This window comes from Gossypium raimondii, chromosome 12, assembly GCF_025698545.1.
Source record: "Gossypium raimondii isolate GPD5lz chromosome 12, ASM2569854v1, whole genome shotgun sequence".
NCBI classification, from domain to species: Eukaryota; Viridiplantae; Streptophyta; class Magnoliopsida; order Malvales; family Malvaceae; genus Gossypium; species Gossypium raimondii.
In genome coordinates, this window is record NC_068576.1 from 27,200,591 (window position 1) to 27,344,769 (window position 144,179).

General features: G+C 33.7%; 2 protein-coding genes, 3 long non-coding RNA genes and 1 other non-coding gene across 9 annotated transcripts; 2 read left to right on the top strand and 4 right to left on the bottom strand.

Annotated features, from left to right (window-relative positions):
• Positions 1 to 37,285: 37,285 nt before the first annotated feature.
• On the bottom strand, positions 37,286 to 39,034 carry LOC128035595 (uncharacterized). The gene is made up of 3 exons (XR_008192093.1): positions 38,935 to 39,034; positions 37,722 to 37,778; positions 37,286 to 37,498 (listed from the first exon to the last, which is right to left on the bottom strand). It is a non-coding gene; the product is annotated as an uncharacterized LOC128035595 (long non-coding RNA).
• Positions 39,035 to 52,206: 13,172 nt separating this feature from the next.
• On the top strand, positions 52,207 to 68,198 carry LOC105763609 (phosphatidylinositol-3-phosphatase myotubularin-1). 3 transcript variants are annotated; one of them, XM_052624677.1, is made up of 20 exons: positions 52,207 to 52,481; positions 52,569 to 52,637; positions 52,888 to 52,962; positions 53,727 to 53,798; positions 54,463 to 54,532; positions 58,900 to 58,949; positions 59,679 to 59,968; positions 60,139 to 60,212; positions 60,300 to 60,363; positions 60,550 to 60,615; positions 60,771 to 60,839; positions 61,000 to 61,099; positions 61,200 to 61,313; positions 61,818 to 61,987; positions 62,797 to 62,881; positions 63,242 to 63,454; positions 63,678 to 63,737; positions 63,880 to 63,944; positions 64,779 to 65,058; positions 67,250 to 68,198. In XM_052624677.1, the coding sequence occupies exons 1-20, from the start codon at positions 52,371 to 52,373 to the stop codon at positions 67,763 to 67,765; spliced, it is 2,613 nt and encodes an 870-aa protein (XP_052480637.1). In that variant the 5' UTR covers positions 52,207 to 52,370; the 3' UTR covers positions 67,766 to 68,198. The 3 variants fall into 3 exon arrangements, with proteins under 3 accessions (XP_052480637.1, XP_052480638.1, XP_012437332.1); XM_052624678.1 differs by lacking the exon at positions 52,569 to 52,637; XM_012581878.2 differs by lacking the exon at positions 60,771 to 60,839 and having other exon boundaries at positions 52,209 to 52,481.
• Positions 68,199 to 76,053: 7,855 nt separating this feature from the next.
• On the bottom strand, positions 76,054 to 87,666 carry LOC105763611 (uncharacterized). 2 transcript variants are annotated; one of them, XR_008191683.1, is made up of 3 exons: positions 87,320 to 87,666; positions 77,536 to 77,997; positions 76,054 to 76,330 (listed from the first exon to the last, which is right to left on the bottom strand). It is a non-coding gene; the product is annotated as an uncharacterized LOC105763611 (long non-coding RNA). The 2 variants fall into 2 exon arrangements; XR_008191682.1 differs by lacking the exon at positions 76,054 to 76,330 and having other exon boundaries at positions 77,357 to 77,997.
• Positions 87,667 to 91,708: 4,042 nt separating this feature from the next.
• Positions 91,709 to 99,660, bottom strand: LOC105763614 (uncharacterized). The gene is made up of 2 exons (XR_001124336.2): positions 99,200 to 99,660; positions 91,709 to 99,114 (listed from the first exon to the last, which is right to left on the bottom strand). It is a non-coding gene; the product is annotated as an uncharacterized LOC105763614 (long non-coding RNA).
• Positions 99,661 to 105,571: 5,911 nt separating this feature from the next.
• On the top strand, positions 105,572 to 115,843 carry LOC105763612 (protease Do-like 10, mitochondrial). The gene is made up of 8 exons (XM_012581882.2): positions 105,572 to 106,009; positions 106,121 to 106,366; positions 110,027 to 110,222; positions 111,053 to 111,312; positions 111,725 to 111,852; positions 113,357 to 113,560; positions 114,383 to 114,433; positions 115,417 to 115,843. The coding sequence occupies exons 1-8, from the start codon at positions 105,676 to 105,678 to the stop codon at positions 115,651 to 115,653; spliced, it is 1,656 nt and encodes a 551-aa protein (XP_012437336.1). The 5' UTR covers positions 105,572 to 105,675; the 3' UTR covers positions 115,654 to 115,843.
• Positions 115,844 to 117,699: 1,856 nt separating this feature from the next.
• TRNAS-GGA (transfer RNA serine (anticodon GGA)) lies at positions 117,700 to 117,786 on the bottom strand. Its single transcript has one exon. It is a non-coding gene; the product is annotated as a tRNA-Ser (tRNA).
• Positions 117,787 to 144,179: the final 26,393 nt, after the last annotated feature.

The following is a 144,179-nucleotide window of genomic DNA, read 5'->3' on the forward strand; positions in this document are numbered from 1 at the left end:
ATTTCTCTATGTTTAGCAATGATTTTGAGGATTGTCTAAAAAAATTGGAATTGGTTTTATGCTGTTGTGAAGAAAATAATCTTGTTTTCAATTGGGAAAAATGTCACTTCATGGTTCGTGAAGGAATTGTTCTGGGGCATAGGATATCGCAGCAAGGGATTGAAGTGGACAGAGAAAAAATTGAAGTAATAGAAAAATTGTCACTTCCTACCAATGTCAAGGGTATTAGAATTTTTTTAGGTCATGCGGGATTTTATAGAAGATTCATTAATGATTTCTTGAAGATATCTAAACCCTTGTGAACCTTGCTAGAGCAAAATAGACCTTTTAATTTTCATGAACATTACTTGGTAGCTTTCGAGGAATTGAAGAAACGGTTGGTAGCAGCACCAATTCTAATTGCTCCGGTATGGACACTGCCTTTTGAACGCATATGTGATGCCAATGATTATGCTGTGAGAGCAGTGTTAGAACAAAGGAAAGACAAAGTACTTTGTGCAAGCTATTATGTAAGCATGACCTTAACAGATACACAACTTATCTATACCACCACGGAAAAGGAGTTATTGGTTGTGGTGTTCGCATCAATCAATTCCGCTCTTATCTAGTTGGTACCAAGGTCACAATCTACACAAATCACTCTAATATTAAGTATTGGGTGAGCAAAATATATGCCAAGCCAAGATTGATTAGGTGGATACTCTTGTTGCAGGAGTTTGACTTGGAAATTAGAGATCGAAAGGGGATTGAAAATCAAATGACTGATCACTTGTCAAGGTTAGAATCTAGAAATGAAGATGGCAATGACAAACTTAGTAAAGAAGACTTTCTAGATGAGCAGCTGTTACTTGCCATGGCATTACCTTGGTATGCCGATATAGTGAACTTTTTAGTAAGTGGTGTGATGCCACCTGATTTCAACAGTAAAAGAAGACGGAAATTCCTTCATGATGCCAAGAATTATTATCAGGATGAACCCTTCCTATTTAAGCATTGTGTTGATTAGATAATTAGGAAGTGTACCCCTGATGGCGAAATACATAGCATTTTTCAGCATTGTCAATCAGCTCCTTACGGAGGACACTTTGGAGGAATGAGAACTGCTGGCAAAGTACTTGAGTCAGGATTTTATTAGTCGAGTCTGTTCAAGAATGCTCATAAATTTTATCAGTCCTGTGACAGTTGTCAGAGGACAGGAAATCTATCTAGGAGACACAAAATGCCACTGCAAAATATTCTGGAGATTGAGTTGTTTACTGTATAACGTATAGACTTTATGGGTCCATTTCCACCGTTAGTGGGCAACCTATACATACTCTTGGTTGTGGGCTATGTCTCTAAGTGGGTCGAAGCTGTTGCGCTTCCTACTAATGATAACAATTCAGTAATGAAGTTCTTGCGCAAGACCATTTTCTCAAGATTCGGTACACCTAGAGCCATTATTAGGGATGAAGGATCTCATTTTGATTGCAAGCTAATGGCTAATTCCTTGTATTAGTATGGGGTGAAACATAAGATTGTCACGGCATATCGTCCCCAAACAAATGTACAAGTTGATATTTCTAATAGAGAAATTAAAAAGATCCTAAAAAAATTGGTGAACCCAACTCGTAAGGGTTAGTCCTCCAGACTGGATTAAGCTTTGTGGGCCTGTCGTACTATATTTAAAACACCGTTGGGGATGTCAGTTTTTAAGCTTGTTTATGGAAAGTCATGTCACCTACCTTTTGAACTCGAGCACAAAGCATTTTGGGCTATTAAAAATCTGAACATGGATTGGATCGCTACTGGCCAAAAAAGGTTGTTAGAACTTACTGAAATGGAAGAATTCAGGGCACAGGCATAAGAAAATGCTAAACTGTACAAGGAGAAGACCAAGCGTTGGCATGATAACAGAATTATGCCAAGGCAATTTGAACTAGGGCAACAGGTGTTGTTCAACTCCAGGCTGAAATTGTTCCCTAGTAAATTAAAATCTCTCTAGTCAGACTCCAAACGCTTGAAGCACTACTGGGGTGCTCGTATGGATCCTAACAAGCAATCTATTAACCTCCGAGATGTTTGAGTTAGCAATTTTGTTTTTCTTTTTCTTTTTTTTAATTGATTTACTTTCATTTCATTTTTATTATCTGTTATCATTAATTATTTAATGTTGCATCATTTATGTTTTTATCTTTGATTAATAAGCAGTTTTTCTAGATTTCTAAAGACAGAATAAAAGTGTGGGATTATCAATTGTGATACTAAGAGGACTTTGCCATGGCATCTCAGAAGGAAATTATGTCACAATAAAATGGGTGAATAAATGTCAATGTACGAGGTAACATGGGTTGACCAGATAGAAAAGTCCAAGGGAGAGATTTTTGGATGGCTGGGCCCATTCTGTTACTTGGGTAGCTAAATGAGGAAAAGTCGAAACTTTTATTTTAGGGCTAGGTCACATCACGTTTTCCCCTAAAAATCCTCTTATTTTTCCTTCCTCCATGCCACAAAGATTACTTTGTACGTTTTATTTTTTTGAACTATCAACATTATCTCCTCTACTCACCTTTTTTCAACTACTCACATCTCTTACGTTTCCCACAAAGTTTCCATCATTACTATTTCTTTTTCTTTAACTTCTCCTACATTTCCTCTGACCACATTTTTCAAGATTTCTTTCTATCCTCCTTCAATGGCACGAGTAAAGACTGTTTCAAAGGCTACTAAATCATCATGGGCCAGCACTACCTAACCTAAAACCTTTTTCAACAGTGCCGTAGCCAACAAATACAACAATAACATCTCAAAGTGCATTTTTTGTTTTGTAAAAGGGTTCTTGTTCAAGGACGAACTAAACATGGGCTACGACGAGTCTGTATCCTCCATCGTAGAGAAGCACGGGTGGAGTATTTTCTGTTTGCACCCTGAGGACATTTTCGAAAAGGTTGTTTGTAAATTTTTATGCACATGTTAATTCACTTTATTCTCCTTTTATCAATGTTCTTGGTATTTTAGTTTCGTTTGATGAATATCATATTAACACCCAATTTGGGATCACTGATGTGCAAGATGAACACACAGTCTTTCCTGGAATGCCGGTATCCCCATGGCGTAGCAAAATTAATAAATAATAATAATTTCGGCGATCCAACCCATGGATCCATGTGCGAGGAACGAATCGGGGTGAAATAATGGTTTCGAAATTACTGAAACTTCAATCTGAGTAGACAGCAACACCTCAGCAACGAGAATTCTGATCTACTATCGAACCAAGCCGTAACCTTTTATGATTCCGACCTCTACGTAATCCGCCCAGTATGACAATGAATGGAAGAAATCTCCAAAACTGTTTTTGGAGATTTTTTTGCTTGACGGCTGCTAGACCTCACCAGCAAAGTTTTTGGGTTTTTTTATTATTATTTTTAGGGTTTTTTAATAACTCTCTATCTCTCACCCTTTTATAATCGTTATATATATAATGAATCATAATTCATAAATTTTTTATCTGAACATAATAATCATAATTAAAAAATAAATAAATATAATAATGTTTTTAACCAAAAATTACAATTACATTAATTATAACAAGGATTTCAATAAACTATATTTATTTAAATTTATATACGAACCAAATTCATATATTAATATAACTATGTTCTCATTATGTGTACAGCATCCTTGTACAATACCAACTATGTTTTATTCCGTTCATTTCAACCATAGGGTGTGACCCTGTAGGTTCTTGTAACGTTAGTAGTAATACTAGAACGATTCTAATGTTACAAACAATGAGTGGCATCTAGCAATGCATCATTGCTGCCTAAGTTACAAGAAGTCATGATCCTTTATCTCTAGAATGGACACAAGTCATGGAATAGTCACACTTGCATAGTCCATCCCATGTTCCTTGTTATCTTGAGTAGACTATGATATATAAATAAGTATGACATCTCATATCATCTTATTTGAGCATGGCCATGCATTTCTAGTCTCACTCAATTAAGTGGCTTAAGATATTAGTCCCATTATGTAGGAAGGACTTATCCTATATTGATCAACCATATCCCTCTACAAAGATTGTGGTATATACAACATCAGCCTTTATAGAACAACCAGTTACGGTGTACGTTTGACTGTTTCAAAATATACAACTAACTATGTTGGGATAATGATGATCTCAAGTCTAAGGATCATATACATATTAATCACTATGAGTAATGTTGCGACAATTACATAATAATCTAAGAAACATACTCATAGCGGGTCAGTCCAATATGTTGTTCTGTAACACACATATTCATGCATTGATTTTGACACTCCATGTCAATGACAACTCTTTATCATCAATCAACTACATGTTAGTCTTAATGCATTATTGTTGTCCTAGTCAACAATAATACTTGACTAAGGATCTTTCAAGAATAATCATATTATTCTGAGGACATTATTATAAAACAGTTTATTTATACACACAGAAAAGAAACTAAAATAATAATGACAACGCCTTATATTAATAAACATGGTAAATCAAGTATGTTATTACAACCATCTCATGATTGATCTTTGGGCATACTCTTACAGTCTTCATTGACAATGTCACTGCTGATGAACTAACTCAAGACTTGAATGCTTTATGTGTCAAAAGTACGTGTTGGACTGTTTCCAGTCAAGATTGTTATATTATTGAGAGGGCTTCTTTAAAGCCTATTGGGAAAGTGTGGTACCATTTTCTGAAGAGCCACCTCACGCCATCAACTCACAATACGACTATTTCAAATGAGAGGATGCTCTTATTACACTCCATCATCATGGGGAGAAGAATCAATATTTGCCAGATCATTTTTTAGGGAGGTGCACCGGTGTGCCGAGAAAAATCAACTCATTATTGCTTTGTGCTGCCCTGCTAAAGTTCTTCTCAATGCTGATGAGGATGTCACTCCCAACAAGGCTGGACTGTCCCAAGCCATTTTTACCGAAGTCTAAGGCATTGATGTTGTAAAATTAACTCAGCATAGTTAGGCTACCACTTCTACTGCAGCACATTTTCCCACAGCAATACCCTTAGCATCTCGCAGCTCCTTTGACAACAAGCGGTGCACTCCTTAAAGCAACTAGAGCAAAGGATTTTCCTCTTTGAGATTCAGCAATTTCAACTAGTTGAAAATATGGTTAAGTCCCAGCAGTAGCAGTTTCAATATTGGACCTCTGTGAGGAGCAGAGATTTGGATCTTAAAAGATTCCTATAGAAGAACTTTACAAAGCCGATGCTAGAATTCCCTGCCTTCCTAACCTCTTTTCTCCCAATTCCTAAAGTTGCAGAGGAGCCAGCTCAAACTTCTGCTGCTAGAGCTGAATCTGTGAATTCGGGAACCATTGCTGATGAAATTGCCACTACCACTACTACCACCACGAAAGGGTAGGACCCTGTTCCACCCACCCCACCAGCTTCAACGACTGCACAAGATCGTGACATCGATCATCTTATTGATGAGCTAACAGAAACTGATAAGTAGGGGGACAAAATGAACCTCATGAAGAGGAAGCTGCAGTATAAAGTCAGTGCCTGTAAATCCACTCGCAAGATCGAATGAAGGAACTCCACTCCAGTTTAAGTCGAGAAAGTTTTTTTCCCTACCTCATGCATTTTATTTCTTTTGCCATGACATTTTCTGTACATATCTATATTTTTTCTGTTACATATTTGTACATGCATTGAGGACAATGCATCCCTTAAGTTTGGAGTTGTATTGTGTATTTAGGTTGTATTATATATCTAATACGTATGCTCATTCTAGTCTCGTTAAATTTGTTTTGTCACTGCCACATAACTACTAAGTATTGTTTTGCCTATCGTACAATCGTTACTTATGATGTTTGATAATGAGCTTAAGTTTTTCAATACACTTAGAACATGTGACAGGGAATTAGGTGAATTTAGCTTAGCTTAGGTTGCTTGAAGATTACTTCCTAAAAATGATATGTCCTAACCTCAGTTATTTTTGGACTATAGCAAGTATCTTTAAATGAACTTAGAGACTTTTGAAGCCAAAATCAGTCACATTGCCATAACATTACTTAAATAAAGGACAGTAGATAGTCAAATGCTTAGAATTGCCAAGTAAGTCAGCACCATTGTTTGCTCCATCGTGCTATTGACTAGAAAGGTGAGTCCAAGTAAGAGTGTGTAATGAAGAAAAGAAAATTAGGGGTACTCCACTTTAGTAACAGGTTGAGTAGCTAAGGAGGTAGTTTTTTGCTCCATCCATCTTCTAAGTCAAGAGTGATTTTTATTCAAATTGTAACATGATTGAGTACTAGGTAATTCAGTGCATGCTCCATTGTAATTATCAAGTCAAAGAATTTTGTGACATGCTAAATTCCCTAATATACTTTAAAAAAAGGAAAAAAACACAAATAAATATTTTGAGTAGGCTTAGAGTAAGGGTTACAAAGTAACTTGAGTTTAGGTAACAAATGAACTGAGTAAATTAGGAGATGTTTACTATGGCCAAAAATCACACATGAGTACTTAGGAAATTTTGATTTTAGGGAGCAATTTTCTGTACTAGCTTTGTTGAGCAAACCTTTAAAACTTGAACTAGTTTTTAGAGATAGAAGATTTCTAAGAACTAAAGCATATATTTTTCTTTGAATGAACTGGCAGTACGAGGTGATTATGTGTGTAGGAAAAAAATTGTTGCATTCATGTATATTTTACTTGAGGACAAGAAATAATTCATGTTTGGGGGTGTGATAACTCTTGAAAAGAGTTATAGTTCATGCCTTTAGATCTAGCTAATTTTCTGCACTTAGGTAAATTTAGTTGCATTTTAGGACATTCTATTAGTATTTTCCTTGTTTTAGCATTACATTAGGAGATTGGACTGTACTTAAATGTTAGTTATTTTAAATTACTTGTGGAAGGGTTTTGTGTGGTGGTGGATTAGCAGGTGCAGGATGAGGAAAAAGAAGTAAAGGAGTGAAGGTTTCTCTGGGCAAAAGGTTGGACAATTTTTCAACACGAATGCCTTGGCAATGTTGGGAAAATGTCCAGTCAGCACTCAAAGCGTACCAGTCTTAGGCCCAGTTGAACTTGTATCAAATATATCTACCTGAAAAAGAGGGAAAAATCATGGGTTGTTAGATTTACCCTAGGGAAAACGAATATAAAAGCCAAATGAGGAAACCCTAAAGGACGCAGAAAAACAAAAAGACAAAAAAAAGGGAGATCTTTAGGCAAAAAAATATAGGGTAGCGGTGGGAAGAAGAAGACGAAGGCAGTCCCTCTCAGCCACCACAGGACACTACACGCTGGAGTGTGGGCTAGATAAGCGGAAGCTATCTTCCCAAAGTTCTTTCATTATTTCTTGATTGTTCTTCATGAATTGATTTGATGAAAATGATGTTGAATGATACTTTGGATTTGAATTTTAATTGCCAACCCATGAGCTAAATCTCATAGGGTTAGGATTACTTGATGAAAATCTTATTTTCTTTAATGACTGAAGCGTAGATCTACTTTAATACACTATTTCATTCAATGGTTTTTTTTTACAAATTTGCATGTTTGCAAACTCTAGACATAGATGAATGTACACCATGTTCATTAAATTAATCTAATTCTGACAAGGTTAGGTTAATAAGATTGAAAGTGAATGATATGAGCAAGTGCTCGATCGACTACTTGTATCAGCCTTTAGATATAGAGCAGCATTCATACAGAAAGAAAATAAAATAGTGCAGGGTATGGAAACACGAAAATTTACACATTTTTACATATCCTTTTTAACTTAAAATCATACAGTTTCGATAAAATTCTTGTCGAAAAAATAATTAATTTTTACAAAATAATTAAAATGCACTTAAAATATGAACATGTTGAATTTTAGTTAATTTTATAATTAATTTTGATGAATTTTGGTTATTTTCGACAAATTTGCACAAAGGGCGAAAAATGGCTCGGCAGACGCTGCTAGAAGCACAAAACCGAGAAGCAAATTGAACTATCGAGGTGAACTAAATTTCAGCCTAAGACAATCCAAAATTATATGTATTAATTCATAATTTGGGTTAATAAATTATTATTAATTAATTATGAAAAAGTGGTCTAGTTGAACTGAATCGAGTAAATCGAATCGACCAAGAAATGGACAGCCCAAAAATCGTCCCAAGAGCTGACCCAAATTAGCTTATTAGCTGATTATTTAAGCTTGCAAAAAGGCCCTATAAGACTTGTTCAATTTACATTCAAACCCCTCTACAATTGGTGGCTTTATAGATTTCCCCCAAGCCTAAATTAGCAAAGTTAAAACTATCGACCTTAATACATGTGTGGCCAGCCAAGGGAGGGCTCTTTGGCTGATAATTTTAGCTATTTTTAGCAGCCCTCCTCAGCTATAAAAACCCCCTTAGGCTGGTCATTTGAAAAACACACTTCAAACATTCACATCTTTCCTCTCTTCTCTCCACTTTCTCTCTTCTTTCCATTCCAAAATTCCCTTGCTCTTTTGCTGATTTCTCCTTTTGGGAAAGGGGCATTCATCAGCTATTTGGAGCAGCAATTAAGTGTTCATAGCAGCCTTGGTCAACGAGGACAACGGAGAAGGAAGAATGGAGCAACTAGTCAAGCCACGAAAAAACACCGGATTTGATTCTTGTTCCTTATCTTTTTGATTTTTGTTGTTGTTATGCTGAACATATCTATGACTATTTATGTTGTTGGAATGGTTAATTTAATCAATTTAGCTTGAATTTAAATCGTGTTAGGTTGATTGCATTTCGTTTGTTAAAATTATTGAAATTGTGTTTATGTTGTTATAGGCCTCGGTAAGATGCTTAATTAAGTAAAATCATGACTAAGTTATTCTTGCATTAAAATTGTTAGGTAACTAATGAAATAATTATTTAAACTGATTGAAATTGTAATTAATGGACACATTACTTAATCAGTGCATGTTTAATCATCTAAGGTAGCTGAGGGTTAGATTAGCAACGGTATCTGACGATACATTTGCCTTGCATAACTTGCAAGATTATTGTGATTTAACTGTTTCAGGGTAAGGATACTTTGTTACCTCACATAGTCTTTTATGTACTTATTAAATCGAGTTAATTGTTTGAATTGACATAGGGATATGTACAAGAGATTATTTTGATTTAATAAGTATGTATGTGCAACAACATATTTGCCTATTAAGATTTGTTTAATCGGTTGAATTGACATAGGGATATAGTCAAGAGATAAATAGACTTTGGTAGGTGAGTATGTTCATAAGTTAGCAAATTACCGAGTTGCCGTGAACTTATTCGTAACAATATAAACATGAGTTTAATAATTTTAAGTTAAGAAATGTAATTAATCTAACACAATTATGTCATCTTGATTAAAATCGTATTTTGAAATCATGCATTTGAGATTTATTTATTTAGTTCACTTAGTTTAAAATCTTAGTTTTTAATCACCCTCTTCAAACAAAATATTTTTCTTCACCAAAGTGTTTTAAATAACATTCATAAATAATTCTTTTCACAGTCCCTGTGGGTACGATAACTCGACAATTACTTGTCACTTTATTACTTGTTGCGATTGTGTACACTTGCACATTTTCGTCGTTCCAAGGTACCGTGCTAAGGGCCTATAGACATATATCACTTAAGGCAAGGTAACTTGAGGTCTTGTTCTCGAAAGAAGCAGACCATTTTAGAACTCTTTTGTGCGATAGATTGAGTATGGTTTTGCCAAGGCATTACTTTCAGTAATGGCAGATTCTTAGTAATCCCGACCTTCCAAATCAACATCGTAGACCTTCTATCATTTGATGTAGTATCATCGTCATAAAATTTTTAGTTATTTACTTGTTCATTTGCAGATTATTCACATAATTCACAAATTTGCCATTGCATCCTTACTCTTGTCTTGTCATAGACATTATTATTCCTTCAAATTACCACTGCGTTCTTATCATTATTTTTTTCATAACATTAATCATACCTCAATTTAATAACTTGACCAAATTATACCGTTCTAGTCCCTGTGGAGACGATCTCACTCATCACTTTATTACTTATTTGAAATGTATACTTGCTCAATTCGCACATCATATTTACAAGCGACAATGACTAATTTAGAAATTAAGTTAAGCTTGTTAGAAGATTTTCTGACATTAGGGACTAGATTGAATAAATTGAAAACTGACATGTAATTATGTAATAGATGAAAACTACACCGTGTTGGTTATGGTGCCCTGAATGTAGTAAATTCGTTTGAAAGCTTGTAATTTTTTCGAACAGATTGGTTAATAAAACAACTTCATTGATTCCATTAATATTATTTGTATAATTGTCCTCACATGGTTTTTACACGCAAAGCAAAATGGGAGAAAATGTTGTTCATTGGTTGTTTAAATGTTTAACTAATACTAAGCGATATTTCATGGTCAGATCATAGTACGAAAAGATAACTTGTATTAGTAAACGAACCTAAAAATATCTTTAGTCTAACTGGAAATGAGCAAACCGAGTAAAAGACTAATATGTCGTCTATTAAGTCCAATTGGGGAGATGCCTTGTCTTAGGCATCGGAGTGGATGACTCCCAGAAGATAGAGACATAGATGTGACTGACTAGACTGATAGTACATTAGACAGGACCCAAGAATAGTAGATCCTAGATCCGTTTATGGATTTATTCACTTGTGATGTGCATAGTGTGACATGTCTAAATCCTGAGTGGATGGTGGACTGTGTATGTGTGACTCATACACTTTGATGTAAGTAAAAGCCTAAGTTCAAATAGATAAGAAATTGAAAGCTAGTGCGTTGGATTTACGACTTCTGTAGTATGTAGCATCATACACAATAGTGGAATTTATGGTCCAAAACATAGGTAAATGATATCCTCTTTTTGGCATTACATGGTTGATGAAAAGTAAACGTGGTCATAGGTCGTCCATCTTTGTGAAGGATGACTTGATCACTATTTGATAGTGATTGACTTTTCATAAAAGAAGATGTAATGGTTACCATGAGATAAAATAGGATCATATTGGGAGAACGGATATTATCCCAAAGAGATCAAGGATGTCCTATGAGGATAAAACACTTATGAAAAGGTCATTGGATGAGCATTGAGTAGTTGCTTTCATAATGGTATGTCGTTGGGGAGACCTCAATCACGATATTATAGTGGAAAACTTCGTAACTAAATGAGTTTATAATTAATAGATGAAAAGCTGAAACTTAATTATACATCATTTAGGCCTCAACTACATATGTCCAATCGGTCCCTCCGCTAGCTCTTTGAAACCAAAAATGAATTGCATGTTTGAATAAAAATGAACATAGTGAATTAGAAAAGAGAAGTAGGAAACATTCAGGAATGATTATGATTTTTTCCGAAATGGAGAAATGGAATCATGTGGAAATGAACGTAGGTTTCCAAAAATGGAAATGATCTACTTGTAATCATATATAGATTACTTAAAAATGATCAGAAGAATGAGCTTATGTTTTTGGACTGTTTCGAAGCCCGAAATAAAAATAAACCATTAGTTCATAGTGAAAATGTTGAGTTGTAAAATATTGAACAGATTTTCTCAAAATTTTTACTAGGGGCAAAATGATCTAAATTTTACCAAGGAATCATCAAAAGGCCTAGGAAGTACTGGTAATTGGACCTGATGTGAGAAAGACCCAAAAACCCCTCATAAACATGAAAGGAGTGACAACCCTAGTAGAAATACTAGGGTGTTCCATCCACCCTAGTCGTATTCTAAGTAGGATGTTATTTTTCTATTTAAAATAAACCATTACGACTCAAAAAGGGTTCTATCTTCTCTTTCTATAACAAATGGCATCGATAGAGCTTTTAGCACACTTAGAGAGATTGTTATTCTGCTAAAAAATAGAGATAATTTATTCTCAACTATTACATCTATTTTTTCGGAATAACAATTCTACTTATTCTGTGTTTCAATTCAATTGGTTTGAGCCCACACTCGAAGTAGTTCGTGGTATGAGAATAGTAGAAAAGATCGTATGGTTGAAAGTTAGGAACAACGAATGTCTATTAAGCCAAAAACACAGGTACGAATTCGGTTAAGTTTTATTACTTTAAATATCACAAACCGAGTCGATTTTCAAAATTTTAATTTTCCACAGTGCAAGAAAATCGTTTTCAACCATGATGTTTTCAACAATTGGTATCAAAGCCAGGTTATGTTATATTTATAGTGTAAACTGAGACCGAATCTCTTTCTTCATCTTGTTTGGTCAATATTTTATAATATGTTTCATTCATGTAATTATTCACATGTTTAAGAGAATGTATGTGAATGAATGTAATATTATATATACTTGTTATATAATTATTATTTTTTGCCAATGTTATGGTTCTTAAAAAAAGATCGTAGACTATCATCTCCATGTAGGATTACTTTTATTTATAGGATTATTGTGAGTCGAAAACAGACATAGGACATAAATGTAATTTTTCCAAAAAGGAGTCGATGACAAGGAGAAAATGGAGCGATGGCGATTAAAGACACAAGGAATGCTTTGTGGTAGAATGTACTTTTTTTCATTTATTTTCTAGAAATTAAACCATGAAAACCTTGGCTGACAGTTTTATTTTATTACTTATCTTTTTATATATTTGTTTAATAAGTATTTATGATATAATTGTGATATATATGTATGAGATGATCCATAATTGATCTATTAAAGATAAGAAGTGTGGTAATGAGAAAATACATTGTGTTGTGTTGTTTCATTCACTTCTTTAGATTATTTGGTTACTATGAGAAGTGTGGTAATGAGAAGGTGCATGTCTAAGATTGGATCTGGCAAGGAAAGGCTTGGTTTTTAAGTGGTCAAATACGACACACCTCCCTTTCCTGGGAACCTACCTCGTGTACAGTTCACATTCACTTCTTCGATTTTTACCTTGAAAGAAAAATTATGGAGAATCAAAATTGTTTGATTAAATCTTGTGAATAATTGAATGTGAATATTATAAAATTGTCATAACATGTCTTGCATATATGAGATAAGCATGTCATATAGTTTATGAAAGAATGTCACATGTACTTGTCATGTACATATTGATAATACATGATTAAAACATGAAATTATTAAAAACATTGCATGTTTTTTAAAATATTGAATTGGAGAAAGTCCCTAAACAAGACCTACAGCCTCCATCAATGGTCTCTTGTGAGGGTATGAAATGGACCTACCCCAAGGTAGATGTTGTTATGTGGATTTCACTAAGGAGACTTCGTGAAAGTAAACAAAATTTTTTTATGATCACATAATAGTTGGACTGACCCTTGTGGTAGGTATTATCATGCGATATATTAAGAAATTTTGTCTTCAAAGAGGACAACTAGCCACAGCATACTACTCGATGAGATTGTCCCACGATGACTCATTTGTGATGCATGATGCAATAGGTGTTGAGTTGATGGTTATACACTCAAGATCTTCTAGTTAAGTTACTATCCATAGATCTCTACTTAAGTTAGAATGATAGGCAAATGTTACACGATTTTTAGTACGTGTGAATGCCTAAAAGAATTAGGTTCATGTACTAATTGGATGGAAATTCATGTTCTTACTAGTTGATAATGGCCACCCCACGGTGGATTGATCCAATAGGCGTGAGAATTATCATTGCAATGACTTACAAATGTTTTCAATGTTTAATATAAGACGCATGCATCATATTAATGCATATCGTAATGTTGCAAAATATTTTTCAAAAATTTCCTTAATACAAATATATTAATATATGAATGTTTTATTTTTAGTTCGAAAATTGCACCAACTCCCTTGTTAAACATACTCACTGAAACCAAATTGAATGAAAATGACTATAAAAATGGAAAAAGAACCTGATAATTTTCCTGAGCTGTGAGAAACTTAAAACAGTTCTTGATAATAAATACCTACCGGCCACTCAAGCTGAGGCTAAAAACACTGGGAAGAGTCTGAAGAGATAGCTAATTGCTATATGCTGGCAAGCATGACCAATACTTTGTATAAGCAACTGGAGAGTTCTAAGACTGCTTAAGTGATTCTAGATAAGCTAAAAGACAAGTTCGGAGGCCAAGATGCCTTGGCCCGACAATCTGCCATCACTAGCTTGATTAATGCCAAGCAAAAGCCCGCCACTCCAGTCAAAGACCATACAATCAATCTTATGGGCTACTTTGTTGAGGTCACAGAAAATAAGGCCAATGTGGACCAAAACACTTAAATTGAGATGATGTTCAAAAGCTTGTCAAAGGATTTTACTAATATTCGGGCCACATATAACCTTGGCAATAAAAACTCATGCTTAGACAACTTATGAAGGACTTACAATCCTATGAGTTGATGTTGAATGGCAATCAGCTGATCTAAAGAGTAGAAGCAAATATAGTTGTCACTTCTTCCTCAAAAGGGTAGGGAAAGTGCGCTAAGAAAGGAAAGGTTAAGGTCTCTGGGCCATAACAAGTGGAAAGAAAGAGAACTAGAAAGCCTAAAGACTTACCCAAGTCTAAATACTTCTTCTGCAACAAGAAAGGGCAATTCAATGCAAACTATAAAGAGTGAAAAGAATACCTAGCTACCAAAAGCAAAGGTATGGAAATGTTGATGAATGAAGCTTGTTTAGTGGAAGATTCAATAGACCACTAGGTCATTAATCCGGGAGCCACTAATCATGTTTGTGTTTCTCTACAGGGGTTCGAGGAGATGAAAGATATTAGAGATAAGAGCTTATCGTTGCGGACCACGAACTGGACAAGCGTGGCAACTGAAGAAGTAGGAAATGTACATCTTTATTTTGATAATTTTAGGAAGATTATTTTAAAGACGTCTTCTATGTACCAAGTTTCAAAAGAAACTTAATTTCCATTACATGCTTATATAAAGATAACTTGACCGTGATTTGCAATCTTATCTGTAATAGGTGGATGTCAAATAATTTTTATTTTATCAAACCAAATATGTACACACTGCTTAAGACTGAAATATCAAATAAAAGACTTAAAACTTCTCACTCTAATGAGGCGTACCTTTGGCATTTGAGACTTGGTCATATTAACCGAGAAAGAATCATTAGACTTGTGAAAAATGACATCCTAAGTTCACTTAAAGAAGTTGATATTTCACAATGTGAATCTTGCTTGGAAGGTAAAATGACTTCATGATCTTTTAATGCAAAAGGAACGAGGGCCAGAAAACCACTAGAACTTGTGCACACTAACATATGTGCTCCCATGAGCATTACTGCAAGAGGTGGTTATGAGTATTATGCAACCTGTATTGATGACTATTCCATATATGAGAATGTATACCTAATGCACCACAAGAGTGAAACCTTTCATAAATTCAAAGAGTTTCGTGCAGAAGTGGAGAAACAACTAGTTTTACCCATAAAGACACTTCGGTCTGATCGAGGTGGGGGATATTTAACTAATGAGTTTTTTGGGAACCTTATAAAGAATGGGATTCTATCCCAGTTAACAGCGTCGAGTATGCCACAAAAAAATGGCATGGCAGAGAGAAAAAATCGAACATTGTTAGACACGGTACATTCGATGATTTGAAACTACCAATCTCTTTTTGAAGATACACTATACAAACAGCTTGCTATATTCTAAATGATGTGCCAACTAAGGTGTAACAACCCATTTTTTAGTGGTGTTAGAAATAGTGGTTTTGGGACCACAAATTCGACGAGCGAGATTGAAAATATTATTAATTAATATTTATGATTCAAGTATAATATTATTGAAATTTGTTTTAATGATTTTTGTTAATTGAATGAACAATTAGGTTCAAGTGGTATGTCCCTAAAGTCAAGTGATTTTAGAAAATGAGGTATCGAGACCTGGATTTTATAAATCGAGCCCCATAAATATTTTTATTAAATATTTACGAGTGGTTATATAGGTGTATTAGAATTTGGTTAAGAAATTTTAACTCTTAAATAGTTAATTAAGTAAAAAATGATTAAATTGTAAAAGTTGCACAAGTTGATTTCTATTAGTTAAATGGTTTAAGTATATATGAAAAGGTGAATTAATGGATTTAGATGGTAATTACACCTTGCATATTGGTAGTGGACATTTATGGACAAAGTTTTGTTAGTTGTAGTTAATATACTAAGGGTAATTAGTAATTAAATAAATTAATCTAAAAAAATTAAACAAAAGGAAGCTATCATCTTTCTAAAGCACTACCACCAAAATTGGAGAGAAAATAAAATACCATTGTTGCACTTTTGGTTCAGCCAAGCTCAAACTCAATGCATGATTAAGAAACACTACAACAAGATTTAAAGCAGGGAAAAGCTAAATTTTTGGACTAGTTGTTGACTTTATTTTTGCAACCGTTTTATTAGAGGAAAAGACCATGATTGAAAGATATCATGGCATTATAATCGAAAAGGAAAATACCGTAGTTGAAAGATACTATGGCATTACTTCGGGATTGTGTAAGACCTTGGTTGAAAGATACCATGGCATCCCCGAAATAATGAAATGTTTGAAAAGGTTACTAATGAAAAGGTTGAAAAGGTCATCAATGAAAAGGTCGAAAAGGATACCAATGAAAAGGTTGAAAAGGATACCATTATATCAATGTTCTCGGGTAAGTTATGCAAATACGAACTTATGAATACATAATTGAAGTTTGAGTTCATGGTTAAATCTTGTGAATTGAATCTTATTGTTGTAAGGAGTTGATTTAGAATAGTATGATTATTGAACTTGTGATAGATGATATATGTATTTAAATGCTTGTTACCACATGTTCAAGATTTGTTGTTACTATTATATCTTATTGATTCATCTACTAACCATTGGTTTGTGTTATAGGAAGTAATATATAGGTACATATTCTATTGAATGAATTTATACAAGATGATTATATGTTAAATGTGTGAATGAAGAGGTAAAATGGAATGTTTAGAGGAATTGGTTATACAACATGGCTATTCTAAATGTTTATATGAAAATAGATATAGTAAATGATTATATGGAATGTTTATCTGAAATATACATGGAATTATTGTTATGTGAAAAGGGATATTTGAAATGAATATCTGAATTAAAAAAGTTACTTTTTTTTACAAATAAAAATGTTAGTTGTTAAATGAATGTGTGAGGGTTGGTTTATGTGCCAAATGTGTTTTTGGGTCTATGTTTAAAAATAGGAGAAAGTTGCATGTTTTATATATAAACTCACTAACTGTGTGAGACTTGTGAGGTGTTGTGGATAGGGAAGCAAAGTATCTTTGTGATCTAATGAACAATGTTTGAATGATTTAATCATTTTACGTTCGGTAAGTTTAAGTTTCCTTTATACAAGTTTACTAAGCACTAGTTGCTTATATAGTTGTTTTTCTTTGTTTTGTAGATCATTAGAAGCTCGATCAGTTGGAACCGCATTGGAGCACGATCACACTATCCAATCATCATTTTGGTAGATTTTGGTTCTTTTGGTATGAGGTTATAAATGGCATGAGATAAGGCTAAAATGATATTTTGGTAGTTTGGTTGGTTTTGAAATTATGCCAAGTTCATTTGTGTTTCAATGTCCCTTGGTTGATGGTTTGTAAATGAACTATAAACTTGTGGTGTTAAATGATTGTATATGCCTTTGAAAGTAGGTATTTTATGGTTGCTTGGTATATTTTTTACATGGTTATTTGTTATGTTTGGGATATCTTTAATGTTTGAACTTGAGATGTTGAATTAAATTAACGTTTGGTGTGTGAAATGTGGAGTCTTTGGATGAGATATTAGTTAGGTCTATAGAATGGTTAATTTGGTATGTTTTAAAGTGTGTTTTAATATGTTTTGGTCATATGAATGCATGTGGAAATGGATTGGCTTGGTATGTAAGCAATTGGATTTCTAATGGCTTGTTTTAGGGGCAATTTATGATGTACATGGCTTAGGACATGAGCTGTCACACAGGTATGTGCCACACATGGCCTCCCCACACAGCTGTGTGTCATTTTAATTTTTAAGTACAAGATGAACCACATCGTCTATGAGAGTTACACTGCCTGGCAACACTGCCGTGTGTCTAAACTTCGAAAGCACACACAGCCTACAAAACGGCTGTGTGGCCCTATTCCAAATACCCACACGGGTCGGGACACGGTCGTGTGTTTCACATTTTGAATACTCACATGGCCTGGCCACACAGCCTTGTGACCCCTATTTCCTAATTTTTCCAATTTTTCTAAAAAAATTATTTGTTTCAAATTAGTCCCTAGATGTTCGCAACCTACATTTATGACCTCGTAAGCTCGAATTAAGGTCTGTAGCCATGTTTATGTCATGAAATCATATTACTTTGAATGTTATTATTTAAATTTATTAATTGTTTCTAAAGTTCATTATTTGTTATGATTTGATCAGTAATACTCCATAACCCTAACTCGGCAACAAAGATGGGTTAGAGGTGTTACATAAGGCAGCATCGAAAACCCCATACGAACTGCGGCATGGAAGAAATTTGAATCTTAATCATTTTAGGATTTAGGGATGATTGGCCCACGCATTGGATAAAAATGCGAGAAAGTTGGACTCACAGATAGAATTGTGCATGTTTGTAGGATATCCAAATGGAACAAAGGGTGGTTTGTTTTATAACCCGAAAAAGCAAAGTATTATAGTCTCAAATCATGCTACTTTTCTTGAAGAAAGTTACATCAATGACTTCAAACCTCAGAATAAAGAGGTACTCGAGGAGCTTTCAGGAAATATACAAAACCCAAAGGAAGTAGTTGCAGAACCAACTCCTAATAGTAGACCTACAAACGACTAGAATCGTAGGGAGTTTCATCGTAATGAGAGGGTCTCTCATAGGCTTGAGTTCTTCCAATCTGGCAGAAGTTCTTTTAACACTAAGTCTGCCAAACAGGAAGTTAATGACCCACTCATAGGCTTAAATGGACTCTATGTATTCCAACTTATTGTAGGAACTTGTAGACCTACCAAAAGGGATAAAACCCAAAGGTTGCAAGTGGATCTACAAAAGGAAAAGAAATACAGATGGAAAAGTAGAAACTTATAAGGACAGACTTGTAGCAAAAGGTTATACTTAGAAAGAAGGCATCGATTACGAAGAAACCTTCTCTCTGGTTGCCCTGCTCAAGTCAATCCGTATATTACTATCCATTGTGGTGGCTCTCGATTATGAAATCTGGCAAATGGATGTTGAGATAGTGCAGTGTTCCCTCCACAAGGCCTAGAGCTTCGCCCAAGGTGATAACTAATATGCTCATTCCTTATTCCCCATCCTATCTTCATATATCCCATAGAGGTTTTCCCCCAATTATCATGCCATGCATGCATCAAATAATCATCTATATTAAAGCAACAGTAATCAACTCAACATGACTCAAAAACATGATTCATGCACAGACTGCTCATGCATTTCCTAGTTCATGCAAGTAGTATATCATCATATATCACCCAGAAACAGGGTGCAAAAACTCACCTTGTTCCTTATCCTTGTCTCTATAGCTTGCCCGAACGCTAAAGTCTCCCCAGACCTGGCAGCTTTCCCTCGATTATTTTCTCCTTCCTAGACATCCATGCCTACGACTACTGCAATATGTAGAGTCTCCCATGGTTTGTAGCCTCTTCTTCTTCAAAACGACTGAAGAAGATCATGTTTTTGAAGAGAAAAAAATGTATAAAGACGACTAAGGAATTCCCCCTTATCTTGTCCTCCTACCTACATATATATATCCTCATGTCGCAATCTTCACGAAACGTCACCACCACACAGTCCTAATTATTATGATTTCCACTATGTAACTAGCCGGTCCCAGTCTAACCAAACCAGATTAAGAGTCTAACTTTCTCCTAATCAACTACTTAATGCTCTAAATTTCTTGCTAGTGCCCCCCACTTTCCATTACTATTCAATCAGCTCCCTAGTTCCTCCTGAGTTTAGGTATTTTGGAAATTCGAGTGTGACAAGTAAAGTGTTCATAATGTTTAATATGTAAGGTTGAACTTAAAGATTTTTATGGCATGCTTATAGGATAAATGGTGAATGTATGTGTAGTAAATGTATGTGTGATCTTGAATCATGAAATAGTATGATAATGGTAATGCTTGGATGGAATGTTGTGACGTATGTGCTAAATGGTAGTAGTAATGTTTGGACTTATTAGGTCAAGTTGGTTTTGTGATATGGCAAGTTTTGGGATGTTTATAAGTATTTTAATTATAGGTCATTAGGTATGTTTGAAACTTAGGGATATGATATTTTGGTATCAAATGAATTGGGATGTTTATAAATTTTGTATATCATGTTTATGATGGAGCTAAAATGGAATATTGGTTAGGCACTTTTAGGTTGTATTTTAACATGTTTTAGCTTTATATTGAAGTGTGTTGAACAAGGTTTTAAGATGTTCATATTAGCATTTGAAAGTACCTTAATGAGTTGGTTTAATGCATTGCATAAATGGTAAGTTTTAGGTCACATGGTCGTGTGTCACACACGGGTCGGTGACATGGTTGTGTGCCACTGGAGGATAGGTTGAAATTAGGTCACATGGTCTCCAATTGTCACTCAAGCTGGCCAAACGTCCATGTGAGTACTATAGACTTGGTATGCCAGATGTTACATGATTATAGTTAGTTAAACTGCCCAGTCAGACAGTCGTGTGACTTTTGGTGAATTTTTACACTTTAGTCTACATGGTCTCAGTGAGTTACATGGTCGTGTAACTCAATGCTACATGGTTCTAGCTTTTCACATGGCCTGGATACATGGTCGTGTTACCCCTATTTTGTACTTTCGTCTCTCTTTTGTATAAAATTTCAAATTAGTCCCTGTTTGGTTCCAAATTGATTTTAGAGATTTCGTAAGCTCGATTTAAGCTCGAACTTGTGTGAAAAAACATGATTTGTTTAAATAATTGAGATTTAATGAATGATTTAATGGACCTTATTTTAAATTCGCATGTTCTTGTTTTATTTATTTCTGTAACATCCCGTAACCTGATTCCGGCATTGGAGATAAGTGAGGGGTGTTACAACCCAAACCCGATCAAATCAACATTTTGGCATACCCAAATTTTCTAAGGATTTATCAATATTTATAATGATTTACAAAATTTCTAAGGTTATACCAAAATATCCATGGATTTACCAACATATCTAAGGATTTACTAAAGTTCTTAAGGCTACTTGGAAATTTTTGTAAATCCTTAGATATTTTGGTATAATCTTAGAAATTTTGGTAAATTCTTAAGGGTTTTTGGTAGGTCAAAATGTTGAGTTGATCGAGTTTGGGACACTAAGGAAATCTTTAGAAATTTAGTTAAAAACCCTTAGAAATATTGGTAACTCCTTGGAAATTTTGGTATAACCTTAGGAATTTTGGTAAATCCTTAAATATTTTGGTATAACCTACTAAATTTTGGTAAAGCCTTAGAAATTTTGGTATGCCAAAATTTTGAGTTAATCGAGTTTGGGCCACTAAGGAAATCTCTAGAAATATTGGTACATCCTTAGATATTTTGATATAACCCTAGATATTATGGTAATCCTTACTTATTTTGATAAACCCTATGTTGGTAATGTAACACCTCAATGTAACACCCCTAACCTGTATCCATCGCCGGATTAGGGCTACAGAGCATTACTGAAGCATAACGTCAAACAATGAACAATTTAATTAACAATTAAATTATAAGGTAAAACATAACAACATCAATCAAAAACATATATACGGTCCCTTATAAGAGCCCTTGAGGTCAAAAACAAACATTTGGAACAATTAGGGACTAAAACAAAAACATATGAAATTTTTCAGAATAAGTTAAAATTTTTCAAACTGCAAGGGTCACACGGCCAAGAGACACGCCCGTGTCTTAGGCCGTGTGGGCATTCGAAATAGGGACACAATGTCGTATCCCAGCCTATGTCTACACTCATGTAACTCTCTAACTTGGGCCACAAGGCCAAGCCACACGCCCGTGCTAGGCCACGTGCTAGGCCATGTAACAGCCTGACTTGCAACCCTTTGAAAGCTACAGGGGACACATGGCCATGTGACATGGCCGTGTGTCACACACGACTAAGACACATGCTCGTGTCTCTACCCGTGGACAAAAAATAGGTCATTTTTGTAACAATCTAACTCATATCCGTCGTCGGATTAGGATTAGGAAGTATTACTAGGCATGCCAAGACTAAAACAGACATTTACTATTTATAATTCAATCTTATCAATATAGATACAATTTAAGTTTGAAACAACATAACGCAATTTAAAAATCATAACACACACAAATAATTATAATACAAATAATTCAGTTAATCATCTAAAGCTCAAATAGAATTCACCACTTCATAATTTATACTTTTAAATTTTAAAGATGTCAATGTCTATTATTTGCTCACATATTCAAAATAACTAATGTGCAACGAAAACTATGTTACAAACACTCAATACATATATAATTCAAATATGATAATATAATTCCATCAATATTGTCATCGCTTCTTAAATACATGTACAAACATATATATTTTTAAATCATCGAATATCATTCCATTTTATACCCCAAATGAAAGTTCAATAATACAAATAATCTTACGAGTTAATAGAATAATAAATATAATCACTAAGAACACTTTATGCTTAATAATAATACACCTACTTTTGGTATATTTAATAAAACCTAATATAAGGCTTAATAACTAACAACATAAGTAACATATCTCAATTTTTACTTTAAAATTTTCAAGAACCAAATCCTACATATTTTCCCTTCACATGCATGCTAAATATGAATACAATTAAGCTATTTCCAAATTTCATATTTCATTTCCATACAAAACTAGACAGTACATATTCAATTTCTTTGTATATAAATAAATTAATCCATTAAATATATATTTATACTAAGCCATAAATCATAATCAATACACATTTGAATATGTATACATTCATTTACTCTATCAACAAGCCGAAAGTAATTAGTCACCTACATTTACAAGCATACTTAAATTTAAAATTATCTCCTATATTCACTTAACTACTAAATCCAATCAAAACATACATAACATTTACATATATAATACATAACCTAGACACTTAACTTAACATTACTTATCTTAATGAATATAACAAACTTACTTACTTCAACCACATAAATGCCGAAACACTTGAATGAAATCACCATGCACATATATATATATTACCATAAAAATACTAATCATAATATACTAATCCATGATCAAAGTATGCTTCAACCATAATTCAACCCAGAACCGAACACAAACAAGAAAATTAATCCATTTTCGCATGTCTCAATTTTACATAATCAAAAATCAAGCATTTCAGCTACGTTATACATGCCATAAGTTCGAATTCAAACTTAACAAAATATCGAGATGAGTCGACAGTGTGATAATCTTCTCTGACGATCCCCGAGCTCGTAACCAACTTCCAAAAATCTATAAAACGAAGAGCAACAGACACACAGTAAGCTATTTAAGCTTAGTAAGTCATAAGCAAAAATATAACTATCAACAATTACATATTAACATTTTATTTCAAAGGCCGAATATGCATAATATCAAATTCAATTTATCATTTACTACCAATTCACACTTGAACCTCATATACATATACCTTATGGCCGAACATAATCAATCATATACATATATATATATATATATTCAAGTAGGTTAGCACATAGTTCATAGTCAAAATAAGAACTTTTATCGATTCAAAAAACCATCTTACCTTATTTCCATGTAACCAAATAACTAACACATACTTGAACCTGTAATTTAATTTCACATTCCGTCTTTACTTCACATTTGCCCGTTGAACAATTCGGAATTAAAAAGGATACGCGGATAGTCTAAAACTAGTACAATGCCAACGTCCTAGACGTGGTCTTACATGTAATCACATATCGATGCCACTATCCCAGACAAGGTCTTACACGCAAACACAAGTCGATGCCAACGTCCCAGACGTGGTCTTACACGATAACGCATATCAAAAATCCTATGTCATGACATATGTATCCTATCTATTCCTAAGGTTCGTACGGGACTTTCAGACAACATATCTCGATCAAATCGAACTCGAAATATCGTACCTTTGCTCAATATACATTCTACCATACACCATTATATTCGCAAAAATTACATTCATCATGTAACATATATATATTATCAAATTTAACGACATTTATGTGCTTATAGACTTACCTCGGATATCGTCGATCGTTAAATCGGCTACTCGACCACTTTTTCTTTCCCCAATCCAAATTTGATTTCTTTAATTCTTGATCTAAACATATTCAAAGTAAGCTTATTTAAACACCATTCTATTCAATTTAGCCTAAAACACATGAATGGGCAAATTACAATTTTACCCTAACATTTTACACTTTTTACAATTTAGTCCAATTTATACAAAAACATAAAATATTCCAAATTAATTACACTATAGTTTAGCGAATATTCCTTAGTCTCATATAGGTCCTTGCATGTCTTTTATTTCACTCAATTTAATATTTTCTTACTAATTAACCCAAAATAATCAAATTCATCAAAAATTCAAAAACAAACATTATAATCTATCACATATCTTTCATATTTCATCAACAACTATCACCAAGCTCAAGTATTCATCAATGGCATATCTCAAAATCACCAACAAATTCTAAAATTAAAGCATGGACTAGATAGAACACGAGGCAACGATCACAAAAACGTAAAATTTATCAAAAACCAAAGTAAAACATACCTTGAATTAAGCTAAATGGTCACCGAATGTGTCAAAGCTCCTAACGCTTTCTATTTTCTAATTTTCAGCATTCAAAGATGAAGAAAATGGCTTTTAATTTATTTTATTATAACATATATTACATTATTATTAGTTTACTATTTTAACCTTAAATAATTAAATTATAAAACATATAATTTAAGGGCAATGTTGATCATTGCCACCCATTATCATTTAAATGGCCTAATTGCATATAAAGCCCCCATTTTTAAAAGACAACAATAATTAAGTGCTTTTATAATTAACCACTAAATTTTTATTTTACGCAATTAAGTCATTTTTTTCAATTTAAGCACTCAAACAGTAAAATTAATTCATGAGACTTTCACACATGTAAATTCACACATAATAAACACAGAAAATAATATTAAAATATTTTTTAGACTCGAATTTGTGGTCCTGAAACCACTGTTCAATTTAGGGTCAAAATCAGGTTGTTACAACTCTCTCCCCTTAGGGATTTTCGTCCCCGAAAATCTTACCGGTGAATAGGTTTGGATAACGTTCTTTCATTATATCTTCCGACTCCCAAGTTGCTTCTTCAACTCCGTGTTTATGCCAAAGTACTTTGACTAATAGAATTTTCTTATTTCGTAATTCTTTAATCTCACGAGCCAGAATGATAATCGGTTTTTCTTCATATGACATATCAGAATTAATTTCAATCTCAGTCAGACTAATCACATGCGAAGGATCGGATCTGTATCTACGAAGCATCGAAACATGGAATACATTGTGAATCTTTTCTAACTCAGATGGCAACAACAATTTATAAGCAACCGGCCTGATACGCTCTATAATCTCATACAGTCCAATGACTCTCGGACTTAATTTGCCTTTGCGACCAAATCTGAATATTTTCTTCCACAGTGAGACTTTCAAAAACACTTTGTCCCCAATCTGACATTCTATATCCTTTCTTTTAAAGTCCGCATAAGATTTCTGACGATCCGATGCTGATTTCAAACTATCCCAAATCACTTTCACTTTCTATTCGGTCTCTTTAATCAAATCGAACCCATGTATCTTATTTTCACTAAGCTCGGTCCAATACAATGGTGTACGACATTTACGACCGTACAAAGCCTCGTAAGGTGCCATTTTGATACTAGATTGAAAGTTATTATTATATGCAAATTCAATCAAAGGTAAGTATCGTTCCCACGTACCTTCAAACTCGAGAATGCAACATCTCAACATATCCTCAAGTATCTGAATGATTCGCTCAGATTGACCATCTGTTTACGGATGGAACCTGTGCTAAAATTTAGTTTCGTACCTAAAGCATCTTGTAGTTTCTTCCAAAACCATGATATGAACCTCAGGTCTCTTTCTGAAACAATAGAAATAGGCACACCATGAAACCTCACAATTTGAGAAACATACAATTCAGCAAGTTTATCAAGAGAGAAATATGTGCGTACCGGAATAAAGTGTGCCGATTTTGTCAACCTATCAATAATAACCCAGATTGTATCTTTCTTTTTCGGTTTCAATGGTAAACTGGATACAAAATCCATCGTGACTCGGTCCCATTTCCACTCTGGAATCATAATAGGCTGAAGTAATCCAAACGGTACTTGATTCTCAGCTTTAACTCGCTGACAAATTAAACATTTCGAAACAAAGTGGGAAATGTGTCGTTTTATACTGTGCCACCAATAGTGATGTTTCAGATTGTTATACATTTTCGTGCTACCCGGATGAATAGAAAATCGACTATTATGATCTCCATTCAAAATCATCTGAATTAACTTTGAATTTCTTAGAACACATAATCGGTTTTTGAATCTCAAACAATCCTCAGAATCAACTAGAAACTCTGAGTCAACATTTAAGTCACACTGAGCTCATTTTGCAATTAAATCATCATTGACTTTCTGAGCTTTACAAATCTGTTGAACAAATAACGGTTTTGCTTTTAACTCAGCTATTATCTCACCATCGTCAGACATAGCTAAATGTGCTTTCATTGCACGCAAAGAAAACAGTGATTTTTGACTTAAGGCATCAACAACAACATTAGCCTTTCCCGGATGATAGTCAATCACAAGCTCGTAATCTTTTAGCAATTCTAACCATCGGCGCTGTCTCAAATTCAAATCTTTCTAAGTCACCAAATACTTTAGGCTTTTGTGATCAGAATAAACATGACATTTTTCACCAAATAGATAGTGGCGCCATATTTTCAACGCAAACATAATAGCAGCCAATTCCAGATCGTGTGTCGGATAGTTCTTTTCGTGTGGCTTTAACTGTCTCGAGGCATAGGCCACAACTTTGCCTGCCTGCATCAAAACACAGCCCAAACCATTTAAAGATGCATCACTATAGATAACAAACTCTTTACCCGATTCTGGCTGAACTAATACTGGAGCTTCGGTCAAAAGAACTTTCAACTGATCGAAACTTTTCTGGCACTTTTCTGACCACTCAAACTTAACATCTTTCTGTAGTAACTTTTTCATCGGGATCGCAATCATAGAGAACCCTTTCACGAACCATCTATAATAACCAGCAAGTCCTAGAAAACTTCTAACTTCTGAAACATTTCTCGGAGGTTTCCAATCAAGTATAGCCAAAATCTTACCCAGATCAACCCGAATACCTGATGCTGATATAACATGGCCCAAGAAACTGACTTCGCGTAACCAAAACTCACGTTTACTAAATTTTGCATACAATTGTTTATCTCACAAAGTCTTTAACACGAGTATCAAATGTTCGACATACTCTGCCTCATCACGGGAGTAGATCAGAATGTCATCTATGAACACTACCACAAACCGATCCAGATACTGTCTAAAGATCCGATTCATTAAATCCATGAAAACAGCAGGTGCATTAGTAAGTCCAAAAGGCATAACCAGAAACTCATAATGTCCATACCTCGTTCAGAAAACAGTCTTTTGGCACATCAGAGTCTTTAACCCGCAACTGATAGCAGCTTGATCTCAGATCTATCTTCGAAAACACAGTAGCCCCTTTCAATTGATCGAATAAATCATCAATCCATGGTAACAGATACTTATTCTTTATTGTCACCTTATTTAGCTGCCGGTAATCAATGCACATTCTCATTGTTCCGTCTTTCTTTCTCAGAAATAGAACTGGTGCACCCCAAGGAGAGAAACTCGATCATGCGAAACCTTTATCAGTCAACTTTTGCAACTGTGATTTCAATTCTTTTAATTTGTTCTATGCCATACGGTACGGAGCTATCGAAATTGGAGTCGTCCCCGGTACCAACTCAATACCAAACTCTACTTCTTGAATAGGTGGTAAACCCGGTAATTCTTTGGGAAACACATCTGAATACTCACACACAACTGACACGGATTGAATCTTCTTTTCGGTCACCTTACTATCAAGAACATATGCAAGATAAGCTTCACAACCTTTTCTCACATACTTCTGAGCCAACATCGAGGATATCACTGCTAGGGATGATGTACAGTGAAAGTCAGATCAGAATTTTAGTTGTGAGATTAAAGAGATTTGAAATTCGAAGCTATGTGTGAATTTGAAATATATGATGTGAAAGTGATTCACAATAGTCTAAAAATAATATTGAATCGTTAGAAATTGTATGCAGACTTGAAAAGAAAAGATATAGAGTTTCAGATTGGAGATAAAGTCTTTTTGAAGGTATCACCATGAAAGAAAATACTTAGATTTGATCGTAAAAGCAAATTGAGTCCGAGATTTATTGGGTCGTATGAGATTGTAGAGCGTATCGGGCTAGTTGCTTATAGATTGCAGTTGCCACCTAAGCTAGAAAAGATTCACAATGTATTACATGTTTTGATGCTCCGTAGATGTCAATCCGATCATTCACATGTGATTAGCCCGACAGAGATTGAGATTATGCCCGATATGACATATGAAGAAGAACCGATTCGAATTCTGACTCGCGAGATTAAAGAATTGCGAAATAAGAAAATTTCGTTAGTTAAAGTATTATTGCAAAAACATGGAGTTGAGGAAGCAAATTGGGAACCAGAGGATTCAATGAAAGAGCGATACCCAAATCTATTCACCGGTAAGATTTTCGAGGACGAAAATCCCTAAGGGGGAGAGTTGTAACAGCCTGATTTTGACCCTAATCGAAACAGTAGTTTCGGGACCAAAAATTCGAGTCTAAAAAATATTTTAATATTATTTTTTGTGTTAAATATGTGTGAAATTATATGTGTGAAAGTTTCGTGAAATAATTTTATTGTTTGTGTGCTTAATTTGAGAAAATGGCTTAATCGAGTAAAGTAAAAATTTGAGGGTTAAATTTGAAAGTGCTTAATTGTTGTTGTCTTTATAAAATGGAGGTTTTATGTGGCAATTAGGCCATTTTAATGTTAGTGGGTGGCAATGGTCAAAATTAGCCTTATATTATATGCTATAAATATTTATTACTAAAAGGTTAATTTTGTAACTTAGTTAATAAATTAAGTTATAATAAAATAAAACAAAAAAGATGGTTATTTTCATCTTTGTTGGCCGAATGGAGAAAAGAAATAAACCATCCATGTTTTCTTTAGGTTTTGGCATTATCTAGCTTGATTCAAGGTATGCTTTACTTTAGTTTTTAATAATTTTTATGTTTTTGAGATCGTTGCTTCGTGTTCTTCAAAACCCATGCCTTAATTTTGTGAATCGATGGTGATTTTGAAATGTCCCATTGATGAATGTTTGAGATTTTTCTTGTTTGATGATGAAATATTAAATATATGTGTTAAATTATCATGTTTTGTCTTTGGATTTTTGATGAATTTGAGTAAATTGGACTAAATTGTGAAAATAATTTTTTGAGGGACTAAAATTTGAAATAAATGAAATGTATGGACTTAGATGAGCTAGAGTGGTATTCAGCCAAGCATGGGTATTATGAAATTTTGTGTATTTTGTGTTTTATGCAATAGGGACTAAATTGTAAAAAGTGTAAAATGTCAGGGGAAAATGGTAAATTCCTCATTTATGTGTTTTTGGATTAAATTGAATGGAATTATGTTTAAATAAGTTTAATTTGAATATGTTTAGATCATGAACCAAAGAAAACAGATTTGGATCGGGGAAAAACAAAAATAATCGAATAGTCGTCTATTCCATCCGTCGATATCCGAGGTAAGTTTATAAGCAAATAGACGTTGTTAATTTTAATTATATGTGAATTATATGTGCTGAAGTGCATATGTGAATAAATATATGTATTAGCCGAATGTGTACAAGCATGGCAGCTATGTTTATGAATTCATTTCAACTAAGTTACGACGTCCGAAAGCCCCGTATGAGCCTTAGGAATAGTTAGGATACATATGTCATGACATAGTATTTCGATATGTGTTTTCATGTAAGACCACGTCTGGGACGTTGGCATCGACTTGTGTTTACGTGTAAGACCATGTCTGAGACATTTGCATCGTATTTGATTTGTGTAAGACCCTGTCTGGGACAGTGGCATCGATATGTGATTACATGTAAGACCACGTCTGGGACGTTGGCATTGTACAAGTCTTTCGACTATCCGAGTATCCCTTTTAATTTCGAATGGTTCAACGGGCAAAGATAAGTTGTGTACGAATGTATAAATCAGGCTAAGTGACCAGGTATGTGATAGTTGATTACCTATTTGAAAATAAGATAAGTTGTATACTTGAATTGATGATACGAAGTTATGTGAAATATGAATTATGTGATTGCATATTTGAATATATATGTATTATACCTTTGATGTATATGTGCATTGAGGAAAGTGATGATTGGTTATATTAATGTTCAATTGATCATTTGGTAAAAAGGGAAGTTATTACAAATTATATAAGTTTTGATATATAAGTTGATAAATTGAATTATATGTGAAATTATAATGGTTTATTACTAATTTTCTAGCTTAATTTCCGTAAATGATTAAATGTTTATTTGCTTATGACTTACTAAGCTTCAATAGCTTACTGTGTGTAATTGTTTTCAATTTTATAGATTTGGAAGTTGATTAAGAGCACGGGGATCGTCAGAGAAGTCTATCACACTATCGACTGTTTTCGGTATTTTACTAAGTTTGAATTTAAACTTATGGCATGTATAGTCTAGTTAATATGTTTGATTTTTGGGTTGTAAATATGAGCCATGCGAAAATGGCTTATTTATTTTGTTAAGCATGGTTTTTATGCTTTTGATCAAGTGATAGATATGTTGATTTTGGTATTTCGACTATGGCATATTTATTTATGTGAATTATGTTTGATATGTTTTGTTAAGAAGGTGGTAAATAATTCGGCATAGGTGAGCTTAGTTAAAGCATATAAGTGAAGTGAGTTTGGTATATATATGTTATGGTGTTTTAGTCATGTGCTTCGGTAATGAGGTAAATGATATTCAAGCTTAATTAATCTTGGTTATGTGTTATATATATATATATGATATGTGTGATATGTTTGGTTTTGGTCTTGGTGTTTTGGCTATGGTTTATTTATAAGTAAATATATGTGAATCTTGTTTGATATGCTTTGTTAAGGTATTGTTATATAATTTAGTAATTAAGTGAACTTCGGTTATGGCATATAGGTGAAATGCTAAGTAAATCATAGATGAAATGACAGTTAAATTTGGTTTGTAAGAGTATATTTGCATTAATAAATTGATTTGAAAGAAACTAGTAATGTGCATATGTATGTACGATTATAAGGTATGGAAGAATATGTGTATATTTGGTCATGATCTAGACCTGTTTTGAAGTGTGTTTTATGTTATAAATTGGTGTATGGATATAGGTTTGGAAAATGTGAATTGATATGTATGGTTTTATTATTTGAATCGATATGGTTTGATTAGGAAATGGCATATTTTGACTTATGATTTAATTGCTAAATCTTGTACAATTTATGAGGTTATTTATGGATGCCAATTTGTTATGAAATAAATTAGGAATGTGGAGTATTTAATAAAGGTACGATTTGCTTATGCAAGTGGACTTAATATTCGATTTTATATTTGTAAAATTATATGAATTGTATAGATTTTTGGATATGGCTAAAATGGTGTATTCATATGCTAAACTTGTAATAGATAAATATGCATGTTTTGGTATTTTAAATGATATATATATATAAATAATTTTAAAGTAGGCTTAAAATTTATGAATAAGATACATACAAATTCAGATAATGATAGTTAAGTGAGTAATACAAATTTGAATTTAGCTTTTATAAATTTGTTGGATTAGTTGATTAAAGGATAAGTTGATTTGTATTAAGCGTGTATAGTTTATGATTGAATGATTTCATTGAAATGGTCATATGTGTATAATATAATAAGATCAAAGGTATGTACGGCCAAAATATAATGTTACTAATGTTGTATATGTGATTGGACATTAAGTTGTATACATATTGATTTCATTATGTACAAATCTGAAGTTATGAAATGCAATGTTTGATAATTAGATAGTGAAATTATGTACGGACATATTTTACGTATATGAAAAGAGAAGATATATGCTTGAATATGATTTAATTATGAAAATGTCATTAATACAATGGATTTAGGAAATCAAATATTGAAAGTATTATATAATTTAATATGACTCGATGTATACAAGTTTGGTTCAATTTGTTAATTATAGAATATGTTCGATTGCGCTTTGATGTATGTTTAAATTGAATCAGTTTGAATTTTGAAATGTGTTTATTTGTGATACATTCTTAGTAAGGTATGATTGATTTGAATTGTAATAATCATTTATATATTTGAATTTAAAATAAGCGAATTGAGGATATTCAAGTTTGATAATTTTATAAATGTATCGTTACTCTTTGGTGTATGAAAGGTGATAAATGACTGTGCTGAACTGTGTCTTGTTCGGTAATGCCTCGTAACCCTAATCTGGTGACGGATACAAGTTAGGGGTGTTAAATATACATTCATTTACTCTATCAACAAGCCGAAAGTAATTAGTCACCTACATTTACAAGCATACTTAAATTTATAAATTGTCTCCTATATTCACTTAACTACTAAATCTAATCAAAACATATATAACATTTACATATATAATACATAACCTAGACACTTAACATTACTTATCTTAATGAATATAACAAACTTACTTACTTCAACCACATAAATGCCGAAACACTTGAACGAAATCACCATGCACATATATATATACATTACCATAAAAATACTAATCATAATATACTAATCCATGATCAAAGTATGCTTCAACCATAATTCAGCCCAAAACCGAACACAAACAAGAAAATTAAGCCATTTTCGCATGGCTCAATTTTACATAATCAAAAATCAAGCATTTCAGCTACGCTATACATGCCATAAGTTCGAATTCAAACTTAACAAAATAACGAGATGAGTCAACAGTGTGATAATCTTCTCTGACGATCCCCGAGCTCGTAACCAACTTCCAAAAATCTATGAAACGAAGAGCAACAGACACACAGCAAGCTATTTAAGCTTAGTAAGCCATAAGCAAAAATATAACTAATCCATGATCAAAGTATGCTTCAACCATAATTCAACCCAAAACCGAACACAAACAAGAAAATTAATCCATTTTCGCATGTCTCAATTTTACATAATCAAAAATCAAGCATTTCAGCTACGTTATACATGCCATAAGTTCGAATTCAAACTTAACAAAATATCGAGATGAGTCGACAGTGTGATAATCTTCTCTGACGATCCCCGAGCTCGTAACCAACTTCCAAAAATCTATAAAACGAAGAGCAACAGACACACAGTAAGCTATTTAAGCTTAGTAAGTCATAAGCAAAAATATAACTATCAACAATTACATATTAACATTTTATTTCAAAGGCCGAATATGCATAATATGAAATTCAATTTATCATTTACTACCAATTCACACTTGAACCTCATATACATATACCTTATGGCCGAACATAATCAATCATATACATATATATATATATATATATTCAAGTAGGTTAGCACATAGTTCATAGTCAAAATAAGAACTTTTATCGATTCAAAAAACCATCTTACCTTATTTCCATGTAACCAAATAACTAACACATACTTGAACCTGTAATTTAATTTCACATTCCGTCTTTACTTCACATTTGCCCGTTGAACAATTCGGAATTAAAAAGGATACGCGGATAGTCTAAAACTAGTACAATGCCAACGTCCTAGACGTGGTCTTACATGTAATCACATATCGATGCCACTATCCCAGACAAGGTCTTACACGCAAACACAAGTCGATGCCAACGTCCCAGACGTGGTCTTACACGATAACGCATATCAAAAATCCTATGTCATGACATATGTATCCTATCTATTCCTAAGGTTCGTACGGGACTTTCAGACAACATATCTCGATCAAATCGAACTCGAAATATCGTACCTTTGCTCAATATACATTCGGCCATACACCATTATATTCGCAAAAATTACATTCATCATGTAACATATATATATTATCAAATTTAACGACATTTATGTGCTTATAGACTTACCTCGGATATCGTCGACTGTTAAATCGGCTACTCGACCACTTTTTTCTTTCCCCAATCCAAATTTGATTTCTTTAATTCTTGATCTAAACATATTCAAAGTAAGCTTATTTAAACACCATTCTATTCAATTTAGCCTAAAAACACATGAATGGGCAAATTACAATTTTACCCCTAACATTTTACACTTTTTACAATTTAGTCCAATTTATACAAAAACATAAAATATTCCAAATTAATTACACTATAGTTTAGCCGAATATTCCTTAGTCTCATATAGGTCCTTGCATGTCTTTTATTTCACTCAATTTAATATTTTCTTACTAATTAACCCAAAATAATCAAATTCATCAAAAATTCAAAAACAAACATTATAATCTATCACATATCTTTCATATTTCATCAACAACTATCACCAAGCTCAAGTATTCATCAATGGCATATCTCAAAATCACCAACAAATTCTAAAATTAAAGCATGGACTAGATAGGACACGAAGCAACGATCACAAAAACGTAAAATTTATCAAAAACCAAAGTAAAACATACCTTGAATTAAGCTAAATGGTCATCGAATGTGTCAAAGCTCCTAACCCTTTCTATTTTCTAAGTTTCGGCATTCAAAGATGAAGAAAATGGCTTTAAATTTATTTTATTATAACATATATTACATTATTATTAGTTTACTATTTTAACCTTAAATAATTAAATTATAAAACATATAATTTCAGGGCAATGTTGATCATTGCCGCCCACTATCATTTAAATGGCCTATTTTCCATATAAAGCCCCCATTTTTAAAAGGCAACAATAATTAAGTGCTTTTATAATTAACCACTAAATTTGTATTTTACGCAAATAAGTCATTTTTTTCAATTTAAGCACTCAAATAGTAAAATTAATTCATGAAACTTTCACACATGTAAATTCACACATAATAAACACAGAAAATAATATTAAAATATTTTTTATACTCGAATTTGTGGTCCTGAAACCACTTTTCCGTTTAGGGTCAAAATTAGGCTGCTATAATTTTCGTTTAGTCCTTTTTTTCAAATTAAGCATGCAAATGGCAAAATTTCTTCACAAAATTTTTATACAACACTACTAACATGCTGCAGACCATAAAATGATAATAAAATAAATTTTGCGATGTCAAAATTGTGATCCTGAAACCACTATTCTGATTTCACTTAAAATGGGTTGTTACACCCAACCCCGCCGGTTGACTGAAGCGTTACACAGAAAGCAGACTTATACTTAGTTTCAAAGTAAAATAATTGGACTGGGGTGTTAACTCGGAAAAGTTTCAAAAACAAAAGTAATTAAGCTGGTATATGTCATAACGTATACGCAAATGAGTTGAAAATCTTTCCCTTAAAATACAATATTTCTTGCAGTGGCCCATAACATATAAAACAATTTGTCTTAGACAAGCAGAAAATACTTCACAAAAGATAATTCAAAAAATTCATCTAAACCTTCAAGGGGTAACATTCTTATAAAATTGTAGTTAAATAAAAGGTACTTATTACAAATTCATATTCAAAACAAAAATACACGCCACCCCCAAAGATCATATACATGTTACAAAACTAACACAGGCAAAGCTCACTGCAAAGGTCACTCTTTCTGGCTGAGTCTTTTCTACAATACTACGACCAAGTTCCACTTGGAAGAGGGAAAAAATAAGGGTTAGTTCATACGAACTTAGTGATTTCCACAAAAAGAAAAAGTCTACCCTTTAGACGAGTTACAAAAGCAAGGATAATATGAAAACTACATATACATACAATTAACTAATAAATCAATACCCTACACGCAAAGACACTTGGGCACATACTCTTAACTAATGGCAGACACTAAATCATGGCGGATAAACTGGGTTTTATGTCAAATGTGGTTTTAGCAATAAAAGTTGAGAAGTTGATGGGTAAAGGTTGTGAGGCTTATTTGGCCTATGTGATGAATTCTGTCAATAAGGAGGTAAGAGTTCAGGATATTCACACTGTTAGGAATTTTCCTAACATGTTCCCAGAAGAGTTACCGATTTTGCCACCGGATAAGGAAGTGGAGTTTGGAATTGAGCTTTATCCTAGTACTACACCGGTATCCATTGCGCCCTATCACATGGCACCAAAAAAGCTCAATGAGTTAAAGGTTCAGTTACAAGAGTTGTTGGATCAAGGGTTTATTCAACTGAGTGCATCTCCGTAGGGTGCACCAGTTTTGTTTGTAAAGAAGAAGGATGGTTCACTACACCAAAACAGATTTTTAGCAGCTTTTTTTATGCCTTTAAGCGCCGCTAAAAGTATTTACGGCGTTTTTAAAAGCGCCACAAAAAATGCCGCTGTAGTCAACGCCGCAAACTTTTATGGCGTTTTTAGAAATAAACGCCGCTATAGATCATGACCTTTAGCGGCGCTTTTTCCACAAACACTGCTATAGATCAGGACCTTTAGCAGTGCTTTTTCCACAAACGCCGCTATAGATCAGGACCTTTAGCGGCGCTTTTACACAAACGCCGCTGTAACTCAAGATCTTTAGCGGCGCTTATTCCACAAACACCGCTATAGATCATGACTTTTAGCGGCGCTTTTCCCACAAAGGACGCTATAGGTCATGACTTTTAGCGGTGCTTTTCCCACAAACGCCGCTATAGAACAGACCTTTAGCGGCAATTTTCACACAAACGCCGCTAAAAACATATCTTTAAAAAATAAATTTTTTTCATATAATATTTATTTCTATGATAAATATTAAATTATGTTTTAAGGATTTAAATTTTCTCTGAAAATTTTAACTTTAAAACTAAATATAAAAATTAATGAATTTAAATTTAGAATTTAAAATAATAAATTAATAACACAATTAAAATCCAAAAGTTAGAACTCTTAAGTAAAAATAAATATCATGCTTATAATGAGGATGCTTATAAAATTTAATGAATTTAAACTTAGAATTTAAATTAAATAATAAATTAATAAATGTACAAATGTTTAGAAAATATTAAAGAATCTTTCATATCATACTTATAACAGGATGCTTTTACAAATATCATGCTCCATAATTAGTGTAAGAAGAGCAAATCCTGATATAGATGGCAAATCCACTTCTGTCAAAATGAGATCTACATTATGTGGTCTTCCTTTCAGCATCTCCCATGCCTTCAAGCCATCAGGAACAGCAGCAACTACTCAAAAAGAAAAACCCATTTTCACTCACAAATGTACAAGTTAATATTGCAAACAGTTTCTTATTTTAAGCAAGAATCAACAAGCAATTTCCAGCCCCCCAGAAAATGTAAAAATAATAAATTGAACCACAATCCATAATCAAATATTTGTTACTTACATTTAAGGGTCAAGCGAGCACTTATAGTACAAAAATAAAATATTAAGCTGAAGCCAACATACCCGATAGTGCACTTTGATTCTATCACCTTTGTGAGCTTGAAACTCGCATGATTTGGGCTTATGTTGTAAAAAAGTGAAGAAAAAAAAAGACATAATAAGACAACAAGAAACAAAGAATGGCAATAAAAAAGAAACAATTTCTAATATATCAACAGAGTTCGAGTGCTGCAATTTAAGTTTTAGCGACTAGTGTTCAACTTGTAAGTATTTAGCGGAATGAAAATTTCATTGAGGAGATGTGAAAATGATGATAGCTACTAAGTTACAAATAAAGCTTTAATCCTCTATTCCTATTCCTAGATTAAAACTTTAACAATAACTTATAATCCTAACCATCCATCCATATCTCCAACAATCAATAAATAAGACTGAAACAATATAATATCATAGTAGAAGCTCCTGCATTACACAAGCATATATATAATACAAGCTGGGAGAAGCATGTAGTGGGGATCCAAATTAAGGTCAAAAGCAAAGCAAGCATCTTGATATACACTTGCCATCTCCTTTTAAACTAGGGGGAGAAGCCTTTTTAGAGTAAAACCGGACAGGAATGGAAACCTCCTGTCGCAGAACAGCTTGACTACCATAAATCTGTACAAATTACCCAAAGATTAATTTCTAAAAGATGCAATATCCCAGCCAAAAAAATTACCATAAAACATATTATACCGCAGATTAGTAAAAAAAATTCAACTAATTAACAACAAATAATCCTCCTACTGACCTCTGCAAAAAAAATTCAACCACATTTAATAGTTCTTAAAAAATCTTGAACCAAAAAAACCTAAAAAAAAAGTTTAAAAACTCAAGCAAAAAAAATCTAACTTTTACTAACTTTGTCATAAACAAAACAAATTCGAAACATTGAAAGGTCAAACAAATAGCTTATCAACATGGTATTTTTCAGTCACAAGCAATCAAGTAGTTTTCTCGAGAAACAAACAGATAATAACAACAAAAAAATAGTACCGGAGAATCGAAGGAGAGGCAGCATTCTTACTTGTAGATATGATTGGTGGGTAATGAACTCCTCTATCTATGATTATATCATGTTAAAAGAAAAACAGAGAATCTCTCCTCCAAATATTTTAAACCCTAAAGTTATCACTATTGAAAGATGTTTCCCCTAGCTTTGGCTTCAACATATTAATCTCATACCATAAAATAAATTTAAAAAAAAATAGGTTTATACACTATCTTTTTAACTTACTTTTTAGGGGTTGGGGTAGGGGGATTTGTTGCCGTCTTATCTTTTCCCCCTGACCACCTTGTAGTTGAACCCGAGGACCTGTGACGATTCACAGAATTTATTAAAGAATAAAAATAAGTAAAAGAGAAACGAGCTAAAAGGAAACTAATATTTATTTATACCGATTTAAACAAATAAACTACACTATTTTGATTTGCACACAGATAAGCATCCATAGTGCAGTTCAGATTCAACTAAATTGAACAAAGTTTTAAGAAATTTCAGACCCTAAAAAAGTGAAAGTAAGAAGGGGAAAAAAACATAGATGAGTACTTGAAACTTCTTTGTTTTTTTAGCCGATATCGGAGTCATCAAAATCGTCTTCGAAATTGTTAAAGAAATTGGCATCGGCGAGCTCGTTGTCAGAACCGACGACGCCTTCGCCGAAGATCTCCGGCGTGTCAACATCGTCGACTTCCATGGATGAACTTTGGTCGTCTGGGTCCTTCACGAATTCCATCGGCATCGGCCTCATCTTTCCCTCCTTTTCTTTAGGCTTCTAGGGATTTCTTTCGTTAGTTTAATATTATTTTTTTTGTTGAAATATCACGCTATATAGTGTCAAACAAGCCTGGATTATGGATTTTGCGGCGTTTCTAGCAAAAACGTCACTAAAAAAATTAAATTCTTGTAGTAAAACGATATCGTTTTGAAAAATTTTAACATATAGTTGCTGCATTTTTCATAAAAACGCCGCAAAAAATATTTCATTTTGAACAAAAATTATTTATTTTTGTATTTTAATTTTATTTCTTATAATTTGGTCCTCTCCAAAATAAATAATTATACCTAAATATCCATATAAATCTATTACTTTTTAACTTATTTATTAATTCTATTTAAACTAATATTTAAATATATCAAATGGTTTAGATTAATTTTTTAAATATAAAAGCATTAATTAATTGTATAAAATTTTATCATTTAACAAATCTCAAGTAAACATTAACCTTAAACCCTAAATTAACCATTCAATACATAAAAAGCCTATCTATTATATATCTCTTAAATAATTTCAACTATACTCATAATTTCAATATATTTAATTTATTCTTATCTCTTTTACAATTATACAAGAACATATTTAAAATATAAATTAAAAAATAATTAATCTAAACCCAAAACCTTAACCCGACCCCTAAATCCCTAACTCTTAACCCCTAATATCTAACCCCTAAACCCCTAACCCCTAAACCTTAAATCCCAACCCTTAAACCATAATCCCTAATCCATAATCCCTAAATTCATACTCCTTAAACCTTAAAATATGAACTCCTAAACCGGCCTTAAATCTAAAATTAATCATATGCCCTAAACTAAAAACCCTAAACAAATTTATTATTATCTCTTTTACAATTATATAAGAACATATTTAAAATATAAATTAAAAAATAATTCATCTAAACCCAAAACCTTAACCTGACCCCTAAATCCCTAAACCTTAAATCCTTAACTCTTAACCTTTAATGTCTAACCCCTAAACCCCTAAACCTTAAATCTTGAATCCCTAATCTATAATCCCTAAACCCATACTCCCTAAACCTTAAAATAGTAACTCCTAAATCGACCTTAAATCTTAAATAAATCATATACCCTAAACCAAAAACCCTAAACTATGTGATAATTAATTCAATATTTTAAAATTAATACTATCTCTTTTACGATTATATAAGATTTTTAATATATAAATTAAAAAACAATCGGTAATCACGTACCCAAAAAACTTTAAAATTATTTTAAATAATAGTTTAATTTTTCCATGTGTTTTATTTCAAATTATTTCTACGTGTCATTATTTTTTTTGAAGATTTTAAATATTCAATTAGAAATAAATTGAATTTTATTTAATTAATATAAATAAACCAATTAAGATAAAGCCCCCAACATTAGCGGCGCTTTTTCAAAAACGCCGCTAAAACCCCGAGCATTAGCGGCACTTTTTAGAAAACGCCGCTAAAGCCCCCAGCATTAGTAGCGCTTTTTAAGAAACGCCGCTAAAGCCCCGAGCATTAGCGGCGCTTTTTCAAAAACACGGCTAAAACCCAGAGCATTACCGGCACTTTTTAGAAAACGCAGCTAAAGCCCTAAAAGGTAAAAAAACGACGTCATTGGGCTTTGGTTTTTTACGGCATTTTTCAGAAAAACGCTGCTAATGCTCGATCTTTAGTGGCGATTTCCATAAAGCGCCGCTAATGCTCGATTTTTACCGGTGTTTTTTATCCAAGCGCCGCTAAAAGTTCCGCTAAAAGCCTGTTTTGGTGTAGTGGTTCTATGAGAATGTATACTGATTATAGACAGTTGAGCAAGTTAGCTATTAAGAATAAGTATCCCTTACCTCGAATCGATGATTTGTTTGATCAGTTTAGAGGTGCAACGGTATTTTCAAAGATTGATCTTAGATCTGGGTATTATCAGTTAAAGGTGAAGGAGTTTGATGTGTTGAAAATTACTTTTAGGACTCGATATGGGCATTATGAGTTTTAGTGATGCCGTTTGGGTTGACTAATGCTCCTACCATGTTCATGGATTTGATGATTCATGTGTTTCATTCATACTTGGATCTATTCGTGGTTGTTTTCATATATGACATCTTGGTATATTTTGGTTCTGAGGAAGATTACGACGAGCACTTAAGGTTTGTTTTGCAGATTATTCGAGATAAGCAGTTGTATGCAAAGCTAAGTAAGTGTGAATTTTAGCTTAGGGAAGTGGCATTCTTAGGTCATGTCGTATCGGCAGAAGGGCTTCGAGTGGATCCTAAGAAGATAGAGGCGATTTTGGAATGAAAGTCGCTTAAAAGTGTTACTAAAGTTAGGAGTTTCTTGGGTTTAGCTAGTTACTACCATAGGTTCATTAAAGGGTTTTCTCCCATTGTCGCACCTTTAACGAAGCTACTTCAAAAGAGTGTGGTGTTTGAATGGACTAATGAAAGGCAAAAGATTTTTTATCTGCTTAAGACAGTTCTGACTAAGACACCAGTATTGGTTCAACCGGAACCTAGAAAAGATTTTATAGTTTACAGTGAAGATTCGTATTCGAGACTTGATTGTGTTTTGATGCAATTGGGTAAACTTGTGGCTTATGCCTCAAGGCAATTGAAGAGGCACGAATAGAACTATTCTACTCATGATTTAGGGTTAGCTGTTGTGGTGTTTGCACTTAAGATTTGGCGACATTTATCTTTATAGAGAGAAATGTGTGATCTACACTGATCATAAGAGCTTTAAGTACCTCCTCACCTGAAAGGAGTTGAATTTGAGGCAAAGACGTTGGATTGAGCTGTTAAAGGATTATAATTGTGTAATAAAATATCACCCTGGCAAGGCGAATATAGTTATTGATGCTTCAAGTAGGAAGTCGATGACGGAATTGAGAGTAATGTTTGCGTGCTTAAGTTTAGCTAGTGATGCTAGTTTATATGCTGAACTGCAAGTAAGGCCGACCTTGTCACAACAAATTAAGGAGAAGCAACCGTTAGATGGAGAATTGTTGAAAAGGATTCGACAAGTTGAGCAAGGTATTAAGGGAGATTTTGATGTTGATAATGATGGTATCTTGAATTTCTGAGATAGGTTGTGCGTACCGTAGGATATGCATTTAAGGCAAGCGATCCTTACCAAGGCATATAGTAGCCCTTACGCTATGCATCCCGGAAGTGGAAAGATGTATCATGGTCTTAAGGAAGTTTATTGGTGGCCTAGTTTAAAGCGTGATGTTACGGATTTTATGACTCGATGTTTGGTTTGTCAAAAGGTGAAGGCTAGACATCAATTTCCCTCGGGTTTACTACAACTTATTATGATTGCTGAATAGAAGTGGCAAAGGATTACTATGGATTTTATTTCGGGTTTGCCATTGACCCCTTCAAGGAAAGATTCGGTATGGGTTATAATTGATCAGTTCTCGAAAAGTACACATTTCTTAGCCATGCGAACCAACTATTCCTTGCAGAAGTTAGCGGAGTTGTATATTGCTGAGATTGTTGTCTTCATGGGTTCCAGTTTCGATTATTTCAAATAGGGATCTGAGGTTTACTTTAAGGTTTTAGAAAAGTTTACAAGAAGTTTTGGGATCGAAGCTTACTTTCAGTATGGCTTATCACCCCCAAACTGATGACCAATCTGAAAGGGTAATTCAAGTTCTATAAGATATGTTGCGAAGTTGCATGATTAAGTTTAGTGGTAGTTGGGAGAGATATCTACCTTTAGCAGAGTTTGCTTACAACAACAGTTTCCAAGCAAGTATTCGTATGGCACATTTTGAGGTGTTGTACGGCAGAAACTGTAGAACTCCTTTGTGTTAGACAGAATTAGATGAAAGGCGAGTTGTTGGGCCAGATTTAATTCGTGAGACTGAGGAAAAGGTTAAGCTAATTTCTGATCATTTGAAAGCAATGTCTAATAGGCAGAAATCTTATACGGATCTGAAATGTCGAGATATTGACTTTCAAGTTGGTGATAAGGTATTTTTGAAGGTTTCACCGTGGAACAAAGTCTTGAGATTTGGTAGGAAGGGTAAGTTAAGTCCTAGATACATTGGACTTTATGAAGTTGTTGAGAGGATAGGTCTGGTAGCTTATCATCTCAAGTTGCCACCGGAACTTGATCGAATTCATAATGTCTTCCATGTGTCTATGCTAAGGAAGTATCATTCTGATCCGTCACATATTGTACCAATTGAGGAGATTGAAATCCATGATTACCTTTCCTATGAGGAAGAACCAGTTGAAATTTTAGACCATGAAGTGAAAGTGTTACAAAACAAAAGGGTTCCGTTGGTTAAAGTTTTGTGGTTCAATCATCAAGTGGAAGAGGCTACTTGGGACCGAGGAATCAATGAGACGCCGATATCCTTATTTGTTTAGCTCAAGTAATTTCGAGGAAGAAATTATTTTTAAAAGGGGAGAATTGTAACACCCCAAAATATGGACTAAGAGTTTTAAGGGTATTTTAGGAATTTTGGCCTAGACGAGCTCGAAATTTCGTAAGATTGGTACTCGATAGTATTTTTGATTATGGCATCTTAAATGTCAAATCAATTTTTGAAAAAGTGTTCAAGAAGCCCTTAATTTTAAAAAAAGGACCGATTTATAACAAAGTCAAAATAGTGGACATTTATGTGGCAATTGGACCACTTTTTAAAATTGAACCTAAAAGCCACCCCCACCTATAGTTTTCACGTTTTCTTCATTCCCTTTAAGCTTATGTTGCTCCTTTCTTTTCCCTAGCTATTTTTATTGATTTTTTATTACCAAATCCCATTACCTTGAATTTCTATCATTCCTAAGTCATTTACCATCATAAACCTTCAAGAAAAACACCCAAAAACTCCATAGATTTCATCATCTTCTTCAAACGTGGGGTTTTCAGATTTTTGTCAAAACTCATTCATTCTTCTGTCAAAAGTAATCATTCATGTCACCATTGATTTTTAATGTTATTTAGACTCTAGAACTAAATTATTAGCCCTCGAATTGCATATTTTAAATAAAAGTCGAAAATCTAGCCATTAATGGTGGATTTCAGGATTTTGCATAAAAACTTAGTTTCAAAGTGTTTTTCAACCCATTTTAGCATGATTAGAAGGTTTAAACTCATCTCGAGGTTTCGTTAATGATTTCTCATGTTTTTATGAATTTTGTGAAATTTGCCTAAAAGATGTCGAAAATGTCGATACCATGAATCGAGTAGATTTGTCTAGTTTAAAGGTTGCAAATTAGGCGTAGATGATCAAGTATATGAGCAGAACTGATTTTAAGCAAAAATGTTGAGTATAGATCGAGATATTGGTATATAAAGTTTGTGATGTTAATGGTTTAAGTCACATGAGAATTTAGCTTAAAGCTTAGGTTTTAGTTGGTTTGAGTGGATTCTTGGCTGATGTTTGACAGTGGTTATTGTGTGACTTATATGTGTAAAGCTTTGTTAGAGCTTACTACGAGCTAGGAAAGAGTTAGTTGAGCTTTCAGTTTTTGACAAAAGTATGAAGTGGTGAGTGTATAGATTTGCAACTCGTAAACACGAGTCATGTGTTATTGGGAATTTAGAGGTAGCCTAAACCCCTACTCTAAATTTCGAGTATAAGTTTTCTTGAACTATACTTGTCTTGTGGTTATATAGTATGCATGATATGTGATATGTGGATTTGGTGTTTATTGTGTAAAGTGTAGTTATATACATGTAATAAAAGTACATTATATATGTTATATGAATATGCTAGTGTTTTCAAAAGATGTTAATATGCAGTGATAGTGCACGGTTAACCGATAAGTATTATGCGATGCTATTCAGATATTTTGGCCTTGTGATCTTAGAACCATTGGATATAGTTGGCATGCCATAAGATTGTGAGTACTAACTTATATGTATAGAGATTTTGGGTGTTGAGGCCCTGGGAAATGTTTGGAGGGATAAAGGAATGTGAGCCAAGCTCCATTCAACGAAACATGTGAGGGGAAATGAGGAGAGTGTTAGCTATACGCTTCACTTTTGGGACATGTTTGACTCTACGAGTCCATATGGTGGAAGGAGATCCATGTATCCGATGTGTGATGATAAAGCTCACTACATATTTCACAATACAAGTTGTAACACCTCTTACCCTTGTTCATCGCCGAAATCAGGTAAAAAGTGTTATCAAACATAAAATACATATTTTTATACAATCAAAGTTTTTTTTTTTTACAAAATTTTGACATAATCCCTTTTTGCAAATATCTAATCCCTCATGCAAATTTTCAAAAATGCAATCCCCAATAAATTCAATATTTCAACTAATACAACTATATACTTAAACATAATTAAATCATTCACGACATTCAAAGTAACCTCACTAGTAATTTAAAAAAAAACAACCTATCAATTATTATACATTAACATTTTAAAATAAGTAGTAATTAGTATATATATACACATATATATAAATCCCATTAACATTAAGTCTTCTATACATGTCATAATTCAGAAATATTGTTTTCAAAATACCAAAAGATGTAGATAGTGTGGATGAGTCCCGACTCTGTCTGATTTTCGAGTTGATTGATAACACTATAAAATAAGAGAAAAGAAAGAGGAGTAAGCATATAGCTTAGTAAGTACGTATGCAATTGATAAATAAATTTCGAGCATGTTTCCATAGATAACATAATTTTAATCAAACATAAATTTGTCATTTATTCAAATTCCAGCAAACTATTTTTCTGAGTCGCGGTCACTAAATTATTTTTATCCGGAGCTATGAAACACCAAATTAAGATCCATAAATTTTCCCTGAAACTAGACTCACATATCATCTTACCATAAAATTTTCAGAATTTTTGACTTGGTCAATTAGTACAGTTTATTCTTTAAAGTCACCCCTGCTTCACTGCTCAACATCTCTGACCTCTCTTCACTAAAAATGATTTATCTCACTGTACAGAATTTGGATGATATTTTTGTTTGTTTACTTTGAAAATAGACTCATTAAGTATTCTAAGCATGTAAACTATATCTCATAATTATTTTTGTACAAATTTTTTAATGATTTTTGCAAGTCAGAACAAGGGATTTTGAAATCAATCTGACTCTACCTCACTAAAATTCAAATATCTCAAAATATACAACTCTTTTGCTTGCTCTGCTTCTTTTATATGAAAGTAGTCTCATTAAGATTTAATTCCATATCTTATTCAACCAATAACTCAATTTCTACAATTTTTGGTGATTTTTCAAACTAACATCACTTCCACTGTTCAAATCTGTTCTGTTTCATTTTCACTCATTCACATAACATTACAATAATTTATTTTGTAAGCACAGTACAAAACTTCATCACTCCAGTTAATCTTTTGCGACTTATCACATTTCAATCACATACTCATAATTGTTTATCAATACTCATATCCCGTTGAACATGTCGGTATAGTAGCGGATATTCGGTGGTTTGCACATAGTGCCACCCGTGTAATTATTATCATTCAATACACGTAGTAGCCTTCACATAGTACTACACACGTGATTAAACTTTCTGGTTCACGTAGTAGCCTGCACATAGTACTACACATGTGACCGTTATCTATCGATACACGTAGTAGCCTGCACTTAGTACTACACACGTGTTTACAGGCACTTTATTCAAGCCTTTCTTATTCCGAAAGTTTCACAGAGATTCTTACTTTTCAAGAATTTATAATTTATCCGTACACAAATCACAATTTCAATAATTCAATCAAATCCCAGAACAAATTTAATAATTCAATTCAACTACTTCACTTATTACTTGCCAATGATATATCCACAATTCAAGTGGATTTTAATCGATTCAACTGTCAATTTTAAATTTCCTAATTGTTATATAACTATGTCATAATCAAAAATTGCTCATACATTACAACAAAATATCAGAAATAGTTATAAACAATGTATTAATTACATACTACTTACCTCGGTGAAAAATATACGAATTTTGCAATTCACTCCACAATCTTTTCCTTTCCCTTATCGAGGTTGATTCCACGTCTTTCTTGATCTATAATAGAAAATTTAGCTTGTTTAATATTCACATTTATCAAAATAATCCTCGACTCAACTTTTGACAAAATTATGATTTTGTCCCTAAATTTTTGCATATTTACATTTTTGCCCCAAAGTATGGAAATTAAATTTTATTCCTTATTCTTATTTTTTATAACATGCTGATCACTTTTTCCTTCTATGGCAACATCAAATTCTCACTCTAACTCTTACTTACGAACATTAAATATTTTTACCGATTATGTTATTTTACTCGGTTTCACTTAAAATCGACTAGCAAAAATAGTATAACATAAATTCTAGCTTCATATTCCTCCATAAAACATCAAAATACATACATTTTACACATGGCTAATTTTTCAAATTTCAACCCTAGCTCAAAATAACAGTAGAAATAGATAAACCGAGCTACAGGAATCTCAAAAATGCGAAGAACATTAAAAACGGGGCTAGAATGCACTTACTATGAGCTTGAAGAAGTAAAGAAACCCTAGCTATGGCTTCTTTCAATTTTCGGCAGCAAGCAAAGATGATGAACCCATTTTTTTATCTTTTTCCCATTTTAATTCTATTTATTTACTAAATGACTAAAATGCCCTTACTAAAAAAATCCTATTTCACTTATTTCATGTCCATTTTTGTCCATCACTAACTAATGGTCTAATTACCACATAAGGACCCCTAATTTGTAATTCCATAACAATTAAACACCTTTGACATATGGAACTCAACTTTTGCACTTTTGACAATTTAGTCCTTTTGACTAAATTGTGTGCTCAAACGTCAAAATTTTCGAACGAAATTTTCACAAAATCTTTTTGTGAAGTTGTAGACCATAAAAATATAATAATAATAAAATTTTCCTCATCAGATTTGCGGTCCCAAAACCACTATTCCGATTAGACCCTAAATCGGGCTATTACACAAGTGCCATCATATCTCATCTTGCCTTGTGTTATATAATTGTGTGGAACATGTTCTATGCTTGAACGATTATGAATATGTGCTGTGTGAATGACCTTTAGACTATGCATGATTTAGTACTATATGATGTTAAACTTAAGATTGTGGTACCTACGAGTAAATGACTGGTTGTGTTGCATGATGACATGTTTATATGGTGGTTATCCTATTCATTCACTGAGCTTGCAAAAGCTCATTCCCTCATTTCAACATTTGTAGATTAGTGACGTAAAGGTGTGGGTGGTGTGGTTACCAAATGAGTGATCCAAGGAAGTCTGGTTATTCTTCTTAGGTGCTTCGTTATTTTATTATTCTTTTTGGGGAATTAGGCAATGTGGTAGAACAATTTTGAGATATTGAGCTTCACCATTTTGATTCACCTATGGGAATTTTGTGTTATTTTTATGCTAGAATACTTAAACATTGACAATGGCATGATGATATTGGTTCAGATTCACTTTTAGTATTTTGTATTGTTGATTAAGTCATATGAACAATTATTTAATTTAGTACTTGATGTATGTTGATTAGGAACTATTTGTGATAAGTTAATTGCATTCCTATGCTGTATTTTTAGCTCCAATAGCAGATGTATCGATATTGGGCTTTAAAAATCGATACCTCTGTGAAATAAAACGTATAGGAAATAGAATAGAGATTTGGTATTGATACCGTTGCTCGAGTATCGATACTCGAGGGATAAATATCGATACTTTATCCTGTTGTACCGATATTTTTCGATAGATAGGTTTTTAAATCGAGAAACAAAATGCTCAATTAATATCGTTTTTCCAAGTGGTATCGATAACACTTCAGGAAATTATCGATACATGGATATCAGTATCGATACCTACGAAAATTTTTATGAAATTTGCAAATTGATCCTTATGCATAACTCTGGTTGTTTGTATGATCGATTAACAGAAGATTTGCATGTAACAATGATGATTAACCATCTGGACGTATTAAAAACTGATCAACTTAACAAAAGATGCTTGATTTACTTGAATCTAACTTCCTGCTTAACGTAAACAAGATGAGATGGTGGTGTGACATCCCGTACTCGGGCTTAGCGACCAGGCCGAGTATAGGGTGTTACAAATTATACATAACATATAACACATACAGAGTCATATTAACTTACTCTTTTCAAATCCTTCCTTGGGTTAAACCTCAAATCCCCAATCACATTTCAAAACAGATATCACATTTCTTATCATTTCAACCACATGCGTATTCCTGTGAGTTCAGGGATTTTTTCCATGGTTAACAACATGTCCTACTGTAGGCAGCACCCATATCGCTAGGTTGGTTAGCAACTAACATGCCTTACCAAACCTAGCACTCACGCCAACCGATTAGTAACTAACATACCCCACCAGTGGCCCGCCAACCTAGTTAACAACTTACATGTCTACCAGTGGCCCATATACACGCCAATCTGGTTAGCAACTAACATGCCCTACTAGTGGCCCATCATATACTTCCACCTAGTTAGTAACTAGCATGCCCTACCAGTGGTTTAGCACATCTGCCATTCTGGTTTGCAACTAACATGCCCTACTAGTGGCTCATCATAATTGGGCACAGAGTTTAACCCAAGGAAGTCGTATCCATTTCATACTACAAACATGCACACACAGATGACCACATGGAATAGGTTCACAAAGTTCTATGCCAATGGTCTCACCTGAACTCTATGCTATGATAACCAAAATTTAGTGAGATACTCAAAACAGAGGGAAAACACAGAGAAGAGTAATACAGACTGGATACTTACGGATAATCCTAACGAGGTTTAATACACTAACTCTATTGTTGCACGTACAACCCTTTCTTACTAATCTATCACTTCTTGATTCCTTTTTAACGAAAAACTCTTCCTTAAGCATGATACCAGAGTATAACAAAGCAAGGGAAAAGGGAAGAAAAACCCCACTACAACAGTTTCACTGATATATATATATATATATATATATAGTTCACACAAATCTCACAAAACTTACATGTGGCTAACATACAAAGCTAATTACCATATTAAAGTGGCCAACATAATCACTTCTAGGCAAAACTCACCTTAAGCATTCATTGTACCAAAGTTAATTTCTAACTAGATCTTAACAAGAAACCAACTAAAACTATACAATAAACACACATGTTTGAACAGAAAACAATTGGGTCCACAATCACACAATCCACTACTAGCAGATACAAATAGAAGGATCTATCATTCAAAACTTTTCAAGAGAAAAACATTGATTGGCAAGTTCCCACAGTGGCCACGCCAACACATAAAAACTAGAGACCTATATTTCGCCAAAAAGTGAACCCTTCAACCAAAACATTACAGACTTATCAGAATAACCAAACAGTCTGCCAATCATGGTGCGACAAACAATACAAATTCAGAATTGGCGGATAGAGCACAAATCAGCCATACCTCGGTTAAAACTTAACCAACTATCCGCCTACACAAACCATCAACTAAGACTACACCGAGAAAAGTGTTAAAAGTAAATCTTTAAAAATGTTGGTAAATCATTAGAAATTTGGTATGACGGAATGTTAAGTTGATTAGGTCTAGGATACTCGTAAAATTTTAGAAATTTTGAGAAATCCTTAAAAATTTTGGTAATTCCTTAGATATTTTAGTATAACCATAGAAATTTTAATAAATTCTTAGATATTTTGGTAAATCCTTAAAAATATTGGTTTCATTTTTTTTCTTTTTATTATGGTTGTGTTTGTTTCATCGAAAACAACTTTGAAAAATGATTTCGGAAAATTGATCAATTTTTGAAAAATTAATATTTTCTAATGTTTAGATGATTCTCCGTAAGATATTTTCCATTCTTTGACATTTTAAATCATTTTCTACAAGGTATTCTTAGTGAAACAAACACAACATAAATATATTTGTTACAAAATATTATAATAGCATTTCCTTTTGAGAATTGAAATTTATTTTATAATAATTAATATCATATGTAAACTTAGTAATAATTAATGTGTAATTAAAACTTAATTTAAATTACATATATGAGAGTCAATAATGACACATCAAAGTCAAGAGATAAATGAAGCTAAGCATGATTTAAACAAATACTCATATCTACATAATTAAAATATTCCTATTTTATACTATAAAACATTTATTATTAAATATTTATAAATTGTAATATATATTTATTATTAAAATTAATATAAATACTTTCAATAATATATTAATAATATTATTTAAACTTAATTATTATTGTTAAAATTTATTATTAAAATAAAATTTTAATATTAAATAATTCATTAAAATAATAAATTGTATTACTAATTCATTATATTATTATATATAAAGAATTAAATATGTGTATTTAATAATATTCAACATCGTAATATTTGATATTAAGATTTTAATATTTTATATATTTTCAAAACTTAAAATTAAAAATTTTATTATAATATTAAATTTGATTTAAATTAATTTTATATAAATTACGAATATTTTCTTTTCATAAAATGACTTACTTTTTTTAGAAAAGTAAAATAATTTTTGAAAATGATTTTTTTCCTTGTTCAATTTACTTTTTATGAAACAAATAAAAAAATATTTTTATCAATAATTTTTTTATGAAATAAACTCACTTTAAACATAAACCGTAGGATAAGCTGTTTGTAAGTAAAGGCGTCCCCTAAAAATCATTTAATTGTCAATCTGGTCCGGATTGGTAAATATCCTAATACATTTTGTACATGTAGCAAACAGCTGGAAAATCCAACCCGCCACACTTGCGGTCAACATTACTAATCCTTTCATTTCATTTGTTTGTCTCTCCGAACTTAACTTTTCAAAACCTTCGAAAATTAATAAAATTTCAAAAAAAAAAAGAAAAAAAACACAGGAGGAATTGGAGTCAATACTCGACTGACATGGCTACACTTCGGCCGCCTAGATCGGTCTCCTCCCGAGACAGTTCTGATGGTAGCGAGAGGTTGGACGGTGCTGGTAGCTGGGACGCCCTTGAATGGACCAAAATTGAGGTTTTTCTTTTTGTGGATTCTAGGGTTGTTTTTTTTTTTAAATACTTTATCATTTTTAATAAGTAATTAACAAATTTTTAACTGTAGCCGGTTACAAGATCTGTTTCTCATGTTAATTCGGAGTTTCTGCTTGAAGCTGAGCGAGTTATAGAGGAGGTTCTTCTGAATTTTTTTCTTTTATTTTTATTTCCTTGCGATTTTTCTTGAAATTATGGATTTTGAATTCTATTCATAGATAACTTAGATCACCGATTATCATTTTGATTGAAATGAGAAATTCCAAGATTGTTAATTTCAAGAATCTTGATAAGTAGGTGAATTCTGTAAAATGAAGTTTCTGCTTCTTTCTTTAAATATTACAATAGCATATCTTAAAGTAATGGCACTTTGGAATATCTATTTTTAGGGCCATGGTGTTGTTCTTGTTAATAGAGATGAGGCCGGAACTTTGTTCATTACCAACTTTCGACTTCTCTTTCTTGTAAGTAATTTGCCTTATGGCATTTAGTATTTGGTTAACTATTGCTGTCTTGCATTATTTGGCCAACATACATCAGCATCACTTTAAGCTCTTTTTGGTGAATGAAGAAATTTTTGAGTAATAGCACATACAAATATTCCTAGATTTCAAACTTGAAATAGATGGCATTTTTCCATAGGGATTATAAAAATTAGTTCTAAGCTCCTGAAAATGCACTTAGTTACTTGGTATTCTAACAATGGAGTTCATTCTCCAGTTTTTCAAGCAAATGGGAAAATTTTATGTTTGTTTAAGAACTTCTTTAGATTGATATCAACCTTAATATTGCAAATTAAATGGTGACACTGTACTCTCTGTTTTGACATTAGTATCAGCGTGAAAACTGTCAGTCTCACACTAGAATATGCTCTATGTGATACTCAGCTTTAATATGAACTCATTCTACATAATGCTTTTAATGTTGAGAAGAAAATGAAGATGACAGAACAGATGGAAGAGATGAAATGCTTTTTCAAAAGAACTCATTGGTATTAGAAGTGATGAGAATTACAATAGTGCTCGTATGAGTTGATGATACTAAAAAATGGGCGGGATGCTGCATATCTTTGGGACTTATTGTTTCTATTTCCTTTTATAAAACTTCATTAACATCGCATTTCACAAATTTCTTTTATACGCATGCATTAATAGTAATGTAGTAGGTTTTTTTATGCTTTTTTGTTACAACTTCAATGTAATTGATCTAATTTTCCTCTTTTCAAAAGAGTGATGGCACCAGAAATATTGTTCCACTAGGCACCATTCCTCTGGAAACAATTGAGAAATTCAACAAAATGGTAAGTTAATTTGTTGTTGAGCTTGGAGATATGAACTTTGAATTCAATGTATAGACCCAATGGAATAATGCATCGCAACAACTTGAATGCTTAATAGATGTGGATATGACAAACTACATAAATAAAGTATGTTGGAATGAATTTGAGTGAGATTTGTGCAAAGCGTTGGGATTAAAAAGCCATTTCATTAAAATCTTTATTCATTTTTGACAAGATAATTGAACAGTAAAATTGTCACGAATTAGGTCAAATAAATGTCAGAAGCCACCTTGGTTATTCAATGGAGGCCTACGCAATCTTTAGAATATATGTGATCTAAGAGCGACTATGTTGTTATTTGTATTCTATTATTTGAATAACCAATTTCACTCATAGTACTTGAGAAGGTCTAAGCTGATAGGTCCCTTGCCTAGTTCCATAAGATGCCTAGACATCTGAAAAGAAAAAAGAAATAATAAAAGAATACATGCAATAGCATAGATAGGTTTTTAGTTCCTAACACTTGCATTTATATTATTCTTTAGAGTTTAGACCAAGTATAGACGTGTGTGCCTGTATATAATACCATTTTTTTTTGTTTTAACTGTTGAATGCCCATATTAAATCTAATAATCGTCTAGGTGGATTGATTTAATATATTTTGCATTGATGGGGATTTGTGTAGGTAGTGAAGAATCAATCAGCTGCTCGCCAAATTGATAGATCTCCATCTCGTCGTCTCCTTCAAATCATAGGTATGCTATGTTTTAACGTCTTAATTGTTTAAAAAACATGTTTTCAGTATTTTAAATTTTGGACGAACATACTTATTCGTTTATTTTATATAAGTGGTCAAGTGTCTATAATTAGCAGCTACGTGAATTCTTTCATTTTATTTCTAGTGGATAGGCTTGTAGATAATAGAAAAAGCACCTACAAGATGAGCATTATGCATAAGGTAGTTGAAAAGAGAATATCCAAATACATATTGGGAACATTCTTTTCCCGTAATAAAATATGTTTGAAATTTTGAAGTTTGATGGGACATGAGGCTACAAGAAGTGGTAGGGGCTAGAAGGGGGAGAGAGAGAATGATTAGGGTTTACCTTTATTTGTAGAATGGGAGTATGGGTAGAATTATGACCATTATACTTCACTTTGGAATTAATGATTTAATAGATTTTGTAGATTGATAAATAAAAAATTACCTATAAAGTGTTTCTTTAGGAATTGTAGGAAATTGGGTCATACTTAAATTCTCTTCCTTGTAACGAAGGTAGAAATCAAGTGAATATAAAGAAAAAAATTATGGGTAAAGAAAAACTTATTATTCACTACTAGTGTCATGGTGCTAGAATTTTGGTCTGATAAACCGCGCGACCTTAGGCGATAATTTTGCTTTAAATCCGCTTAAGTCAAAATGCGAGAATTCTCAATGAAATTTTCTAAGGCACCGAAACTTAGTGAAAGCAAACACAAATGAAGAAGCAATGAACAAACAACAAAGGACACTAGAAAGGATTGCATACAAAATGTTTGAGTAAATGCTCCCAAAGTATTCAATTACTCTTGAATAGGATGATTACAAATTAGGGGGAAGACTTATATTTATAGTTGAACTCCCCACGATACAACGATACAGTTTAAATTATATCGACAACTAAGATTAATGTCTATCTACTAGTTGAGAGTCCTAAAGAATTTGAACTGTTTACAATCTTATCCTTAAGATTACAATATTTACTTTGATAACTCTAAATTACTAGAGGGTTTCATTAGGCCATTAGGCTTTAAGTAGATGGGATTTTTCTATGTTTCACAAATCAGGCCACTCCAAGTGGTTTGAATGAGCCCAATTTAATCAGATGACTTTGTTGGGCGATGTTCTGTGCATTGGTCACGGGCTTCTATCTATGGCCCGTGACATTCTCCCTTATACATTTTAGTGACACTCTCGTCGCGTCCCTAGAATGATGTTGGTCTAACTCGTTTTGAAACCGCCACAATGCCTTAGCTGATTCCCAACTAGTTGTTTTGTTAAGTAGTTCTTTCCCTCGAAACATTTGCTTTAGCTTATGTCTCTGTTGCTATCTAATTCGAACTATTTCTCCCCTTTGTACATCTCTATCGTAAGAGACCATCGCTCTTGGGATCCCCTTAATCCTTACAAATAGGTTTTGACATAATTATTGTCGCTAACTCCGATTTGTAAGCCTCTCGGCTAACCCACTTTAGAATTTTGAAAGGGCCAATGTGTCTTTATCAGGTCAATGGTAAGTTATAACATAAAACATTAGAAAAGTGTTTGAAATGTACCTTACTAGTCATATTTACTCTTTTTTACTGTCCAATTTGCATCACTTCTTTACCAACAAAGTTCAATGCACAACTCAGTTTTCTTATAGGTGGTAGCCCAACTAATAACTCAACATGCTTCATATCGGTTTGCTGCACCTTTAGTATTTTCGAGGAGATCTCTTTATCCCTCTGTATTACCAAGTTGATGTTCTCACCACAAGGAACATTCTTGGCTAGCTGCATTGTCAATAGTCTTAGCTCCACCCTTTGCGTCACGACTCACTTGCACAATGCATTCTTGTTGAGGATCCAAAATATATATATGTATTCGGCAAAAAGAATCAAAAAGGCACCAATCTAATCAAGAAAATTTAAGTCAAACATAAATTCGTAATCATCTAAATAAATTGTCTCAAAGTCTTTTTTGTCTTTCTAATCATCAATCTATAGCTCAACTCTTTGTGTTACTTTACAGTCTTGATCCTTCTAGTTATTTTATTAACTGTGAGACCAAGTTGATTCGTAGCTCTCTCACATGAACAAGTTTGATGCCCCTGTATCAATAAGAGCACTCCTTTGGTTTGCGATTTTGATGTCCGCAAACATCAACCTTTTCTGCTTGCGACCTTTCTTTGCCTTCACAGAATTGAGTATCATCGTATCAAGCTTTAAAGTCTCATTATCTGGCTCCCCCTCTTCTTTACTAACCATAGTCAGCTTGGATTGCTGTAGGCAATCCCGCATTCTATGTGAACTACAACATAAGAATCTCTATATCGACTCCTTTTCACTCTTCTTCTCCTTTGGTTTGTTGTTGGGCTTTCACTTCCTCCTTTGTGGTTTCCCATTGCCACCATTGTCATTTTTAACTTGTCCCTCGTGATTTCCCCCACCGTTGCATTTCCTTTTAGGCTTAGAGGACTCGAACTTGTTTTTCTTCAAACCAAGCTCAATTAAGGACTCTGCTATGGTTATGGTTTTGCTAAATTCCTACTTGGCCAATGACTTCAATTCATCCATAAAAAAGAAGAATGCCACTTTTTCACCTAAATCAGAAATCTAGAATATCAGGTCACTGAACTCCCATACATACTCCCTAACTGGGTTTTGTTGCATAAGTTGGCGCAACTTAGTCCGAACCTCATCCTTGGCATACTTTTGGTAAATTTGCCCAACTCTTTTTGGAACTCAAATCAAGTCCAAATTATGGTTTCACCTCATTTCTCATCTATGGACCTATGACGCCATAATAAAAGAGTGACTTTAGTAAAATACATAGGATCACGGAGCTACTGTTTCATTCCCTAGAGAACATTGTCCACATTCCTTGTGGACCTAGTACCCTTAAACTCTTTAGGCTTGGGTACATCCATGTTAGGCTTGGGTGTCGCAGCCAACACCCTATTACCCACGGTTGCTTTGCAAAAAAGGAGCCCCTCAATCTCCTTCAAAGCTGCCACCATAGCTTCGAGAGCATCACCCCTCTCTGTTAACTGAGCCACAATGGAATTGAGAGCTCATTGCACCTCCTCCACATCGGCATTAAGAGTGTCCAACACTTGTCCTTTGAGCTCATCTCTCCTCGTGTCCAGCTCTACAGTGCCTCTAAAACTACCTTGAGGCTTTCTTTCATATCACCCACGAAACCCTCGAGTTTGACAATCTTGCCTTCCAAAGTCGACAGCATATCTCTTGATCCGTAAGTTTTCTTGGACCTCCACAAGTCTCCATTGGGAGATTTTGATCCTCTACTTCTTTCGTCATCTCAACTCAGCACTTTACAAACCTTGACTCAGATACCAAACCGTCACGGGACTAGAACTTTAGTCTAGCAAATCGTGTGACTTTAGAAGATAACTTTGTTTCAAATTCGTCTAAGTCAACCTAACTCTAAAAAGGCGATAATTCTTAAAGAAATTTTCTAAGGCATTGAGACTTAGTACAAGCGAACACATTAGAGAAGAAACAATGAGCAAACAGGAAAAGGCACCAGAAAAGATTGCACACAAAGTGTTTGAGTAAATGCTCTCAAAGTATACAATTACTTTTGAATAGGATGATTACAAATGAGGGGAAAGCCTCTATTTATACTTGAACTCCTTTTGATCCCACGGTACAGTTCAAATTACATCGACGATTAAGATTAATGTTTATCAACAAGATAAGAGTCCTAAATAATTTGAACTCGTTACATCTTATCCTTAGGATTACAATATTTACCTCGATAACTCTAAATTACTGGAGTGTTTCATTGGGCCACCGGGCTTCAAGTAGATGGGCTTCCATCTATGATCCATGAATCGAACCAGTCCAAGTGGGGTTGACTGAGCGTAATTTAGTCAGTTGACCTTGTTGGGCGATTTTGTACGCATTGATCATGAGCGGCTCATGACACTGGGTATCCTATTTATACAAGCCATATGAGTTAAAGAAAAAAGTAAAAGTAAATAATAACTCTAAAAAGACCTATACAAAATAATATCTAAAAAACTTCTTTAATATCTTATTTAAAACACTCCTATTATAATAAATTTTCACACATGTAGTGGAAACCTATAACATACTTGTAAGAGATCCTTTTAGTTTAAGAAAACTGATAATTGTCACCAAAATGGCTAGATGGTTTTATAAGATTGTGTGGTCCACCTTTCCAATTCCTAGACTCCTACTAGGATTTCGAATTAGGTTCAAATGTCTACCAGAATTAATCTTGTTATAGTTTAACGCAAACAACTGTCCTTTAGGTCATAGACAATGCTATTCTAGTTTTCTAATTTAATTGGTATGGAAATAATGGACCTAAAGGCTTCTCTTACTTTTGCAGGAAAAGATATGAGAATTATTGTGTTTGGTTTTCGCCCTCGAACCAAGCAGGTCTGTTTTAGCCATCTATTCTTTGGTTTCGTTTATATTCTCAGTATAATGTGTATGTATATACTATATTTTATTTTTTTGCTTTTTTGCACCTGAGCATTAGGCCCAGTTTTAGGTGAATGTATTCCCTACTCAAAGAGCTGACTCTACTCCCTAAATCTTTTTTTGTTTTTTCTTGTTGATAATATATGTGCATTTGTTATATCAATTAAGGCTTGAAGAAGTTTTCTGTTTAGTATTGTTTAAAGAATTTGAAAACAAGGAAGGTGCAATTTCTGCTAAGCTTAGCGCATAGGATTATTTTAGATTTAAGGTGGGAGATGAATCATATCATGTTCCCTACAACCACAAACTGCTGATGGTGCAATTTCTGCTAAGCTTAGTGCATAGGATTATTTTAGGGTTAAGGTGGAAGATGAATCTTATATTCCATGGGAATAAATATGCCAGAATTGCATGGTAATGAACTAAGTCCATGAAAGTTTTTTCTAGGCATAACATGATGCTTTATCTTATTCTAGAAAAGGAAAATTTGTTTTAACTTTTTGGAAAAATAAACACTTGTAATACTTGTACTAGTTTCAAGGAAGTTCAAACATCCTTTCCTTTTCAGTTCAGTTAATATAGAAAAGAAAATTAGTAAACTATCATATTGGTTGACCTTACATCTCAGAGATTTAAGTAATTTATATGAAGAAATTAATGCGGTTGTAAATTTTTTCTATGTAGAGACGTGTTATATTTGATGCATTACTGAGATGTGCAAAGCCAGCAAGAATTTGGGATCTTTATGCTTTTACTTGTGGACCGTCCAAATTCAGTAAGCCAAACTCAAAGGTGCGGTTACTGAATGAATACTTCCGCCTTCTTGGAAAAGGCTCCCATTGTGCATCTGTGAGTATGGTTGAAGAGGGGTCATTTACATTGTCTAATGATTTATGGAGAATAAGCAACACAAATTCCAACTATACAGTGTGTTCGAGTTATCCATTTGCATTGATTGTTCCAAAAAGTATTAGGTAAGGTATTGGGATCCCCTTTGAGATGGCAAGAGGAAGACATAAAAGGAAACCAGAACCAGTCTTTCCTTATTTTAACTTTTGAATCAGATCGTTGTGGATAAGGCTAGTTTCACAATTATTGCTATATCTAAGGAACTAATCTTCATTCTGGAACTAATTTTTGCTAGTGATGAAGAAGTGATCCAAGCTTCAACTTTTCGTGCAAGGTGTAGGATACCTGTAGTTTCTTGGTGTCACCCTGGTATGTGATAATTTTTGTGTATGTCCCCCCCCCCTTCTCAATGATATATGTTCGTCCTTGATTTGTGATACCTGCATTGGAAAACAGGAACTGGAGCAGTTCTTGGCCGTTCAGCACAACCCTTGGTTGGTCTTATGATGAATATGAGGAGGTATTACTTAGTTTTTGATGAACCCCAAAGCCCTTCAGTGAGAAATGTATTGATATATATTGCATATCTAAAGTTTCTAATAAAATGATGCCTGGCTAAAATGATATCTATGGCAAACTTATTTTTTGGTTTTTCTTTCAAGGAGTATGGTTCATCTAATTTTTCGTTTTTATGATTCTTCTATAGCAATGCCGATGAAAAGTTGGTCGCTTCGCTTTGCACTCAACTTGTTGATGGAAAGGGTTCAAGGAGGTACTCTGTTTTGTTGATTCCTGTATGATGTCATAGGTCGTTTTTCCTTATCATAAGTATCAGCATCTACTTCCCTACTTTAAACTGCTCCTGGAATAAGTGGTGTATATCAATTATCAAATTAAAAAGTGTTTATTTATTTTATATTCCATTAGATTTTACAATGACATCATTTTCATAACACATGGGAGCTTGCTCACAAAGAAAGATCCTCATGTTTTTAGGTAACCAGATTTTTAGAATATGCCTTGATAGTGTACATGTTTTTTGAACTTTTAATGGTTTGTTTCTGTTTTGCTTTTGTTCCAGAAGGATGAAAGTAATGTCCATATAGGAATTGCTAGTGTTACCTCTATTTTAACATTGTTTCTTCTGCCAATTTAGAAAGCTATATATTGCTGATGCAAGACCAAGAAAAAATGCATTGGCAAATGGAGCAATGGGAGGGGGCTCGGAGTCTTCTTCAAACTATTTTCATTCTGAGGTCTGTCTTAAGTTTGAGCTTGGAAGATATGCATCTCTACCTAACAAAATTTGGCTCTGTAGTTTTTAGTGCCCTAAGTTTTTTTTGTTCTCCTTGTCAGATAGTTTTCTTTGGGATAGACAACATACATGCAATGAGAGAAAGTTTTGCTCGGCTTAGAGACTATTTAGACACTCACGGTGCCGCATCATCAGATGGAATGTCTTCATTTTTGGTTAGCCCTGCAGTTCCAGCCCCATTAAGATCTTGATCAGTTACTGGAAGTGCATTTAGAAAGAACCATGAGGATATTTGGTGCATTAACTTGAATAAAGTTTGTGAGGAATTTATGTGCATAAACCTTCTTCCTAAAGAAATATAATCTACGTTTGTTTCTTTTATTTCTCTTTTCTTTTGTGGATCAAAATCTAGCTGATAATACCAAGTGTGTACTATTATGATCCTTCTCCCCCCCCCCCCCCCAAAAAAGAAAAATAATAATAAAGGAATTAATTGTGTTGAGCTGTATTTATAGTATTTTGAATATGAATATGTTAGTATGCTAGATCATTCCTGATGTTTACTGGTCAGTCATCTTCTTAGAGCATCTGAGATTGGTATACATCAAGAACATAAGCTGACAAGAATTTCACACAAAGTTCTATGTGGCCCTGTCAACTATATTGATGCGTGATATTATTGTTGTGAACATCTAATCTATGGAAGTTGTAACTTACAGAGACATGGCGGTTCAACTTGGGGTGGAGGAAATCTCAGCAGTATGTCTGCTTCAGTATCAACCCTTGGTGACAGTGGTTGGTTAATACATGTTCAAAGTGTCTTGGCTGGTTCAGCTTGGATCGCTGCACGCATTGCTTTGGAATCAGCGTCTGTGCTTGTGCATTGCAGGTTAGTATTATTTTAGTTCATGCCTACATTTATTGGTTTAATCTTTGTTGCATTTAAGTACTTTTATCTATTTGTTTTAAAGTTGATTTGAGGAAAGGCAAGTTCTTTCCATTGTCTTCGGACTTGTTTCTGTTAGTGATCAGCACTTGAGCAAGTGATATGGGTCTTTTTGGTTCAGTGCACTGGCATTATTCTTTTTTACTGCTCTCATTAGTTCAAATTATTCTTGCTTATATATCATTGTTTAACTGGTGGAACCTGTATCACTTTGTGAAATGGACTTGATGACTTCTATTTGGTGCAATCAGTTACTTTTAACTTTTTAATTTGGTTTGATGGAGCTATTCACTTGAATCTGTTTTACTGGTAGTGAGTTGGTCAGTTGGCTTAAAACTAAAATTGTTGAAAATGAAAAAGGAAAAGAAAAGATAACATGTGAAAATCTATGTAGTAATTCAATCCTAAGCCCTGTAGAAGCCTCAAGGCAAAATTCATTGTGATATAAAACTTAAGTCAGATGTCAGACCCAGTTTATCTTATAAAATAAATAAAAGGAAGAAGATTAAAAAAAATTCTAGGTTTCTCTCCTCATCAATATGCCCTATGGTATGAGGCCACTTCCATGCTCATCTCACCCCCCAAACCAAAAAAAAGAAAGAAAGAAAGAAAAAAAATCCTTCTAATCTCCTCAGCCATGCCAACAAATTCATCTACCAGTAATTTATGTGAATACCATTACATCTGTTGTTTGCCTTCTTTTTCTTTTCACATATCAGTTTAATTATCCTTTCTGGACTGTTTTAATGTAGTGATGGATGGGATAGAACAAGTCAGCTGGTTTCACTAGCAAATCTGATGCTTGATCCATATTACCGGACATTCGCAGGTTTTCAGGTATTTTTCTGAACAATGGCCTTTTCAACAAACAACCCCTCCATCTCTCTTTGCATTCTCCTTTTTTAGAACCTATTTCTCATTTGCAGCACTACGGCCCAAGACACATATTATGTACTAGGTTTTGCTTGTACCTTTTCCTCTTCACTTCACTCAGCAAGACAGCATCACATATTTAGCATTACTTTTGAGAAAAATAGCTGTCATGTTCCCCCACCTAAAAGTGGTTTTGCAGTTTAAATTCCCTTTAGGCACATCCACGTGAGATGCCGATGGTTTTTCAGTGCCCTGGGAACTTGGGAATTGGGATAACAACTTGGAAAAATGTCTCTTATTCTGGATTATTACATCTTAATACAGGCACTTGTTGAAAAAGATTGGCTAGCTTTTGGTCACCCATTCTCAGATCGCATTGGAATGCCAAGTGTGTCTGGAACTTCATTTGATTTAACCAGACAATCTTCCACTGGGAATCTGTCATCATCTCCAGTACGCCAATCTTCTGGATCATTCACACCTCAAACTTCTAATACATCTCATGCGCAGAACAATTATTCCCCCATATTCTTGCAGGTATCTGTGCTGAAATATTTTTGGTTATTCTTTCACTGAAGTTCTGTTTCATTTTAGTTTGATAATTTTCACATGTAATGAAATTGTGAAATCTTTGGGGGTTTCTATTTCACACAAATTATAATTAATAGATATCTTATTTTGATGCTGTTGTTAATTCATCAGTATAATTTCAATTCACTGATTAATTTGAGATCTGATTTGTGCATTTGTTGTTTTGCAGTGGGTTGATTGTGTTTCTCAGTTGTTAAGGGTGTATCCATTTGCTTTTGAGTTCTCCTCAGTATGCATCTTTCTTTTATGCATGGCATTCACTTCTTGTTTTATCAAATATAATTCTTTTCACGTGGCAATTTTTTTGACTTTATCCTTTATTTTCTCCATACTTACTGATTTAGTGACATTCTTACTTTATGTTGATTTAGACTTTCCTGGTGGATTTCTTGGACTGTGTGCTCTCATGTCGTTTTGGAAATTTCTTATGTAACAGGTAATTTCTCTATTAGTAGCTTTAGCCTGCTGTGCCAACTTAAGTTTGCTTGCTGAAGAATTTGAGAAATGTGAAAATTGGTGGGAGAGGGGGGTGTCTGGGAAAAAATGGTGCAACAAACATTTAGGGCCTTTTACAGGCAATGCACAGGTGATCGTTGTCCATTCTATCTATGAAACTTAAATTAATTCCCTCTGAAATAACTTTCATCTTTGTTTCCTATCGTCTATGATCTATGCCTTACAAAATATCTAAAATTTATAAGATACTCTTAAAGTCAGAGGCTCAGAGCAAACATATTCTCAACCATGGCTTTACTTAAAATACGTGCACTTTGCTTCTGAGATTACAATGGGGTTCATTCAATTCGATTGTTGAGAAAACTAGCCATCTGTACCCCTATCATTCATCAAAATTCTACTGCTTTTTAAATTTTCATAATTTGGCACTTGATGGAAAATAGTGGATATTCCTGCATAAAACCTATGGGCATCTTTATTCTGGAATCATTGTGTTTATTGTTGCAATCTTCTGCATTTATGAAAGATCAGATGATTTATAAGCTTGTAGAAATGTGGAAGAAAAGCACATTGTTCTTTCTACCTTCAAGTCTGAGTTCTACAATTTGTTTCATAAACTTTTGAGGAGCCTAAATTATTTCCTTCACTGGTTAGTCCAAAATTGTGGGTAGCTGCATTAGTACATAAAGGAAGTTTTATATATTTCAAGATGACCTCGTTGTATTGAAAGTAACAATTTTGTTTTTCTTGCCATTCAAATTTCCTCCAAACCCCCTTTTGAAGTGTCAAGTATTTTGTTTATTTATATTTTCAGTGAGAAGGAGAGAGAAAAATGTGGTATCTATGAAGCATGTGGATGCTTGTGGGCCTATTTTGCTGATCTGCGTTCTTCGGAGGGGAGTTCTCATGCCCATTATAACCTCTTCTATGATCCATTGAAACATAATGGGCCAATTTTTCCTCCAGCAGCTGCTTTGGCCCCAACACTTTGGCCCCAATTCCATCTTCGTTGGGCTTGTCCTTCTGAATCCCAAGCTGGTGAACTTGAGGCTGAATCCAGGAGCATGGCTATAAAGTTTTCTGAACTGCAAAAGGTATTTGAAAACAGAGACTAGAAAAAATCTCTGTAAAAGAAACAGAAAGATCATTGAGGAATTCTAAGCTACTTAATAAAAGAAACTATCCTATTCTAATGCTTAGAATCTGTAAACTTTTGAAATTAGTAGCAAGAACTCAGGAAATGGTATTGAGTCATCAAGAAAATATAAAAATAAAAGGTTATAATATGCTGTTAGTCCCTGTACTTTGAAAAAATTTGAGATTTAGTCCTTGTATTTAAGAAGTTAAAAATTAAGTCCTACTTGTTTGATTTAAAATCTTTAGTCGAGTCATTAAAATTGTAAGTATTTTTTGTCTAAATTTGTCAACTTGGAATTTTGGTTAGGCTGCTCTCGTATGACGTGACATATGATTAACAGAAAATAAACATGTTAAATTGACAAATTTTTATAGAAACTAGCAACAACAATAATGATTACACTAGCATTTTTAAATTGAAAAAATAGGAGGATTGAATTTTTAACTTTAAAAGCACTGGGACCAAATCTAAAATTCTATACGAGTACAGGGACTAACTGCGCATTTTAACCAAAATAAAATAATACCCTAAACTAACTCCTAGAAGTCTGGAAATAAATAAATCCTTGACCTGTCAACACCGAACACCCCCTCTAGCTGGTGAATAGATGTTCGTTCCCAGCTTGTCCACTGGCACTTCAAAACTTGGTTTAGGCAGTGCATTTATAGGGACATCTGCTATCTGTTGTTTGCTAGGCACATAGGTCAAGCAAATTAACTATTTTTTATCTGATAAAATGCATATTTATCCCAACATATTTTGTTCAGTCATGATGAACCGGATTTTTTGCAATACTTATGGTTGCCTTGTTATCTCAAATACTTTCATAGGTTCAGTACTAGGCACTTTCAGTTCTTCCATAACCTCTTTAATGAAATCAGCTCACAAGTTCCATGTGCAAGGGCTCTAAGGCTCTGCTTGGTATGGAGGATAAATTTTTCAATCTATTGGTTAAGCTACAAAGAAAGAAAATGGTTATGAATCTTAACCATTTGATTAACAAATTTTCCATCCTCTATACCAAGCCGAACCTAAGGGCTCTAAATTTAGCCTCTATGCTGCTGCGAGCTAACTGGTTGCTTCTTGCTTCTCCAAGAACCAAATTCCCCCAAAGCATTGTAATCTGATGTGGACCTCTTATCTTCAACTGAACCTGCCCAATCTGCATCAATAAATGCCTCCTCACTTCTCTGCTCATTTTTCTTTAACAACAAGCCTTTACCTAGAGTAGACATATTCAGCCACTGAAAGATCACCTTGTTTGCTGTTTCTTAGAGGAGATCGAATCTCAAAATGTTGTGCTGTGTTTTCCAGATCCGACTACATTTCAATGGCCATGCCCCATATCTCCTTTGCTCTCTGGTAGAATAAATAAGTCTGGCCAACCTTGGGTTTCAAGGAATTAATTAACCATGCCATGATCATAATATTTTTCTGACTCCCAAGTTGAGTAACCTGCTTCTCCTTTGTTGGGTTTTACCTTTGCACATATCATGTAACCAAATTTTCCTTTGCCTCGAATTACCAACATAACCACTTGAGACCATTCAAGAAAATTGTTCCCACTAAAGTTTGTGTTGGGTTATTTGGAGAGAATGGATTTCCCCACCAGTAGAAATCGTAGATGAGGATATACTACCAGAAGGTTCAGATAACACCTCTGAATATTCCTCTAGAGTCGCATCTGAAATGACTGTTTAGCCAAAATAAAAATCAGAGGAAAAATAAATCTGATACCATGAAAACAGAGGGTAGGAAGAATTTTTGCAGAAGAGAACAGAAAGAAATTCATTGTTATGTGCCATTGAGGAATTCTAGGCTACTTAATACTAGAAACTATCTTATTCTAATTCTTAAGAGTGTGTAAATTAGTAGAAACTAGGTAGCAAGAAATCAGGAATAATGTGGAGTAATGGAGAAAAATTAAAAACAAAATAATATTCCTAAACTACCTCATAGAAATATGGAAATTAATAAATTGGTGAGCTGTCATCAGTATTAAAATTTTCAGTTTTTGTCCACTAATTGTCCCCTTTGGTTATTTAGAAATACATGGTGTACTGGATAAATTGGGAACATGTAACAGTACTCGCTAAGCACAATATATATTTTTTTAAAATATTTATTGGGTGCTGCAATGCTAACAGGCTAAAGAAGCAGCTGAAATGAAAGCTAAAGAGTACTCTGTGGCCATGGAAACATTGAAGGCAGAATTACGGAATGAGAAACGGCTCAGTAGCTCTGCAGTGAACTTGGCCCAAAGAGCCAGCAAGGAAAGTGTTGCCATTAAGCGAGCCATACTGTCGCTGGGGTGCAGGGTTAACTACACAAGTAATGGTGACTGTACTGTTGATGTTGAAAGTAATCCAACAGGATCTCAAGAAAAAAGTATACAGTCTCCTCCTAGAAAAGAATCTGATGGTACAATGGAGCGTGATGACAACTCAGATTTGTCTGTTTCAGTTACAGTTGTGTCGGATGATGTTTCCAGCAGTCCACTCGGTCAAGTATGTGAAACTTTATGTCCTTTGCGTACACGGGATGGCAGCTGCCAGTGGCCAAGTGCTGGTTGTGCTCAGCTTGGTAGTCAGTTTGTTGGACTGAAGGCAAATTTTGATGCATTTGACCACCTGTCTATTTACGATAGTTATTTTGAGTCTTAACTGAAAATTTGGATATGTAGTTTCGGTATATAATCAGATTTCACAGATTCAATACAAGAAGCCACAACTATGGCTCTTTTGTCAGAAGCTGGCCTGGAGGTGAGGCAAAAATGTACTGCCCCAGCTTTTCAGATTGGTCTGGGGATATGTTGTTTAGAGAATGCAGTCATTTGTTATCTATCTAGTTTAGATATGATGAACAGAAGCAAGAACTTGTTCGTTTTAGAGGCTATGTGATTGATGCTGGTTTGGTTTTTGGTACCATTCTTCAGTATCAGCTGCTATTACATGGTCATTCCTTTCTGGAATAAGATTAGTGAGTGTAAAGATTACGAGACCTACTTATTTTCTGCCATTGCCCCATAATCAATGTATACCGATTGACTGACTTCATACAGGTTCACTAGTAAAATTCCTTTTCTTGATTTTCTTATGTTCTTTCTCACTATTGTAAACAATGTGTCTTCTTGGGAGACGGGAAGATAGCTTAGTGCCGCTTGAATGAAAGATGAAGCTGAAATGACTGGCGTGGAGCTCGATCCAATTGCCTCAGGAATGTCTTCTTTTGGTCCATTTGGTCTTCCCTCTGTTCTAGGAGTCAAATCCATGTATGCCAAGAAATTCTGAGTTTCAGATGAAATTAACCCCATGAAGATTGTAGATTATGTCTGAAATGATGCATGAATATTGGTGCTGAAAGACAGGATTTTCGAGGCTTTCGGTGTTGTTCAGAAGCTGTCCACATTTCCATGCTCCAAGCAACTGCAATCGGAAAACTGGCTCTGCGCTTGAAAGCTACGAAGGTAACTACTAAACAGAGGTAACAAAGTCAATTTTTTGCTAAAGTTTGTTGGTGAAAAAAAAGTAGTTTTCACTAGGAAAAATAAACTTTACATATTCACTGCATAACATCGTAAACTTATGCCATATTATAGGCCCGTCAGTATGTATTTTTGTGTCATAATTGTGTTTAAAATATGTTTATATAATTTTGACATGTTTATGTATTAACGTTGTATTTGTGCATTCTGTGTTGTAATGTGTTTAATGTTATTCTTTGTATAACTTCTTGCATGTTCATGGTTTGGTGGTGTGTTTTTGTCTGTGTTCGTGTTTTAGATTTTGTATATTGTGAAGGGCATAAGGTCAAAAGATTATAAAATTGTTGGTTAAAATATGCCATTGCACTTTTATTTCTTGAAATAAATTCTTTTCTTAAATTTACTGTGACATTTTAAAATAATAAAAAAACTCGATAGTCATATAACTAAAAAACGGCATTGTAATAAACATGAATTTAACAAAATAATTTTAGTATTGTTAATAGTTACACTTGAATTTTGAAATTTGAAAAGTAAAGAGATTAAACTCCTAAAAATAAAAGTACAATTTGTGGCACCTTTAGTTTGTAGGAATGGAATCGAATAAAATAAGATAAATTATGTATAAAAATATAAAAGGAATAAGTATTAAATGGTATTAATATCCTCTAACTAATTAAATGATAGTTTATTTATATTATTATCATTTAAATATGATAATAATAAAATATAAAAACAAATTAATGCAAAATTTTATAATAAATTTTTTGTACAATTTGTTATCTATAAATATATTTAATAAATTGAACTTAAGAAATTACTTACAAATATAATTGAGCAATCCTCTTTTAATTTTAAAAGAAAGTAATATAATAATTAAATGTTAATTTGTTTTAGGGTATTAATACTCTTTTATTTATGCTATTATTTAAAATTTTAAATGAGTTAGTATCACTCTCAATCGATTACCAATTTGGTTAGGAAAATTATAGAAATATTCTTTCATAATTAAAATAAGTTAAATAATTAGAGATATTTTAATATTTACTTTTAAAAGAATAATAAAAATATACACATAGTACGATTTGAACCCACATTAATCAACTATATTAACAAAACCTTTAATTTACCATTTATCCGTGTTTTTTTGTTTTTTATATATTTTAATTTTATTATGCAAACTTTATTATTTCTATTAATTACATATATATATATATATTAATAATGTATTTGATCAAGTTGATGTTACAACTTAACTCGACATCACTTAAGATTGATGACAACACAAGGTTAAATAATCTATTTTTTTATTTATTTTAATATCGTACATATTTCATGGATTGTTATTAATTAGTTTCAAATTATACGTTTCATTATTTATTGTATGTTATTTTTAACATATATTTGTGCTCTAAATTTATGGTTTCACACGCATACGCGTGTGATAGGATTTCTAGTTATTCTTAGATGCATATTTATATTTTGAATAGGTGATTTATATATATCTATCTATATATCTATTCTATATTATTATTTAAGTCCCTATTTGAGTTTGTGTCACGAGTCAATCGGGCACCAAATCGGTTAGAAAAATTACAAAAAATATTCTTCTGTAATTAAAATAATTTATATCATAAGGATATTTTAGTCTTATTATTATAACAAAAACCAATAAGTGCATATGATAGAATCTAAATTCGCACCAATTGTAAAAACCTTTAATTTATCGGGCAAATGACCAAAAAAAACCATTTTTTTTCAAAAATTACCGAAATGGCCCAATTAGCTAATTATTTACCGGAATGGTCCATTTTTCGCGAAATCGCGTCCACGTCAGCGCGATGTCAGGGTACGCGCCAGGAAATCGGGTCCACGTCAGCGCGATTTGCTGACGTGGACATAAATAGCGCCCTCTAGGACGCGATTTGCTGATGTGGCATGAACAGTTTATGTTTTTTAGCTTGGAAAACTTTGAAAGGCCATAACTTTTCGCTCGGTTGTCCGATTGAGACGATTTTTTTATTTCGAATAACTTTTCGAGATCTGCGCGCTGACAAACAGCCAAAGGCGGTTTGCCGCACTTTTCGTCGAAAAAGATCTTTTTTTGCCCCTAAATTTCAATTTTTTTGGTTCAAAATTAAATTTTGTACTTGTTGCTATTGATGTAATATTGAAGAGTTAATTGATTCAAAAGATTCAAAATTGTTACCAACAAGATTTGAACCAATGTATTAAGGGAAAAGAGCAAGCATCTTAACCAACTAAGCTAAACTAATTAATTGATATATTATAAAAATACCGTTATTATCTTAATTATATTACTTACGTTCTAACGATTTATCGGACCTATTCCATACATGTGTCAAATCAGAAGAAAAAATACAATAATTATGTAAAAAAAATTCGGTGTTTACTCCAAATAAATAAGGAAAATAATGATTTGAATGTTTCAAAATTCAATTTTGAACCGAAAAAATTGAAATTTAGGGGCAAAAAAAGATCTTTTTCGACGAAAAGTGCAGCAAACCCCCTTCGACGGTTTGTCAGTGCGTAGATCTCAAAAAGTTATTCGAAATAAAAAAAATCGTCTCAATCAGACAACCGAGCGAAAAGTTATGGCCTTTCAAAGTTTTCCAAGCTAAAAAACATAAACTGTTCATGCCACGTCAGCAAATCGCATCCTAGAGGGCGCTATTTGTGTCCACGTCAGCAAATCGCGTCCTAGAGGGCACTATTTGTGTCCACGTCAGCAAATCGCGCTGACGTGGACGCGATTTCCTGGCGCGTACCCTGACATCGCGCTGACGTGGACGCGATTTCGCGGAAAATGGACCATTCCGGTAAATAATTAGCTAATTGGCCCATTTCGGTAATTTTTGAAAAAAATGGCTTTTTTTGGTCATTTGCCCTAATTTATCATTCAAAGTTTTATTTTGATATTTTTATACATTGCAATTTTATTATGCATATTTTATTACCTTCATCAATTGTATATATTAATAATGTATTTGATTGAGTTGGTGTCACAAGTTAACTCGACACCGACTCAACGTTGATGGCAACACCATGACCTAATTTAATCTATTTTTTTATTTAAAGATTGTATATTTTTAAACCATACATTTTATTATTTATTATATGTTATTACTAATTTTTAAATATAGATTTGTGTTCTAAATTTGTAGTTCCCACACGCATACTCATGTAATAGGATTCCTAATTTTCTTTAAGGGTATAATAAGGAATTGCATCACCATGCGACATGGATTGTCAAATAGCGACGATATTGCACTGTATTTGAGCAACTAATGAAGGGTGATTTTAACATTTGCCGTGTCGGAGCTGAAGTTATAAATAGGTAAAAGTTTTATGGAGTTTCGTTTTTCAAAATAATAAATCAAACCGATTGAATTAGAAACTAGTAGTTTGATCGATTCAATTATTGCTCTTGTTATTGGAACTTTGTAGTTGTTCTAAAATTGTATTACATTAGCACTTGAAAATTCTTTAAAGCAATATGTGGCACAATTTCATAATGTTATATCATCAAACTATTATTATTTCTAAAACAAATAATTAATTTTTTATATTTTTGAAGTTTAGAGATAAAAATGAATTTAATTATTAACTTCATATATTAAAGTGGATAAAAAATTATAAGTATCAATGTGGATCTAATTGTGATAAAGAATTATATTATCCTTAAAAATCATTATTAATTCCTTAAGCTATGCAATTAATTTATATGATTGTAAGTATTTATAAAACATGTGAGACATAATTTATATAATTTACTAAAAATAAAATAATTAGTAAAAATTTTCAACATGCTATTATTTAAGCTTGGAATTATGCAAACTATTTAATAAGTTAAATTCACATTAACTTAGAAAATAAATATTTAAAATTACATTTTAACTAATTAATAATTATTATAAGGCATTTTTTGTTTTCATGCCTTTATGTAAAAATAAAAGAACTTAAAATATGCAAACGAAAAGATTAGAACCTAATACATTAAGTATTTAAGATTTTAAGCTTAATCATTTCAATTAAATCCTCACATCATATTTAATGTATTAATATTTACTATTATTTAAATGTTAATTTAATTTGTGTCAAAAATTAATTCGACACCAACTTAATCAAAAAGTACAAACAAAACACATTTCAAACAACAAGTAATAATTATTATAGGGTATTTTGTATTTTCATACATTTATATAAAAATAAAAAATAATTTAAAATATGTAAATGATAGAATTTGAACTTTAGTCATCAAACATATTACATCTTAAACTTTACAATTTCAACCAAAGCTTCATTATTATCTTATTTGATTTTTTACATAAAATTTGTTTCCCACCGCATCGTATTGAACGTATATAGATAATGTCGTTTATTGAGTTAGTGTTACAAGTCAAAATGATTTTTAATTTTTATATTTACCTATTTAAATTTTTTACTTGTAATTTAAAATATTTTTTCATTTTATTTGGTATATATTGTTTGTGTTATTTTATTAATTTTAAACCTTACATTTTATTATTTATTGGATGTTACTTTTAAACTTACATTTGTATTTTAAATATTTGGTTTCATTACCAATTAATTTTTAGTTTAATTGGTATAAACATTGTTGCTAATATAGGAGAATGTGACTTTAAGCGCGTTAAAATACATTTATTCTTCTTTTTACGGAGGGGTTATAGGTATTGTATCATAAAAATAGGTAAACTACACTAGAAGTCACTTTAAAATAGTGTCGTTTCTTTACTTTACTGTTAGAATAATTTCTCAAAATGATCACTTAACCGTTATCTCATTAACAAAAGCTGTTTGAACGTGCCTAGTCAGTATTTTTAAAATTTTAATTTAACACCCTCCTATCAGCATTCTTTTTATCTTAATTTTAAGCAGTTGAAACCAAATTGTCGTGCAAGAAAATCAAATCATATTTCATGAAATCGAAATCCCATAAAAGAATAGAAATTTGTATGAAAATAAAGGTCTGTTTGTTTGCCAGTAAAATATTTTCCGGAAATTTCTGAAAATGATTTACATTTCTGGAAAATGACTTACTGAAAATATTTTATGGTGTTTGGATGAATCTGTGTAAAATATTTTCTATTGTTTTGCAGATTTCCTGAAAATATTTTTCGAAAAAGTTGTTATTACATATATTAATAAATTTATATACATATTAATAAATTTTTATATTTTTAAATTGCTTTTACATATATTACAATGATTTATTTATAAATAAATCAATCAAATTAAATATATAATAATACTCAATTATTAAGCTACAATATTAACCGTCATAAAATGAAAACAACTAAAGTCAAATAAATTATTTGTAATTGTATTAAAAAATAAAAAACAAGGATTGAATAATTATAAAAAATAATTTTTTGAAGCCAAATTTTTTTATGCTTCTTACTTTTAACTAAAAATGCTTTGGCCTCGGATTCATGACTCACTAGATAATTAAACACAGAACACAAGTCATCATCAAATCATTCTTCCTCCATCGAGATCACTTCTTTGTAAAGCTGTGGTGTCTTATCCGCAGCAAATTATTCCAAAGCATTAGCAATTTTGCCAAGTTGTTCACTCACAAATTTAATTTGTTCATCAACGACACTTTCTTGAACATTTTTTCTTTTATATTTGGATGTGCCAGATGAAGATACATTTGTTCTTACCTCTTCAGCTTCTTCATTGTCCCAGTCTATAGGCATTGAATCTTGATTACTATCATCCAAATCTATGTCAACAAATGTTCTGGCAAAACTCCCTATTGCCATATCTTTGCCAACAACCAAAATCATTTCATCATAATGATCAATGCTTTTGTTCAAAAATGGTTCATACTTCTTGTGTGTCTGTTGGATATCATACACAATTAGAATAACAAGTAATAAACAATTGAAATATCCTTAACATATCATATGTCGCTCTATCACATGTGATCATTTTCATGTTATCATCCCATCTAAAACCACTTTCATCTCAAATTTTGCATATAATTTGCCACTGGTTTTTTACAGTCCTCAAATGATTTTCCAAATGTTTCGCATCGCATTGGACTTGGAATCATTCAGAAATAACTTCGACAACTCGATTAATAGAAACTGCTTTAAAAGCATTAGAAGGCTTATTTCCTTTCAGGGCCTCCTCTGCTAGAATTTCAAGAAAAACATGTTCTATCGGTTTTGTCCACCTGAATTGCTTGGAGGTCCCTTCTTTGTTGCCCTTAACCATTCTACATTAATAATTGCCATTGTCAACCATTTCAATAACCAACAAGCTTAAAACATAATAAATTCAATATCTAACAAGCTTAAAACATAATCAATATCTAACAAATTCAAGACATAATAATTTCAAAATCCAACAAACTAAAATTTCAATATCATTATCCAACCAACATTAACAAAAAAAAATTAATACTAAAACATACATAACATAGAAACAATAACCCTAAGCCCTAAACCTACCTAATATTTTTAGCCATATAACCAGTCCACATAGTTTGTGCAATTTCATCTCTTTTAGCAAACCATTCTCTTGCTTCTTCTCTTTCTTCTCGCTTCGTAAGTGTTGGTATTATCAAATTAGACTCAGACTCCTCGTATAATCCTTAATTAAGTAAATCACTAGGATCAACTCCTATTATATGATTATGAATGATACAACAAGCCAAAACTATATTTACTTGAGTTTGAAAATTCCAAAATGATTCAGCATCTAATACACGAAATCGTTTCTTCAAAATCCCCAAAACACTTTCAACAGTAATTCGTAATACTGAATGACGAAGATTAAAGAGTTCCTTTGCATTTTTAGGCCCTTGAGCAATAAACTATTTTAAATGATATCGGACACCACGATATGGGGTAATATATCCATTTCGAATGCCATATCCAACATCAGCAAGATAATATTTACCTATAATTTTACAAAACATAATTAATACTAGCAAATTATGAGCTTACTAGAACTATTTGGTATTTAATGATAATTACTACCTTCAAGAATTCTTAATCCTCCTGGGCGTGAAAGTGCGTCACTTAAAATACGAGAATCATGTGCACTACTTTCCCAACCAGCTAGAACATATGAAAATTTCAAATCAAATGTAATGGCAGCTAATACATTTTGTGTTGTCCCCCCTTTACGGCCACGAAATCCTCCTTGAATGCTAAGCACGAATATGAGTTACATCTAATGGCCTAATACAATCTTTAAAATAAGGATAAAACCTTAGATTGTTTTTTATTTCACTAGGAGTTGACTCATCAGGTAATCTAATAACTAGTTTATACAATTTCAAAATAGCTCTCAATACAACCCTAAAGTAATGATAAACTGTCTCAGTTGATCTATAATATCTAGATCCAATCACTCGAAACCTTACATTATGACCAATTATTATGTAAAAATATAATTAATTGCTCCCTAATATTCACAGATTTAGATGATTGTAACAAATTATTCCTACTAAGAATATCACACAAATTAAAAAAGGCGATCGGTCTCATCCTTATCACATCAATACAATGCTGGTCACCACTATATAAAATACTATTAATATAATTCTCTTTCACAATCTCGATTCACACGAGGGTGAAAAGCAATTTCCTTCCTAATTTTTAATTTTTTTAATCCAAAGAGCCCTAAAAGCTAAAACTGAAGCCACGACTCCGACAATTGCATTTTGATGTTGATTACGATCCATCTACACAAAATAATGCCACACAAATATTTGATCATTACAAAAAAAAATGCAAGATTTTCATAAGATCACATATTAAAAGTTACCATGACTAAAGTGCATACATACATATCAAACTAATTATAATTGCATTAATAATTTTTTATTAATGAATGCAAACATCTTGGCAAAAACTATTAGTAAATTTTTAATCATCCGAGATAAAAATAAAAAAATATATCTAAGGTTATTGGAAGAAAAACAATAATCGATATTAATGTTCTAAAATTTTTTAAGGAATCACATTATAAGTTATAATTTTCAATATAAAATCGATTTTGTTTATGTTTGGCCATGAATAAAAAAATACTATTTAGTATTTGCTTATAAAATAATCGAGTGGTGACATAGTTATCGAAAAAACAAAATAATGGATTTTCAAATTTAAACAAAATAATGGTTTTATATATTTTCAAATGATGCAATAAAATCCTTATTAAAAATTCAAAGTCTAATAATTCCATGGGAACCTTTAGCAAGTAAAATCCTATATTAAAAATTAAACATATACAGATTTCAGAAAGTCACTCTTCTAAAGAAAGTCAAGTGTTTTATTATAATAAAAGTAAAGCATAAAAGCAACTTTTGAAACCATTTCTAGGCCTCAGCTTCTTAGAAACACATCTTCAGCAAATAAATCATATACAAGCTGAGCATAGCAAAGAAAATGCATAAATTGAAACATAGGAAGCAGCTACAATTCAATTGTCTTTTCATTAACAAGCATTGAATAGCCAAATTAAGTAAACTAGGGGACTTTAATTCCTATAGGAATCAAATTGCCATATCATTTTTACTCGACAAAAATATGCAAGTTACTATTACCGCGACAGAGGTGACATTCAGCATAACCAAGGGCCAAAATCTTTCAGTTACTATTCCCAACCACCAAATATATGAGCAAGAAACTAAGAACATAAAGGAACTAACCCAGAAACTGATTCACAAAACTATGGACAAGAAATTTTAAAAAAATAAAAAGATCAAAAATTTGCAGAAACCAACACATCTACTACAAAAACTTGCAGAAAAAAATATATTTTATCAATGAACTAAAATATACAGAAACCCCTAACACGTCCACCTTCAAAAACTTACAGAAACCAACAGATTCCCTACAAACCAAACTCGAGCAGAAGAAATCCCTAACCTAAAGCTTGCAATTTTACCTTCGATGAACCAGCAGAGGTGAACCAGTACGCTAACGAGGCAAGCAAAGAGAAGAGGTGAACTAGCAGAGAACACGAGGCAGAGATGATGAGGCTGTAATCGTTAGGGTGAAGAGAGTGAAGAGAGGAGCTGTGGAAAATGTCTTACCCCTTAGAAATCGGTAAGACATTGTAGAAGCCCAATTTCGCCCGGCCCAAACAACAAACAGCAAACACAAATAATGGGCCCAAATACCAAACCCACTACAACACCATCCCAAAACCCATCAAAACCAATACAAACTAAACTATTAACAAACCCAAAACAAATAGCCCAACAAGCCCAAACCCAATCTACCTAACCCTAGCCCATTTGCAGAAAAGAAAAAGAAACAGCAGCAACCCTAGGTGTGCCGCACCTAGGGCCTTCGTCCACCTGCTCTGCCACTTGCGCCGCGCACGTCCCGTCACCCAACTGCTCACCTGCAAAACAGAGCAAACACGCAAAGAAACAGGCAACACAAAAGAGGAGCAAATATTTTTCTATTTTGATTTTCGGATATAAACCCGAAAGAGGTTGTAAAAAAAAGGGGGAGAAAACCGATCTGGAGGTTTTGTAAAAAAGGGAGTCTCTTCCTCGTTTTTTTTTTACAAGCATTATTTAGAAATAAAAAGAACAAAAAGAAACAGATTTAAAACAAAAACATTCAAGGTGACCTTTCTTTTTCTTTTTTTTATACGCACTTATTTTTTCATTTTATTTTATTTTCTCTCCTAAAACAATATATATTAGTACAAGAGTATTTAAATAAAAAATAAAATTTTACCTTTTTGAAATTTAGGCCATCAGACACGGTGGGTGTGGCGACAACTCGACTTCTGCTGGCGACGTGGCGCCTGCTCGCATGATTTTGGGCTCTGGCCGGAGGAGGGGAGAGAGTTTCTGGTGTTTTTCTTTGGGAAGAAAGAAAAAAATGAAAATTATGAAAAAAATTTGGCTTTTATAGCCTTTGCAAAACGGCGCCGTTTTGGGAGGGTCAGGTAAGCCCCAAAACGACGTCGTTTGGGCTCCTGACCCGACGTCCGACCCGCTCCAGGCCAAGATCCGCGTGTTTTTGAGCGGAAGGGCTAATTGCGCTTTAAGCCCTTCCGCTTTAAAATGATTTTGCAATCAAGTTCTCTTTTGTTTTAATTTCGCCCTGTAATCTATATTTCTTTATAATATGGTCCACCATGAAGCTCTGCGTTTAGGAGGGGCGGGATTATTTCCCATTTGGTCCCTCCTTGTCATTCGCCCCTTCATTGTGGTCTTTCCCCTTTATTTTATTTATGATTTAACCCCGAATTTCGTTTTAAATTTTAGTTTAGTCCTTTTGTTAGTTTGTTTATTTTCTTAATAAATTTCATATTATTATTGTTATTATTATTATTATTATTATTATTATTTTTATTATTATTGCTTTTATATATATATGTATATATATATATATTTTATATACTTATATACATACCTACATTTTTATGTATATTGTATAATTTTGTACATATCTATATATGTATTTTATTTTCATATATATATATATATATTTACATATTCTTCATTTTTAAAATATGTATTTTATATAAGTATTTTATTTTATGATTCATATATATATATATATACGTACCTATATGTATATACTTTTCATATTTTAATTTACATACGTATATGTATATACTTACTTATATATATCTATATTTTTAAAATATGTAGATATGTTTTTATATTTTATATATATATATGTATACACGTGAATACATTTACATAATATGTTTATACATACATAGTTCTTCTTTTTTACATAAATATATAAAGTATACATATATATACTTACATATGTTTTCATATTTTTATAGCTTTATTTATTTTATTCCTTATTATCCTTGTTTACTTAGTGTTCATTTATTTATTTATTTATTTATTTATATGTCCATAATTTTCTTTTAATGTTTTATTTTTTCTTATTTTTTACTTGTTATTGTATATACATGAATGATTTGTTTTTGCTCACATTATTTTTTTTTATTCACATCATCATGTTTATTATTCCATCATGCATATAAATATCATATTTTCAAAAAAGGGAAAATATTTCTAATTGAGGCAATATTTAGCGTTTGGAAATTCGAGAAAACATGCCCTAAGGTGCTGGGTGTCGATTTTTCTCGTTCAACCAACTAGCTAAATATCCTTTCAAAATTATAAAATAAGGCAATGTTTTGCGTTTGGAAATTCGAGAAACATGCCCTAAGGTGCTGGGTGTCGATTTTTCTCGTTCAACCAAATAGCTAAATATCCTTTCAAAAATTACAAAATAAGGCAATGTTTTGCGTTTGGAAATTCGAGGAACGTGCTCTAAGGTGCTGGGTTTCGATTTCTCGTTTAACCAAATTGCCAAATATCCTCTTGAATTTTAATCCATGCCATTCGAGTTTTTTTTAAGGATCGTATTTTAAATTTCTTTAAAGTTTTCAGTTTTTCGACATTAAGACATTAAGTAATCAACTAGGTACCAATTTTGGGCGTGTCGAGGTGCTAATCCTTCCTCGTGCGTAATGAAACTCTCGAACTGCTTTTTTTCGAATTTCGTGGACCAAACTAGTTGTTTTAATAAAATCAAACCTTTTATTAAAACAACCACTTTTCGAGTGATCCAATCACACCTTATAAAAAAGGATTGGTGGCGACTCCCGTTTTCGTTTCATTTTTTAAAACCCAAGTCGACCCCGTTTTCCATCCAAAAAATGGTGTCAATGACTTGGCGACTCATTTGGGAACCCAAAATAAGAGAGTCAAGTCACGAGTTGATTACTTTTTGTCTTTTGTCGAAAGTCAAAATTTGATTTAAATATCGATCCTCTCATTGCATTTCATTTGTTTGGAGTTATAGTCTTCATCATGTTTTGTATTTTAAACTTTTATATCTTTCGCATTGCATTGCATGACCATTGGTCACACCTTTTAAGTGGGAGTGAGAAGCTACTCCTTCGTGAGGTTTTCACCTCCGTGCGGGATAGTGGATCGCTTTGGGATACATCCGTACCTATGTCTTCGTGAGATTTTCATCTCAGTGCGACCATAGGAAATGTATTCCCTGAACCGAACTTCGATGCTGTATGAACCTATAATGGGTGAAGATCGAGGAATCGCTAGTTCGGTACCTTATCTTTAGAGCCAAACCTCATATAGTGGACTTAGGAACTTAGCCTAGATAGAGCCACTCCAAACCCCTAGTAGTCACCCGATTAGGTACTTTCATTTTCCTTGTTTATTTTGTACTAACCCTCTTTTGTGCTTTGATTATGATTGCATCGCATTGGCATCTTAGGAAAGAGATATTGATTCAAGTCCGATTACTAAATTAGAAAGCTTGTCATGGAATACAGATTCCTTGATAAAGTGGAAAATAATCGACTTCGAATATATTTCGAGAAACACAAGAATGGCGATGGAAGAGTTCGTGACCTCGCTTCAGAGCTTCGAGGATTCAAGGCAATTATCTAAGAGCCTTCAACATTCCACCCCCTTAAAGAGGCGGACGAGCTTTATGAAGATGGGCAGATGATGGATCGTGACCAAGATCAAGAAAATGAGCTAGCAATGGCATCTATTGGAGAGATTACCTTAAACATGCGAATGAAGAAAAAACCGATGTTGTTTCTTAGAATATGAGGGTGAGGTCGTACATGTATCCGTTTTATGTAAGGGAATTTGCTTTCTAGAAAAGTTTCCTAAATGTAATTGAATCAGAATCAACGTCTCTTTAGGCATTCATTTCATGCATTTGCATTACATTGTATCATATGCATTAGATTTTCACGAAGTGACCTTAATTAGGTAAAATTATTTCAGAAAGTCTGGAAAACCAACATTTTTGCGGTACCCGAATAGAAACTAAGGAATGGACCGAAGGTTGGAAAAATTAGAGCGAATCTGATTGAGATCTGAAGCAATTGGTAATTTCAACAGGAGATGAAAGATCAGATGCTAGAATTACAAACCAGTTCAACCGATTGCTAGCTGGAAAGTCAAAAGAAGTGAAAGACCCGGTGGTTTGCTTTGGGGTTGATAATGAGGATCTTGTCTATTCCTTAGATTGTACTTCGACAAGTGTCCAAGTCCAGCCAGATGGGCGTCCAAAAGGAGCACTTTTTACTATCGGATCCCAATATTATCAGACTGGCACATCGACACCAGTGAATTGCCTAACAGGCTTAGGATCCAATTTGAGGAATGCTTTAGTTAAGCCTGTTGCTAATCTAGCCGAAATAAAGAAGATGAGGGTAGAATACCCAGATACTATAAAGGCCCCAAGGAAGAAGGGAAATAAAAGGGATAATGTAAGTGGATATAACAAGGGCCACTCAAAACCAATCACTGTGGGCGGGCCAAAGACGGAGACCACCAGCTATCAGAGCTCTTTAAAGCAAGAATCTGGAGTGAAAGCAGGTACTGAGAAACTCCAGTTCACGCCAATTCCAATGTCGTATAAGGAGTTGTATCAGGGGTTATTCGATGCACATGTTGTTGCCCCTCATTATCTAAGACCCCTACAACCGCCGTACCCTAAGTGGTATGACACTAACGCACAATGCGACTACCATGCGGGAATTACGGGGCATTCGATAGAAAATTGCATTGCCTTCAAAAGATAGTTGAAAAACTCATTAAAATAGGCATTGTCAAATTCAATGAGGCCTCCAGTGCAGAAAATCTGTTATCCAATCATATGGCTAACGCGGCGAATGTGATGTGCGAAGAAGTGCTGGGAAGCGTTCACATCAATGCCATAATTAAAGACAAATGAGAAGGAACCTTGTTAGGTGTTCGTCCTTATAAATTTGGGAGTGTTCAAAGCGATTGGATTGCAAAAGAAATCCCTGTAGTTTTTAGAGCTTATTTAGAGTAATGTTCGAATATTTTGTTGTTTTGGCCTAAAATGATAGAAATTCCTTTATGAAATAGGCTAATGTCTGAACGTCATTATTCTAATAAAATACATTTTTGCATTCGCTTTTAAGCCAATATTCTTTCATTCTTTTTGAATAATAATGTCTGATTATTTCAATTTTTTTTTGGATTTTCTCCCACATCATTCATTCATTCATAATCATATTGTATAAATAATTATAAATTTATACTTTCTTTTGTATATTCTTTGGTACTTATTATGAGCCCCCAGATATCAATTACGTGAATGACTCTACTATAGACCCAGATTTTCCTTTTGAGCGAGGCATGTGTTCAGAGGGATCTTAGGGCTTTGAAAATGACAAAGATTGTAGTTTGTCTCCTGACTTGTTAAGGATGGTTGAACAAGAGGATAGACAGATCCTACCTCACAAGGAATCATCAGAAATTGTGAGCTTGGCGAAGATTAGAATTGACCTGACCGTAAAAATGAAGTGAGACCTCATCAAGTTACCTCTAGAGTTCGAAGATATCTTTGTAGGATCATACCAGGATATGCCCGGGTTAAACGCTGATAATGAAATTTGCACAATAGCACGATGTCAGAAATTTACAGTATGAACGATGTAATTCTTTGCCGGGGCAATGCCTTTCTCGTGGAGTCAGCATAGCTTTGCCCATTTGAAGTCGAATTTTCATCTCTTCAAGTTGTTGGGTCCATCCTGATTAAAGAGGAAGATCCAAAGTTTTTTGTCGAAGTTGCGCCCCAAAAGGCTCAGATCAAAAAAGGGAAGAAAAAGAAAAATAAAAATAAAAGTCAAAATGAAAATGAAAATGAAAAAAAATCAAAAATAAAAAAAACAAAAAAGAAGAAAAAAGAAAAAATCAAAATCAATGTCAAAATGAAAATGAGAAAAAGAAAGAAGACTGAAAAAAGAGAGATCTAGATGAAAAAATCAGAATGAAAAAGAAAAAGAAAAAGAAAAGGAGAGGTCAAGGCGAAAACCCGCAAAGGGCGCTTTGACCAAAGGTGGATCTGAGTTGAAAACCCGAAAAAGGGCGACTCAAATTTTGAGCAAAATGGGTTATGGACATCACCATTATCGAAGACTTCTAATGGGCATTGCTTCATTTTTTAGAGGCTACTACATGGGCCAAAGTCATCGATATCGATCTGAAATTTGAGAGAAGAGGGTATTGGAGAATGCATTGAGCTTAAACAATAGCACGATAGTGAGGTCTCAAATTAACTCGAAGTGGACACCACGATTAAATCCTTTGAAGTGCCTAGAGTTGAACATCGAAAATTGAAGGAAAATGGTGAGACTTACAAGGATTGGCATGAGAAATTACTATTTGCCTTCATTGCTTGTCGAACATCATCTTAGGGCAATACCTTTCTCTTTGGTTTGCGGGGTTTAGGTAGTTTCACCTATTGAAATACTTTCTCTCCGAGTATTAGTTGAGCTAGAATTGGATGAAGCAGAATGGATTCAATCGCGATGCGATCAGTTGAACCTAGGAAAAATGTTAAAAGCTATTCTTCAAGGTCGGATGTACCGGAAACAAATGATACGAGCCCATAATTAACAGTGTCATCTCAGAGAATTCCACGAGAGGGTTGGATGTCGAAAAAGATCATTCCTCTCCAAAAGGATTCTAGAGTGAAATGAATGCCAAACCGGGAATGTCCCTACGTTGTAAAGAAGACATTCTTCAGAAGAGCACTGATCCTAAGTGAGATTGCTAGTCCTATAAACTCGGATCCAGTCAAAAAATACTTCGTTTAAAGAAGGAGAAAGGACCAATGTGAAAACCTGCAAAGGGCACTCTGAGTCCAAAAAAATGAAAAATAAGAATGGAAAATGAAAAATGAAAATGAAAAATGGAGAGGCTAAGAGGAAAACCCGAAAAAGGGCGCCTTAGGCCAAAGAGGATTTGAGTTGAAAACCCGAAAAGGGCGGCTCAAATATTTGTTCAGAATGGGGCATGAGGTGATATAAGCTGCTCAAGTTTTGATCATATTGGGGCATGTGGTGATCTTGTTATGCCTGAATCAACAGGAAAGGATAGGCGACATCTTGGGGGCATCGACAGAGCACTGTAGATCTCCTAAACACATGTCCAACTCAAAAGGGTATTCAGAAAGTTTGTACAGAGAAGTTCAAACTGCAATATCTGGGGAACCCAATTCTCATATTATTTGTTGTTCTTGGCATATTTCATTCTTTTCCAAGATACACGTTCCTAATCAATTTCTTTGTCATCCTTCTTTACTATTTTTGATAATTTGTTCTTTCGAGTTATGCTCAGAACCAACTTTATTCTTATCTATTGTTATGACTTTTTTGCAAACATGTTGCATTGGAATAATGATTAATGGACTAATAAAACTTTCACAAAGGAAGTTTTGCATATTACTCTGAAAAGTTTCTAAATAATACAGGAACCTGAAACAGGACTATTGTTTAGAACACACCAAACTTAAAGGTTGGAAATTTGAGAAGGAATAGTCTAAATTTAGACTCTCTCTTTGGATTTTTGTTGTCAAATGTATTGATTGACAAGACGTCATGTTGGCGACAAAGCTTAAATGAACAAGCAAGCAATGATCATCAGGCAATAGTAAGAGCTTACCTCGGAGAAGAGATCATTTATTTGCACATGAGTATGACACCTTGGGAATGGTGTGAGGAACTAGAATGATTTGCGTCCTGTATCCTTGAATTGTGATAGGAGAAGATTGAGGAAAGGCCACATATTTCTACTATTGGGTTGCAGTGGGAGAATGATGGTACAAATTTTGTGTCCTAGTGGATTTCACAGTGGGGGCAATCTGACTGAAGTGATGCTTTGGAGAAGTCGGTCAAGTGAGAAGACGTTGTAGCACGTCAGTCACAAAGCCTTAATAAACTTCGAGTAATGATAACCTCGGCGGGATCATTCTCGGAAAAATAAAATTTTGCATTCATGCAAACACCGTTCACACATGTCTAGTTAGGAGCATTTGATTCATTTTGATCATTCCATCCTAATCTTTAGGCATAATTAGGTTCATTATACAGGTCATGTTTCCCAGAGAACAGATCAGTGAAGATCGAAAATAAAGCCTTGCCTTCATTAGTTGCAGTGGAGCTGGTTAAAGATAGTAGATCTTGCCTTCCTGCGTTAACAGCGAAGCAGATCGAAAACAAAGTCTTGCCTTCATTGGTTGCAGTGGAGCTGGTTAAAGAAGCAGATCTTGCCTTCCTGCGTTAACAGCGAAGCAGATCGAAAACAAAGCCTTGCCTTCATTGGTTGCGGTGGAGTGGTTAAAAAGCGATCTTGCCTTCTGCGTTAACGAGAAAGCGGATCGAAAACAAAGCCTTGCCTTCATTGGTTGCAGTGGAGCTGGTTAAAGACAAAAGATCTTGCCTTCCTGCATTGACGGCGAAGCAGGTCAAAGACACAAACCTTGCCTCTCTCGGTTGTGATGGAGCTGGTTGAAGACAAAAGATCTTGCCTTCTGCATTGGCAATGAAGCGGTCGAAGACACAAACCTTGCCTCCTCGGTTGTGATGGAGCTAGTTGAAGACAACAGATCTTGCCTTCTTGCATTGGCAAATAAGCGTGTCAAGACGAACCTTACCTCTCTCGGTTGTAGTGGAGTGGTGAAGAATTTGGATCTTATCTCCTTGAGATTACAATGAGCGATTGAAGTTAGTAATCTTATCTCCCGAGATTACGGTGGAGTGGATTAAAATGAAGGATCTTATCTCTCTGAAGTTACAGCAGAGTAGATCGCGTCAGGTCTTATCTCCCTGAGGTTACAGTGGAGTAGACCGAAGACTTTCAGATCTTATCTCCCTGAGGTTACAGCGGAGCAGATCGAAGGCAGGATCTTATCTCTCTAAAGTTACAGTGGAGTAGACCGCATCAGGTCTTATCTCCCTGAGGTTACAGCGGAGTAGACCGAAGACTTTCAGATCTTATCCCCCTGAGGTTACAGCGGAGCAGATCGAAGACATAATCCTATCTCCCGAAGTTACTGATGGAGCGGATTAAAATAAATGATCTTATCTCTCGAAGTTACTGAGAGAGTAGATCGCATCAGTCTTATCTCCACGAGGTTACGAGTGGAGTAGGCAAGACTTTCAGATCTTATCTCCCCGAGGTTACTGTGAGCAGATCGAAGACATAATCCTATCTCCACGAGTTACAGTGGAGCGGATTAAAATAAAGGATCTTATCTCTCGAAGTTACAGAGAGTAGATCGATCAGTCTTATCTCCCCGAGGTTACAATGAGCAGATCGAAGACACTATCCTATCTCCACGAAGTTGCGGTGGAGTAAATTAAAACCATAAACTTTGTCCCCTAAAGTTCTGCGAAGAAGATTGAGGCTACAAGTCAGAACTTTCAGAAGTGCAGTTGAGTAGAGCGAAGCAACAAGCCACAGTGGACTGAAATAAAGCTACTTGAAGAGAAGCACTAGAGCGAGTCCAAAACAAGCGAGACCGGGCAAAGTTGGCCTTTCTTGGTATTTGCTCTGTTCTCGTTACACGACAACGAGCAAAGAGGGGCAGCTGTAGAAGCCCAATTTCGCCCGGCCCAAACAACAAACAGCAAACACAAATAATGGGCCCAAATACCAAACCCACTACAACACCATCCCAAAACCCATCAAAACCAATACAAACCAAACTATTAACAAACCCAAAACAAATAGCCCAACAAGCCCAAACCCAATCTACCTAACCCTAGCCCATTTGCAGAAAAGAAAAAAGCAATGACAACCCTAGGTGTGTGCACCTAGGGCGCCAAATCCACCTTCTCGCCACTTGCGCCACAAGACGTCCGTCACCCAACTGCTCACCTGCAAAACAGAGCAAACACGCAAAGAAACAGGCAACACAAAAGATGAGCAAATATTTTTCTATTTTGATTTTCGGATATAAACCCGAAAGAGGTTGTAAAAAAAAGGGGGGAGAAAACCGATCTGGAGGTTTTGTAAAAAAGGGAGTCTCTTCCTCGTTTTTTTTTACAAGCATTATTTAGAAATAAAAAGAACAAAAAGAAACAGATTTAAAACAAAAACATTCAAGGTGACCTTTCTTTTTCTTTTTTTTATACGCACTTATTTTTTCATTTTATTTTATTTTCTCTCCTAAAAACAATATATATTAGTACAAGAGTATTTAAATAAAAAAATAAAATTTTACCCTTTTTGAAATTTTTACCATCAGTACACGGTGGTGGCCATGATTCAAACTCTGCTGGCGACGTGGCGGCCACATTCACCGGTTTGGGCTCTGCCGAGGAGGAGAGAGTTTCAGTGTTTTCTTTGGGAAGAAAGAAAAAATGAAAATTATGAAAAATTTTGGCTTTTATAGCCTTTGCAAAGCAGGCCGTTTTGGGAGGTCGAGTAAGCCCCAAACGATGTCATTTTGGGCTCTGACCGACGTCCACCCGCTCGAGCCAAGATCCGTGTTTTTGAGCGGAAGGGCTAATTGCGCTTTAAGCCCTTCCGCTTTAAAATGATTTTGCAATCAAGTTCTCTTTTGTTTCAATTTCAGCCAGTAATCTATATTTCTTTATAATATGGTCCACCATGAAGCTCTGCGTTTAGGAGGGGCGGGATTATTTCCCATTTGGTCCCTCCTTGTCATTCGCCCCTTCATTGTGGTCTTTCCCCTTTATTTTATTTATGATTTAACCCCGAATTTCGTTTTAAATTTTAGTTTAGTCCTTTTGTTAGTTTGTTTATTTTCTTAATAAATTTCATATTATTATTGTTATTATTATTATTATTATTATCATTATTATTATTGCTTTTATATATATATGTATATATTTTTTTTTTATATACTTATATACATTCCTACATTTTTTATGTATATTGTATAATTTTTGTACATATCTATATATGTATTTTATTTTCATATATATATATATATATTTACATATTCTTCATTTTTAAAATATGTATTTTATATAAGTATTTTATTTTATGATTCATATATATATATATATACGTACCTATATGTATATACTTTTCATATTTTAATTTACATACGTATATGTATATACTTACTTATATATATCTATATTTTAAAATATGTAGATATGTTTTATATTTTATATATATATTTATACACGTGAATACATTTACATAATATGTTTATACATACATAGTTCTTCTTTTTTACATAAATATATAAAGTATACATATATATACTTACATATGTTTTCATATTTTTATAGCTTTATTTATTTTATTCCTTATTATCCTTGTTTACTTAGTGTTCATTTATTTATTTATTTATATGTCCATAATTTTCTTTTAATGTTTTAATTTTTCTTATTTTTACTTGTTATTGTATATACATGAATGATTTGTTTTTGCTCACATTATTTTTTTATTCACATCATCATGTTTATTATTCCATCATGCATATAAATATCATATTTTCAAAAAAGGGAAAATATTTCTAATTGAGGCAATATTTAGCGTTTGGAAATTCGAGAAAACATGCCCTAAGGTGCTGGGTGTCGATTTTTCTCGTTCAACCAACTAGTTTCAAAATTACAAAATAAGGTAATGTTTTGCGTTTGGAAATTCGAGAAACATGCCCTAAGGTGCTGGGTGTCGATTTTTCTCGTTCAACCAAATAGCTAAATATCCTTTCAAAAATTACAAAATAAGGCAATATTTTGCGTTTGGAAATTCGAGGAACGTGCTCTAAGGTGCTGGGTTTTGATTTCTCGTTTAACTAAATTGCCAAATATCCTCTTGAATTTTAATCCATGCCATTCGAGTTTTTTTTAAGGATCGTATTTTAAATTTCTTTAAAGTTTTCAGTTTTTCGACATTAAGACATTAAGTAATCAACTAGGTACCAATTTTGGGCGTATCGAGGGTGCTAACCCTTCCTCATGCGTAATCAACTCCGAACCCGCTTTTTTTCGAATTTAAGTGGACCAAACTAGTTGTTTTAATAAAATCAAACCTTTTATTAAAAACAACCACTTTTCGAGGTGATCCAATCACACCTTATAAAAAAGGATTGGTGGCGACTCCCGTTTTCGTTTCATTTTTTAAAACCCAAGTCGACCCCGTTTTCCATCCAAAAAATGGTGTCAACAGACATTTTTCGAAAAGAATGAAATAATTTTACCCGTGTTTTGGAAAATGTTTTCCTTAGGAATTCATTTTCCAACAAAACAAACACCGTAAAATCTAGAAAACTTTTTTCGAAAAATATTTTTCCCTATCAAACAGACCCTAAAAGTATTTGAGAGGAGAGCGGATAGATGTGGGATTGTAGCTTCAAGAACACTATCAGCCATTGTTTCTTCTTCCGTTCACATTCCCTAATTTTTATCAAATATGTATAAGCTACCCACAGAATCTCAAAATTGATCCATGCTTCCTCCATCTTTTTACGCACGCAAAAAAAACCCAGATGTAGAATTGGGAGAATTTTGTAAAAAGATTGAGTCAGGCCAGATCATTTGTACTTAACCTCCATTTTTGCTCTTAAATCGATGGAAGTTTGAAACTGCTGTGATTATTGTCTAATAAACCTAGTTGTCAATTGTTGCTTTGTTCGGAAGACGTGATAGGCAATGGAGCATTTGAGCAACAGCTAAGGTTTGTGAAAGGCAAAAAAGAGAAAAAGAAAAAGTAAATTCTGAAAATATAAAGAATAAATTGCAGTTGGTTTCAGTTTTGCTAGGTAGGGCAAGTGGATGATGACCTAGACGCCGGCCGGTGATGATGACGATGATGAGAAATGGATAGCCGGTTGTTTGCTGATGGGGTGTTAGATTAAAAATTTTATACTTTTTAAAGGGACTAAAATAATAATTTTTTATTTTGTAATTTTTACAATCGAGCATAAAAAAATATTAATGTGGCATGTCTAGTCAAATTTCCATTAATGAGATAATGACTAAGTGACCATTTTTAATGAGTGTCAGCCGTTTCGCACGTTGTGCTCTCTATCTGTCGTTTTAGTACAAGTAATTTTCTAGTCATGCTCTCTTTCTTTTATTAGAAAATTTTCGCTTCTGCTAATTTTATGATTTTATTTTCCAGTTTTCATGTTTTTATTACTTTTCTTGAGTATAGAGAGAGAAATAAAAGTTACAAATAGATGATAATGAAGAAGCTTCGAGTGTTCACAAAGATGGGGATCTTGACAATCACAAGTATGAATTTTATCTTGTAGGCTATTTTCTAACAGCAAGTGTGATTAATTTTCAGGCAATGCAAAATATTATGGCCAATATTTGGCATCCATTGAGGGGTGTTGTGATATCAAATCTAAGAGAGAAGCGCTTTCTCTTTAGGTTTTATCCTGACCTGGATATTGGAAGGATGGAGAATGGAGCCCCTTGGACTTTCAATAGTCATCTTTTTGTTTTCCATCACTTGCGGATAAATGAGGAACCTCTTCAAGTACCATCAATTTACTGTTTTTTCTAGTTACAAATTAATGATCTTCCTTAAGGGTTATTTTCAAAAAAATATGGCCAAACAATTTGGAAAATTTGTGGGCCAATTTGTAGAGTACGATTCAAAACTAATCGGATGGGGAATCAGGAATTTTATGCGTGTAAAGGTACTGATCATTCGTGTTCCTTTGAAATGACAAAAAAATCATTTTAACATATGGGGATCAAGGTTAATGCAAAATTTAAATATAAGTTTTCCTTGTTTTGCTTTACTTGTGGTCGATTGGGTCATAGGGATAGCTTCTGTCCAACGAGGCTGTATAATAGAGGGTTGAATGTGGTTCTTGTATCACGGGCTAGACCTTTCGTCTCGCAATCCGTACGGCCTTAGACGATCCGTTTGCTCCAAATTATGCGTGTAAAGGTACTAATCGTTGTTCGTGTTCCTTTGAAACGACAAAAAAAAATCATTTTAACATATGGGGATCAAGGTTAATGCAAAATTTAAATATGAGAAGTTTTCCTTGCTTTGCTTTGCTTGTGGTCGATTGGGTCATAGGGATAGCTTCTGTCCAACGAGGCTGTATAATAGAGGGTTGAATATGGTTCTTGTATCACAGGCTAGACCTTTCGTCTCGCAATCCGTGCGGCCTTAGACGATCTGTTTACTCCAAACTCGCCTAAGTCAGCCTTTACGCCCAAAAGTGAAGATTCTTTAGAACTCCAAGGCACCAATTGAAGAGCGGAAGCGATTTATGCCAAAAGAAGAACAACAAAGAATAACAGAAAGAACGTTCGCAAAGTGTTTGAGTAAATGCTCTCTATTTCTCTTATTTACAAAGAATAATGAAACAATGAATGGAGTCAGTACAACTGGGGGATGCTCTCTATTTATAGTTGAGCTCCCCCAAAACCGACGGTCAAGATACAATTACATTGACGGATGAGATTAACCATATCCCTTAATTTTAGAGATTTACAAGATGTCTTATCAAATCTTATCTAATCTTTACAAGATATGATTGTCTCTATCTTCTAAGATTAGTTACCATATTAGCCTAAGTTGTCATCTCTTCATTATCGGGCTAACAGGCTTCAATCTGACAGACTTGTCCAATAGCTCTTTGAATCGAGTCAGTTCTTATGGGCCAAATGATCCCCATCTGAGCAATAGACCTTCATTGGATGCATTTGATGTGATGGTCACGAGCTTTGAACTTCGACCCATGACATTCTCCCCTACCCATTCTCGCAACGTCATCATTGCGACTTCCAAATGGCACTGACTGGATTCGCCTCGGTCTCGTCTCAACGCCTTAGCCTTCCCCTTCTTTTGGGACTTTTACCTCGGCTTACGTCGCTTCTTAACTCGAACCGTCCTACTCGTTTGTACATCTCGATGATAAGAAGTTATATCACTCTCTTGTCAACATTCTAACTTGACTCGAACAGAATCCTCTTAATTCACCACACTTGGCTTTACTTTGCCCACAATCTCTCGGCCTCTTTGCTTAAGAACTTCGAAAGGGCCCCTACGTTCTTGCCAAATTAACAAGTTAGAATACAAAACACTATCACAGTGTTCGAAATATACCTTTGCATTTACTCTGGTCAACTGTCCCACATGCATCACTTCTTTCCGATGTACCACCCACCTCTCCCATAGGTGAAAACCTTGTCGATGACTCAGCAAACTCCAACGACTCACTCAACTTGAGCCTCATTTGTCCCAGCTTCACTGTTTTTATCGTAACTTTTTACTTTAAGTCCGATGACAAACTCACACTTCCTTGGGTGGAAGCCCCTCCGATGACTCACCAAGCTCAAACGTTGCCTTTCTTTTGACTCCGACTTGCTTTGGACAGTTTCGCAACTCATGCGAACCACGGCACAAGAAACACTTTACTCGCTTCTTTTTGCTCCTCTTTGCCCTCTTGGTTTCGACTTTTCCCTTGCTCGAACCAAGCTTCTTGGGCTCCCTGTCCACTTCATCATTCCCCTCGATGATAGACTTCCTTAGACACTTCCGCAACCTATGCGGACCATGACACAAGAAGCACTCCACTGGCTTCTTCTCGCTTTCGACCTCCTTAGCTTCGACACCCCTTGCGCTCGAACCAAGTACTAAGGCCTTACCCACCAACTTCTCCTTAAGCGCGAATTTCTTCGGACATTTCTTTAACATGTGTGGACTGTCGCAAAGAAAGCATTTCAACTTGTCCCTTTACCTCTTGGGTTTCTTCTTTCCAACTCGTGGTTTCCTATTACAACCATGGTCACCGTTGTCATTGCCATCAACAATATCTTCCTTGTTATCCATTTCACATACACCCCTTTCCTCGGACTTGGAAGACCCAAACTTGTTTTTCCCTAGACCAAGCTTGACCACGGACTCAACTACCGTCATGGCTTCCGACAGCTTTTGGACACCTCTTTGTTCCACCTCCTATCTGACCCACGGCTTCAATCCCTTCTGAAAAGCAAGCAATGCTTCTTCCTCAGTCACATCTGAAACTTGGAGCATGAGTTCCTTGAACTCTCAAACATACTCCCCCATTTTGACCCGTTGCGTTATCCCTTCCAACTTTGCCTGAGCTTCTTCCTCAGCAAATTCTAGGTAAAATTGCCCCTTCAACTCGCATTTGAACTCTTGCCACGTCTCAATCTCACCTTGCGTTTTATCTGTGGTCCTACATCGCCATCATAAAAATGCAATGTCAATAAAAAACATTGGAGCAGTGTTTACCTTAACCGCATCATCCATGATGCCTTTGGCACGGAAGTAGTTTTCCATCCTCCACAAGAAATTGTCCACATCGCATGCAGGCCTTGTCCCCACAAACTCTTTCGGCTTCGAGACATCCTCGTTACTGAGTACTACATTTGCCACTCCATTTCCCATGGCTAGTCAACATAATGTCAGCTCCTTTATTCTTGTGCTCAAAGCCCTCATCGTGGCCATTGTTTCCTCTTTCAAAGCCATCATCATGGCCTCGAGAGCATCATTCCTTTCCGATAGCCTATCTCTGTGAGAATTAAACAACTCGTTTACCTTATCCATGGTGGAATTAAGAGACATCTTTACAGTCTCTGGACTGGTCCTTCCAGTTTGCTATGCGATACTCGACCCCATCGAATGCCTCCTTTACATCTTCCATGGATCCCTCAAGTTTACCCACACGTTGCTCTACTGCCGACAATGTCTCCCTCAAAGACTTCCTCGGCCACCTTTATTTGAACTCTTATCTCGACATCCCAACGGTGCCTTTGAACCAATAACTCAGATATCACTTGGTTCAAACCAACAGCTCGGATACCACTTGGCTCAATCCTGGCTCTGATACCACTTGTCACAAAACTAGACCTTTCGTCTCGCAATCCATGTGGCCTTAGGCGATCCGTTTGCTCCAAACTCGCCTAAGTCAACCTTTACGCCCAAAAGTGAAGATTCTTTAGAACTCCTCCAAGGCATCAATTGAAGAGCGAAAGCGATTTATGCTAAAAGAAGAATAAATAATAGAGAACGCTTGCAAAGTGTTTGAGTAAATGCTCTCTATTATTCTTATTCACAAATAATAATGAAACAATGAATGGAGTCAGTACAACTGATGGGGAGGCTCTCTATTTATAGTTGAGCTCCCCAAAATCGACGGTCAAGTACAATTACATCTACAGGTGAGATTAAACCATATTCCTTAATTTTAGGGATTTACAAGATATGCCTTATCAAATCTTATCTAATCTTTATAAGATATGATTCCTTCTATCTTCTAAGATTAGTTACCATATTAGCCTAAGTTGCTATCTCTTCATTATCGAGCCAACCAGGCTTCAATCTGATAGGCTTGCCCAATAGCTCTTTGAATCAGGCCAGTTCTTGTGGGCCAAATGATCCTCATCTGAGTAATAAACCTCCATTGGATGCATTTGGTGCGATGGTCACAGGCTTTAAAACTTCAGCTCGTGACACTTGGATGGGATCTAGCTCTAAGAGCTCCGATTCGAAAGGCGACAATTGCAACCAGTGTATGGCTTCGGAAAGACAATGGAGGTAACAATTATAGAAGTTGATGAGAGGAATATGGGGGCAATTAGAGGAATGTTAATCAAGAGAGAATGTTTTATAATCAGTGGGTCAAAACAAATCATATTCTTTGTTTCAATTTGGAAGGTAGCTCTTTTTCTGGACGGTCTACTAAACAGGAGGGAGTAGTTATGGAAGAAAATGAAGGAATGGAGACGAAAATTAATCCTCATATAGTCTTCTTTATGGAGACGAAATTAGATTCAAATCAAATGAAGGTGATAAGGAGAAAATGTGGTTTTCTTTCTGATATAGATATGCTGGTGGATGGTTCCCGAGGAGGATTATATATTAGGTGGAAGGAAAATATGAGCATTTAGCGTGTCTAAAACTCATATTGATGTTGAGGTAGTTAATGGGACGGAGAGGATGACATGAAGATTTACCAATTTTTATGGCACTCCGGATGTTCGGTATAAGGAGGACACCTAGAATTTATTTAAGACTCTTAAGGTGCGGGAACAACCTCCTTTGGATGGTGGGCAAAGATTTTAACGAAATTCTTTATTCTCTTGAGAAGAATGGTGGTATCCCAAGAGAGTGGCCGAATGGAAAGCTTTCGAGATGCCTTAGATGAATGCCAATTGAATGATCTTGGCTACGTGAGTTCCTGGTTTACTTGGGATAGGGGCAACTTTGAGGCTAATAATGTTCGAGAGAGACTAGATTGTGGAGTTGCTAATTTGGATTGGTGGCAATTATTCCTAAAGTTCCAGGTGCAGCATTTGACCCACTCGTTCTCTGATCATTGCCCACTACTTATATCCACAAATTTTGAAGAAAAGAATCATGTGTATAATAGTTTAGATTCGAATCTTGGTGGACTTTAGAAGAGTCTTGTGATGAGAAAATATGAAGATGGGTGTAATAATTATTGGAAGCGAATTGAAGAACTCAACAGAGAGGATAGGACGAATGATAATATTACTGATCTCATTAACACAAAATTATTGTTAAATATGGAGATGGACAGAAAAGAGGCATATCGGGAGCAATGCTCTAGTGTCACAGGCCGCAGTTCAAAGCCCGTGACCATCGCACCAAATGCATCTAATGGAGGTCTATTACTCAGATGAGAATCATTTGATCTACGAGAACTAGCCCGATTCAAAGAACTATTAGAAAAGCCTGTCAAATTGAAGCTTGATTGGCCCGATAAGAAAGAAATGGCAACTTAGGCTAATATGGTAACTAATCTTTGAAGATAGAGAAAATCATATCTTGTAAAGATTAGATTATATTTGATATGACATATCTTGTAAATCCCTAAAATAAAAGGATATGGCAAATCTCGTCCATCGATGAAAATGTATCTTGACCGTCGGTTTTGAGGGAGCTCAACTATAAATAGAGAGCCTCCCCCTCAGTTGTACTCACTCCATTGATTGTTTCATTATTCTTTGTGAATAAGAGAATTGAGAGCATTTACTCAAACACTTTGCGAGCGCTCTTTCTGTTATTCTTTGGCTTAGCTTCTTTTGGCATAAATCACTTCCGCTCTTCAATTTGGTGCCTTGGATGAATTCTTTAAGAATCATCACTCGAGTAAAGACTGACTTAGGCGAGTTTGGACGAACAGATCGCCTAAGGCCGCACGGATCGTAAGAGAAAACTCTAGCCCTGTGACACTAGAGCGAATTGGCTAAAGATGGGGGATCAAAATATTACATTTTTTCACTAGTTTGCTTCCTAAAGAAGACATCAATTGTATTCGCAAGTTGAAAAGGTCTAATGATATGGTTGTGACAAACATGATAAGATGGCCGAGGAAGGGAAAGAGTATTTTACTAATCTATTCAAAACTTAAAAGGTTGGTAATGTTGAACATAATCTGTCAGAGGTCAAACGAAACATAATGGAAGCAATGAATTAAGAATTAACGGCAGAATATAAAATGAAGGTTCTTATGGTTGCGTTAAAGGAGATGGGTCCAACAAAGGCGGCTGGTCTAGACGGTTTTCCGGCTCTGTTCTACTAGAAGTATTGGCATGTAGTGGGTAACGATGTGGGTAAATTTTGCGTTAAGGTCCTAAATGGTGGGCAATCTTTGGAATCCATAAATTCCACTCTTATTGTTTTGATCCCTAAAAATGCTCAGCCTCACAATCTAATGCAATATCGGCCGATTAGCCTTTTATACAAAATTTTAGCCAAAACAATGCCAATCGTCTTAAGAAAGTGCTGAATGTGTGCATTGACGTTGCTTAAATCACTTTTGTTCCTGATAGAATGATCATAGACAATGTATTGTTGGCTTATGAAATCTTTTATTCTTTAAAGGTGAGACATTTGGGGAATAAGGGATACTTAGATCTAAAATTGGACATGAGCAAAGCTCATGATAGAGTTGAGTGAAGATTACTAAAGAGTATGATGGAAAGGATGGGGTTTGCAAATTCCTGGGTGCAGCTGATCATGCATTGTGTTTCATCAGTTTCTTACTCAGTTAACATGAATGGCATCGATGGTGGTTCTTTTAAACCATCCAGAGGGCTTCGTCAAGTTGACCTACTAAGCCCATATTTGTTCTTGATATGCAGCGAAGGCCAATAAACTATAATGAGACTAGCTATTGAAGATAAGAGTTTGAGGGGGTCAAAGCCTATAAAAGGGGTCCAGTATATCTCATTTAATGTTTGCTGACAATTACATTTTATTTGAGAAAGTTGTTGATAGAGAAGTGGCTACTTTGATGGAGGGACTTAAGGAATATGAAGAATGTTCGAGCCAATATATAAACTTTGAGAAATCGCTATTATTTTTTTGCTCTAACTGTTCGAATCAAAAGAAAGACATGATTTCTCAAACTTTTAGAGTTCGTTATTCAGCAAAGCCTAAGGCATATCTAGGCCTTCTAAATATGGTGGGAAAGGGGAAAAACGCTTTCCAGAACTTGAAGGATCGATTGTCAAACAGAATTCACAATTAGTGCATTAGACCTCTCTCACAATGAGGAAAACATGTATTTATTAAAAGTATTTTATACAAGCAATTCCTACTTACACTATGTCGTGCTTTCTTTTGCTGAATTCATTATATGGTGAAATGGAACAAATTATTACTAAATTTTGGTGGCAAAAATGTCATAATAAAAGAGGCATTCATTGGTGTGATTAGAAATCATTATGCTTGTTAAAAGATGAGGAGGTCTAGGTTTCAAAGCTTATCCAAGTTTAATACAGCCTTATTAGCAAAGCAAGGGTGGCATTTATCTTGTTATCTGAATTAAAAGGATTGTTCAAGTCAGGGATGTGCTAGAGGGTGCGTTATGGATCCAAAATTTTGATATGGAAAGATGCTTAGGTGTCAGAATTGGAGAATTATAGGCTACGCGAAAATGGTATAGGACAAAATTTTAATCTGGTCTCTAAATTGTTAGATCCAAATTCTAGACGATGGAAAGAAGATCTTATTGCTCACATAATGTCTGTAGATGAGGCGAGGAAAGTCTTAAGTATTCCTCTTTCTCATCACTGGCAAAAGGACAAACAAGCCTAGAGAGGTGAGACCTCGGGAGAATATTCAGTTAGAAGTGGATACAAGCTATTATTGATAGAGTCTGTTGAAGTGGAGCCTAATTTACATTAGACTACATTTAGGCAGGTATACAAGAAAATATGGCTAGCAGAGCTATAGAAAATAAAATAAAATTACATTTTGGAAAGCCTACAAAAACTGTCCCTATTTTAAAAAATTTACAAAAAAGAAGGTTGCGAAATTTGACTGCTTGTCCTAGATGTACATAGAAAGATGAGTCTTTGGAACATGTTTTCCGTGACTGTCAAGCTGTCAAGGAGATCTGGAGTCTGTTAAATATTACTTGGCCTACAGAAATGTCATGTGCAAGTTACAAACAGTGGATGGACTAGTTATTCATGAATTCTTTATCATATTTACACAGCCTAATTACTTGTGCCATTTGGGTGATTTGGGGCGACAGGAACAAACAAGTGCATGAAAGGAAAATCAGACAAAATATAAATACGATTGAATTCATAGTATCGTATTTAAAAGAATTAGAGGAGATTAAGGGTCACTTATCTGCCGGATATGTCCAACAGGTGAGATGGCAGCCACCTGAACGATTGTTTGTGAAGATCAATTTTGACACTTCTTTTCAAGGTCATCTACTTAAATCCTTCTCGGGGTTAGAGGGGAGAGATTCAGAAGGGCAGATTGTGGGAATGAGAATGATATTGAATGATTATGTACCTTCCTCTTTTGCGGGTGAAGCGATTGCATGCCTCCAAGAGGTTCAAATGGGCCTAGATCTCGGTTTCTAGAGAGTGATATTGGAAGGGGATAGTCTCACAATGGTGAAAAAACTACAAAATGAAAAAGAGGATGTTTCAAAAATAAGCCATATTGTTGAAGATGTGAAAAAGGGCAAGTCGAGGCTTTGTGGATTGCCGGTTCAGTTTTGTGGGAAGAAATACAAATGTGACAGCACACAGTTTAGCAAAAGAAGGATCTATCAAGGGTGAAACCACTTATCTTATGGAGAGAATCCTTGAGGCAGTGTGGAAGGCGGCGGAGAAAGACAATCGGTGGGCTGAGATAGGGCATTAGCATCATTCTGGATTTCTTGGGGGCTTTTTTATCGGAATGAGAGGAAATGAAAGGTCCTTTGCGCGTGTTTCTATCTACTTCTGTTTTTTCGGAAGAGAAACTACAGTGATTGTCTTGAATGAGCTGTTACTTTATATTAATTATGCCTTTAGTGGGCGTGGCTTTTTCTAGATGAGGCTTTGGGCTTTTCAATTGTGATTGTTTGGTTGTAATACGTTTAATTTTCTTTTCTTAATGAATAAAAGTGTGGCCCAGCCTATTTATCAAAAAGAAAAAGAAATTATTTTAGCTATTTTAAAATAAATTAATAAATTTTTAAAATAATCAAATAAAAATGGCGCTATTTTAAGGTGACTTTTGATATATTTTACCTTAAAATATTTAATTTCAACAAGTGAGATAAAATTACAAGTATTAATAATATAAGTGGTTAATTATTTAATAACATATATTTTAATATATTATTTATTTATCAATTAGGTAGCACATGAGAATTTGAATTTAAATTTCAAAATTTTAGCTTTAAAATTTATGGTTTATGAATTCATTATTCTAAATTTTGTTTGAGAACTAAAATATTTAAAATTCAAGATTTGAAATAATCCAAATTCATTATTAGGATAATTCAAATTCAAATTTAGGTTTCAATTAATTTTAAACCTTAACAACATTTTTTTTAAGTTTAACTATTTAGGAGAATTTTAAATATTGTCGTTTGAACTGGACTAGATCAGTTGACTGGACCAAGAATTGGCTAGAGTATTGATCTAGAGAAAGGCATTAGACCAGTTGACTCGGGAATTAGTACGGGTCAGTTGATTGGGCGATAAAACCGATTGAGCTAATTTTTAAAATTTTTAATTTTATGAATTTTTTAGGTTTAATACAAAATTTGGTACTTGAGTTTGACAATTTTTTTTCTAATGTGGTATTTGTGTTATTTTTTAGTCCAATTTGGTATCTATATTTGACAAAAGTCATATATTTTATGTAATAGCCCGATTTTTAATAGTTTTGGGACCACAAATTTTCATCGTATCGACTCGTAAATATTATTTTTAGAATATTTATAGAGTCAATATAGTCGTAGTAAAATTTGGTTTAAAAATATTAATGTTTAGATAGTTAATTAAAGAAAAGAACTAAAGCGAAAAATGTGCAAAACTTTTTAATTAATGCATTTAGGTGATTAAATGGGTTAATTAATAATTAAGGAAGGCCTTAAGTGATAATTAAACCCTAGTTATATTTTGGATGTCAATTAGAAAGAAAAAAGTGATAGAAAAATGGCATGTTTAATAGCAAAATGGTAAATAAGTTAAAATTAATTAAAACAAATTGAAACATTAAATCATTTCTCTTCATTCTTCTTCAACTCTTGGTTGAAACCACCATTTTTTACCTAGGAAGTTTCGGTTGCTTCTTTTCTTTGCATGGTATGTAATTTTACTCGTTTTCTTGTAATTTTTATGTTTTTAAGATCGTTGCAATTAGGTCCAGCTAGCCCATACCTTTGTTTTTTTATTCTATTAAAATTTTTTGAAGTTTCCATTGATGAATATTGAATTTTTTTGATGAATATCATGTATTTGGAACTTTGATTATGTTATTTGATGATTTTGTAAAGTGATTTTTGTTAAATTTCGATTTTAGGATTAAATTGTAAAAATATCAAAATATTAGGGTTTGATAGTAAATTTGATATTTATTAGGGCTTTTGAGGGCCTAGTATATTTGTATAAATATTTATTTGAGAAAAATGGTTAATTTGATGAATTTAGGGTTAAAGGACTACATTATAAAAATTATAAATATTTAGGGTAATTGTGTAATTTTGAAAATAAAAGGTATTAATTGTAAAATGGATTGGAAATGAAATATATGCTGATAAATAAAGAATTTTACATTTTAGATCAAGATCCCGTAGATACTCAAGAAAAAGGAAAAATTATAGAATAGTCCCTACACTTCTGCAACTTCTACAATTTGGTCCAGGTAAGTTCATACGGTTTAAAATTTAATATCAAAAGAAATTAATGAGTAGTCTAATGTGTTACTATTTATATAATTATTCTTAATTGTTGATGATGAATGGTAATTTGAGGTTTAATATTAAACTTGATCCTCGGCTTGATTTAAACGCGAGATAGAGTACAGTTGGGATTTGATGCGTTATGGTGGTTTGGATTGGAGATGGTATTGGAGGATATATTTTTATATTGCCCAAGTAAACCGAGGTTCAGCATTTGTTGCGAACTATCGTGTTGTACTCTATATTTGGTGTGTTGGTTGGATTAGCTCTTATGAGCATTGGTGTGATGGATGGATTGGCTCGAGTGAGCATCTGGTATGTTTGGTTGGACTAATGATGTACTTCTATTCGTAAGCCGGTCTTTGAGTTGAAAATCTCGGTAAGTTAACTTGTTGGGTAACTATGATGAATTTTCCATATATACTTGGGATTTGAATTGATTAATTATTAATTACCATTTGGGATTGTGGATGACAGGAAACTTTCAGGGTTGTTATATTACTTTTTAAATTATTGTATTTATTTCGGTAAGATTTATCGATTTAATACGTCGAACTTACTAAGCTTCATTGAGTTTACTTGTGTTGAACTTTGTTCTTGTAGATACTCGGAAGGTTGGACGATCGGATCAGCACTCAAGTCACACTATCCAACTTAAATCGGCAGCTTTTGAACATTTACTTCATATTATATGGCATGTGATAGGTTGAATGATGATACAAATGTTTGGATTTGTAATTAGCTAAGTATGAATTTGGTTGTACAAGTTGCTTTGGTTGATCTTCTTTTGGTACTTTTGGTATTTTATTAATATTTGTTAGTATATCCATTTGATACTTGTTGGAATGGATAAAAGTGCATGTGATGTATTGGTTGTTAAGTAGTTAAGGTATGGTATGTTTGAGTTGGTGATTATATGTGATATCTTGAATGAATTAATAGGTTGAATTGATGTTATGTTTTGATATAAATATATATACTTGTGGTACCAATGAGGGTACATTGGTTAGGCAATGAATTAGGTTGATTTTGGTATGTTTTTTGCATGATTAAAGTCAAATTGGATAGGTAAATGGTTTGCTTAGGTTCCAAGTAAGTTTGAAATGGTAAACTTGTTGATTAAGGTACTTTTTAGGTCCACACGGCCTGAGACACGGGCGTGTGTCTCAACCATGTGTGACACATGACCATGCGACACGGTCATGTGTCCCCTATAGGTTCAAGACATACAATCAGGCTGTTACACGACCTGGAATACGGGCGTATGGCTTGGCCGTGTGACCCAAGTTAATGAGTTACACAGGCATGGACACGGGCTGGGACATAGCCGTGTGTCCCTAATTTGAATGTCCACACGGCTTGAGACACGGGCGTCTGTCTTAGTCGTGTGAGTCATATGGCCTGGCCACATGGCCGTGTGACCCCCCTGCAGTTCAAAATTTTTAACTTTTTCCTAAAATTTCTAAATGTTTTCGATTTAGTCCCAAATTGTTTTCAAAGTGTTTTTAGGGCCTCGAAGGCCCGATTAAGGGATATTATGAATGTATTGGAATGTAATTAGATTATGCTTGCATTGATGTATGAATTAAATGATTTACTATTCCGTTAGTCTGATAATGCTCCGTAACTCTGTTCTAGTGACGAATATAGTATTAATTTTTTAGTGTTTAATTCGAGTTTTAGACTTGATTTGATAAAAAATCATAATTATCTATAATATTAGATCAATCCTAAAACCCAAATTAAATCACATCTATGAAACTATATTTGACAAATTAAATGTAAAATTAAACAAATTCACAATTAATACTAAATTTATTCTTTAAAAAATCATGAAAATACAAAGGTAATAATATTAACAATGAACTTTCATCAAATCAACCCTAAAACTCAAATTAAATATTGAAAAGATAACACTATTACCTTTGAGTACTAAAATATATAACTTTGATCAATTTTAGGTACCAAATTGGATTAAAAAAAAACATAGGCATCATATTAGAAAAAGTGTCAAATTCAAGTACCAAATGATATATCAAGCCAATTTTTAATGATTTATTTAATAGAATTGGTTGGACCAGTCGAATCGACCGTACCAATAAAACTGATCGAATCAGTTGGACAAGTAATTTGGTGGCCTAATCAATTCGACCACCAGTTCGGTTATAAGAAAGCTTTAATTTTGAATGAAAAAAATACAAATTTTCACTTTGTCACGAACAGTTTAGGAAAAGTTTGATTGTTTATGTATATTCTTTCAAATAGGTCTTTTCTTTTTGAGTTAGCATTGGTCAACAAAACGTAACTTTCTATTTTTATAAAATTTTTAGGTTAAAATATTAAAAAGAACTCTCAACTTTGTATTATTTATACAAGTCATTTATACTTTTTTTATACATGGATAAAATCATATAATTTGATTTGTACTTAAATAAGTGGGCTTACTTAGGTATGAATTAAAAATTAGGGGTTTATAATTTAAAATTGTGAAAATTATAGTAAGAATGGAATTTTTGAATATTTATATTGTATTAAATTAAAAACATGAAGCTTCGTCACTATTTTCAAAACCAGACTAAACTAGCTAGTCAGATTGATTGCACTGGGCATAAGTGAACTTAAGTATAAATTAAAAGTCAAAGGGTTTAAAATTAAAATTGTGGAAATTATGGCATAAATGAAAATTTTGAATATCTACACGATATTAAATTAAATGCATGAAGCTTCGTCGCTATTTTTAGAATTGAACTGGCCGATCAGACTAATTGGATCGAAAATCGACTGAGATACTAGTTCAAAATAAGGGGTTAGATTGGTTGACTTGTAAATCAATTGAATCGGATAAAACGATTTTACCTAATTTTAAATATTAATAATTTATTCAATTGAACCACTTAGATTGATTGAACTGAGAATCAATGATCTGATCAGTTCATTTATCGATCCAATTATGAAAATATTAAACTTTATTCATGATATGTTATAAATAAAATTAATTATTTACTATTTGTGTTTCGAAGAAAGTACGGAAAAGAACAAACAAACCTTCTCATGTTTTTTTAATCGACTTTGAATTTAAAATAATTTCGAAATATAACAAATTCAACTTAAATTTACCTAAAGTCAAATACAACTTATTTATTTATTTATTATAATTTAAAATTTCTAATCCAATTTAAAAATTTTCTAGCTATCCATTAGAGGTGTGCATGGGTCGGGTCGGGTTCGGGCTGGGCTCAACTATAAATTTAGGTCCGTTTGCTAGGCTCGGGCCCTTCTCGAAAAATGAGCCTAAAATTTTACCCAATCCCGACCCGAATAAAAATGTTAAAACTCGAGCCCAACCTGGCCTGCCCATACTAATTTTTATATTATTTTTATATAATTTTAATATATATAATACATCAAAAATACTAAAAACATCAAAATAAATATTTCCCAGCAAATTGAAAATAAATTTTAAAAAATATGTATACTTAAATAATACCAAGATAGATGTAACTTAACAAGCAAATGCCTCTAAAATAATAACAAAATTAACAAATGTTTTTAAAATAATAACAAAATTAACAATAAAATAAGTTTTATACAATATCCAAATAATAACAATAAAATAGTAGCAACATAATAGTAAAATGATAGCAAAATAGGGAGAAAGCAATAATAAAATAATATTAAAAAATAATTTTTTTTGTCATTTAGTGAATTCGAGTCGGGCCGGGCCAAAAATACATTACCCAAGGCTCGGCTCATTTTTTAAACGAATCTTATTTTTTTTATCTAAACTTATTTTTCAGACCTATATTTTTATTTAAATTATTTCATATTTCAGACAGACCTTCAGATCGAACAAGATAACTCGACCCATGAACAGATCTACTATCCACACCCGGCATAATCTAACCCGCAAACCCTACTTTTTGTTTAAATTGTACCTGCATTGCAGCAGCAATCACTTAAATTCCCTTCATATATATATAAATAGTTGGTATGAACAAACCCCTCCGTAGTTGTGTATTTGTTGTATTAATCTTGTAGTCATTCATTCGTCTTTACCATCTCGGCCTCCTTCACAAGCCCCAAAAGGATGTTAAGTTGTTCAATCCGCACATTGCGGAGGCTAAAATGTTGTTGTAATAAGCGCTGGTCGTCCTTGTTCTTGGCAAAAGGTTATTGTTTCAGTAAACCCAAAGTTGTTCCTTCATTTTGCAACACTGACATCAAATTGAGTAGATTTTATGTCGGGGAGCGACAGAGTAGCCTCCGGCAATGGCGAAGACGCTCTCTGTATACCGTAACTGACACTTATGAGGCAATAGAGTTGGCTCTTGACTCAGTGATCAAGATCTTCACTGTTAGCAGTAGCCCTAACTATTTCCTTCCATGGCAGAATAAGTCGCAACGCGAAACCATGGGTTCAGGTCCTTTTCTATTTCAATCTTGTGCACCAAATTGATGACAGCAATGCCAATCATTCTGGATTTTCTGATTTGAGCTTTGCTTTACCAGTTTAATTGTTACTTTAATTGTAGGATTCGTTATTCCGGGAAAAAAGATTCTCACAAACGCTCATGTTGTGGCTGATCATACATTTGTTCTTGTTAGAAAGCATGGCTCCCCCACTAAATATAGAGCTGAGGTTCAAGCTGTGGGCCATGAATGTGACTTAGCCATTCTTGTTGTTGAAAGCCCAGAGTTTTGGGAGGGTATGAATTTCTTGGAGCTTGGAGACATCCCATTTCTGCAGGAAGCTGTTGCTGTTGTTGGATATCCTCAAGGTGATCCAATCCACCCAATTTGATTTCATTTTCTGCTTTTCCTTTATTGTTTGAGTTACATGAAGCTACAATGGTTCTTTCCATTTCTCAGAAAGAACCATCAAATTGATAGGTGAATTCAATTCTAAATGTGCTTCTTGAGAACTAGAGTGATCATTGCTATTGTCAACAAAGTAAAACATCTTGGCTTTGTTACTTGAACTTGGGAGTGAGTGTTGGATATGTGTCCTACATGGGTATATTCATTCTTTAACGAGTCTTTTAATGTATTTGGAGGGTTATATCCTCATGCCTATGTTTGATTATACATAAGAGATGGGTACTTAAAGAAAAAGGAAGAGTTGGAGCAACATAGCATTTGGGCAAATACCAAAGACACATTAGCCTTCTATCGACCATATATGACTTTTGAATACTTACTATTTGTTAGACTTTCAGTGCAAGCCGCATTCCTCTAATTTTAAGTATCACTAAATTAAATCTCTTTTTTGTTACTAGAAAAGACCTATTAAAGAAATTGTTGATAAGGTATTAGGCTTTGAAGGTTTCCTTGTGGGCGAATGTTATGGTCTCAAGTTTGGGATCAAGTCACCAGACAATTAATGAGAAATCAAATTTGAAGGAAAGGTCTTGCCTTATTCTTATTCCTAGTTTTGCTTATGGTGATGTGAACTCTAAGGGAGTTGCTTATCTTGAAACTCTAACAAGTAGGCTACTTAATTTATTAGACATTCAATTTGTCTTATTCATGAATAATTTCACTATTTATGTAGGGGTTTACGAATTAGGTAATGGATGTAAAGCCTTGATTTGATAGTATACTAGTAAACTCTTAATTAAACTAATATGGGAACTTTTAGGTAATAAAATTAAGTCCCACAAAATTAGAATCACAATTAGAATTAAATCAAATTCAAAGCCACATGTCAGTAACTTTACTTCCTTCTTGGAGAAAAAGCTTGTCCTCAAGCTTAGAATTAGGGAAGGCAGTTTTGAAGTGAAGAACATCTTCCCAAGTTGCATCATCAGCAAATAATCCAGTTGAAAAAGGGAAATAGAAGGTCAAGACCTGGATTAGAAAAACTAGAGGTTGGGTCCACTGGCGAAGAGATTGGTAGATGATTTGTTTCTGGAAGTTTTTTTATTGTGAATAAACATGAATTATAGGTGGCCGACTGGATGGTGGAGCAAGTGCATTTACATTTGGAGAATTAATTGACTGTACACACCAAAATGTCATCTTCCTCTTGTGAGCTATTAGAATCATATGAGAAAAAAGCAGAATTTTCAAGGAAAGTGACATCATTAGACACTAAATACTGTTTAAGATCTACAGAATAACACCTATAACCCTTTTGAAGACAATAGTACCTAAGAAAGACATGCTTAAGAGATTTTGGATCTAATTTTGTTACTCGTGGACGAACATTATGAACAAAACAAGTATTTTCAAATATCTTAAGGTTCAATAGGAAACAATAATTTAGATGGAAAGAGAACATTTTAAAGAATATCACCATTAAGAAATGAAGAGGGCTTATGATTTATTAAAAAACAAGCTGTGGAGACATCTGCCCAAAAACATTTTGGAACTTTCATTTGAAAAGGAGAGCTCTATCAACTTCAAGACATCTATGTTTACGTTCAGTAGCCTCATTTTGAGGAGTACCAATACATGAATATTGATGAATTCCATTTTTAACCATATAATCTTTAAATAAATCAGAAAAATCTTCTTTTGCATCATTACTTCGTAATGTACGAATTGGAAAATCGAATTGAGTTTTTATTTCAACAACAAAAAATCCAAACCCAACCATAGAAGAAATAGGACAAGGACCCCAAACATTAGAATGAACTAACTCAAAAGGGGACTTAGCTCGTTTACTAACTTTAGAAACTAAAGGATGACGATGTTTGACAAGCTAAACATTTAAATTAAGGACACAATTTCTTCAAAGACTATAAGGTAGGATGACCCAACAAACAATGCATCACTAAAGGAGTTAACACGCTAGAACAAGCAATGGATCTCGATACCTTTGTATCAAGAACATAAAGACCTTCAACTTCATAACCTCTACCAATAAATTGCTTTGTCGTAAGATCTTGAAAAAGATAATGATTAGGAAAAATGAGACACAATAATTTAGGGCACTTGTATGTTTACTAAAAGAGATTAGAGTAAATGAAATATTAGGCAAACATTAAGACTAAGTTTAAGGGAAGGGATGAGGTCAGACAATTCTAGACCTAAGAACACAAGAAGTTGATTCATCGACTGAAGTAATTTTAGATAAGGTCATTTGAGATTGGAAGGTAGAAAAGAGGTATGAATTACTTGTCATAGTCAGAGGGTATGTCGACTTAGAAAATCTTTGGGTTGAAGAAGAGTAATTGTGATCACACAGTGTTTTATAAACACTTCGAGGGAGGTATTATTTTATTAGTGGTTTATGTTGATTACATTGTTATTACTTGGAGTGCTGTTTGCATGTATTTTGGCTCTAAAGCTTTTTCTTCACACTCAATTTCAGACGGTGCTCAATGCACCCCCATGTGCCGACGCGTGTGGAAGGGTGAAAACTTGTAAATCGAGCCAAAATTCCTCTGATACCATGTTATGAAAATAGGAGTCAAGAAACAGTAAGACAAGAAAAAAGAGCTATTTATTCACATACTAGTGTCATGGGGCTAGAACTTTCGTCTCGAGTTCCGTGCAGCCTTAAGTGATCATTTCAATGCAAACACGGCTAAGTTAGCCTAACCATCAAACAATTGAGGATTTACAAAGAATTCCTTCATGACACCAAATTATATAGCGGAAGCAACTTAGCCAAAAGAAGTCATAAAAGAATAGAAAACCAAAGAAAACTAGAAAACTATGCACGAGAGGTGTTTGAGTAAATGCTCTCAATTGTATTACTTTCTCTCAAAGAATACAAGAAACAATGAGACTCTCTATTTATAGTTGAGCTCCCTCAAAATCGGCGGTCTAGATCAAGTTATATCGATGGACGAGATTAGTCTGTCCCTTAAATAAAGAGATTTACAAGCTATTATTCTCCTCAAACTTTTAAGATTAGTTCCCATATTTACTAAAGTAGCCTATCATTCCATATTAGCATCATTGGGCTACCCAGGCTTCAAATGAATAGGCTTCTTCAATAGCTCTTTGAATCGGGCCAACTTTCGTGGGTCAAATGATTTTCATCTAAACGATAGACCTCCATGGAATTCATTTGGTCTGATTGTCACGGGCTTTGAATTGCAGCCCGTGACACTAGGGTATCCTATTTATACAAAGCTACGAGAGTTAAATTAAGGAAACAAATCAAAGTAAATAAAATCTATATATAATAATATCTAAATATATCTCTACTAATATATTATATACAATAGATGCAAAGCCCTAATTTGATAGCATACTAGTATGGAAATTGTAGGAAATAAAATCAGAATTCAATCCCACGAAATAAGAATCACAATTAGAATTAAGTCAGATTCAAACCCCTTATTCTGCTGCCGATTTCTTGTGTCTGACATAGTGCTTGCCCACAAAGGCATCAATAACAGCAAACGATGGGATGTTGAACTTTCTTTTAAGAATTAGTTTGTGTTTTAGTTTTTACATGTCATATTGCCCTTGCCTGGATGCAGGAGGTGACAACATTTCTGTTACTAAAGGGGTTGTTTCTAGAGTTGAACCTACACAGTATGTACATGGTGCTACCCAGCTGATGGCAATACAGATAGATGCAGCTATAAACCCTGGGAATAGTGGGGGCCCCGCAATTATGGGGAACAAAGTTGCTGGTGTAGCTTTCCAAAACCTTTCAGGTGCAGAGAATATTGGGTGAGTTGTGAGTTTGTTTCCTTCATAAACATCATTTTGGTTTCAGGTTATCTATTTTTGATCATTGATTCTTATGGTGATAAAATGTTTTTTTACTTGGGGTTTCTACGAATTTCCACTATATTTAGTGGGGTTTCAGTATTGCATTCTCTTTGTTGTTGCCCCATTTTCCCTCAAATAGCATTGATAGCTATCTTGAGTATCATTTATTAAACCTGATGTAATGCTATCTTGAGTATCATTTGTTAAACCTGATGTAATGCTAAACGATGTACCATTTCACATGTGCGGTTTGTAATTTAAATAGTGCCTGCTTGTTTGTTTATTCCTTCACTATATGAGTCTACCCACTATTAAAAATCTAGTACCTCGACATGCACCATGCATTTTTAGATCTTAATTGTGGATGAACACAAGCACCAGCAAAAAGAAAAAAGGAATATCAGAAGAAGAATGCATCTTTTTGTTTCTTTCTATTAAAAAAAACCATTTAAGGTTTATTAAATGCTAGACATTTTGGCCATATTTGTTAGAAGGAAGCTTTTAATGGATATTATGTTCAGAACAGTGCCTTGAGAACCAAAGACCATATTGGGATGTTTAAGGAAATATGATATAGTCTAGGATTGAGAATTGTGTTATTTAGTTTATATTATCTGAAACTATAACAACTTGCATAAAAAAAAGTTGAAAGCTAAGCTGGACATGTCCAGACTGAACATTATTAAAACTTAAAGTAACTTCTTGTTAGTTCAAAAGCATAAGATTATTCCTTCTGGCTAAGTATATATTTCAATCTTTTTTTATTTTTTTCTTTTCATGATATGCAGCTATATAATTCCTGTTCCTGTTATAAAGCATTTTATAGCTGGTATAGAGGAAAGTGGAAAATACATGGGATTCTGCTCTATGGGTCTCTCATGTCAACCTACAGAAAATGTTCAACTTCGTAACCACTTCAAAATGCAACCTCATATGACCGGTGTACTTGTGAGCAAAATTAATCCTTTGTCTGATGCGTATGGAGTCCTAAAAAAGGATGATATCATCCTTGAATTTGATGGTGTGCCTATAGCAAATGATGGAACCGGTACTTGAATTATAACTGTTCACTCAATTTTTTTTCATCTTAATTTCAAATGAGATTCAACATTTTGCCAATAAACATTTTGCAATCATGCCAATTGCATTTTCTTAATAAAATTTTCCGACCCTTTCTAAGATAACATTTAGACCTTTTTCTCATGGTACTTATTTTTGTTCTGGTAACATGATTACATTTATCCTCAGTCTCTTCAAATAAGGCACCTACCATTGTCACTATAAGGGGAATTTCTATTTTTTGTTTTTAATTTTGTTTTGGTTTCTTGAAAGTGAGATGCTCGAGGATAGAATTTCCCTAATGTTTTTCTTTTGGATAATATACTAGTAAGTGGTAACTTTATTGGTATTCATAATTTTCTGCTGTACTTAATTTGGAGTGGAATTTACATGCATTGCAGTTCCTTTCCGGAACAGGGAACGGATAACATTTGATCATTTGGTGTCTATGAAGAAACCCAATGAAACTGCACTAGTCAAAGTCCTGAGAAATGGTCAAGAGCATGCATTCACCATCACCCTTCAACCTGTGAGTAATTCTTTTAAAGGTTTATTAAATATAGTAATATCCTCAATTTGCATAAACCTTGTTAACCTGGGTTAATGAAAGTTTTAAGGAAACCATGAAGAGCCCGAATTCTTCATATATGCCTCCTGTAATGATTTATTAAATTTGATTATATTTTGCGGTTCTTTTAGGTACAATCTGTGCCTGATTAACATTTTTCTTCTTCATTCTCATTTTGAATAGAAAACAACATTCTCTCCCTTTAAAAGAAAGGAAATAGATTAATTGATGAAGCAGAATTTGATAGTGGAGTTTTAAGCAAAAATTTAAACTTCTAGACCAGTTTTTATGATTTAAACTGATAATTTAATTGTTGGAATAAATAGGTGTTGTGTTCACCAGCATGGTGAAGATGAGTGGGGATTTGCAAGTAAAGGCGTGTTTATGTAGGAATTAAATTAACTCTGAGAGTTAATTTTAGAAGGGATAGTATCATTATGCTCCTATTATTGAAGAATTAGGATGCTTTGGGCTGATAGCCAAAACTTGGCTATTAAAATGAAACTTGTCTTTTTATAAGAGAGTCCAGTAAAGAAGAGTAGATAAAGGATGAGGAATAGAATAGAAGACACTATGGATGAATAAAAAATCATATTGAACTTTGTTTTGTAGAGATTTTAATTTTCAAACTCCCAATAATCAGCCATCCCCATCATAGTTATAGGCTAATTATTTGCCTGGAAAACATATATTGTAGCTGTTAATTGAGCCCTAATTAGAAGTTAACTGAAGTGAAACACTCTAGCATATCCTCTGCTTCAATGAAATGAGGAATACTCATGTAATTCCCACCATAAATTAAGAAGGAAGTCTTTGCCATCGGGCAAGGTAAAATAGATAATTGTCTTTGTATCTCTAATCAATGTTTTAGTAGGAATTGGCTAGAGTCCTGAGACATATTGAAGACGGTGATAAATCCCTTGCTAGAAGACCAGATAGCAATGGCCATATATAGTTTTTACAACCAAGAAGATTGGGAAGCCATCATGTTCCTCCACATAACTGCTGCAATTAAAAAAAAGACAGAAATTTGTCTGCTACAATTTGTTTTCTCGTCAGTACACCTAAAACCGAAATGTAAATACATATCCTATTGAACGAAGGATCAAACAGCTGCTCATGAACCATGTATAGGAAGTAAGGTGTCTGTATCCATTGCCTGAGGTGAATGCTTAAATTGATTCTGATTCTTGTGCTAAAAAAGGTTTCTTGTAAGCACAGGCTTTCAATTACTCAACTTTAAGGTGCTTGTAGATTCTTGCTGCCTTTTGACAATTTTTGGTTTACTTTTTCCAGTGCAGAATCTTATAGTATTTTTAATGCTTCAATTGGTCTTATTACACATGTTTTCTGACTGCTGAAATTATTAATAATATAACTACTTATGTCAGTGCATTGTTTGGTTAGTGGTGAAATTAACCTTGATTTTGAATCATTAGTTTATTAGTTTTCATTGATCTTACAGTTGCAGCCGCTGGTTCCAGTTCATCAATTTGATAAACTTCCTAGTTATTATATTTTTGCTGGTCTGGTTTTTGTTCCACTAACCCAGCCATACCTACACGAGTATGGGGAAGACTGGTATAATACTTCACCTCGTCGGCTCTGCGAACGTGCTCTAAGGGAGCTGCCTAAAAGAGCTGGGGAACAACTTGTAATCTTGTCTCAGGTTTGAACTAAAGACTTTTTTGACATCATTAGTGCATGATTGTTTCTGTGAGATGAAAACTTTGTAGTTTGTCAATTTCAGTTACAAGAAAGACCAAGTAAAATTTAGGTCCTAGATGAATCGATATAGATAGAAGCTTTGGTTTGGCTAATGATTTTAACTATCAAATCTTGGATGCTACTGTTCTCGTTTTCTTATTATTTTTGGAATAGATTATTCAAGTTCGTTTTCTATGCACAGACAGTTTCCTTGTTGTACTCCGTAAGTGGTATTAAAGAATTAACATGTGTACTTTTATTATATTATATTTATTTTTAAACATACCTGAAAGGGTTATGTGGCAACTCTTTCAACTGCATTGTACCGGGGGGGTGGGGTTCCATACCTCCTTTAGATAGATGGTTCCTTGTGCTTCTAATTTAGAGCTAGAACTACTGCAACCATGGAATCCTCTCCTCATTCTTGAAGTTCAGAAACTCCATCAGTGATTTATGAGATAATTGTCCTATCGTTGAAATTTGGACTACTTTCTTTGCGGCTCTCTCCTACACTCCTATACCCCAAAAAGGGGGAAATTTAATTGAATCACTAGGGTTTAAGGAATTTTATTATTTTATATACGACTAGTACAGCTTTTTAACTCCACCGGTGGTGTAGAATTATGCCATTTGCCCTTTTATTTACCATATTAATTGATGAATTTCTAAAACTTTGCCTAATGGCATGTATCAAGTGTTTAACCTCTCATATACAACTTTAAATACTAAACCAAAGGATTTTCTATGTCCGTTCACCTTCATGACAAACTGTTATATGGTTCAGGTTTTGATGGATGATATCAACGCAGGCTATGAGCGTCTTGCTGAATTACAGGTACTTTCTTATTTTCCTTTGGTTGGATCATCTTTGTTTCTATAGCTGTTTTCTACATCCAATAAACCAGTTATGAAAGTAGAAATGTCAGGAGAGAATTGTACATCTTGCATTCAGCTCAAAGTCAGAATTTATAAAAGTTATACACTGCCTAGAAAGGAAAGAAAATAAAATCTCTCTAAATACCTAAAATTAGCTATTTACAAATCCCTTAAAACCAGTTATTTACAGGCTGTTAACAAAACCAACCAACTAGCTCGAGGAGCCATTCATCATATGAACGTTTCTATTCATCATGAAATGTTACAAATTTGTTTCGAGGAGATAGAGGAGCAACTAGGTTACAGATTTTCTGTCACAAAATGCCATTCATCATATGAATAGGAATAGGACAATAAAAGGCAAAATAGTCAACCTCTATGTTAGATTTGGGCACGAGTGTTAGATGTAGGCATCCATAACTCATGACATTGAGCGGCTAGGATATTAGGAGTTACATCTGTTTTCAAATGTCAATTTTCAAGGAAGTAAAAAGCATTGAATAAAGTAAAAGAGAACAGGAGAATGATCCTTAGGCTTCAGTTGTAGCGCTCTTTGATTGCATAAAAAAAGTCCTCAAATCAGTTCATTTGCATTTTCAGTCAATTCCGATGACAGACAAATACGATTTGAAACTCAAGACCAGATGTCTGCTTGCATTTATATTAATCGGACTCAAGTGTGTCAGGTTGTGTGTCAAACATGGGTATGCCAGGGTTTTAAAGTTTTCTTCATATATTTGGCCATTGGGTACTCCTTTGAGAAAATGGAATCAAATCTGTTTATTGATCTGTTTAACTTGGTGGTTGCATTAATGCCATTATGTTTCTGCACTTGAAAACCAGTGTATGTCCAACTGCCGATGTAATTACGTATTCGTTTGCGTATGATGTATGCGTGGTTATTTGTTTTCTGAGAGGTTAAAAAGAAACTGTGGTGGACAGGTCAAGAAAGTCAACGGAATTGAAATAAAAAATTTGAAGCACTTGTGCCAACTTGTGGAAAATTGTAGCAGAGAGAGCTTGAGGATTGATTTGGATGATGATAGGGTAGTTGCATTAAACTATGAATCGGCCAGAATAGCCACTTCCCGGATTCTTGAACGTCATCGAATACCATCGCGGATGTCCATCGACCTTTTAAGTGAGCAGAACAGTTTGTTAATGGATTCAGCTGAGTAGAGACTTGACCTTAACTTAATGATCGGTCGATTATCAAATTGAGTTGCTTGCATCAATTTTTGAGTGTAATTCATTTATTGTCGACTCATATAAGTTCAAGAATTTAGTTGCAAAACAATGTAGGCATATTCAATTTCATTACTTATGGAAGAAGCAGTTATGCTAGGGTTGCAATTTTCTTAGGAAGAAATGCAGATGCTCACATTGAAATTTATTCACTGAAACTTTTCCTTGGAAGAAATGCAGAGGCTTTTTTGCCTTAATAATATAAAAAATTAAATGAATTATTGAAATAGGATAGGTTAATACTTACGAAAATAGGTAGAATGCACAATAACCAGCCAGTGTTGCCTGATCAACTGACGGAACCATTTTACTTCCCCCCAATTATTTCAAAATAATTACTTAATTTTTTTTGGTGCTGTCAATGTGTTAGGCGGCACAGGCATGTAATTTTTAAAAATGTTAATATTTCTTCGGGTATACAAGAGTAAAATTTTTTTTAATGGTGTCGTTATTGTGTCAAGCGGTATAGAAATTAAATTTTTTAGTGGTTGAAAAAAATTGAAAACTGAAAAGTTGAAAAAGAACTAGTACTTGTGGTTGATTGGTCACGTTGACAGCAGTGGCCTGATGGGTTGATTCCAGTGTGATCGGTTTGTCATAGGTATTGCTTTCGACATGATTGATTTGTCATACTGACTCCAGTGTGATCGGTTTGTCATAGGTATTGCTTTCGACATGATTGATTTGTCATAAGTATTGGTTTTTTTTGGCTTTTTAGCCTTTTTAGGTATTTTCTTAATAGTTAAAAAATATTTTTTTAACAGTTAAAAAATATTTTTTAACTGGTACTGTCGACGTATTAGGCGGCACCATCGGCCACTATATGTACCCCAAACCTGGGTAAAAATCATCAAGTTTTGAAGGTTTTTGTTTTCTGTAAAGTTTTTTTGAGAAGGTTTTTTTAGCAGTTTCAGAGAGAAAATATGGATAACTAATTATTTGTACCTATTCATTTCGAAGATGTAATTTTAGAAACAATTGTGGGTTGTATATTTGAAACTTGCCAAAAAATAGGAATAAGGTTCAAAAAGAATGTGTTTGACGATGATATGAAAAAAAAGATAAGTGTAAAATTGCTCGACGTTGTGAGAGGAGGATGTTGAAATTATTCTCCAAATTTTGTATTTTGTCAAATCCTATCAAATTTATCAAGATGGAATTTTTAGACGATGAAGACGTAGAGACAATGTCAAGAGGTACTGACCATTGGTTCTCTCGTGCCCCAGTTAACGATAGCCTCGGGTAGACTGCGGATCTTAGGTGAGACCTAGAGTGCAGCCAACTAAACACCAAATCTATCGGAATAAAACTTCTACATCTGAGAAAAAATGTGTGACTAACTCAATTGATAAATGCCCTTCTTGTACGCTAACGCTCTAGGATGGCAGGGTTGGTAAAACTCTCCTTGATTGATGGTAGCATTGCTAGTTGCTTCAAGCTTTTTCTACTGTACGCATATTCCCCGTCTAGTGAGCCGAGAAATAAGGGCTTACTGAAAGCTCAACCCATGTAACTTATATTTCACCTGTTTGTTCTTCCTGACCAATTCCTCAGGAATCGATGTCAGTGTCTGACCATTTTACAGCTCCACGCATGCAAGGTCTTGCTGGCACTGAGTGCTAAACGCGCTACGACTTTTCCGTTGTTGATGATCGAAACTCTTGAGAGCTTCTCGTTACTTATAAAAAACTTTTTACTCGGAATTTGGCCTCATAGAGCTGTTCATTTGATGTCTGTTTAGATCAATACTTTCAATCTGCATGTCTTCTTTATCACCACAAAATAGGGATGATCAAAATAACCTTTGAAATGAGGATGCGGTACCCCGAGATTGAAGAGATCGAATTCCTCCCGGGAACACACGAAACAAAGATATGAACTGGGTCAAATAGAAAGATCGGAAATTGAAAATTGACCTTTCCATTGTTATTTTTTACATTGAGGTCGGTAACGTTGGTGAATTAGGTTAAGATAGGGGTACGGAAAGAGAGGGATTCGAACCCTCGGTAAACAAAAGCCTACATAGCAGTTCCAATGCTACGCCTTGAACCACTCGGCCATCTCTCCTATATAATCTTATGATTATGACCCAAAAACCGCGAGTGAATAGCGAGTCATTCATATTCTTGCAGTAAAGGAAATTATCTGCAATTGCATCATGCCACTGATTAAAGATATGCCCACCATTCTTGTATCGGTGCTAATTGCCGAAATGCATGGACAGTTCTAGTATTGAGTGTCATATCGAAAGGCATGGTTGGTTAAACAGATGGCCATGAAACAGTTGTACGAAGATTGGGATGCATTGTACAATGAACTTCAGAGGTGGATAGCTGCTATGCAGGAATACGTGCCAAGGACTGTCGTTGACTTGCAGATTGCCTTCTTACGGCTCGGATGACCAACTACAACTACGGAGAAGCATTTTTTATTGGATGTTTTGGACATTCAATCAATGCGTTCGAGTCTTTCCCCACTGCAAGCTGCTTGTGCAGGTTGATAGGATGGATGAGAAATATACGCAGATCCTCCTTATTGCAGTTGCATAAGACAGGAACCGAAACGTGCTACTTATAGCGTTTGCCATCGTGGAGTCGGAGAACATGGAATCATGACAATTTTTTCTAATGAACTTGTGGAGGTATGTTGTTAGACAAGACACCATTTGCATCATTTTCAATAAACCAAAGGGGCTAGTTGCTACGATTAGGCGTTCTATTGTTCTGTGGATATCCGTCCACTGCATCTGCCACACTATAGTGAACTTACATAGGGACTTCAAGAATGTGGATTGACGCAAACAAGTCGTGAACATAGGTAATTACCGGTTTTATTTTTTAATATATTTACAAACTGTGTAACAAAACATAACATGACTTAACGGAATACATACGCAGGGTACGAGTAAGAACAACACTGTTTTAGATAGAGGCTGGTGAGGCTTCAGGCTGATATGAACGATGAAACGAACCGTATATTACAAGAGTGGTTTGGGAGTATGGAGTCATGGTAATGGAATCAAAGTTTCGATGAAGAATCTCGATATGATCATATGACTACCAACCTTGTAGTGGTCGTTAACTCCATCTTAAAGCATACACGACACTTCCCAATTGCATCTATTTTCTCAGTTACATTCTATAAGCCGACAACCTTGATTTGAAGAATGAGGCTAAAATAAGTAAATCAAATAGAGGCGGGATACGTGTATGTGGATGAGGTTAGAAAGTCGATGAAGGTCAACACTCAGAGAGCGAGGTTGATACACATAGAGTTATATTCTTGAAATTGGAAACTTTTGAGTTGACGGAGTTCGTCAGTTGTCGATCGGGTATCCCGTCTAGGTCCTATGGAGCTGATATCTGAAATAGGCTATGTGATTGCGGGAGGTTCCAAACATTATGGTATTCGTGTGCACATGTCATTGTAGCTTGTGCTGACGCCTCGATCTATGTCGAATAATATATCGATGAGGTGTACACATTGAACTGACATTGCATATTTGGGGAAACGAGTTCCCAACCTTTTGGGATGTGTAGACATGGGAAATGCCTCCGCCAACTTTTGATTTGGTCCCAAACATTGGGCTATGTAGAAAGCCCAAATGTTAGAAAAATCCCAGTTTGAAAACGGTTTTCTTGCACAGTAGAAAATTAAAAATTTGAAAATCAACCTGACTTGTGACATTTATAACAATAAATCTTAACTGAATTTGTACCTGTGTTTTTGGCTTAGTGGATGTTCATTGTTCTCGACTTTCAACAAAATGATCTCTCTACTATTCTCGTACCATGAACTGCTTCGAGTGTAGGCTCGAATCAATTGAATCGAAACACAGAACTAGAAAAAGTTCTCTCTTTTTTGGGTGGAAATAAAAATTCTCTCTTCTTAGTATAAACTGATATAATTTTTATTTAGAAAGATATATGTAATAGTTGAGAATAATTTTTTTATTTTTCAGCAGAATAATAATCTCTTAAAGTTGTGTTAATAGCTCTATTGGATTCATCTATTTATAGGAATAGAAGGTAGAACCCTTATTGAGTTGTGGTTTATTTCAAATAGAAAAGCAACATCTTACTTAGAATAGGACTAGGGTGAATGATACACCTTAGTATTCCTACTAGGGTTGCCACCCCCTTCACGTTCATGAGGGGTTTTTGGGCCTCTCTCACATCGGGTCTAATTATGAGTATTTCCTGGGCTTTTTTGACCGAGTACTTTGTAATTTGATCCAACCCGATTTAGTTTTTCTATTTCTCAAAATAAACTTTAATATTTATATATAAAAAAAATTTCTCATCCTTATTTTATCCTAGTAAAATTTTGATGATTTCACCCCTGGTAAAATTTTTAAAAAATATTTTTAATATTTCACAACTCAACATGTTCACTATGACAAAATATGTTCAACATTTCAAAAAATATGTTCAATATTTAGTTTTCCTATTTATCATATGTTCATTTTGGGCTTCAAAAGCAGTTCAAAAAATAAAATCATTCTTCCGATAATTTTTAAGTAATACATATAGGATTGCAAATGAATTATTTCATTTTCATTATCATTTCCATTTTTGGAAATCTACATTCATTTTCAAATGATTCCATTTCTCCATTTTGGAGAAAACCATAATCATTCATGAATGTTTCCCATTTTTTTTCCTATTCATTCCGTTCATTTCTATTCAAACACGCAATTCATTTATGGTTTTAATGAGCTAGCGGAGGGATTGGTTAGACATATGTAGTTGAGGCTCAAATGATTTATAATTAGTTTCGGTTTTTCACCTATTAATTATAAACACATTTAGTCACAAAGTCTTTTCACTATAGTATCGTGACTGAGCTCTCTCCCCAACGACATACCATTACGAAAGTAACTGCTCAACTCTCGTCCAATTGTAGGAAAAACGAGTTTGGAAAACACAACAGAAAATAAATTTAGGAAATTCAGAGTTTTAAAAATTTTCCAAAACAAGATCTTGGTTGTGATATCTAAAGTAATAAACACTTAATCAAAATTGTACCTTTTCGATTCGTCTAGGATGAGTGCTTCGACCGAGTAGTCTTCTCCGCTATTCTCAAACTCACATCTGCCGAGTGTGGGCCCGCTTAGAATCATAAATTTTTTACAAAAATTACCAGTGGGGTAATTTTATAATTTCTCTAAAATTTCAAGTTGTAAATCAGAAAAATAATTTTAGAAATTTTCTGGAATAATCTCATTAGAGAATTCTCTCTACAACTTTCTCTTGAATTCAAGTATGTATAAATAATAACCTAAGACTCTCTTTATATAGGAGAGTTTATAGAGTTTAACTATGATTAAACTTAATCACTTTAATATTAAATTAATATAATATTTATTAAGATAAATATTAGATTAAATTTAATATTAAATCTTATTAAAATAATAGAATGTTTATCTACAAGATAAACATTAAATTAAATTTAATATTAAGAAAATCACTTTAATATTAAATTAATAAAATACTATAAAGATAGGTATTAAATTAAGTTTAATATTAAACTATTAAAATAATATTATTTTTGGAATAATTAATCTAAAATCAAATTCTCTAGTAGTGTCCAAGTAGGAGTGTAACTCTTCCACTGCTCAACCACCAATGATCAATCGCCGTCGGCCATCGGGACACCATCGTCCCAACCACCGACACCGTCATGTTTGGTGATACAGGTGCAACACCCTTACGACACCCTGAGCTGATTCGATTGCTGTCGGTTTGGTTCGGGTCAATGATGACCTGACCTATTCGGTGTAGCCACCAGTTGGACCGTCAACCCGGTTTTACATGTTGGGCCCAGTTAGACCAATTTTTTGGTCTTATTCTTGATTTTGGGCTTTTGGGCCCAATTTATGATCTTAGGCCCAATTTTCAAGTTCAATTACCCATTGCGCCAATTGTCTGATTTGAAAGTTAACTTCTAAAAATATCATATTAATTTTAATTGTTTTGATTTATTTAATTTTACTTAATCAAAGTTAATTTTTCAAAAATTACTTAGATTTTCCAAATTAAATTTTCAACAAAATTATTTAATGAAATTCTCTAGTTGAACAATTCTTACGACCACTTAATTTAGTTCCACATCGAATAAATCGACTCAATTAAATTATTCCCAAAGTTGTAGAATTTTCTTCTGATTCAAGTGCAGTCTGATCGAGCTTTTATTGAGCTAGTGCAGGGACCAATCGGACATATACAATTAGGCTCTAGTGATTGCAATTTTGTATAGAAGCATCATTCCGATAATTCACAATTACTCATGGAGTTAGTCCACAAGAAGTACCATGATTGAAAACCCCTTATTGTATACTATTTACGAAAACAATTCATCCAACTACTTTGTTGATATCCTTGATTCTTTTGAGTTAAATCCGTTCACTTAATACAATCCTATTTTATCTCATTGTCAGCATGTGCCTTCTTAATGATTAATATGATCATTGTCAACAAATGATTGTGATAAATTGCTCGTTCAAGAACTAGCAACCCGTGGCCATGTTCCATATTTATCAGTCGACACAATACCAATGAGAGGATATTATTAACTCTTTAATTGAGTTATGAATTCCACTGTTGCTAGTAAAGCTATGACTTACACAAGTCATGTACCCAACATACAAACTATGGACTCGATTATCTTTAGAGTATAAGCCTCCACTTATATCAAAACACATGAGTTGCATAAACGTGGTCAATGACTAACTCAGGATTTTGGTAAATCACGTCATGGACGTCACAAGTGAATTAATTCATAAATGGATTCCGAATTAATTCTTCTTAGGTCCAGTCTAATGTATCATTCTACCAATGAATACATCTATGTCTGTACTCGTGGAGTTAACTGCTCCGATAGCCAAGACTAGCCATCTCCCCAATTGGAATTGTAGACGGTATAATAATCCTTCTTAGTATTTGAATCAAATGCTCACTTAGATTCTGTTACGGGATTTCAAACTTATTTAGATTATCTACTGAAGTAAGTTGCCTTTCTGACAATGTAAATGTTCTTACAATGCCACTTATCTTCAGTTTGAACTTAGACAATCAATGAGCTAATATTTGATTATCAAAATTTTGCTATGCATGAAAAATATAAAAGACATAAATACAAAAGACATAATAGTGAAATGTGAAATTAACTTTTTTATTTATTCATCGTTCAAATAAATAGAAAATAGTTGCATGTTTACTATAATATGATCACATTTCCTAACACCAATAACATTATCATAAGTGTGTTACCCTCATAGGATTCCTTGATCTATTTGGGATAATATCCGTTCTCCTTATATGATCCTATTTTATCTCATGGTAACCATTACATTTTCCTTAATGAAAAAATCAATCACTATCAAATAGTGATTAAGTAATCATCACCAAGACGGACAACCCGTGGCCACGTTTACTTTCCATCAACCCTGTAATACCAATAAGAGGATATCATTTACCTCTATTTTGGGCTATGAATTCCATTGTTGTGAATGAAGCTACATACTACAAAAATCGTACACCCAATGCACCAACTTTCGGTTTCTTATCTATTTGAATTCAGGCTTTTACTTACATCAAAGTGTACGAGTCACACATATATAGTCAGTTATCCACTCAGGATTTAGGTATGTCACACTATGAACGTCACAAGTGAATAAATCCATAAATAGATTCAGGATCTATTCTGCTTGGGTCCTGTCTGATGTACTATCAGTCCATTCAATCACATCTATGTCTCTATCTTTTGGGAGTCATTCATTTCGATGCCCAAGACAAGGCATCTTCCCAATTGGATTTGATAGACAACATATTAGTCTTTTAATCGATTTGCTCATTTTTGATTAGGCTAAGGACATTTTTAAGTTTGTCTACTAATACAAGTTGCCTTTCTATAGTACGATCCAACCACATAGTACTGCTTGATATTAGTTAAACATTTAGACCACTAGTGAGCAACATTTGCTTCCATTTTGCTTGCGTGAAAAAACCATGTGAGGATAATTATACAAAGTATATTAACGTAACCAATGAATTTGTTTTATTAACCAATCAATTCGAAAAAGTTACAATTGTTCTTAGACGAAAATACTACATTTAGGGCACCAGATCCAACAGTCTCCCACTTGCCCTAGTGAAGTAGATGAGTCATGTTTCGCATTACTATGCCCTCCATATGTTTCCCAGAGAGCTTTCTAGCTATAAGAGTCTTGGCTAAACAAATCCCCAAGGTTTGTCCTCCAAATTGATTTTTGACTTCATCCACTATTCTGTCATACACTCCTATCTCCTTTAATTTGTTTTGTCCTTATGAGGTTTCTCGTCTCCTTGGTATTAACTATTTTTGCACTGTTGTCACAGTACAGTGTGATAGCTTTTTCTATACCAAGAATGACTTCAAGATCCGTGAGGAAAATTTGAAGCCATATTGATTCTTTGGTAGCTTCAGAAGCAGCCAAATATTTGGCTTTCATATTGGAGTAAGAAGTACAAGTTTGTTTTACGCTGCTCCACAAAATGGACCCTTCGTCTAGGACAAAAATATAGCCCAATGACGGATTTCCTCAAATCTCGACATGTTTGGAAGTCAGAATCAATATATTCAATAAGAGTAAGGTCTTATTTGGAATACACAAGCATATAATCTTTCGTTCTCTGTTAGTACTTGAGTATATGCTTAACTACTTGTCAGTGCGTTAGTCCTAGATTCTCCTGATATCGACTTGCCAACCCTACTGCATAACATATATCTGAGTGTATGCATAATATAATATAACATAGCATATATGAGACTTCCTACTATCGAAGCATAAACCTTTATCATGTTATCTCTTTCTTATGCTGTCTTAGGGCAATCCTCTAGAGAAAGATGAAATCTGGATATGGAGGGTTGATTTTCTTTCTTTGAATCAGTCATTGCATAACGCTCCAATATCTTGTCTACGTATGAAGCTTGAGACAATGCTGGCACTTTATTTTTTCGATCCATCAGGATTCAAATACCTAAAACAAAATTCTCTTTTCCCAAGTTTTTCATGCTAAACTGTTGGGTTAACCACAATTTAACTGATGATAATGTCCGGAAATCATTCCCAATGAGTAGAATATCATCGACTTATAGAACGAGAAAGACCACCTTTCCATCCTCTAAATATTTATAAACATAAGGTTCATCTACGTTTTGCTCAAATTCAAAAGTCTTGATCGCTTGAACGAATCTTTGATTTCATGAGTAGGGCACTTGCTTAAGCCCATATATGGATCTAATTAGTTTGAAACTTTATACTCGTTTCCTTTGGCTATATATTCAGTGGATTGCATCATGTAGATGCTCTTTTCAAGATAGCTATTCAAAAACGCTGTCTTGACATCTATTTTCTAGATCTCGTAATCGAGAGCTACCACAATGGATAGTAATATGCGAATTGACTTGAGCTTGACAATCGAAGAGAAGGTTTCTCCATAATAGATGTCTTCTTATTGAGTTTAACCTTTTGTTACAATTCTGGCCTTATAAGTTTCATCCGTATTTCTTTTCCTCTTGTAGATCTAGTTACACCTTATGAGTTTTATTACTTCCGGTAAGTCTACAAGTTCCTACACTGAGTTGGAATACATAGAGTCTATCTCAGCTTTCATAACTATTTCCCAGAGCTTGGGATCAACACTTTGAATTGCTTTATCATATGTGAGTGGGTCATCATCTTCCTGTTCGGCATACTCAGTTTTAAAAACACTTTCGCCAAATTGGAAGAAATCAGGCCTATGAGAGACCTTTCCATAACGACGAGGCTCCCTATGCTGCTTATCTTTTGTACCTATACTATTAGGAGTTAGTTTTGGAACCATTTCTGTAGGGTTTTGTATATTTCATGAAAGCTCATTGAGTACCTCTTTACTTCGAGGTTTGAAGTCATTCATGTAATTTTCTTCAAGGAAAGTAGCATGAGTTGAGACAATAATAGTTTGCTCTTTCGGGTTATAAAACAAACCACCCTTTGTTCCCTTTAGATATCCTACAAACATGTACAATTTTGTCTGTGAGTCTAACTTCTTTTGTAACACCCTAATTCTGGTAGATCTAAATTTTTGGGCATATAGCAATAAACAGTCTGTTTAGCGTGTTGTTATCCATCCAAATGATCATTTTGGCATTTACGTGTGGGTGTATAATAACCGCCACTTGAGTTAGTAAGAACTTGATTTCAGAATATTTTGGTATATTAAGGAGATGTTTGTATTAATAGATAAAAGGGAAATATGAGATGAGCATTCGCCAAAAGTATAGTACATCTAGTTCGTATGATATATTGTGTTAGTTAGACTTTAAGTAATTTGCTTAGAAATCAACTTTATAGTTTAGCCTGATAAATTTGATGAAGAGAGCTTATTTATATTTTTCTTGAAAATTGTAGGTTAATAACAGACAAGTTTTGATACGTATGACACTTGTTAAATTCCACTAAGTAAGATGAGTCATATTTATATGTGAAAATGTATTATGAAAAGGGTTCTTCTTCCTCTTCCTTAGTGGAATTTACAGATGCCTTCCTTAAGTCTGAATGTATCTCTTTATTGATAATCTAAAAGCTAAGGTTATGTCATGATCAGTGGTTATTCCCTTTTAAGGTAACTATTACTGTTCTGTATGTTAAATTCTGAAAGAGTAAGTCTGTAAGAGGTGCATGAACATTAAGATGTAAATAGAAGGCTTTGCATGGGAGTTGTCAGTGCTTAAATTGATGGTAAATTGTATACGAGTGAGTCTTAATGATGCTCTTATATTTTAAATGTAGTGGTTGCTGCTGGTTCAAGTTGAATATCCGGATCTAGAGTTTTTATATGCCATTAGTGAGAATTAGGTGAGTTCTATGTTGACTCTACATGTATACTATTCATGTCGAGAGATACTTTAGGAAATTTATTGAATTATGAATCTAAAACTATGAAAAGTATAATATGTATATGGGTAGTGAATTTGATAATTTCAAGTATGTGATTATTGGTGTACGAGTATTGAAACATTGAAATTTGGTTCAGTATGTATCTGTTAAAAATGCATGCTATGAGATGTGTGTTCTGATTAGGTGTATATTAGTGAAGTAAAATGTTGAACTTAGATTGTGACAATGCATGAAGAGTCTGTCAAAAGAGTGTGTCTGTTGACCATTGTGGTATTCTATTGGAGTTTGTTAGGACCAAAAACACGAACTTTGAAAGAAAAGTCCATGGCTGTGACACCCTCTGAAAAATAACTAAGGAATGGGGATTACCCAATAAGGTTCTTTGTGTGTCCCAGGACGAATCTATATCATAAACACAACATCAAAGAATAGCCTTTGTGGCGAACTCTGAAAGAATAGTCTTTGTGGAAAATCTGAAAGAATAGTCTTTTTAGCGAACTCTGGAAGGATAGCCTTTGTGGAAAACTCTAAAAGGATAACCTTTCTGGCAAACTTTGAAAGAATAACCTTAGTGAAAAACTTTGAAAGGAATGCCTCAGTGGCGAACTCTAAAAAGAATGCCTTAGTGGCAAACTCTGAAAGGGATGCCTTTGTGGCAAATTCTGAATGGAACGATTTAGTGGCGCACTCTATATGATTGCCTGTGTGGTGTGTTCTGTTAGATATATGTGGCGTGAACTGTCTGGAATATCTGGTAAGCTATGGATTTGAATGTTTATCTCTATGGTAAGGTATGAATAAATTCTAGTAGTTCAGTAATAAGTGTGACTAGGATAAGGTATTGATATGCTCTAAGATAAGAGTTGAATAAAGTCATAAGGGTTCGTGAGAAAGAAATATGTATATGTATGTTGATAAGGATATCCATCACAATGAAATCTTAATATAAAAAGTAAGTGGGATTGCATCTTCTTCTAAAATTATTTTGAATATGAGTTAATGCTATTTTGAATTATGAGATTCGATATAGCATGATGTGGATTTCATTTGGATGTTATACATAGTAAATTATCAGTATGAATATTTTTACAGAACTAAATCAGGGTTTATTTGAGTGTGAACCAATAGTATGAAATTCTATGTAAGTATCCGCCTAAGATAATGATAGTGAACAATTGTTTGAAATAAGAGTATAAGTTAAGGTATGGATTGTTGGAAGTGCTTTTTAAGGATACGTTCTATTAAGTAAGTATTATGAGAGAAAAGATCTGTGAATGATTGGAAACATGCTTCAGTTAACAAGATATGGAAGATTAAGTATGATAAGGACATGATAATTAGCGTATAAAGGACTGATAACACTGTGTTGGTATTAGCTGAAGTAAATGATGTAGAATATAGTTGACTTATAGCAATTCATACAAGATTTCAAAGTATCCATAAAGGTATGGTGATAGTGGGTTCACTAAGAAATCTTGTACTTACAAGATTTGTTATTGCTTTTTAGGTATGATGAGAACATGCTTCACCTAGAGGGACAACACCAGGAGTACGCCAAGTTGGTGGCAGAGTGGGCTATTATGCATATAGTTGATTTGTGGCATGGTCCTGAATACGTCGTTTAAGTCTGTCTTAAAATGATTTCTAGCTTGTAAAGATCTATTTCAAAACTGATATAAAAAGTTATTTTCCATATATTTTATTTTAAATTTCCAAATGCTAGGTTTTTCTTTTGAAATTGCAAACAACATGTTTTAAATAAATGAGAAATTACAAATTTGTTTAAATGTTTTGTGTCATTTAGTAATACCCGAGATTCAGACCCGGTGAATCAGGTTGGGTTGAGGGCGCTACATCCTCACATATTTATCGAATACGTGGGCCGGACATCCCCAAATCCTAAAATGGTTACGATTCGGCTTCCTACCATTATACAATTTGTATGGGGCTTTTGGTTGGCACATATTCAGAATATTTCAAACCGTTTGTATAGCGTATCCCTAAAAAGAGATTGATAGTTTTGAATAACTTAACATCGAACGTACCTTGTCTAATAACGTTCAAATTCTTCTCTCTTCCATGCCATTCTATTGTGGAGTGCCCGACTTGGTTAATTAGGATAGAATCTCATTCTCTATGAGGTACCCTAAGAACTCATCAGATAAATATTCCCAACCTCGATCAGAGAAGTGCCTTTATAGGTAAACCTAGTTGTTTCTCCACTTTCGCATGAAAATCTTTGAATTTATCAAAAGTTTCACTCTTGTGGTGTATCAGGTATACATACCAATATCTGGAATAGTCATAAATAAAGGTTACATAATACCCGCAACCACTATTTGCACTAACGCTCATGAGTCCACATACGTCAGTGTGCACAAGTTTTAGGGGTTTTTCGGCCCTTGTTCCTTTTGCATTAAAAGATCGCTTAGTCATCTTAACTTCTAAGAAATATTCACATTATGAAAGATCAAATTCTTCAAGTGAACTTAAGATGTCATCTTTCACAAGTCTAGTGATTCTTTATCGCTCAATAAGACCAAGTTTCAAATGCCAAAGGTATGCCTCATTAGAAAGAAGTTTTAAGTAATTTATTCGATATTTTAGTCTCAAGAAATGTGTACATATTTAGTTTGATAAAATAGAGATTATTTGACATCCATCTATTACAGATAAGATTGTGATTTATAAATGTTGCAATTCCATTATGAAAAGTCATGGTCAAGCCGTCTTTAAATAAACATGCAACGAAAATTAAGTTTCTTTAGAAAATTGGTACATAGAAAATGTCTTTTAAAATAATATTCCTAAAATTATCAAAATAAAGATGTACATCTCCTACTGCTTCAGCTGCCACACTTGTCCCGTTCCCGGTCCGCAACGATATTCTCTTATCTCTAAGATGTTTCGACTCCTCAAATCCCTGTAGAGAAACACAAACATGATTAGTGGCTTCCAAATCAATGACCCAATGGTTTATTGAATCTTCCACTAAACAAGCTTTTATCATCACGAGTTCCATACCTATGCCGTTGGTAGCTAGGGATTCCTTCCACTATTTATAGTTTGCCTTGAAGTGCTCCTTTTTGATGCAAAAGAAGCATTTACGCTTAGATAAGTCTTTAGACTTTCTGGTTCTCTTCCTTTCCATTTGTGGTGTGCCAGAGACCTTAGCCTTGCCTTTTTTAACATGCTTTCCCTTCCGTTTTGAGGAAGAAGTGACGACTATATTCACTTTTGCTGTTCGGACTGATTGACCATCGTTCAACATCAACTCATAGGATTGTATCTCATTCATAAGTTGTGTAAGCATCAGGTTTTTATTGCCAATGTTATATGCAACTAATTCCACTTTTGTGAATGATACTACATACTGCATGAGTTCTATACCCATCCTACCAATTTTTAGTTCCTTATCTATTTGAATTCAAGGTTTTAGTTACATCATAGTATACGAGTCATGCAAACATAGTCCACCATTCATTCAGGATTAAGTTATGCCACACTATGAACGTCACAAGTGAATAAATCTATAAATGAATTCAAGATCTATTCTACTTGGGTCATGTCTGGTGTATTATCAATCCAGTCGGTCACATTTTTGTTTCTATCTTCTAGGAGTCATCCACTTCGACGCTCAAGACAAATCATTTCTCCAATTGAAGTTGATAGACATCATATTAGTCTTTCAATCTGTATGCCCATTTCCCATTAGAATAAGGATATGTTTAGGTTCATTTTCTAATATAAGTTGTCTTTCTGTATTATGATTTGACCGCATAATACTGCTTGGTATTAGTTAAACATTAGATAACCAATGAGCTAATATTTGCATCCAATTTCCTTTGCTCGCAAAAAACCATTGAGGATAATATACGAAGAGTATTAATGCAATTAATGAATAATTTTATTAAATCAATCTGTTCAAAAAATTACAAGTATACAAATGAATATACTACACTTAAGGCATTAGATCCAACATTTCACATTTTAACCACTAACACACACTTAGAATATTATTTCCTATTTTAATCCATATTAACAGAATTGGACTCAATGATGGATACTCAAACCAATGCACCAACATATCAATATACACATCGAAGTGCTAATCGAGCATAAATGCACCGGTCTTACCAACCACACCAAAATACCCTAGTACCATAAGTAAATTTGAGCTAGTGATATGTTCTTGACCCTTAGGGAATTAGAGAACTATCACAATATATACGCGCATAGTGCTAAATCTTTTATCTATCGAAACAAACAGTATGGCATGCTAATTATACCCGTAACTCTATTCGACAATGTTGATAGGGTATTTTTCCATTATCAACTATACCTCATGTTACCATTATTTACTATTAAACCTCAAAGTTTTTATCCTTTACAATTAGGTCCTTACCAAAACATAATTAACTAAATTTTCTAAGCATAATTTCAAATTTAACTTAACACTCCTCAATACATATTTTTACACTACTCTTTCCAGGAATCCATCTACACCAACATGTATAATGAAACTCTTATTATTTAAGTTTACTTTTTTGTTGTACTCTCACCATGAATCCATCTACACCAACATGTATAATCAAACTCTGATTACGTAAGTTTACTTAAGCTTTCAATTATGGAAGCATTGATCAAAATTAATCAATTCACTAATCATTGAGCTAAAATCTTCTAATACTTTAAGCTAATAATCCTCCGAAACTTAAAGAATTAAACTACCTATTGATTAGCGTTCAACAATGAAGAAAAAAAGCCAAATGTTTGTTTTTTCTTTCTAATAAGAAAAGAATATGAGAATAACTTATCTTTCCTATTTCTTTACTTAATAATAATATTATTAATCTTATCGAACTTAATTTAATAGTTATAATTAGATTATAGAAAATTTAATGGAGATCGATGGTGGGTATTAATTCCACCCACTAGCATTATTTTTAATCATGGGATAGTTTGTATTAAGGACTTGGTAAATCACTTAATGAAGGCTTGGTTAATTCTTCGGTTGAAATACTCATATTCTTAACTATTTCATAATGGCCCTTGTACTATTATTACTAGTCATTCTAAATTAATTTTTCTTAATATTAAACACTTTAATTTCGTGATCGACATGTAGTTATTCAGTTCTAAATTATGGTTGTCTCAATTTTAATAAATTTGAGAGCTAAAATTGAATTTTTTGACACCACTGAAAATTAGGTTATTGCAATAAAGCCCTATTAACAGTCTTAGATAAAATTATGAGTATACTTGACATGCAATATGATTTGTTATATGAAGATATTTAGTGTCGATCGCATATTACTTCGATTACATTCCGATGAGCACTAGACGTGTATTACTTTGGTCATGTATTGACCATGCCTCAATGTACGTACGCTAAGTAGAGAAAATTACAAATAAATAAAAGTGAAGTTCAGTTTTTCTACAAGTGTCACTGGTCGAGTTGTAATATTTGAATGTTATAATGGAACACAGAGTATTCCAAGGATTGAACCCAAGAGAGAAAATGTGATTAAATTTCTAAAAACAATTAAGCATGGACGAAAAAGCCTATTAATTTACGGAAGCAACATTTTAGTATGACAATCCAAAAATAGAGAATTTATAAAAATTTCTAAATGTAAAGAATATGCAAAATTTTAACATCTGAAGCCCCAATGTTGCAGGAAAATTGTAGCATCAAGCCCAACCAGAACAGATTGGAGACCCCCACATTTAAAGAATGCAACATCAGGTTTTGGGCTTAACCCATCTCTTAATCAATTGCTGATGATGACTGATAATCAAAAGGAATAAAACTCTATGAAAATTGAAAGATCCAAATACTCTCAAGAGGACAAAAATAGAACATAAAGGGGAGCTGACCTAGCCCCTACCATCTTTTAGGGGGATATAAATACCTCATTTTAGAACATATGATGGGGAAAACACCTCGTACAAGACATGAGAAAATGTTATCCTTTCATTTGTATTACATGATAGATGGAAAATAAATGTGACCACCGATCATTTGTTGTTGTGATGAATGACTTAATTACTATTTGATAGTAATTGACTTTTCAATAAGAAAGATATAATACCATGAGATAAAATAGGATCATATTGGGAGAAAAAATTTATCCCAAAGAGATTAAGGATATCCTACAAGTGTAACACACTTATGAAAAGGTCGTTGGATGAGCACTAATCGAGTAACTTTCGTAATGGTATGTAATTGGGGAGAGCTCAATCATGATACTATAATGGAATGACTTTATGATTAAATGAGGTTATCATAAATAGGCAAAAAGCTGGAACATAATTATAGATCATTTGAGCCCTACTCACATATGTCGAACCGGTCATTCTACTAGCTCATTGAAACCAGAAATGAATTGCATGTCGAATCAAATGAATAGAAATGATAAAGTTAGAGAAATGAGTTACATTCAAAAATGAATGTGGTTTACTAAGTATGGAAATGACCTGGGAATCAATTTAAGATCTTGAATTATTATTTAATTAATTGAATTTTAAAAATTAAATTAAATTAATTGGTCATTGTGAATCCATTAAATGTAGAAATTAAATATATTTTCTAATAATTTTTTACAATAAAGTTGTCAAGATTTTAACGAAATTAGAATTGAGTTGAGAAGATTATTTAATTGGAAAATTAATTAATTTAAATTAATTTAATAAATACTATTTATATTGGGAAATAGAAAAATATGTATTGGGTTGAATTAAATTATAAAATGTTTGGTTAAAAGTCTAGGAAGAACATATAATTACATAACAAGTATGAGGGCGGCAACCCTAGTAAAATAACTAAGGCTAGTCGCCCTTCTCTCTCCTAATTCAACTATGGGATTATTTTTCTATTAAACAAATATTATTTGTATTCTACTAATTCAATTGAGATTTCACTACCTCTCCCTATAAATAGATGGCACTGGTAGGCTAAAAATACACAACTTTGAGATTTGTTATTATGCCCAAAAATAGGTCAAAATTTATTTCTAAGTATAAATTCTATTTTTAGGGAATAAGAATTCTCCAGGTTTCTATAAAAGAGAGATTTACTTTCCTATTGAAAGTAAGAAATTATTTCTAATTTTGAGGTTGACTCAAAATTGTTCAAGCCCTTAATTGAGGCAGTCCGTGGTACGAGAATAGCGAAAAAGGTCGTTCAGTTAAAAGTCGAGAAAGTATAGGATTCGTCTTGCTCAAAGAAGTAATATTTCAGGAAAAAATTTATTGCTATAAATATCACAAACGTGCTCAATTTGCAAAATTTTTATTTTTCCGTTATGCCAGAAATCTGTTTTCGAACTTAATTTTTTCAATATGAAATTATATGCTAAATATAAGTATTAATGACTTATGATTATGATAATAATATGAAAAATGACATGAAATTATATGCAAATTAATCAATTAGTATGATTACACTAATTCAAATATGTTTATGTGATATATGATTGTGAATACCTTAAGGGTTTAATGAATTGATGAATATACATTTATAAAAAAATGAAAATCTTGATTATATGAATAATTAGGTATTTGGGTTGTGTAATTTTTTACTATTATGTTTTAACTAAATTTGAATGATGTTAGCATCATCGAGTATACATTATTCAGCGTATGATTTTGTTTGTTTGTTTCTGTGCAGATGTTTCAAACAAGTGTTAAAGTATATCATAAATACATAAGCATCCTACACTATAGCTCAAATTGGACGTTAACCTGTGCCTATTTTGTATGTATGTGTGTGTTTTTTGTTAAATGGAAATATACCTAGGTTGGTTTTTGGCTTGATGTTGAAGTTGTTGCTTTGGCATATTTGATAGCTTGACATATAAGTTTTTAAAGTTGAATTTCATCCTCTAGTTAGTAAATACTTATGCTTGTTTATATGAGTTTGGCTATGCAAACTAGTGGTTGGGCATTAATATACTGAATGCTATGATTTGGTGGTGTTTGATTGTGTTTTATGTGCCAAATTGATGATTTTGTATTGGTGTAAAGTTTAGGTATATTTTAGGTACATTGTGGTTTTGTTTGAAGGTTTAAAAGTGTGCATTTTAGGTTATTTTGTCACTAAGTCTCAAGGCAGCAAGAATATGTCTTGAGACCATTAAAACAAAATTTACCTTTTCATTCAATCAATCGCTTAATGTCTTGAGACTTATCAAGCTAGTCTCGAGACAACTCAATCTAGGTCTCGAGAAAAAATGATCTTTGTCTCTAGACAATGGCACATTAAAACTAAAATAAGAAAATTATGAGAGCATTAATTCATACTCGATATTAACACTTGTTTATTATATTTAACTCCTTAATAATGCATAAATCAAAGACAATTATGAGCGCATAAACATAGATATACACATGAATACAATAAGATATCATATCTCAATTACAATTTACCACCCGTGAAACAAAGCATTAATAATTTGATATTCACTCTGTACAACCTAAATTTGCCCGGGCCCAAATGGCCCAATACCCAAAGCCCATTACCAAAATACCCAAACTAAACCCACCTAAACAGGCCCAATAGCCTAACCTCAGCCCAAAACCCAAAACAAGAAAAACCCTAGCAGAAAACAGAAGAACCCTAGGTGCCACACCTAGGGTCTTCGACCTCGATCTTCTGCTCACCGCTTCTGCCAAAGAACCACCGCTAACCGCCATCATCATCTCCATCCACTTGCGCCGATCCCTGCAAACAAATCAAGGCAGACATGACAAGCATAGGAAATAGATTAAAAAATTCATGTAAATCGGCTATAAAGCCAAGAATAGATCATTGTAAAAGGGTTCCAATTTTTTTTGACGAATACCGGAGAAATAAAAAAAGAAAAACAGTTTTAAAGGTGACTTTTTTCAATTTTTTTTCTTTTCTTTTGTTCATTTCTGTTATTTCTTTTTTTCTTTCCTTCACATACGAAATAAATAGAGTAAAAGGAGAAGAAAGCGTACTTGAATCGCCGTGTTTGTAACGTCGCCGGAGTCTTTCGGGTCACCGAAAATGGACGGGGAAGGTGACGTTTGGGGTTTCATCCCTCGGCTTTAGGGCCGTGAAAGCCCGATCTACGAATGGCCTTTGAAACGGGGCCTAAAAACCCAACTTTTCGCCTTCCAACCGCCGCCTATGGCAGTGCCAGCACCGGTGATCAGCGACCGGCATGGTGGCCCACGACCGAGACCTTGGCCGGAGAAGAGAGGGGTGGGGAGAGTGTTTTTGAAGTTTTTTTTTGAAAAGAGGAGAAGAATGAAATTTAAAAAAAAACTAATTTAAATAGACACCCTAAACGGCATCGTTTAGGGCTGGCACCAATAGTCCCGAAACGACATCGTTTTGACATGGATCGGGCTGACCCGACCCGACCCAATGAAGGTCCGTGTTTTTTCATACCTGAGGGTCTATTTGCGATCCTGGTCCTTCCGCGTTTATTTTATTTTAAATTTACTCCTTTTTGTTCAATTTTATTTTCTTTTGATTTAGCCCCGAACTTTTGTTTCTTTTTCGATTTCGTCCCTAACCCTCCGGCGTACTGGACAACGGACACATGTCCGGATTTTGGTTTTATTACCCGTTTGGTCCTTGAATTTTGCGCGCATTTTGATTTTAGTCCTTTTTTGTTTGTTTTATTACGATTTTTACCCTATAATTTTACTTTTGTTCCCGATTTTGTCCCTATGTTTTGTCTATTTGTTAATTTAATCCTTTTCCATTGTGACTTTGATTATTATAGAACTAATTAGATTAGTGTTATTATTATTATTATTGATTATTATTGTTATCATTTACTTGTTTCTGCCTTTTTAATCTTAATTTTGTTATATACATTAAAATATACGTTTCTACAATATATATATATATATACACAAATATTTTGCTAATATACAAATGTATATTTCCAAAGTTATAAATATTTTATACTTCTTTTTCTTCGTATATACATACACCTATATCCATGCATATATATACATATTTTTATTTCATAATTTGAAATATATACGTATATCCATACATATCTTCTTTATATACATGTGCATGTACTTATGTATATTTTCTATATTTCATAATGTCAAGTTATATATACATATATATTATTTATATTTTAAAATCCATATTTTCCTTATATATTTTCTATATTTATAATTCATATATACATATATTTTCAATATATTTCTCAATGTACATACACACCTATATATATATATACATTTTTTAATTTTTATATATACATGTACATACGTCTTGACTGAGTCACAAAGGCCTTAGATGCGATATCTGAAGGAAAAAGAAAATAAAGATTCACTTTCTTGTTTTCAAGAAAATCAAGAAACCGAATCTTGGTCCAATTTTGCTGTTTTGAGCGATTTCAAGAATCAAGAAAATCAAGATTTCAAATCTTGGAAATCTTGGTCCAAGAAACCGAATCTTGCAACTAAGGTGCCTTGGATCTCAGTTACGAGCATTAACAAGGCAATTTTGGGAGAGAACGAATTACAAGCCCAAGTTCTTGAAGACACGGCCCAATAAGATGTTCCAAGCCCAATCCTGAAATTTAAATCAGACTTAGTTGAAAATCAGGCCAAATTGTCAAAGTGGCCCAATTTGTAAAATTTTAATTCTTTAAATACTTAGTTTTAATTTTTAGACTTTATAAATAAATTTCTATGTAAAAATTTAGCCCAAAGAGGCCCATTAAAGGCCTTGGACGAAATTCCCTTGAAAGTAAAAAAAATTAGGTTTTTTTTTTTAGTTATCCTATTAGGACTAGGAAAATAGTTAGAAGGCCTATATGTATGGCTTGGCCAACCACCCTTATACACATTACACATTACAATTACATTGAAAATTTCAGATTTGTTTTGAGTGAAAATTCTCTTTGAGTTCTTCAAGAATTTTCTCTTGAGTTTTCTTTATAAGTAGTTTTAACAATCTTTTTGATTGTGGAAGCCATCTTCAGCCTTCTTCCTGCCATTGATCATCATTGGAGGGGAGATTAGAGCCGTTTGAAGGGAGTTGTGAAATCTTTCGGGATTTCAAGGCTTCTTAGGACTTTTCTTTATTCTTTTGCTGTTCATTCTTCTTTATTAAATTCTGCTTGTGCCGTTTTGTTGAATAATTTGGGATTAATTGTTCTTGTTTCGTTTCAGCCATTCCAAACTTCAAGATCTGATTCGGCACTTCCTTGGACATAAAGAAACATTTTTCATTCGCAAAAATCCCCCTTTTCTTGCCGTCCAATCCCTAGTACTAGTGTCCATTGATTTTGCAATCTGTTTTTAATTTAGTTGTTGTTTTGTGTTCTTTGATAGTTTCGGCTGATTGGAAGTTAATCTTGGGGCTTAATTTCGTGTTCCTGGCTTCCAAGAACATCTATTCATAAGTGTTTTGATTCTTGGCTGTTCTTTATTGATTTGGGGATTTTTAGTTTCCAGATCTAATTGATTCTAATTAAGTTTTGCTATTTCGGTTTCAGATCTGATCGTCTAGAGCTTCGTAGGAGTTTTCTCGTGACTTGGCAACTCGATCTTGGTTTGCGCGCAACCCCCTAACATTTGGTATCAGATTTTGGGTGTTTTGGGTGTTCTTGGTTGATTTCTAAACTGATCTCTATTTTTTAAACTACAAACAACAATTTTACCCAGAAAAATTTTTCAAAAAAATTCATTTGAGTGGGTAAACGTTGTCCGATTGATCTGGAATTTTACATACATATTTTTGGCACTGCTATTGAATATAAAAAAAATAATTTCTGCAAAAAATTCAGTCGAAAAAGTCAAAAAAATTGAAAAAGACGAAATCCAATAAAAATTTTAAAAAAGATTCAGCGGGTTGAGTTTGGTGCCGAAACTTTCAGATCAAAAATTAAATATTTAAGGACATATCAGATTTAATTTCGTGATTTTTGGAGATCGGGAACGCCTCGAACGAAGTTGTCAAGTTACTCCGTAGTTTTTCGGGTTTTTTGATTTCAACAATTTTTATTGATTCTTAGCTGTAGGTTTTCATTTGTTTGCCTTTATTCTTCCTTTACACTATCTAACACCTTCTTGTTTCTTGTGTTAGTAGGATTTTAAGGTGTGCACAATTCTTCCTCGGTGCAACACAAATTAATTGGTGTCTCGTCAATTTTTGGCATTTTAGTGCAAATTAGGACTCTTTGGTAGTTTCAGTTCATACACTTTCTAATTGGTTGATATAGACTCTACTAAAGAACTCACAAGACTGAATTCTACCTCATTGAGAATTTGATTTTTCTTTTTGAGTGACTAACGGTGAGGTTTGCTAATTTTTCTTTTGAGTGTTGAGTATTTGTTTTACAGGTATTTCAAAAAAAAAAAAGAGAAAAAAATAAGATGGTAGTCTGCCGCACCCTTAACATCCAAATGGGAGGCGATTGTGATAACCAAAGGACCAATATTTTCCATTCTAGGTGTTTTATAAAAGGTAGCTTATGTTCACTTATTATTGATAGTGGGAGTTGTTCGAATGTAGTTAGCTGCTATTTGGTGGATTCCTTAAAGTTACCTTGTATCGAGCACCCTAAGCCGTATCACCTTCAATGGCTTAATGAATTCTCAGAAGTTAAAGTTACAAAACAGTCCTTGATCACTTTTAAGCTTGGGAATTACGAGGATGAGGTATGGTGTGATGTGGTCCCAATGCATGTGGCACATTTGCTCCTTGGACGGCCTTGGCAATTTGATCGTGATGTTACACACCAAGGCAAGCTTAATAGATACTCTCTTGTGTTTAAAGGTCGAAAATTCACTCTTGCTCCTTTAAATCCCAGTGATGTATATGAAGATCAATTAAAAATGATGAAATTTTGTGAGGGGGTGAGGGAGAAAGGACAAATAAAAAAGACAGAGAGAAAAGAGGCTAGTAGTGAAAAAAGTCAAAATTTAAATGGCCTAAAGGTGAGTGAATCTGCAAGTGGTAAAAATAGAGTGAAAATTTTAATTGCAACAAAAAAAGATGTGCGGAGAGACCTATTCAATGAACAGCCTTGTATCCTTGTGAGGTTTAGGCAAAATTATTTATCTCTATCTAACATTAATGAAAATTTGCCTAGTGTGTTTCAATGTTTTTCGCAGGACTATGAGAATGTTTTTAGTGAGGCCCGTAAAGGTTTACCACCTTTGTGTGGGATAGAACACTTCCATTGGCCACATATGAAAGATAACTTCCAACTTCAATACCTTTCCGATGAAAGACGCTTTCATACGCTCAACATAGGCAAATATGAAATCACACTACATGAGCCCGAAGGTAAGCGAGGTAAGGAAATTTATCAACCGAGTCCCGTGCAGATTTGAAAATTATTGATAAAACTTTTGGTGACTTAATTCTTAAAAGATCCCCTCATTTTGATCCGATTAATTGTTATTCTTCGATTGTGGTTGATAAAGTCATTACGAAAGGAAACGTGAGTTGTTATTCTCTTGATTTGCCTTGTGTAAAATTTGTAAATTTGTGCAAATCTATTTTGGTGAATAAGATAACAAAATTTGCGAAATTTGTTTTCAATTTATACTCATGCCTTAAACAGTTTAGGTGGTTGTACATGAAGTTTGAGTTCCATTTGACAAAGGTTAACTCAACAACAGAGCTTCGACTACACTATGCCCCCGATGAGCGAAGGTTTGTATTAAATGGAAAAGGTAAAATCAACCCTTCTTCTTCTGCTTATAAAGGTAAGATGCTTGAAACTTTTGAAACACTTTTGTACTCCTCGGATAGTGACAAAGATCGTGTTGATGATTTAATTTTTGTAAAACACTTAGATCGAAACGTGCTTGACTGTCCTATTTTATTTAGTGATGATCTATCTGTTTTGATGGTTGATAAAAAGATTCTTGTTTTTGATAATGCATGTGTGAGTGAATCTATAGACCGTCGATTACTGCATGGTATGATTGTGCAACTCTGTGAACCGTGTGAACCTTTTCAAATACCTACTTGTGATGATTACGTTTACCATTTGATTTATTACTCGCGATTTATTCATGGTTTGTGGAAACAATTTGAGATAATTGAATGCCTTAAAACATGTCCATCTTTGTTTCAAATATTTGATGAGGCATTGGCGAGTAAATTAGCTTGTTTGCATGGTAATTTCAATCTGTCCATTCGCATGTGTTATACTTGTTTTGTTATGCTTATGATTGGACTACAAGTTCTACTTTCAATGTGGCTGACTTATCTCCATTTGATTTTTCAGATTCGAGGACGAATCTTTTTGAGGAAGGGGGGAATGATACGAGTCACAAAGGCCATAGATGCGTATACGAAGGAAAAAGAAAATCAAGATTCACTTTCTTGTTTTCAAGAAAATCAAGAAACCGAATCTTGGTCCAATTTTTCTGTTTTGAGCGATTTCAAGAATCAAGAAAATCAAGATTTCAAATCTTGGAAATCTTGGTCCAAGAAACCGAATCTTGAAACTAAGGTGCATTGGATCTCAATTACGAGTATTAACAAGCCAATTTTGGGAGAGAACGGATTACAAGCCCAAGTTCTTGAAGACACGGCCCAATAAGATGTTCCAAGCCCAATCCTGAAATTTAAATCAGACTTAGTTGAAAATCAGGCCAAATTGTCAAAGTGGCCCAATTTGTAAAATTTTAATTCTTTAAATACTTAGTTTTAATTTTTAGACTTTATAAATAAATTTCTATGTAAAAATTTAGCCCAAAGAGGCCCATTAAAGGCCTTGGACGAAATTCCCTTGAAAGTAAAAAAAATTAGGTTTTTTTTCTTAGTTATCCTATTAGGACTAGGAAAATAGTTAGAAGGCCTATATGTATGGCTTGGCCAGCCACCCTTATACACATTACACATTACAATTACATTGAAAATTTCAGATTTGTTTTGAGTGAAAATTCTCTTTGAGTTCTTCAAGAATTTTCTCTTGAGTTTTCTTTAGAAGTAGTTTTAACAATCTTTTTGATTGTGGAAGCCATCTTCAGCCTTCTTCTTGCCATTGATCATCATTGAAGGGGAGATTAGAGTCGTTTGAAGGGAGTTGTGAAATCTTTCAGGATTTCAAGGCTTCTTAGGACTTTTCTTTATTCTTTTGCTGTTCATTCTTCTTTATTAAATTCTGCTTGTGTCGTTTTGTTGAATAATTTGGGATTAATTGTTCTTGTTTCGTTTCAGCCATTCCAAACTTCAAGATCTGGTTCGGCACTTCCTTGGACATAAAGAAACATTTTTCATTCACAAAAATCCCCCTTTTGTTGTCGTCCAATCCCTAGAACTAGTGTCCATTGATTTTGCAATCTATTTTTCATTTAGTTGCTGTTTTGTGTTCTTTGATAGTTTCGGCTGATTGGAAGTTAATCTTGGGGCTTAATTTCGTGTTCTTGGCTTCCAAGAACATCTATTCATAAGTGTTTTGATTCTTGGCTGTTCTTTATTGATTTTGGGATTTTTAGTTTCCAGATCTAATTGATTCTAATTAAGTTTTGCTGTTTCGTTTTCAGATTTGATCGTCTAGAGCTTCGTAGGAGTTTTCTCGTGACTTGGCAACTCGATCTTGGTCCGCGCGCAACCCCATATCATGTACTTACTTACATTTTTATATTTCATAACTTTAAATATATATACACACACGTATTCTTCTTATTTTTATGTATATATACATATATGGATTTATTTTTATTTATTTATTTATTTTTGTTATGATTTCGATGTTTCGTGCGATGTTTGTTTTTATTTAGTTATTCATTTATATCCATTTTTATTCAAATAATTTATCTGCTCATTCTCTTGCATGATTAATTCGTCTTATTTCTTTTATTTATTAACGTCCCCGCTATTTATGCTTGTATCATCATATTTATTATTGTTGTGTCATGTATACTAACATCATAATTCAAAAAAGGAGTTTTTTTTTAAAAAACGAGGCGATATATTGCGTTTGGAAAGTCGAGAAAATGTGCCCTAATGTGTGCTGGGTTTCGATTTTTCTAGTTCGACCAAATAGCCAAATATCCTTTTAAAAAATTCAAAATAAGGCAATGTTTTGCATCTGGAAATTCGAGAAAACGTGCCCTAATGTGCTGGGTTTCGATTTTTCTTGCTCAACCAAATAGCCAAATATCCTTTTAAAAATTTCAAAATAAGGCAATGTTTTGCGTTTGGAAATTCGAGAAAATGTGCCCTAATACGCTGCGTTTCGATTTTTCTCGCTCGACCAAATAGCCAAATATCTTTTCAAAAATTTTAAAAGGAGGCGATATTTTGCGTTTGGAAAGTCGAGAAAATGTGCCCTAATGTGCTGGGTTTTGATTTTTCTCGCTCGACCAAATAGCCAAATATCCTTTCAAAAATTTTAAAACGAGGCAATATTTTGTGTTTGGAAACTAGAGAAAACGTTCCCTAATGCGTTGGGTTTCGATTTTTCGTTGGACCAAATAGCCAAATATCCTCTTATATCTTAATTCATGTCATTCGAGTTTTTAAGGATCGTATTTTCAAAATTCTTCAAAGTTTTCAATTTTTGACATTAAGACATTAATTAATCAACTAGGTACCAATTTTTGGGCGTTACGAGGGTGCTAATCCTTCCTCGTACGTAACTGACTCCCAAACCCATTTTTCTGAATTTCGTGGACCAAAATCGTTGTTTTGATAAAATTAAATCGTTTATTAAAAACAACCACTTTTCAAGGTGATCCGATCACACCTTATCAAAAAGATTGGTGGCGACTCCCGTTTTTCGTTTTCAAAATCCAAGTCGACCCCGTTTTCACAAAAAAATGGTGTCAACACACTCCTTTCATTTCATTTAATTTGATATGTTTTCTTTCAAGGTATTATGTATATATATATTTCTCACATGCCTAACTATAAACTTATTTTAGGTTCTCATATTAACAAAAATTACTCATTTAATTTATTTATCATTTAATGATTCAATCAGTAATTATAAATCATAATAAAAAATAATTAATATAAACAATTTCACAAGTCAAATATTTAATTATATTATGTGCTGAAAACAAATTAGGTTAGCATCCACGATCGTTATTCATTGTCCGTCTTCGTTTCTCCTTCATATCCCAACGTTTTGACCTCGTTCAGTAATCCAGGTATAAAAAACAATATTAGATTCTCATATTTAACTTATAAACATTAAAATTAATTCTTTTATACATTCTTTTCAATTAGGTAGGGACCCTATTTTACCACTATTTACTAACAACTTTCAAATTTTTTATCTCTTACAAATAGGTCCCTATTAACATATAATTAATTATGTAATTCAATCTTAATTTAAGCTTAAATTAATACTACCCATTAGGATTCTAACAAGATTTTATATAATGTAAGCATGGTTCTCATCATCCGTGGTTTCCAACCTTCATTCCTCTTTAATTTCAACAATGACAACTTAGGTTCATAAGTTTAACAATTGGACTAGTTTAATCTAACATCCTTACGGTATAATTTAACAAAAATTAAAGAAAAAGCTTACCTAGATCCTTTAGCAAGTTCACGGCAATG

Coding starts and splice junctions, on each gene's coding strand:
- LOC105763609 (XM_052624677.1), top strand. CDS start 52,371: ATGGCTACACTTCGGCCGCCTAGATCGGTCTCCTCCCGAGACAGTTCT. Junction 52,638..52,887: donor CTGAGCGAGTTATAGAGGAG/GTTCTTCTGAAT, acceptor ATCTATTTTTAG/GGCCATGGTGTTGTTCTTGT. Junction 63,738..63,879: donor TTGCTTTTGAGTTCTCCTCA/GTATGCATCTTT, acceptor ATGTTGATTTAG/ACTTTCCTGGTGGATTTCTT.
- LOC105763612 (XM_012581882.2), top strand. CDS start 105,676: ATGTTAAGTTGTTCAATCCGCACATTGCGGAGGCTAAAATGTTGTTGT. Junction 113,561..114,382: donor AACTTGTAATCTTGTCTCAG/GTTTGAACTAAA, acceptor TATATGGTTCAG/GTTTTGATGGATGATATCAA. Junction 114,434..115,416: donor AGCGTCTTGCTGAATTACAG/GTACTTTCTTAT, acceptor TGTGGTGGACAG/GTCAAGAAAGTCAACGGAAT.